This window comes from Anolis carolinensis, chromosome 6, assembly GCF_035594765.1.
Source record: "Anolis carolinensis isolate JA03-04 chromosome 6, rAnoCar3.1.pri, whole genome shotgun sequence".
In the NCBI taxonomy this organism is placed as follows: domain Eukaryota; kingdom Metazoa; phylum Chordata; class Lepidosauria; order Squamata; family Dactyloidae; genus Anolis; species Anolis carolinensis.
This window is the reverse complement of record NC_085846.1, coordinates 24,091,474-24,233,520: the sequence shown is the minus strand read 5'-3', so window position 1 is coordinate 24,233,520 and position 142,047 is coordinate 24,091,474. Positions and strand designations below refer to the sequence as shown.

At 40.8% G+C, this 142,047-nt stretch overlaps 4 protein-coding genes across 5 annotated transcripts; 2 read left to right on the top strand and 2 right to left on the bottom strand.

Moving 5' to 3' along the window:
- Positions 1–35,151: 35,151 nt before the first annotated feature.
- On the bottom strand, positions 35,152–43,493 carry sost (sclerostin). Its single transcript, XM_003222668.4, has 2 exons — positions 43,068–43,493; positions 35,152–39,462 (listed from the first exon to the last, which is right to left on the bottom strand). Exons 1-2 carry the CDS (start codon positions 43,288–43,290, stop codon positions 39,041–39,043), a joined length of 645 nt encoding a protein of 214 aa, XP_003222716.1. The 5' UTR covers positions 43,291–43,493; the 3' UTR covers positions 35,152–39,040.
- Positions 43,494–63,375: 19,882 nt separating this feature from the next.
- dusp3 (dual specificity phosphatase 3) lies at positions 63,376–88,704 on the bottom strand. Its single transcript, XM_003222669.4, has 3 exons — positions 88,573–88,704; positions 71,338–71,564; positions 63,376–68,529 (listed from the first exon to the last, which is right to left on the bottom strand). The coding sequence occupies exons 1-3, from the start codon at positions 88,692–88,694 to the stop codon at positions 68,321–68,323; spliced, it is 558 nt and encodes a 185-aa protein (XP_003222717.1). The 5' UTR covers positions 88,695–88,704; the 3' UTR covers positions 63,376–68,320.
- Positions 88,705–88,998: 294 nt separating this feature from the next.
- Positions 88,999–114,330, top strand: LOC100555542 (ras-related protein Rab-18-B). The gene is made up of 8 exons (XM_003222670.4): positions 88,999–89,199; positions 93,044–93,220; positions 93,322–93,377; positions 95,803–95,864; positions 98,790–98,862; positions 107,559–107,674; positions 113,196–113,262; positions 114,105–114,330. The coding sequence occupies exons 2-8, from the start codon at positions 93,129–93,131 to the stop codon at positions 114,275–114,277; spliced, it is 639 nt and encodes a 212-aa protein (XP_003222718.1). The 5' UTR covers positions 88,999–89,199; positions 93,044–93,128; the 3' UTR covers positions 114,278–114,330.
- A 4,852-nt stretch (positions 114,331–119,182) lies between these two features.
- On the top strand, positions 119,183–139,675 carry cfap97d1 (CFAP97 domain containing 1). 2 transcript variants are annotated; one of them, XM_062957733.1, is made up of 7 exons: positions 119,183–119,361; positions 124,795–124,865; positions 127,245–127,316; positions 130,959–131,077; positions 132,025–132,148; positions 135,278–135,330; positions 138,814–139,675. In XM_062957733.1, the coding sequence occupies exons 1-7, from the start codon at positions 119,241–119,243 to the stop codon at positions 138,863–138,865; spliced, it is 612 nt and encodes a 203-aa protein (XP_062813803.1). In that variant the 5' UTR covers positions 119,183–119,240; the 3' UTR covers positions 138,866–139,675. The 2 variants fall into 2 exon arrangements, with proteins under 2 accessions (XP_062813803.1, XP_003222719.2); XM_003222671.3 differs by lacking the exon at positions 127,245–127,316 and having other exon boundaries at positions 119,185–119,361.
- The last annotated feature ends 2,372 nt before the right edge of the window (positions 139,676–142,047 follow it).

Sequence of the window (142,047 nt, the reverse complement as noted above, 5' to 3'; positions counted from 1 at the left end):
CCCCCAGTGGGGTTACACTGCTGAGCTGCTGAACTTGCTGAAAAAAAGGTCGATGGTTCGAATCCGAGGAGCAGGGTGAGCTCCCTCTGTTAGCCCCAGCATCTGCCAACCCAGCAGTTCAAAGAGATGCAAATGTGAGATCAATAGATCTGGCAAAAAGGTAACAGCACTCCATGCAGTCATGCCGGCCACATGAATTTGGAGGTGTCTACAGACAATGCCGGCTCTTTGGCTTAGAAATGGAAATGAGCACCAACACCCAGACTCGGACACGACTAGACTTAATATCAGGGGAAAACCTTTACCTTTACTACCCAGCCAGATCAAAATGCATGGCCTCAGAGAAAATGAAATTTTTTCTCCCTGTCCCAACATAACCCAAATTCTGTTGGTTTCAGAGTCAAACAGAGGCATAATTTCCCAAAACCAGTGTGGTATAGTTGTTTGAGTGTTTGGCTATGACTTTGGAGACTAGGGTTCAAATCCCCACTTTGCTATGAAAATCCACTGAGTTGTCTTGGGAAAGTCACACACCCTCAGCCCCGATCAAGTTGTATAATATATTTTGGCATATGAAAAAAAGAATACTAAAGTTGGAATTCTCCAAGCAAATTTTAGTTCCAGTTTTCATGTATGATTGTGAAAGTTGGACAGTGAAGAAAGCTGATAGGAAGAAAATCAACTCATTTGAGATATAGTACTGGAGAAAGGTTGTACAGATATCGGGGACTAGTAAAAAAAACAAATAAATGGACCCTAGAGCAAATCAAGGATGAACTCTACCTAGAAGCCAAGATGACTAAACTGAGGCTATGTACTTTGGACATGTCTCAAGAAGACAAGTGTCACTAAAACTGGTAATGATGCTTGGTAATGGAGAAGACATTGTATTTGGTATGGAGAAGGCATTGAAGATTGCTTTCTGGATGAAGAGACTCAGAGTCACAGCCCTAAATCTGTAAGACCTGAGCAATACTGTTGATGACAGAATGACTTGGAGATCTCTCATGGAAAGGGTCACCGTAAGTCCAAGACAACTTGATGGTAGTTAACAACAAGGAACTCAAAGCAATATAATCTATTACCTCACCAGAATTGGTTCTCAAATAACACCATTATATTGTTGTTGAATTAAATCTATATCTAAATATACAGTAGAGTCTCACTTATCCAACATAAACAGGCCAGCAGAACATTGGATAAGTGGATATGTTGGATAATAAGGAGGGATTAAGGAAAAGCCTATTACACATCAAATTAGGTTATGATTTTACAAATTAAGCACCAAAACCTCATGTTTACAAATTTGACAAAAAAGTAGTTCAATACGCAGTAATGCTATGTAGTAATTACTGTATTTACGAATTTAGCACCAAAATATCACGATGTATTGAAAACATTGACTACAAAAATGCGTTGGATAATCCAGAATGTTGGATAAGCAAGTGTTGGATAAGTGAGACTCTACTGTATATAAACTGTTACTTCTGTCGACAGAAAGTGCTACAGAAACTTGCTGAATGGATAACTATGGGGCATGGGGAGGAATAAGGGAGAAATATTCAAAAAAAGAAAGTAGAGCTTGGAAAATTTCCTTGTGTGGATTGTATCACTCAGAATTCCATTGGCCGGGCTGTGAAATGTTTCATTCTGTTGGCTTCCCTACTTAAGTTTTGAGTCCTTGTATTTCTGGTCTCTAGATGGTGCTCTTCTACTGCTGTTGTGAAAGCTTGCTTTGAGTGTTTCAAGATGTGAATGCAGTTTTGTGGGTTTGATGATTTGCTCCTGTTCAGAATTATTTGGTTCTTGTTGCTCTGTCACAACATCTCAGGATGCCAATGAAGAGATCTCATCTACCATCTCAAACTCTACAGACACACACACACACACACACACACACACAAAATTTTCACATATAACTGCACTTTACAGGCTGGGTTCTTCATCAGTGGTCAATTTTCCTTTCAGAGCAGTTGTGAGGAACCTTTTGCCCTTTAAATATTATGGACAGTAAATCCCACAGGCCATGCTAGATGGAACTGATGTGAATTGCATTCCAAATTATCTGGAAGACCAAAGGTTCAACTTTGCTTTGAGAAGAAGGGCCCATGCTTCTTAATTCCTTTCCTTGCAAAATGCCTCTTACCCACCCACTTCCATTGCCTTTATCACTTTGGTCAAGAGAAAGAGAGCTTCTTCCAATGATATAATACAATGGAAGGACTGGGAAGCCTTTCACATTTTGCAGTGACCTTTCCATCCTGTGGAATCCTATGATTTGCAGTTTAGAGTGGGGTACAGGACCCAAACACCTTATATACACCATATCTCTCCTGATATTGGAAGCTAAGCAGGGTCAGCCCTAGGCCCCTTCTACACCATCATATACATCCAGATGATCTACTTTGAACTGGATTATATGGCAGTGTAGACTCATATAATCCATTTCAAAGCAAACAATGTGAATTATCTGATTTGATAATCTGAATTATATGGCAGTGTAGAAGGGGCCATAGTTAGTATGAGTACTTAAATAGAAGACCTTCATCTGAAATATAGCTGTAGGCTATTTACTAACCTGATCAGGCCATGAAATAGTCATGTTGGGGGGTACAACCACAATATCTCCTAGCAGCATGGCTACAGGCAAAAGGCTAAATCCTTGCCTCATCTTTTGTAAGCTTCTGAAAAAATATCAGATCAGAAGTGTTTAGAAATACAACTCAATGAATCCCTGGTGCAATCCATCCAATATAATATTATGGATCAAGAATGTACTGTATTAGTTATGCATGATGACTCCTGAAGCCCTTGAAATATTATTTGCAGTTGATAATATTTGAAGTGCCATACATTCCCCATCCTTGTTCTAGAAAATAGTAAAACATAGCATGTGGCTGCCCTGTGTTTAAAGACATGAAGAATTGGATTCAGTGCAAACAGACAACATCAAGCAAGATGAACCCAGCAGTTGCAATCAGTGTAAGAAACTTTGGAATATTAATGTATCAGAACCATTTTCTCTTTTTTTTTTTTGGATTACCATTCCCAGAATTCCTCAACCCTGTGATGCCCATTAGGTGTCATCAAGTTGACTAGATGCCTCTGGTCATAACAACATGGGCAGGAATGTTCCGATTTCGAGGAAAATTAGCTGGATATAAAAAATAAGGAGTCACGGTCAGATTGGTCAGCTAAATGTTTTTATGCAATAGGGCAAGGTGAAATTCTAGGAACTGTTCTGGCCTGTTGTCATCTTGGGTCATGGGGGATAGAGCCTTGGTGGCCAAGGGGAGGTGTTTAATTGTGTCCATTTGGTTGCCCCGCTTTGCGTGACTGGCCAATGAGAGACTTTTCCTGTGATTGCACATGTGCAAAGGCAGTCTGGAGAGTCGCTTCACATTGGTTGCAAATCCTGCTCGCAAACCGCAAATGGAGGGCCGGAGCAGACAAACCTATAATTATTGGCTTGACGGGCGCATGGTTAGTGAAGAGGTGTCTATTTCCAGCCCATGTCGTGGGCCTGGTGGGTGACCACAAGCAAAAAAAAAATCAGATGCTGCAGAAGAACATGAAGTTGGCTTTCAGAACCATGGGTTGTGCACATTGCCTGGGCAAAAGCAGACCAAACAAACATATGGGAGGAAGAACATTGGGAAGTAAAGTGCAGAAAATCCTGGCTGCAATTCAGACCTAGACAAGTTACTTGAGAGACTAAAAGTCATTGGTTAGTCAGCATAAATAGTGTTGGTTGCGAAATTATGGGAGTTTTAGTACAAAAAAGTAACTTTTCCAAGCTCTGCTGCATTAAAATACAAAGCCTCAGATCTTCATGAGTGCTGTGGGAGCAGAAGAGACAAAAAGCAAAAAAGAACTTCCAAAACCACTGGCAGACTGCCACGCTAGACATGTATGAACTCCTTTGTGGTTCTGTTGTTGCTGGACTGCAGCCCCCATAATCCCCCATTACCTCACCAACTGTGAACATCTGAAGGACAGGGTATTCCAAACTTGCTGATTTTTTCAGCTTTCCTACTTCTATATATGATCTATGAACACTTTTATCTATTTGTTGTTTGTTTGAAAAAGACAAGATTCATCCTTTTCTTTCTTTTTTAAAATTCTTATGTACATAATTCGAGTTGTCCACATTGCTTGAATACATCTTCTAATGACGAATTCATGTTTAAACACTGAAATATCTGAATTTTTTGTATGTACTTTTTGCAAATTTACATATAGTGGGCACAATCTTCTGCTAACATGAACGTTACAGAGCCCAAATCGGATAAGCCTCAAAGACAGCCTGAGGAGTACATACTGACAGTAGCCCATGAAAACCTTGAATTTAATATAATACAAAAAGGCCCATCTACCCTGCCCTATAATCCAGTTTATGAATCCAGATTATCTGACTTGAACTGGATTATATGAGCCTACACTACCACATAATCCAGTTCAAATAAGATCATCTGGATTCAGAAACTGGGTAGTATAGATCGGGCCTCGGCTATAGTTAGTGGTGATGGGACAATTTCATAAACCATGGTTTATGTTAACTTGTTTCCACTAGTAAACCTCACTTTAGGTTCAGATGTTCCAGCAAACTAAGGCCGCATCTACACTGTCATATAAAATCCAGATTATCTGCTTTAAACTGGATTATCTAAATGCAGTTAAATCTTGATCTGACCCAAAGCAAACAAAAAAACAAAAAAAAAACACCAACAACAAAAACCTGGTGCGTTGCCCATCACACACTATAAAAAACAAATGTGAGGCACTAACACAAGCTTCACTGAGATTGCCTCTATACCGTAGAATAAATACTATGGAATAAAAGAAGTTGTAGTTTTACCAAGTCTTTAGCCTTCTTCTGCCAAACAATGCTAGTGCCTCCCCAAACTACAACTCACATGATGCTGTTCTTATGTTATTGTCTTGTTATAATGTCATTGATTTTATTGTGATATGTTTTAAGCTATGTTTAGTTTTCATCTGTGTTGGATCTGGCTTGTTCCCATGTATGCTGCCCCAAGTCCCTTTGGGGAGATGGAGGTGGGATATAAAAATAAAGTTGTTGTTGTTGTTGTTGTTGTTGTTTGCTGTGCTCATTAGATATACCACATGAGAGTGAAACTGAGACTTACCTGTACAGTAGATATTTGGTATGTGATGGGGTTTGGTTCCAGGAGCCCTCCTGGATTCCAAAATCTGTGGATTGTCAAGGCCCATTACATACAATGGCATAAAATGATGTCCTTTGTATAAAATGGCAAAAAAATCAAACTTTCTTTGTGGATCCGGAATATTGTATTTTCGAGCTGTGGTTGGTTGCATACGTAGATGCAGAATCTGTGGATATAGAGAGCCAAATGTACCTACAGAACACACTGGACTGCATAATCAAGGCTTTTCTCTCATCTCTTTCCTTGCTCTCACTGTAGCCTGAAAGAGAACTCCTTCCTTGATGTCAAATATGTCCATCCACCTTCAATCCCACTTCCTAAACCTAAACCCCGAACCTTCCCAAGGGAAATGCTAATGCCGCAAAGGAAGTGGGGAGAAATCATGAGCCATCAAAGGACAATATTTAATCAGGCTCCCCCCGACACTGCGTGGTTCTTCTCTCAATAGACACACTCCCCTTTCCTGTTCTTGTGGAATAGGATTGGCTTTCCATTCCCAGTGGTATCCCAGCGGTATCCTGAGAACCGCAGCCTAAAGTTTTTTAGTCTGATTGAGGGTCTAGTTTGGCCCACAGAGTAACTCCATGAATGCAAAGCTTGATGATTTATGAACATATGAGATAAACTACAGCTTAGACCAGGGGGCCTCGAAAAACATTTTTCAGTTTCATTAGAATAATGCGTATTATTTTTAGTAATATGATAGGGCCTCTTAAATCAAACACAGCTTAAAACTGCAGTGTTTCTTAATGTAGCCCTAACCAAATGATAGATAAAATGTCTGATATGAAGGAAAGACTGGGGTGGTGTGCAAAATGTTTTGTCATGCATCAGTTTACCCCAATCTTGGAGTTTTCAGGTGTGTCTAACTACAATTCCCATCACCTTGTGGACCTGCTATAAGGGGATAATAGGTTTTGAAGCCCCTTGAGTGATCTGGAAAGTGCCAGACTCGGGCAAGCTGCCATGGATGTTGGTCTCGAGGAATGCCCAAATGCGCAGCATGTCTGTATTTCATTGCAACCAAAATAGTTTCTCTCAATCCCAATGTATATGTTATATTATATACTGTCAAACCAAGAAGACTATAAGCAATCATCGCGTATTTATTACAAGCAGACAGAATTCTAATTATGCCAATTTGTGTCGCCAAACACCTCCTCCAAATGGGTCTGGAAATGAAGGGATTGGTTTGTACTAGTAATTATGGTTTACCATTAAATTACTTTTCCCCCTCCCCCCCCCCCATTTCATCCAGGTTAAATTGTCAGTGGCTGAGTTTATATTTATATTTATCCAGCAAGGAGCACGCAATCCAAACAACAGGAGACTGGGTGGAGTGCCAAGTAGGACTGCAATTAAAGTTAGGACAGGTTTGTGGGTTGTTGTTCTTCTTGTTTTTTTAAAGATGGGTTAATGCTACCAGCTCTTTTTGCAGGTGAAAGCTTCAAACATGAGGAGGGAGGAATAACAAAAGAGGCACAGCCTCTGAACATGTGCAAAGTACATTCCTTTTCACTATTGGATAACCATGTCTTCCCCACATAGCTACAAGATTGGTTGTGGGATTTGAATAGACATATAGGCCCCTTCCTCACAGCTGCATAAAAGCCACATTGAACTGGATTATATAGACTCAGATAACCTAGTTCAAAGCAGATATTGTGGATTATCTGCCTTGATATTCTGGTTTATATGGCTGTGTGGAAGGACTCATAGGAAACCCATTGGAGTTGAGACCTTGGGCACATCCACACTGATCACTTAATGCAAAGAGTCCACAAATCGACTCTGTAGTGGACAAACTATGAATGGAGCTGGCAATGCCACCTTAATTTGGCCTTGACCTGTGTTAACCAATATGACAAGGAAAATAGGAGGGGACAGCAAGCATTCAGTGTTGATGGGTGGTGAAGGATTCCTCCCAAAGGTAGGTTGGCCAGATTGGTCCAGTTCAATGTAAATGAGTGTAGACACATCAGCAAAACATCAGGTTATGGAAGGCTGGACTACATTGACTTTCAGGCCCCTTCCACACAGCTGTATAAAATCCACATTGAACTGGATCATATGGCAGTGTGGACTCAGACAATTCAGTTCAAGCAAATATTGTGGATTATCTGCCTTGACATTCTGCGTTATATGGCTGTGTGGAAGGGCCGACAATTGCTTTCCAGACTCTTACCCAGCACTGCCCTGGGATGCTAGGAAGTGAACCAGTCAACTAATCAGAACTTATGGAATGTTGTAAAAGGGAAGCGTATAGGACAAAAATAAAAGCATGGGAGCCTGTCTGTAAAAGATAGATAAGGCCAGTTAGATATAAATTGGTAGGGCGAGTTACGGAGAGGGGCATAGAAGAGATCTGAATCGCATTTGCGGGGGCTGAGAATATGAATAGAGTTCAGGGAGAAGTGTTACTTTTCACGAAAATGTTAGCTTTGAGGTGAGGTGCATGTGAAACCAGCATGCGGCTAGATGTTTATTTGTTATACAATGAATCTTACTGTTTTTATTTCCAACTTCCATTCGGATGTTTTCATTTAATATGATCTTCCCTCCACATTTGCATTTTTGACTTGTGCAGATTTAATTATCCATGGGGTTGATTTAAAATGTTCTCTCTAGAAATCTCTATGTCCTTCAGTGTGAGTCTATCGTCCACTTTATTTAGTCATATTGGAGGACCTTGAAATTTTTAGAGAGAATACAGGAATCTCAGGGTCTCCCAATTCTGTGGACAGCTTCCAATGGAAGTTTTGCTGGAAGACCTCAAAATTCTTGTAGATGGGCCATTACCTTCCCGCAGAAGTGGTACCTATTGATCTACTCACATTTGCATGTTTTTGAAATGCTAGGTTGGCAGAAGCTGGGGCTAATAGCAGGAGCTCACTTCAGTCCCCAGATTCGAACCACCAACATTTCAGCCAACAGGTTCAGCAACTCAGCAGTTTAACCCACTGCACCAATGGGAGCTCCATCAAGAAGTGCTTCAGGAACATGGGGAAGTCATAGGGAGGAGGCAGCAAGTTTGTTTTCTGCTGCCCTGGACACTAGGATACAGAGCAATGGCTTCAAACTACAGGAAAGGAGATTCCACCTGAACATTAGGAAGAACTTCCTAACTGTGAGAGCTATTCAACAGTGGAACTCTCTGCAATTTGAATATATTCCTCAATATGATGTCCTTTCAAATATTTAAATGGTGATCATGTCCCCTCTCAGCCTTCTTTTCTTCAAGCTAAACATACCTCGCTCCTTAAGCCACTCTTCATAGTGTCCAATGCTGTCTGTATACCATAGAGATTACTGCCACTACAATGGTTCTCTTTTTAACATATCTTCAAACATTTCATGGATGAAAATCATGTGGCCAAGCAACATCATAACATCACTTTGAACTCAGTTTGCAGGAACTGAAATAAGCTGAGGAGGAAGGGGGAACATGGGAGGAGGAGAAAGAAACTGGGACATTTTGAAAATATCTAAACATGGGGTGATAGAGGATTAATGGGGACAGTTCTTGCAAAATCAGGACAGTTGGAATATATGTTTTCATCAACTCTGATGAAAACTATCACTATCAAGTAGGCCAGGTCCGAAGTCACCGTAACAGGACTTGGAGAAGAGAGAGCCTGCAAGACAAGCATAAGAAACCTCAAACAAAATACGTCTTAAAATTGGTAAAACTGTGCAGTGAGTAGAGAGGAGGCTTTCCAGTCCACACACCGTGGGCTGGAAGAATGATAGCAGCTCCTAAGTGGCTGCATCTGGATGTATTACATTAATTTGTTGTGGTTTCACTTATCACTTTGCAAACCCCAAGAAGGCTTTTAGTACATGTAATATGGGCATGGTTTCCTGTTACTATTTCAAGCTGGCTCCATCCAAACAAGGCAAATGACTGTAATGACAATAAGATCAACAATAACAACAAGGGGCTGGGGAGAGGTGCCTTTATCAACACAATAATTAGAGGTTGTGGCTGCTTCAAAAGTGTTTCTGACCCCATCAGGGTTATGAATAAGATCTGCATGCACCCCTCACAGACGGAGACTAAAATGTACTAGCAGTCTCAAGTACAGATGAGTTTCTTTTTGAAAAACAATCCTCAAAAACCCTCAGCCATTTTGGCCACTAGTCAGACTGGCTGGATGTATTACCGTATATACTCGAGTATAAGCCGACCTGAATATAAGCCGAGGCAGCTAATTTTACCACAAAAACGGGGAAAACTTATTGACTCGATTATAAGACAAGGGTGGGAAATGCAGCAGCTACGGGTCAATTCCAAAAATAAAAATAGATATTAATAAAATTGCATTATTTGAGGCATCAGTAGGTTAAATGTTTTTGAATATTTATACAAAACTATAATTTAAGATAATAAGACTTTAATAAGATAAGACTGTCCAACTCTGAATACCTATATACTCAAGTATAAGCTGCCCTGAATAGAAGCCGACCAGGACCCTCACTCAAGTATAAGCCGAGGGGAGCTTTTTCAGCCCTAAAAAAGGGTTGAAAAACTAGGCTTATACTTGAATATATACAGTACTAGCTGTGCCCGGCCACGCGTTGCTGTGGCGAAGTATGGTGGTATGGGAAATATTGAGGAATTGGTGGTAGTTAAGGTCAAGGGTAAAGGTTTTCCCCAGACATTAAGTCCAGTCGTGTCTGACTCTGGAGGTTGGTGCTCATCTCCATTTCTAAGCCGAAGAGCCGGCGTTGTCCGTAGACTCCTCCAAGGTCATGTGGGATGACTACATGGAGCGGCGTTACCTTCCCGCCGCAGCAGTACCTATTGATGCACTCACATTTGCATGTTTTCGAACTTCTGGGTTGGCAGAAGCTGGGGCTAACAGTGGGGGCTCTCTCCGCTCCCCCAATTCAAACCTGTGGCCTTTCGGTCCAGAAGTTCAGCAGCTCAGCGCTTTAACACGCTGCGCCATCAGGGGATATTATTTCCTAAAGGTTGTGAATATACAATATTTCTGATTGGTTTTTGTTTGTTTGTTGGAGGCAAGTATGAATGCTGCAATTAGGAAAAATTATTAGGATGTAATGGCCTTGCAGCTTTAAAGCCTGGCTGTTTCCTCCCTGAGTGAATTTTTTGTTGGGAGGTGTTAGCTGGCCCTGATTGTTTCCTGTCTGGAATTCCCTTGTTTTCAGAGTGGTGTTGTTTGCGATATTTTATGTGCTTCTACTGTCTGTGGCCCTGAGAAAACAGAGGATTTTCCAGACTTTGATGATGGGAATACTTTGTTGGGAGGTGTTAGCTGGCCCTGATTGTTTCCTGTCTGGAATTCCCTTGTTTTCAGAGTGGTGTTGTTTGCGATATTTTATGTGCTTCTACTGTCTGTGGCCCTGAGAAAACAGGATTTGCCAGACTTTGATGATGGGAATACTTTGTTGGGAGGTGTTAGCTGGCCCCGATTGTTTCCTGTGTGGAATTCCCCTGTTTATTTACTGTCCTGGTTTTAGAGATTATATTGTTCTGCATTATTCTATCCCAGTAATTATTTCATATTAAAGAAGAATCTCACTTATCCAACATTCGCTTATACAATGTTCTGGATTATCCAATGCAGTCTGCCTTTTCATAATCAATGTTTTTGTAGTCAGTGTTTTAAATTCATTGTGATATTTTAGTGGTAAATTTGTAAATACAGTATAGTAGAGTCTCACTTATCCAACCTAAATGGGCCGGCAGAACATTGGATAAGCGAATATGTTGGATAATGAGGAATTACGGATAACCCTATTAAACATCAAATTAAGTTATGATTTTACAAATTAAGCACCAAAACATCACGTTAGACAACAAATTTGTCAGAAAAGTAGTTCAGTACACAGTAATGCTATATAGTAATTACTGTATTTATGAATTTAGCACCAAAATATCACGATATATTGAAAGCATTGAATACAAAAATGCGTTGGATAATCCAGAATGTTGGATAAGCGAGTGTTGGATAAGTGAGACTCTACTGTAAATACTACATAGCATTACTGCGCATGGAACTACTTTTTCTGTCAAATTTGTTGTATAATAACAAATTTACAATTTGTTGTAGCCGCCCTGAGTCCCCTGATGGGTGAGAAGGGCGGGGTAGAAGTGATGTAATAAATAAATAATATGATGTTTTGGTGCTTAATTTGTATAACGATTACCTAATTTGATGTTTAATTGGCTTTTTCTGAATCCCTTCTTATTATCCAACATATTCACTTATCCTGCCGGCCTGTTTACATTGGATAAGTGAGACTCTACTGTATATTGATAATCTTAAATTATCTGCTTAGAACTGGATTATATGAGGCCCCTTCTTCACAGCTGTATAAAATGCACACTGAAGTGGATTATATGGCAGTGTGGAGTCAAGATAATCCAGTGCAAAGCAGATAATATAAGATTATAAATGGGTTATATAGCTGTGTTGAAGGGCCTTGAGTCTACACTGCCATATAATCCAGTGCAAATTAGATAATCTGTGGAAGAAGTCTAAGTGAGGCCTAAATCTGCCTGTCCCCTAACTGAAACCTGGCTGTCCCTTGGTTGCTAGGCAACCAAGTGGGTAGAGATTAGCCCTCTAAACTGGCAGCAATTGGATAAAAAAAATTATTGCTCTCCCTCTAATTAGGACTTTATTTTTCTTTTCTTTTTGTTGTATCAACCTTGAGGCGTGGATGATGGGTTGTGTTGTCAAATTTTGAGGTTGGGGGGCCTGTACTTTTGTTGTTTTGTGAATTGCCATGATGCCATCACTCTTTTATATATAGAGATTTTAGCTGTGTGCATGCATGTGTGCATGAGACAAAACTGTAAGCATGGCTAGGAACTAAAGATGAAAATATGTGAAACACTGTCAGAATATATTGTTTAAAATGTATTTCTATTCCGTACATCAAATACATGATTCCATTCATAACTCATAATACAGGAAATATCTAACAGCACCACAAAGCACAGCAAGACATAAATAAGAAAAAGAAAACAGAAATAGTGCTATCTCACACCAACCTAACCCTATTACAAAAAGTACCGCTACTAAGCAAATGCACCTGTATTCACTTCACCCACAAACCACCTCCACCTCTACCTCTACCTATACACACACACAAACACACACACACACACAAACACACACACACCACAATAAAAAGTTTATTTCTCATTTGTCAGGGAAGGGCCTATAATTTTGTCTTTTCATTATTCCTTTCGTACCCTACATTCTTATATTGATTTGTTTATTGCATTTCTATTCCGCTTTTCTCACCTCGAAGCGGTGAGAACCTCAGAGCGGCTCACAAAAGAAGGCACCATTTGATGCCACATATACATAAATAGCATAAAACCAACATATAAATTAAAACCAAATGTTTAAAAATATATCACTCTTAAAACAAGTTAATTAAAACCACTCAATCCAAAGGCATATTCCAGAAGCCATTCCGGTCGTAAATTGCACTATTCCATAATTACTTATTGCACTGAATATTACTGTTCAAAGGCTTGGTCCCACATCCATGACTTCACTTTCTTTCTGAAGCTCAGGAGGGAGACAGCTGATCTTATTTCACTGGGGAGGGAGTTCCATAGCCGAGGGGACACCACTGAGGAGGCCCTGTCTCTCATCCCCACCAGTCACACCTTCGAGGGAGGTAGGACCGAGAGCAATGGATGATCTTAACCTTCAAGATGGTTTAAAGAGGGAGATACGTTCATAGCGGGAGATATGCTGGAGGACATCTTTCTAGAAATCATTAGAAATTCTGTGGTTACCTTCCAAAGGTTGTTTTGTTAAATGAACAACACGATTTTCCACTGAAAATTTCATTTCTTTGCAATCTGTTCTGCACAGTATATGCAGCCCATTTCTGCACAAGAAAAGGGTTTTTTCTATGTGTGTGGGAATTGCGCAGAACATGCCTTGAATTATGAATAGACTTTGAACTATTCATAGTTCAAAGACTTTGCAGATTTTCTTCCAGTGAAAAGAAAATTGCTAAAATTACTCATTGCTTCCTCTGAGAAACAAATTAGTGAAAATTATATCCCTAAGTAGGAACTAGGGAACAATTTGCATTAACCAAATCTTTTTACAGATTTATCCAAGACTGTTAATAAACATGTGCTTGTGTTTTTTGGTTTCCTCTCACTGGGAAGAAACTGTGGGTTTCCTTTTTTTTTTTTGAAAAAAAAAATCTTTTTTCGAGTACAACCTACATAAATGTGAACAAGTGAGCATGTATATACAGTAGAGTCTCACTTATCCAACACTCGCTTATCCAACGTTCTGGATTATCCAACGCATTTTTGTAGTCAATGTTTTCAATATATCATGATATTTTGGTGCTAAATTCATAAATACAGTAATTACTACATACCATTACAGCGTATTGAACTACTTCTTTCTGCCAAATTTGTTGTCTAACATGATGTTTTGGTGCTTCATTTGTAAAATCATAACCTAATTTGATGTTTAATAGGCTTTTCCTTAATGCCTCCTTATTATCCAACATATTCGCTTATCCAACATTCTGCCACCCCGTTTATGTTGGATAAGTGAGACTCTACTGTATGTAAGAATGTGTAAAAATATTAATCAATAAGGAAAAAGACTATAGTGAGCATATGAAGAAAATCCATTCAACATGGCTAGTTTAGGAAAAATACATACAAAAACTGGTCGATTTTTTGAGGCTAGAATCCTAGTGAAGATTTTTAAATTCCTCTGTGTAGGAATGGTGCAGGGAAGAAACATGACAACAGTGTGTCATGGGTCTGCACACTTTTGTTTTCGGCCTCTCTTGGTTTGAGCTACAGCACAGCCAACTGTATTTCTCTCCTTATTTGTTGACGTTCTGTGCCTTGAAGTTGCTTCTGACTTATGATGACCCTAAAGTGAATCTTTCATTGTTGATACCTAATCCATTTAAAATGCAGACACATGCATTTCACCTTAAGAATAGACAAGCATCTCAAGCTTTGAGGATTACCTGGGAAGGAATCCCACTGGAGCATTGCAGCACACCAAAATACTTGGGAGTTACCCTGGACCATGCTCTGACCTACAAGAAGCATGCCTTAAAAATCAAGCAAAAAGTGGGTGCTAGAAATAATATCATACAAAAGTAGACTGACACAACCTGCAGTCTGAATCTTGCCACATGCACAATGGAGGACCTTCTTGCAGCGATACTCCAAGTGGCCAGATTCTGGTCAAAGGACATTTAGTATAATGCCAAGTTTTTAACTGTGTTTGTATTTCTAAATACATTACATCTGTACCCTCAGTTTCACTTCTGTTCCAATAAATAAATATTGGCAAGATTTGCCATCTTTGTCCTCCTCTGTGGTTGAGAGAGTGTGACTTGTACAAGATTTCCCAGTAGTTTCCCATCCCAAGGGAAAATTCGAACTCTGGTCTCCAGAGTTATAATCCAGCACTCAAACCACTATGCCATGCTAGTTCCCTCTCTACATGCTAACTAATGCCATCCTCAGCAATGCTTAGGCCATAACTACTCTGGGTGGCAAGTAATAAAGTCAGGAGGTGAACTAATAAATGGAAGTGGTGAATTTGTACTGGGCTTTATTTAGTCTTAAGTTTAGTTCCATGTGTGGGATTCTGCACTGCAAGGAGGTTCCATATCTTGAAGAAATACTTTAAAGTTTTCACTAAAACTCAGTTTAAAAGCAATGCTTTTGGGTTGGAAAGATTAGCTGTTTACAAGAAACGTTGCCCGGGGGACACCCAACTGGATTCACTCAGTCTTTGAGGAGGCTCTTTCTATGTCCCCCAAGGGGCAAACCAAGAATGGACAACTTGGAAGTCCCTAAACAGACTCAGAAGTGGAGTGGGCAGATCAAAAGACAACTTGGCGAGGTGGCATTACCCGAAGGAACCCTCCACCTCGTGTGACTGTGGAGCAGAACAAACAACTCCGCATATGTATGCTTGCCCACAATGTCCTGCCTCAGGAACGGAGGAGTTGTTGTTTAAAGCTACACACAATGCGGTCACTGTTGCCTGCTTTTGGTCTAAAACTATTTAGCTGTTTGTGATTTCCTTTATTTCATCACTTTTTAAATTTATTTATTATGCAATGCTTTTGACACAAAATAAATAAACTAAAACTTAGAACTCAGGCCCTTTCTACACTGCCATATACAATCCAGATTATCTGCTTTGAATTGGATTATATGGCAGTGTAGACTCATATAATCCAGTTCAAAGCAGATAATATGGACTATCTGCTTTGATAATCTAGATTATATGGCAGTGTAGAAGGGGTCAAGGAATGGATTTACCACACAGCTATTGATCACCGCTGACAAACTCAAACTTGGCTGCATTACTTTTGCTCTGGATAGATTTATTTCAGTTTTCCAAAGAGATACCTCAGGTTGAGGAAGAAAGACACCCAGGGAGTCCAGGAGACAAAGGTATCCATTTTGTTTTAGGCACAGTACAGAATACAGAAGTGGGTAGTGTTTAGTTCCTTTTTTTTCTCCTCCTACTCTCCTTTTTTAAGGAAAGCTTAGAATTACCTATAAATATTACTCTGAATATGTCATGCCTTTCCAGTGAAGTTGCCAACATTTTTACGGCCCTGTTCCTGTACTTCCAAAAGCCTTTCACTCTGCATTTGATTATGTCCAGCTCCATGACATTAAAAAGGACATAACCTGCTGATTTTTTTCCCTATGTAGCCAGAATGTAGGCAGAATGCAAAATCTGAAGTGCAGTTTAGATCCCAAGTCTTTGCCTTTTCAGTTCAACTGCTTACTTCAGCTTTTTTAACCATTTTTATTATTATTGTAAACACAAGTAGAATGATACAAATCTTAATAACAATTCCACAAGGTTAAATAGACCAAAAAAGTAGTGATATTCCACTTACATTTTCTCTCAATTTGATATGTCCTATTTTCTTAACCTTACCAATTCTACACGTTTCTCCCACTTGTGTCCAACACATTTTAATACATTTTAATACATTGTTATGTATTAAAATTCTTGGGAACCCTTAGTCCCCTGGCAGATGGATGGGGCTGGGTAGAGCTCAGAGCACATCTTTTGGGACTACATCTTGTAATAATAATAATAATAATCATCATCATCATCATCATCATCCTTACCCTTGTGCCTCGAAGTGGGTTGCAACATAGCTAAAAATGCATATGCATCTTAGGTAAAAGGTAAAGGTTTCCCCTGATGTTAAGTCCAGTCATGTCTGACTCTGGGGGGTTGGTGCTCATCTCCATTTCAAAGCCGAAGAGCTGGCGTTGTCCGTAGACACCTCCAAGGTCATGTGGCCGGCATGACTGCATGGAGCGCCCTTACCTTCCTGCTGGAGTGGTACCTATTAACCTACTCACATTGGTATGTTTTCGAACTGCTAGGTTGGCAGAAGCTGGAGCTAGCAGCGGGCACTCACTCCACTCCCGGGATTTGAACCTGGGACCCTTCGGTCTGCAAGTTCAGCAGCTCAGTGCTTTAACACACTTCGCCACCAGGGCTCCAATATATGCATCTTAACACTCTTTAAAATACAGATATTAAAATGTATTTCTATAAAATATATATTAAAATACATATAATCCCATGGTATCTGATGATGCCCACAGCAGACTGATTTAGTCCTCTCTCTACGCACCAGACTGAACTTCCAAAGAATATTAGAGCCGCTAACTCCTGCCCCAAAAAGACTAAAATGGAGAGTGGATTCACTGCTCTGCTGCTAGAATAGCCACCAGCTGACCCTGGTTACAACACCCAGTTGGGATGGAATTGCATATCCTAAGACCTGAGCATTGGATCAGCATTTGACAGGATTCAAATCCCTGTTCAGTCCCATCCCTTCTGAGAAAGTCTTGCCAAGAAAACCCCATGATAGGTTTACCATATATCAGAAATGACTTGAAGGCACACAACAGCAGAAGGCTGGGACTGTCCAGTGGTTTACAAGCCCTGGGCTTTATCAGATATTTTATGGGAGCTGTCCAATGTGCTAAATCTACTTTGAGGCTAAAGTTAAACACGTTTGATAGCTCTTTCAAAATCTGGAATAAAAGCCCATTTCAGAATCTGAAATTTCCTGGCATGGAAAAATCAAGATGTCCCTGTTTGGAAGGAAATTAACTTGTAAGACTATATAAATCAGATCCTTATAAAGAGGGATTAAAAAGGCAGAGGGAGGGATCACATTTTCTTACGTTGTAGGGCAGCACATGAAAATTATTAATTCAGGGAACAGAAGGAATAATTCAGGCAATTGAAAGACTAGCCAGTATGAAAAGAGAACATGCTCTCACTAGACTGCTATTAAAGACACAAAAACAAGATTGCATGGAAAAGCTAACCACCTTCTTTTCCACAATGCAAACCTTCCTCAATCCTTAACTTCTCTGGATTTTTTTACTGGAGTGCACAATATTCCTATGTCACAAAATATATCCCTAGGCTCTAGCTTACAGCACTGCTGTTGTTTTGTGCCTTTGTGTCATTTTTGACTTTTTATGACCCTAAGGGTTTTTTGCGGGGCAAGATATATTCATAGCAGGTTTGACTTCCTCTGTGATAGAGAGAATGTGACTTGCCCAAGGTTAACCTGCAGATCTCCATGACTAATTGGGGGTTCAAATCTTGGTCTCCAGACTCTATTTCTAACACTTAAATGGCTACACTATGCTGGGAGCCCCGGTGGTGAAGTGTGTTAAAGCGCTGAGCTGCTGAACTTGTGGACCGAAAGGTCCCAGATTCAAATCCCGAGAGCGGAATGAGCACCCGCTGTTAGCCCCAGCTCCTGCCAACCTAACAGTTCGAAAACATGCAAATGTGAGTAGATCAATAGGTACCACTCCAGCGGGAAGGTAACGGCGCTCCATGCAGTCATGCCAGCCACATGACTTGGAGATGTCTATGGACAACGCCGGCTCTTTGGCTTAGAAATTGAGATGAGTACCAACCCCCAGAGTCGGTCACGACTGGACTTAACATCAGGGGAAACCTTTACCTTTTACCTATGCTGGCTCTCAAGTCTGCTGGTTTATTTGTCTTTAATGTTTCCTCTCTTCTCTTTGCAGCTTGGAAGTAGCTAGCTACAAATGAATGGCTTCTTGCAATTCATACTTTTTCTTATAATGATAGAATGGCTGAACCTACTATGTAGAATTAATGCAGACTGACATTACTTGAATTGCCATGGCTCAGTATTATGGAATCCTGAGATTTGTAGTTTGGTGAGGCATCAGCACTCTTTGGCAGAGAGAGAGAGAGAGAGAGGAAGACTTTGTAAAACTCCCTTTATTCTATAGTAATTCAAGTGGAGACAAGCTGCATTCATTGTACTTTTAAATAGAGACCAGATGGCCATCTGTCAGGATACTTTGTGCTTTTCCTGCATGGCAGAGGGTTGGACTAGATGGCCGATGTGTTCTCTTCCAGCTATTATGATTCTATGATTCTCACTGGGGTCCTTTCAACACAGCTGTATAAAATCCAGATTATCTGCTTTGAACTGGATTATCTGACAGTGTAGACTCAGGGCCCATCCAGACAGGTCCCAAAATGTGGGCCCTGTCAGACTTTTACTGAAGGTGTCCAAACAATGCCTCAAGTAAATGAGGAAGAATTCATGACAAATCAGGAAAACCCTACTTTGTCGCAAATTATTTTGACAGGAAAACCTGCTTCTTTTGGGTGCCCATGCGGACAGCAATACCGGCAAAAACAGGTTACTTTAACCCATTTTCACCTGCAATAAATTGCTGTCTGGAAGTGCCCTCAGATAATCCAGTTCAAAGCAGATAATATAGATTATCTGTCTTGATATTCTGGATTATATGGCAGTGTAGAAGGGGCCTAAATGGCACAAGAATTGTTTTCTGGTTTTTATGCTGTGCTTTATGCTCTGTTGTGGGCATTCAATGGATGATAAAGTGGGTTCAAGGAAAGTGAGTTTTCTATTACCCTCCAGCTGCTTGTAGCATCTAGATTTCTTTAAGAAGAACCTTTACCAGTTATTTTTGAACAATGATGGAAGTAAAAACCAACTTTCAAAAGAGTGCAGTGAAAAATGATAACTACCTTTGGGTCCTTGCAACAAGAACTAATTTTTAAGTAAGTTTCCCCATTCTACTCTCTCTTTGTCACTGGAAGCCACAGGAGCAAGGATTACTGGGAATCACTTCCCGCCAAGAATAGTGCTCAGGCTATCTCCCACCATCTAATCTTGGCTGTGAATTTGTATGTGTTGTCAAGCCCCTGGCAGTGTCCCACATCCTGTCTTCTAAGGGGGTCTCCCAGGTCTGAAATTCATCCTGGCCAACACTTCCTCACAGCCTCCCTGTTACATTTGGCTGGAGAACTACTCTTTTCCATACATGCTGTCTTGTGAGGTCCCTTTCTCTCTCTTTCCTTTCACAAAGCCGCTCCAAATGTGTTTTAGTAGAATCCATGTTGTCCTCCTGGGCCACCCACTGCCTCTGCCCCACCTCAATGTTCTCTTCTATTGGCTTCCAATTCAGTTTTGTCCCTCCAGCCCAATCCCTTTTGGAAAAGGGTCTGCATTCTCAATCTGCTAACAATTTAGACACTGTATCAGCAAGTCCTTTGTCTTCCAAAGAACAAGAAATGAAGAGACACAAGGCACATCTACACTGACACTATAATACAGCTTGGAATCAGTTTTGGATGACCCTGTGTCACAGCATGGGTGATTAGATTGACAGATCTGGAACCGATTTGAGGCCAGGTGGGTGATTACACTGAACACATAAAATGGCTTAAAACTGCTATGCCATTGTTGTTGTTTTCAGCATCTGAGGGGGGCATGTATCAGTGCTTCATAGGCATATGGGGTGAAAAAAGTATCTAGGCGTGAAAGCAACCAATTACCTCCTCAAGGGGGTCAGTTAGCTCTCTGCTGCCAACCATATCCTTGGGGTATTTTTTGGCAGTACTTCCCCTGTTCTGGAGTATACAATGTGCTTCATCAGGGTGTCTAATACGTTGCACTTTTTGTGGTGCCAAATTAACCCTGGATCTGCAATACACTAGCATCTGCTGCAGTGCATTATTTGGTTGATCCTGGATTTTTCAAAATGAACTTTATACCCTTAAATGCATGCTGCAGTGTGCATTGGTGATGTGCCTTATGTGGCCACTGCAGGTTCAAGTGACAGTGTAGAGAGGGCCATAGAAGGGGCTCTTTCTTGGCTTCTTGCTCTTTATTCCACATGAGATTTGATGGCAGCAGCAGCCCATAATCCAAATACTCCCAAGATTACTTGCAGATATAGTAAGGCCCCATAAAACCCATATCTTCAGTTTCATTTACTTTCATACAGGGAAAAAAGGTCTGTGTAGGAATTTTCTAGGCTTCCCCTGGAAGTTATGATAGAGTCGGAAGACCCTGCAAATTCCTAGAAAACCTATCTCTTTAGGTCCTCTAAACTCTGTTGTATGCTGGGACAATGAATCAGATAATTTAATGGTGTCCAGTTGTATCTGCGGTTTCAGGTGACTGTGTTCCAGCTGGAAACATATCCTCCATGGTGATAGGGGTCTGTCTGTATAGTCATGTGTAAAGATCCAGTGAAGACAATGGATTATGAGCTAGTCATAACTCTCTCGAATCCTGGTGGACCAAATTTGGAGCTAGTGCAATGTGTGTAGAGAAAGGATCAGAAAACTTTGACTCTCTAGGTCAGTGGTTCTCAACCTGTGGGTCCCCAGGTGCTTTGGGCTACAACTCCCAGAAATCCCAGCCAGTTTACCAGTTGTTAGGATTTCTGGGAGTTGAAGGCCAAAACATCTGGGGACCCACAGGTTGGGAACGACTGCTCTAGTTGATTTGGACCACAATTATCATAATCCCTTATGGATTTGCTGGAAAGAACTGAAGCCAGTTATCTGGGGAGCCAAAGATTGCAATTTCATGAAAATAGATGGTTGACCTATATAAAGTGCTACATATGGGATATATGAACCAATCCATATCTAGACAGCACAAGTTTTGCATATAGCCCTCCACAAATCCATCCATCAACTTCCATCTCATTCTATGAACTTGTTTCTGTCATTCACATAGATTTTTATATGTAACTGCCATACTTCTTTTATGTATTGTTGTTATTATTACTATTCTGCTTTCTTCTTTTAGTTGAGACGCAAAGTAGGTATACCTTAGTTGTAGATATACACCTTAGTTACCAAAGTAAATGTGCTCCTGAACAGTGTTTCTTTGACAGAAAATTTGGCACTAGAGGCAGAAATGATATAGAAAAGATAGGAATTAGTTTCCAAACCACAGAAAAGAAGAGTGCAATGTTTTTCAGCAAACTTTTGTTTCAAAACTAACAACATGCCCATGAAACAATGAGGGGAGATCAACCTTGTATAAGCAGACAAAACATTTTGAAACTTCTAGAGACCACCTAGAAGACTTTCCAAAAGGCATCCAAAGTTTGCTTTTTCACATAATAATGGCAAAAATTAAGAAGTTTGCTACTCATGTATTATGTGCATTTTCCTGTTTTTTGAAATTTATACACTTCTGAGATACATGTTTAATATATTATATACAGCTTCAATTATTTGTCCTAGGAATTGACTGCGGCCTAGTGTAATAGGATAATATGGGGGGAAATGGTGCCATAATCCAATGAACATTGTTGGTATGAAGAAAACCCATCTCTGCTGGTGAATCTGAAGTAATGGATGGGGAAAAGATGGGAAGAAGAAAGGGCCAGAATCCAACATAAAGTCAACTCTTTAAACATGTGTCACTACTTATTCCCTCATATTTCTACTTTGAGATTGGAAAAGGCTAAACAAAAAAAATTTAAAAAATAAAAGAATCCAAAATTGTACAGGTCAGAAAGCGGATGGGCCAGTTGTTGGTAGCTGTGTTTTTCTATTCCCTGTATCCTCATCTAAAATAAAGCACCATGTATAGCTTGCCAAAATCCTGTATATTTGCTAGCCAACAATTTAGTATGTGTTTCCTGTGTGGTACAGATGCCTCATGGGCCACAGGAGTTGAGGTTGTATGCCTGTGTGGTCACCACAGCTTAATTTAAACAAGGTCCTGGTTGCTCCAAAATCTGACTCCAATATGAGACCAGCCCTTGAATGTAACTAGTATTTTTAAAGAGCAAATAAAGAGTATTCCTGAACATGTACAGAGTGCTCATCAACCAAAGTAACTCCAAACATGTTATAACCTGGGATGAGTGGGATGTAGCTCCAGAACCCCTTTTCAGCAACAGGATGTGGCCCTGACAATGTGACAAGACAGTAAAGGGGACAGATAAATTATTCACATTGCAAAATTATAGCAGTTCAACACCACTTTAACTGCCATGGCTCAATGCTATGAAATCATAAGAGCTGTAGATTTACAGTATCTTTAGTTTTCTCTGCCAAAGAGTTCTGGTGCATCTCCAGGTGACAAATCCTAGAACCCCACAGTTTTGAGTCATGGCAGTTACACTAATGTTACAATGAACTAATTCCACTTTGGTCAGACCTCACATGGAAATACTGCATCCTGTTATGGCCACCACAATTCAAGAAGGATATCGACAAGCTAGAACGTGTCCAGAGAAGGGCAACCAAAATGATCAAAGGTTTGGAAAGCAAGTCCAATGAGGAATGGCTTAAGAATGTATGTTTAGCTGTATGTTGAATGTATGTTGGGTATGTTTAGCTTACAGAAAAGAAAGCTGAGAAAGACATGATAGCCATTTAGTATATTTGAAATGATATCCCATTGAAGAGGGGACAAGATCGTTTTCTGCTGCTCTAGAAACTTGGACATGGAGCAATGGATTCAAAGTGCAGGGAAAGAGATTTTACCTAAACATTAGGAAGAACTTCATGGTGGTAAGAGCTGTTTAGCAGAGGAATACACTGGAGTGTGGTGGAGTTTCTTCTGTGGTGGTTTGTAAACAGAAGCTGGATGGCATCTGTAGGGAGTGTTTGATTGTGTGTTCCTGCACGGCAGTGGGTTGGACAGGATGGCACTTGTGGTCTCTTCCAACTCTATGATTCTTGTTGTAGTCCAGCAATTGATATTGTCTGATATGTCTGATGTCAATGAGGTTTCTGGGCCTGGGTCTGTTTGCAGTGAGGATGATGGCTGTATTGACAGGCCTGGCTTCGAGCCTGCTGAGAGGCCTACCTTTGACAGGTTCTATGAAGGTCAGCTCGCCTTCGAGAAATGAGGGAAGGTAAACCGTTAGCAGGTGGGAAAATGAAACGAAATGTGTTTTTCTCACTGCAGGAGAAAGAGGAAAGCCTTTTGCCTCCGTGTGGTCAACATTGATTATTCATGCCAGTCGTGCCAAGTTCATGCTCTAAGTTTCCAAGTGGATTTCTAGTTTCATGGTTCCTGTCTTGCCAAGTTCCTGTTCTTTGATTCCAAGTGGTTTTTAGTTCCATGGTTCCAGTTTTGCTATGTTCATGTTTTGACTATTGGAATTTTACGCTGCCTTGTCCTTTTGGGTTTTGCAACCTTGTACCTTGTGGTTTATCCTTGAACCTTGAAAGTTATGGACTAACTGTGATATTTTGAAGATACCTTTTGAACTATATTTTTATATCATTTTATGGCTTGGCTTTTATATATTCTTCAATAAACTGCTTGCTGCTATTACTCAACTGGTGGTGTGTTTTAAGGTCAGAGGGGTTCCAGTTCTGGGATACAACAATTCTATTGTATGATTCTATAATGTATCTGACTCTGAATCTGGACTGAGAAGTCACTCAGTAGGTTTCAATGACAGGGCAGAGAATCAAACCCTGGTCTCTATGGCAGGGGTTTGGATTAGATAGCCCGTGTGGTCTCTTTCTATGTTTCTGATTCTAGGTACAAGAGCTCCTCCAGTTTCCAATTCTATTCCCCGTACTTTTGGAATGGTAACTCCAAAAGCCACTTTAACTACCATGGTTATAGTTATAGTAGGATCATATAAGGATGCATGCCCTTGCCATGCCATTTGTCCCAAAGCACATCCATTGAGCATAGGCTCTGCAATCCCAAGAGCATCTTCCGTCTCTCCTTGGAAAGCTACAACAGAATTGAGAAGAGGTTTCTTTCCAAACCACACAGTCAGCTGAAGCACTGGAATAAAACGCTGTGTGTGTGCCTCCACACACGTGCGAGCACTGGTGCAAACCAAGCCAGCGAGTTCAAACAGATTTCTGCGAAAAAGACAACCATTCGCCTATTGTTGATACACAGCCTGAAGTGGCCACATCCTCTGTGATTCTAGCCGCAGGCACGAGGAGTCATTATAAATTTCTTCCTGTGGGCTAACAAGTAGAGAAGAGGCCTGGTTGTGGTCAACAGGTTTTTTTGCCTCTAGTACGCAAATGGGAAGCGTTGCTGAGGACAAGACGGCACAGTCTTGAGTAATAATTGCTAGGGAATAACAATACACAGCGACGGGCCAAGTTCATTGGTTTTGTTATAGCGTGCCGGCGTGTCCATGCCGGCATGTCCCAAGTTTTGTTTGGAAGACAAAACTAAAGGCCTCAGGCCGTAACCCAGATGGGATGTAATATAATCACCACCACACTTATTGAAACTAGGCTGGTCTGGCTCTTGTCGGCGTCTGGCTTCGTGACCACACAGGAATTACATAGAAATTACCTTAAGTTGCATGCTGAGGGTTATGAATTGTAAGAGGATAAAGATGACATTCAAAGTTTAGTACAGCTGCCCCTCCACATTTGTGGCTTTCACTTTTTTGGATTTGGCTATTTGTGGATTTGATTCATATGTTCTCTCCAGGAATCTATTGACCCTCCGGCAGATCTTTCATAGAATCAAAGAATCATAAAGTTGGAAGAGACCTCATGGCCCATCCAGTTCAACCCCATTCTGCCAAGAAGCAGGAAAATCACATTCAAAGCACCTCCAACAGATGGCCATCCAGCCTCTGTTTAAAAGCCTCCAAAGAAGGAGCCTTTATGGTCAACTTACATTATAGTGCCATATACTGAAGGACCTAAGGTGTATCTGCACTGTTGAATTCATGCATGTTGACATCACTTGAATTACCATGGCTCAATGCTATGGAATCCTGGGAGTTGTATTTTGGTGACGCACCAGTGTTCTTTTCCAGGAAAGGTTAAAGCACTTATAAAACTGCAACTTCCATGGTGCCATAGCATAACTGCATTGAGCTGGATGATATCAGTCAACACTGCTATATAATGCAGTTCCATGCAGTAGGTGGGCTTAGAGATGGACTTCACCTGTCTGCCTCTGTCTCCTCTCCTGGATACTTTCAAGTTCTCTCGAGTCTGCAGACTTTAGTGAAGGTACTGATTGGGCTATAAGAAAAACATTGACAATGACACTAATGACATAAACACTGGAAGCATAGGGAATGTTGATTTAATACATTTGACTGAATTAGTTGTTCAAGACCAACAAAATCTTGGTGACTCATCCAAGCAAAACCAGAAAATGCACTGGCATAATAACTTTTAATCGCTGAAGCACTTTGCAAAGGTGTATTGCGTTATTGGCTAATTTAAATATGGTTATTGGCTTTAAATTTTGGTTTACAAAACGTGCACCATAAAGGACCACAGTAACACAGAATAAGTAATAATGCTGAAACAATGAGGAGCAAAGTCAATAAGTTTCGTTTGTGCTTCTAGCATTTCCCTGCTGTCTATGAATGCCTTCCAGCCCTACCTTCTAGTTTTCTACCAGCTCTAAAATATCCTCACACAGAAACTGCTGGGTGTTTCTGAATGGCTTACATTTCATTACAGTCTTCTTTTCCGCCATTTGTGTTGCTTTTTATTCTTAGCCACTGACTTCATCATGCTGTAGCTGCCAGTTTTAGGCCCACACACACTGTGCTTTTATTCTAATTTGGAAAGTATCATTTTTTTTCTCACCTGCAGAAATGGAGGCTGGATCTACACTGCCATACAGTGTGATTTGGAACTGCACCATATGGTTCAGTGTGGACCCATGTAATACAGCTCAATGCAGTTAAACTGCACTATACTATAGGACTACACTGACCAGCCAGAGAAAGAAAGAAAACTAGGCTGTCTATAAAACTATAGCTATAGAGGGATGATCCACTTTAACTGCATGATAACATCAAATGGATTCCTGGGATTTGCAGGTTAGGGAGAGGTATTTAGAATGGCCAGAGCACTGTAGTACTCTATCAGAATAAAACATCCCAAGTTTCCATAGAATCATAGAATCAAAGTGCAATAATAATTTAGTGTGGAAGGTCCCTGCTTGATGCAGCTAAAAGCCCCTTAATCACACTAGTTTAATATATGAACATATTCATTCGGATACTGGATATTCATTCAGATATTGGATAATTTCTATTATCCAATAAATCTATTTTATCTGCTAGAGTCCAAGGACATATCTTCCAACAGTCCTGATTTGGCAGGGATGGCCCCAAATAATCCTTTTATGAAACTTTTTTAGCTGGTAGTTTCTTTTCCAACCCTTTTGTTCTCTGATGACTTTAATTGAAGCAAAGTGAGTTCAAAATGCAAATGTCATTTCACTTCACTCAGTGAAGGCAGAGGATAGATGACACTGAATTTTGCTCTTCCCAGGCAAATATACATAAATAAATAAATAAACTTTATTTATATCCTGCCACCATCTCCCTGAAAGGACTCGGGCGGCTTACAAGGCGCTCCAGGCTGCACATATAACATACAACAGGTAAAAAAGGTACAAAAGTATAAAACGAGTCACATAAAATCATAACAATGACCCCCGACAACACATATAGCATAAAAGCAACAGTAGATAAAACTAACTGCTATCAATTCACAAAGTGCCAAGTGTCAGCTTCATATGGGCCCATTCAGCCTCCTCAAGGTAAAGGCCTGTCTGAACATCTGTGTTTTCAGGTTGGAACAAAAGGATTGAAGGATGGGGGCTAATCTAATCTCTTTTGGGAGGGTATTCCAGAGCCTTGAGACCACCACAAGAAAAGCTCTCTATCTGGTCCCCACCAGTCGCGCTTGAGACGGTTGTGGGACTGAGAGAAGGGCCTGTCGATCTCGGAGCCCACGCCGGTTCATAAAAAGCGATGCGGTCACGAAGATAGGTTGGACCCAAAGCATATAGAGCAGAAGTTCTCAAGCTGGGGTCCCCAGATGTTTTTGGCCAACAACTTCCAGAAATCCCAGCCAAAAACATCTGGGGACCCCAGGTTGGGAACCACTGGTATAAGGCTTTATAGGTAATAACTTGCACCTTGAATTGAACCCGGAAACTTGTCTGGAGCTAGTGGAGCTGCTTCAGCAGGAGTTTGGTATGTTCCCTGTTGCTAGCTCATTAGTAATCTGCAGCTTCCTCCTCATTAGTAATTTTCTTCTTCATTAATAGTGTTTGCCATCTTGGCTGCTCACTGATGTTGCTTGGTCACATATGTCACAGGATGGGAGCTGGCTGGCTCCGTGGCGGAACCGGCGTATGCCTGGAAACCTCCCCATCTGATGAGATCGTTAGACAGCTATGGCAGCATCCTATGTAATCCTGAAGTTTGTTCTTTATGGTGAAAACATTTTGAATGTTGAGCCTGAGAGTGATAGTTGCTCACCAAACTACAAATTCCAAGATTCCACTGGATGTGCCATGCTGTTGCAGTGGAATATAGACCACAACAACATTATCTCTGACATTCATTTGTCGCTTCTCCCAATCCTAGGAATGTATGTATCATCAGTTGTTCATCACATGCTGAGGAATGCTCGACTCTTGCTTCTGATTATCCAAGGTTGAACTGTAAAGAAATTTCAGGACTAAAATCAACATTTTGTTGGAACAACCTGCTCTGAATCTCTATGGCTAACTTCCCTATAAATTAGGGCCTTAAGTTGCCAGCCACCACAGCCTCCATCCAACCAAAAAGAAGTACGCCTGGCTTATTTCACTACTGCCATATGTTTAGAAGGAAGCAAAGACTGCATAACTGCCAAGGTTGATTGAGAAAATGTGTTCTGCCAGCAGAAGATAATAGCTGAAATACCAGAAATTCAAACAACACACTAATATTCCACTTGATCCATGTGAGGAAGAAAACCAGAAGTCTAAATCTTGATCATGTGAAAAATGGAGATGTGCCAAGTCTCCTTCCCTTCTAGGAATGGAGCCGTATGTAAGTGTTCTAGTGTCTAAACCAGGTTAGGAAAGGTTGCATGACACATGATCAATGGGAAGGAAGAGGACACAAAAGAAGGGAAGGAAATGTGGCATATTTCCAGAAAAAGATGAGATACAAAGTCACAAACATGCAGATACAGTTGAAATAAAAAGAATGGAAAACTTGAGACTTGAAGAGACTTTTTCAACTCCTAAAAGCAACCTAAGAGATGAGTTGAGGGTCTTATCACAATAGATAGGTGTAAACGACACAAAAACTGGTCATTTACACAGTTTTTGTAACTGCATCCAACTTCTGGCCAAAAGTAAAAGAGGCTAAATTAAATCTCTCATGTCCCGCATGGAACTGGAGCTGATACAGGAAGCTCATCCACGTTTCCCCTAGGTTGGATTCAAACTGGCAACCTTCAGGTCAGCAACCCAACCTTCAAGTCAGCAGTCCTACCAGCACAAGGGTTTGACCCGCTGAGTCACCGGGTACATGAGAGGGAATAACTCATTCACCTTGATTTGTGAACAGCCCTTTAGCAATAATTTCTATCAACATCCAATAAGAAAATATAAAGAAGATGGGCATGAATGGCATCACTAGGGCCATTCTTTAGTCTCACATTATGGCTAGGAAACGTCAGAACCTGGGATCAGCCTGAACTATCATTAATGCAGTTGGACACCTCTTTAACTGCTATGACTCAATGCTATATAATCACGAGAGTTGCACTTTTACAAGATCTTTAATAATCTCTGTCAAAGAGTGCTACAATTCCCATAATTATAGCATGAAGCCAAGGCAGTTCAAGTGGTGTCAAACTGCATTAATTCTATGGTGTAAGTGCATCCCAATTTTTTGAAGTTTCTACCGCCAACAAAGGTAAAACCTTTCAGATTGGAATTGTATTTCACATATTTTACCTATTCAAGGGGGGAAATGGTAGTCTTCAGATCATAGCCCTGCATTTTGTCAAGATGTCATTTTTTCCAGATGTAACCATAGAGGTTTCTAAGAAATTCCATATCCTCTACCTAAGCAAGAGTAGGTAGCTTCACCCAAGACAGAAACATCCTGGATCTCAAAAGAAGTTATTTTTTCCATTGCCAATGGACTTCGGATTTTATTGCCTGGATTTTACAGCTCTGTCTCTCACTGTGCACATGGCCAAAGACAAGAGTGGCCTCTCCCTATGTGGATATCCCTCCAGGACATCTTAACTGACAACAAAAACTGACATCTTGACAAAACTCAGGGCTATGGTTCAAATATTGTCCCTTTCCCCCTTCTCCCGTATGATTTTGTATGGCCTTTGGCTGATGAAGAAACCAATGGAGCTTTGAAAGCTTGCACTCTGTATTTTGTGCATGTTAGTTGACCCATTATTTTGTAGATTTTGGATATGATTCTATTTTGATGTATAGCCAGCAAAGCTACTCTTGAGTGAGTTTTCTCTTTGTATATTGCTCAGAAGCATTTGGTTCTGTGGAACATGGTCTAGTGGACTAGTTGCTCCTTCTTTGGCCTAGTCCAGTAGGCTCCTTTTTTCTGTTCACTCTCCTGGCCCCCAATTCCCTTCCTCTCCCCCCTTCTCTTCCTGTGTGCTTTGCTAGAGCAGGAGAGGAAGCAACCCTTAAATCCCTACAAATAGCTTCACCCCTCAAAATGAGGGTGTAATTATGTCAAATTGGAGAGACTTATTTCAGGCTTAAGGAGGCTAGAAAAAATAAACCACCAAAGCCCGAGCTTTTTCTGCACGCCTGGATCATTACACGCGAGAGTGAAATGGGCTCTGTTTGTGTGTATATATGTGTGTATGTGTTTTATAGCAAGAGGGCAGGAAGGAAGCAAAGAAGCGGAAGGAAGGGAAGGAAGAAGAGAGAGATTAGATACAAATAGTCTGGTAGGAGCCAGGCTGTCCGAAAACCATTCCCGCAGGGGGTGTTCGGCACCGAAAGAATCCCAACGAAGGGTGACCTCATTGTGTATTTGTCTGGCCCAGCGTGAGCTGTTTTCTTAAGCCATGGAAATAACCTCACTCCACAAGCACTACAAAAATTGGCAGAAGCGATCAAGGCATGCGCTGTTTAACTTGGGGACTTTAGCACCCCGCCTTGTAGACAAAATTGATCTGACCTACATGCCAAGAGAAAGTAGAAAAGGACACCAAGTGACTGATTTAACTAGAAGAGGGAGACAATGCTGGGCTGCAAAAGAGAGACCCCAAAAGAGCTGTGTATTCCATATCTCCACCTACCTTGGGCCTGACCTAAGACATTTTGGTACCTGATGGCTCTCCGTAGCAGAGTAAAAAATCTTGGGTGCTTCCACACTATACAGTTAAAATAAATAAAAAGGAGCTGTTAATGGCACACTTTAACTGCTGTGGTTCCAACCTATAGAAACCTGGAAATGATAGATTAAAAGGGGTATTTAAAATTGTCAGCCAATGAGTTCCAGCGCTTCACTGCCAATCGACAAATCCTTGGATCCCATACAGTCGTGGCAGATAAAGTGGAATCATGGTGCAATAACTGTATAATGTGAACATTCGATAGTATTTTCTACCTGCAGCAGCATTAATAAAACGTGCCATCTTGACCACACTCTGATGTTATTTTGCCACATGTGTTCCATTTGACATTGTTGGAAGGGATACAATCTGCAGCTTCCATTCTATGTTTCCACAGAGGTTAGTATCCCAAGAGTACACAAGGAACTGCTGCTCTGCAACAGTTTGTGCTTGTGGCAGTTATCTCGCTTACTTTTGGTAGACTTGGCCCTAACTCTGAGCCCACTGGAACCTGAAAACAAATCTTCACCACTGAACCTGTTGTTCTTGCCTAAGTTCAGTCCTAGATCTCTCCAGGTTCAATAAAGAAAGAAAGAAAGGGTGACTGTGCAGCCTGCAGAATGCTCTTCCATGACCACGTTGTATACTGTGGGCCCTTCCACACAGCCATATAACCCAGAATATCAAGGCAGAAAATTCCACATCATCTGCTTTGAACTGGAATATATGGCAGTGTGTACTCAGATAACTCATTTCAAAGCAGATGTTGTGGGGTTTTCTAGCTTGATATTCGAGCTTATATGACTGTGTGGAAGGGCCCTGTAGACATCTGGAATTTGGATTACAACGTTCTCTAGTCAGCATGGTCATGTAGACTGGGGATTTTGGAAGTTTTAATCCACACAAAGTAACTAGGTACTGTCACTTTAAGTATGGGTCACAGACCTCATGTGGCCTTACAAGGGTATTTTTGTGGGTCCTGCCTTCCACAACCAGCAAAGCTCCTTTTCAGTATTTCCTCCCAGCTTTTGGGGTGATCCAAAATATGTGTTATTGCTCACTCTGAATCTTCCAGGCACAGCTTTACATGGAAATTAGGTGCAGAATTTGCCTGATGTCCTGCCACCAAAACTAGAAATGGGCTTCTAGTTATTTCCAGATTTAATTATTTAAAACATATGCACTTTTTCTAACACAGCCCATGAAGCATCTTGGAAGCTGCAAATTGCAGCACTTCCAACAATGTAAACTGGAACACATGTGGCCAAACAACATCAAAATGTGGTCAAGATGCCACATTTTATTAATGAGGAAAAACACACAAATTGGCAGATGTGGCAGTAGTTTTCTTTTGCTTGAGTCAACTGGGAAGAGCAGGACTTTGCAACCTCCTCTTTCTGCTAACTGAGTGCAAACTACTTTTGTACTTTGAATTCATTTTCTGGCAATTGAAAATAATAATAATAATAAGAAGAAGAAGAAGAAGTAGGCCACCCTACTGGGATCTGCACGCATCATCCGAAAATACATCACACAGTCCTAGACACTTGGGAAGTGTTCGACTTGTGATTTTGTGATATGAAATCCAGCATATCTATCTTGTTTGCTGTGTCATAATAAAATAATAATAATAATAATAATAATAATAATAATAATAATAATACGCTTTATTTATATTCCGCTTTATCTCCCCAGAGGGACTTGGAGCAGATTACAGTACACATATAGGCAAACATTCAATGCCTTTTTTACACAACAAACAACGGCATGTAATCCAGAGATAAGGTAAAGACCTTCTCCTTTTTATCTCTGGCATCTGGAGGCGCTACTCAACTTCTGGCCATGGGGAGGTGCTCTTGTTCCATATTCCATGCCAAAGAGCCTGTTGTCTGTAGACATCTCGAGTCTTTTGTGGACATGACTGCATGTCTGCATGGGGTGCACTTTTACCTTCTCGCCAAGGCAGTACCTATTGACCTACTCACATTGCATGCTTTCGAACTGCTAGATTGGCAGAAGCTGGACTGACAGTCAGAAGCTCATCCTGACTCATGGCTTTGAACTGCCAACCCTCCGGTCAGCAGCTTTTCCTGCAGCTAGTGATTTTAACTGCTGTACTACCATGGCCCTAACGTAATCTAAGGGGGAAAAGTGGGAGAAGGTGAGAAAAACTGAGACATCTGAAAAGCTACTGAAAAAGTGTAACATCACACGAAAAAACACAAGGGTATGAAACTGGTCTCTGGACTCCACAAAATTACCCTCTCTTAAGTGTAACCCAGAACTGTGTGTAGTACAAGACATGCAACAAAATTTCCTCTTCGTTCCGTTCCCCTTGGTCTAATAAAAACCTATTGGAAAGCTGTGTGTAGTATAAGGTTTGCAATGAAATGCTGAGTACCATTCAGTGTAGCAAATCTCAAAATAGACACTATAGCACCCTGAGGTACTGTCACAATACATCTCTGATTATTGAAAAAAATAACCCAGAGGGCTCATCAAACTGCATTATTATTATGCTATAGGACTCCACATTAACTGCCATGGCAACATGGTTTGGAATCCTGGGATTTGCAGTGCAGGGAGAGGAATTATCATTCTCAACTAGAGGACACTAAATCCATTTCAAATCCCATGATTCCATAAGATGTTGTCATGTATTAAAGTGCTGTCTTTCCCTGAGCTCCCAAAAAACCTTATTTTTCCTTCCTTCCTTCTCTTTCTTCCTTTTGTTCTCTCTCTCTCTCTCTCTGTCTGTCTGTCTGTCTGTCTGTCTGTCTGTCTCCAGATTAGTCTGTCTAATATGATAGATTTCCTCCAGCCCCAAATATTTCTTCTGAGGCAACATGCCTTCTCGTTTTATTGAATCCGTCAGAAGGAGAGGAACACTTGCTAGGAGATCCCAACACTCTAGAACATATTTTAACTTTCATGTAAATTGGGAAAAATCCAATACATTAACTAATAAGTTAACAGCCTTGCTATTTCTAAGCTCTGGATGAAAAGGTGGGCCAGGCCATACATTAGTAGCACATGAAAAATAGATGAGGATTTATATAACTGTCCATGATCCACTGATGATGCCAGCCACAGATGGAGGCAAAACACCAGGAGAAAATGCTACTAGAACACGCCCATACAGCCTGGAAACCACACAACATCCCAGTGATTCCAGCTATGAAAGCCTTTGACAATACATTTAATACAGTCAGCCCTCCACATTTGCAGGTTTGACTTTTGCAGATTTGATAATTCACAGATTTGATTAAACATTTCACTCTAGCCATCTCTAGGTCCGCCAGTATAATTCTGAGATGAGTTTCCAGCAGAACTTTTGCAGATTTTTATTATTTGCATATTTGATGAAAATGTGCTCTGCAGGAAATTCTAGATCTTCCAATGCCATTATATGGTCAACTTTTGCCAGAAGTTTACCTTAGGGTCATGGTGGAGAATCTAGAGAGTTTTAGAAAGAACACCTCTCTAGAAATCTCTAGGTCATTCAATGTGAGTTTGTGATCAACTTCTAGAAGTTGCTTTAATGTTTCCAGGGAAGAAGAGCCCACCATCTACGGAGGACGTTATCATTCTCCATCTGGGTAGTTGTTAGTTGCTCTCTCACATTTCTAGTTCAGATCTGCTCCTTGCAGCCTCAAAGTCCCATTGGTATCAATGGGAGAGTCAAACATAGGATTTATAGCACATTTGTCAAAGGAACAACACAGAAATTCTAATTCCTATTTATTCGGCTTCCTTTGCTTACTACACAGCTGATAGTATATGGATTGATGATACAATTGTCCCTCCATAGATTCTGAGTTCATGGATTTAACCATCCACAACTTGAAAATATTTTGTTTTAATCCCAAAAGCGAACCTGGATGTTGTCCTATTATTCCCACTGTATATAATGGAACTTCATCCACCGATTTTGGTATTCATGGGAGTCCTGGAACCAAATCCCAGTGGATACCAAGGGATCTCTGTATGTGGATCTGACAGCTTCTCCTTTCCCAGCTTCCCTGTCTATCTGTACTTGCTTCAATTTTATTTGCTGTTGATCATCATGGAGTGAAATCTATGGATTTGGGAGTGGGGTTGTTGTATTGGTATGCATTTTGCAAGTCATACACATTCCTTGCGTGCATTCCTATAGCTCAGATTTTATTAGCCATGTTAGCTGTAGAGTCCAGAAAACTTCTCTTTCTTAACTCTGGTTTGAAATGTGTGCATTTTTCTGTACATACTTTCCAAAGCTGTGTATTTAATGTGGCCTCCAGTAATGTGTGGTTTTCAGGATGCAAGCATGTCCCTGTCCAGTCTGTTCATTTCAGACCCATGGCAAAAGTCCACTGGAACAGATTCCTCGCAAATCCATAATTCATTCCATTAATTGAAACTTGAGATTGGGGAACTGCCTTTTCCTTCCATCCTTAAGGTGCTGTGACATTTGCATTATACTTTCAAGCAAGTAAACAAACACAAGGCCATTTTTTCACTGAACATGTCTTTATTAATTTAATACTTTGAGGAATATATCTGTACATCTCTAAAAACATGAGGTTAAATATCACAGGAGGACTGCCCAGTTCGCTACAAAGACAAGGAAACATATTGCATAAATACTTTTTACAGTGAAATAAATATGGCATTGAAATCTCAGAAAAAGTCTGTTCTTGGTTTTTATTACCAAGTCCACCAACTAGAAACAAAATCCACCAAGGATGTAGAAAATACCATGCATCTTCTGAACTGTGCCAATGCTGGAACTAGAACTATCAGACAAAAAGCTATTCAGATATTGAACTGTTGTACTACTATGATTTGAAGTTTGATAATATATGTGCAACCTAGCCCTCTTCTACACTGCCATATAAAATCCTAATTATCTGCTTTGAACTGGATTATCTGGCAATGTAGACTCAGATAATCCAGTTCAAAGTAGACAATGTGGATTATCTGTTTTGATAACCTGGATTATATGGCAGTGTAGAAGAGGCCCTAAAGACCACCGGTGGTTTTTCAGTAAGAGTACAATAGGGCCCCATATCTGTGGAACTAGGGCCCCTTCTACACTGCCATATAATCCAGATGATCAAAACAGATAATCCACATTATCTCCTTTGGGTTATATGACTCTACATCGCCATATAATCCAGTTCAAATCAGATAATCTGGATTTAGTATGGCAGTGTAGAAGGGGCCTAGTACTTGTGATCCGCTTCTGAAAACATGTGTTCTCTCTAGGCATTTTCGAGGTGTGCCAGAGACTCCAGGAAAACAAGTCACGATAGTAAATTTCTATTTCAATTACAGACAAAGTGAACTAGAAATTACTCTGGACAACTTCCATCTTGGTTATGCTGGACTGATCTGACAGTGGCTGTAAGGCAAAACATATGGAGAGGATAATGTTCAGGAAGATTGGGGAAGTATAGAACTTGGAAAAGTATACTTTTTAAGAAGACAATTCCCATAACCTCCAGCCACCATGACTATTGGGGATCAAGTCCCCAAAAAAGTAGTATTTATATATTCTTCAGTTCAAACACAGAACTGGATCCAGACATAGAAGAGTATCTGTATGATATCACTTTAATGGTCATAGTTCCATCCTCTAAAATCCTGTGAGTTTTAGTATGATGTAGTATTTTGAATTCCTTGCTAGAGAGATCTGATGTTGTACTCATTAGAGAGCATATAATTCCCTGGTAAATAATTCATAGTGTCTCATCAAACTACAAAACCCAGGATTCATTTGGATGGAACCCTGATAATTAAAATGGGATGAAACATGGATAACTATGTGGTCCACATACACTCTTTTTCATAATAACTTAGATCGGGGTCTAGGTAATGCATGGCCTTTCAGATTCCGAAGTAGGAATGATGGGAGCTGCAGTCTCACAACATCTGAAGGACCCATATACTGATTCCTTACATTGATTCCATAAGGATTGCTTTGTTTATCATGACTAAATCTGACTCCAACATACAGGGAGTAAGGTCTACTGAATGCAGTGAGATCGACTTCTAGATAATAATCTATGTGCAAATTCTCTTGTTCCTACATTTATAGGGATCAAAACAACAACACAATGGAAATAAATAATAATTTCATATTATTTGCTGTTACACAGCACTTAGAAAAATGAATGTGCTTTATAAAGGGATTTTAGACACTACAGAGAACTGAAAATCTGGATATTGTGCATGATAAGGGCAGAAAAGAATTTCAACTCTCTGAAACACATAAACATAAAAAAATAATAAAAAGAAGATAAACCAAAGCAGACAAGCCATACATTACTGAATGGTATTAGACTGATCCCAGACTAAACATTTTACAAATGCTGACATCCAAATTACGTTCAGATAACATAGGTAGGTTATGAGGCAGCTCTTGGTAAACACTGAATGCATTAAAAAAAAACTAACCCCCATACAGTCAGCTTCTGTGTAGGCAGTTCATCAGGATTGTATCCAGAAACCTATTTTTCTCAAACCAAGGAATTTTGATCCCTTTCTGGTAATTCCCTGTACCCCCACCCCCAAATATTTTGCAATTGTGTGGACTAGAAACTTGTTTTGTATTTTCAGAAAAGAATGTGAATAAGGCAATGGTTCTCAACCTGTGGGTCCCCAGATGTTTTAGCCTTCAACTCCCAGAAATGCTAACAGCTGGTAAACTGACTGGGATTTCTGGGAGTTGTAGGCCAAAACACCTGGGACATACAGGTTGAGAACCACTGGGATAGGGGAAGATGAATAAGGAGTGTGGAACTGAGAAAGAAAGAAGAGAGGTAAACAGAAGAGAAAGGATAATAGTAGAACTAGTGATTCCTGGAATTATAATAAGAAACTTTATACTGTACGGCCCCTGTATCCTGCACTTAAAATGCTGTTTGATGTGACAAAAATCCCACACATGTTTTTCATGCAGAATAAATCTGAAACTGCAATGTCAGTGTTTCCAAATACCCAGGAAACCTTTTTTTCTTTGTTAAAATGTTTTTCAAATATTAATTCCATCCCTAAAATGAACCAGTGATTTGACTTGGTCGCTTCCTATGACACGAAAGGAAAATATCAGCATTGAGCAACCTGCTAATCCATAGACTCTGGCTATTACCCTATAATGCCATTCCTTCTTATCAGCCCTGTATGTGGTTGTTGTATGTCTTTCGGGCTGTGTGGCCATGTTCCAGAAGCATTCTCTCCTGACGTTTCACCCACATCTATGGCTTCTGAGGATGCCTGCCATAGATGTGGGCGAAACGTCAGGAGAGAATGCTTCTGGAACATGGCCACACAGCCTGAAAGACATACAACAACCCTGTGATCCTGGCCATGAAAGCCTTCGAAAAGCCCTGTATGTATTCTGCACACCCACATCAATGCAAGGAAGTATGTACATATAACTATATACTTGACTCGTTGTTGTGCCATTCATTTGCCACTCACTAAACCTGCATCTCTTTTACTTTTCCTAACAAAGACTTTTGAAGATTTCTTTCCAGATATTACATGCCCCAAAACCGCTATTAGAAAATATAAATGCATTTGTACAAAACAGCTGGACAATATGGCTGTATATATTATAGCTGGATTACAAAAAAACCCTTTACTTCCATAGTTGACACATTGCATAGCCTTTCCTCAAGAAGAGGAAACCAACTTACCTATAGATCAAGCATAATACAGCAGAACAGCAAGAGTCAATGCATGAATACCAAAACTAAGTCATGGACAAAATCTGGACTATAACTCCCATAATGCCCCAGCCAGCATATTCTTTACATTATAGTCCAAAACTGGCGAAAATATTCTCTAAGTTATAGTCCATACTTTTCCATGCTCTGATTTATAGACAATTCGAGAGAGGAAAGCATAAAAGACAGCAATGGCAATGCATGCAGGTGAACACATGCCCTTTGAAATATCACATTTTTCTAAACTGATGTATGTTTGCTTCTGCAGAGAGAAGCCAATCCTTGGCCAAGTCAAGGAAAGACAAGGAAAACGTGGAGAATGGAAGGCCTTTCTTTAGCTTATGTTTCAATCAACCCTTCCTAACCTGTGAATAACTTTTCTCTTTCAGGCTGATAACAGCTTCTTTCTCTTATCCAATTCCATTCTTTCTTTTTCCTCCTGACTCTCCATCTTTCTCTCTCCCTGGATATCCCAAGGAGAGTTTGATCGCTTTTGGCTATATCAGATCTGACCCCCTGTTGGCACAAGATAGGTATTTGTGTGTCTATGGCCACCCCATCCTCCCAATCTGTCCCATTTTTTTATTTTTTAAAAATAGGAGGGTGGGTCAGACAAATGTAAATTCTCTCCACGTCTTGGCTAGGCTTCATTCAAACCAATCCTCCACTAGTAGGAGTTCTCAAGCTCCGGCTGATGGGCCTTACTGCCCCTGGTTCTGGAGAAGCGTAGCTTTTTGTTCTTTTGAGGCCGAGCAGTCTCTTTGCTGAAGTCCTTGAGCTGGGAACGGTTGTGGTAGCGGGTGTACCGTTTGCATTTGCAAGCGGTGATACTCCGGATCTTGATTGTCCGCATATCCTCATTGGGGCAGGTGAGCTGGACGCGCAGGGAGCGGCTGTGGGCAGGGATGCAGCGGTAATCCAGGGCGTTCTGCCGCCACCATTTTCCTTTACCAATTGAATTTGGGAGAAGATGAGCAGGGAGGCATTGGCCAGAACATACCAGCTCCCTGATTGGCTTGATGCTGCGGCACAGGCCTTCGGTGACATAGCGGGTGGAATACACTTCCCGGCAGCTGAATTCTAACGGTTCTGCAAGGAAAGATAGATGAGATATTTGCCACTTTGAACACATTGGAATCAGAGCAATATTGTATCTAAAGCAGGCATGGGCAAACTTCAGCCCTCCTGGTGTTTTGGATGTAAACTCCCACAATTCCTAACAGCTGGTAGGATGTTAGGAATTGTGGAAGTTGAAGTCCAAATCACCCGGAGATCTGAAGTTTGCCCATGCCTGATCTAAAGTGTTAATCAACTGTATGACTCTAGAGATCACACCATTAATACACACAGATTCTAATGAAATAAATAACATTTGCCAAATGTATACACACAAAAATCATAGCTCAATTATAGTTTTTCTTCCCCAGTTTGTTGTGATAAAAGTGGGACTTCAACAAACTTGCCAGAGTGTGGAGCTGAATCTGCAAAAATTCAGAATTTAAATAGTTAGACCTGCAATTTTTCTGGATACTCCATCCCATCTCCTTTTCCTTTCTGTCAACTGTCAGCATTTGATACCTATTGAGAATACTTAATCTTCATTGACCTACTTCAGCAATTACACGTACTTTACACACACACCTCTCTTATGGTAACACCTCCTTACTATATATGGAATAGATTGTATCATTTTGGGATACAAATCTGCATTTGGATAAGGAGTTCTCTATAGTATCAGATGACTAACTGCTGGAATAATTACATTATCTGTTTCCAACTGTGGAGACTGGAGATATAGGCAGTCAAGTGCTGGTCATGCTGCAAGTCTACCAGAAGCACTTGGAGAAGTTTAAGGGGTTGTGGGTGGCCATCTGTACACCCCAAAGTGATTTAACACTTACAATGTTGTTTTCTAAAAATACTAAAGTGCTTGTCTCTTCATATTAAAGATCATAACTAACATTCTGGTAGTGGAAAGTCTGGGTTAGAACCCAGACTAAGAAATACATTGCGGGTATTTGTTTATCTCCAAAAAGAAAACACTTTTGGCCATGGAAGGAAGCCACAATATTGTCCTGATAGGGATCATTCCAAACCATTGTGGAAATTAATTTCAGGAAGGTTAAGTGCTTTTTCAATGAGCCACCAAGCTTGTCCATGTGACAAAACACGAAGCAGATTACTAATAAGAGACAGATTGCTAAATATGATGAGTGTCCCCTCTACTGCAATTTCTACCATCAGATCATACAGATGCATATTCTCAAAGAGAGCTATACTTTATACCCTTAAACTAAAGTCTTGACACAGGGTTATGGGAGTTGCAACCGCAGCCATATGGACAGTGTGTTATTCACATTCAATACAGTATGCCCTCTGTATCTGCTGGAGATACATCCCAAGATCACCACTACTCATGAATATCTGGAAACATGGAAAATGTCTAGTCCAAACTTTTAAAAAGTCCCCAACATGTTAAACGAAACGCATTTCAGGAACAGGTTTCAGAACGTTGGATAGCTCATTTAATGGCTATAATGAACCTGAAACAGATTCACTGCCTTCTGGTATGAAGACCATTGCTCTGTTTGGACTGATCATCTAAATGGGCTTAAGGAGATCTCCTAGGTATGTTCTAAACTTCAACTAGTAAAGTCCCTTCCCTTTTCAATAATTTCTTGTGTTCAGTCTATACAATGTCGTATAGTGCTTCAGCTGGACCAGATTCAAGACCCTACTCATTGTGAAGCTCACTAGATGACTTTGAGCCAGTCTCTTTACCTCACTTTGACCAACCCCACACATCTGTTGTGATAGTAAAGGTGGGGGGTGAGCACTGCACAAGTGTTCTTGAGGCAAATGTAACTGGCTAGCAAAACCAGAACTTGGACAAGTTTGTTCTGTGAATTAAAACAATCAGAATACTTCGGCCATCATAGACACACTTTGGCTGGGAGATTCTAGGTCTGGTAGACCCAAAAAGAAACTTCTGTGTGAAACTACTTGTCTGTTTGAGGCAAGTGTGAATGTTGCAAATGGCCACCTTTGATTAGCAACGAATGGCCTTTCAGATTCACAGCCTGGCTGGTTCCTGCCTGAGGGAATCCTTTGTTGGGAGGTGTTAGCTGGCCCTGATTGTTTCTTGTCTGGAATTCCCCTATTTCCTGAGTTTTGTACTTTATTTACTGTCCTGATTTTAGAATTTTTTTAAATACAGGTAGCCAGTTTTGTTCATTTTCATGCCTTCCTCCTTTCTGTTGAAATTGTCCACATGCTTGTGGATTTCAGTGGCTACTTTGTGTAGTCCAACATGGTGGTTGTGAGAGTGGTCCAGCATTTCTGTGTTCTCAAATAATATGCTGTGTCCAGGTTGCTTCATCAAGTGCTCTGCTATGGCTGACTTCAAGAGCTCTTTCTCCAGTTTGAGAGAAAGTATTCTTGACACAACAGGCAAAAGTTCCTTCTCCCACCCTGGACCTTCCACAGATATATAAACTCCATTCGACTAGTTTCCAACAGACCTCACAACCTCTGAAGATGCCTGCCATACATGTGGGCAAAACATCAGGAGAGAATGCTTCTGGAACATGGCCATACAGCCCGGAAAACTCACAGCAACCCAGTGATTCCGGCCATGAAAGCCTTCGACAACTTCCTGACTGTGAGAGCTGTTCAATAGTGGAACTTTCTGCCTCAGAGTATGGTGGAAGCTCCTTCTTTGGAGGCTTTGAAACAGAAGCTAGATGGGTTGTTGTGTGTTTTCCGGGCTGTATGGCCATGTTCCAGAAGTATTCTCTCCTGACGTTTCACCCACATCTATGGCAGGCATCCTCAGAGGTTGTGAGCTGGATAGCCGTCTGTCAGGGGGACTGTGATTGTGCTGTTCCTGCATGGCAAGTGATTGGACTAGGTGACCCATGCGGTCTCTTCCAACTCTAAAGGTAAAGGTTTCCCCGGACATTAAGTCCAGTCGTGTCTGACTCTGGGGGTTGGTGCTCATCTCCATTTCTAAGCCGAAGAGCCAGCGTTGTCCGTAGACATCTCCAAGGTCATGACTGCATGGGATGCTGTTACCTTCCCGCTGGAGCGGTACCTATTGATCTACTCACATTTGCATGTTTTCAAACTGTAGACACCTCCAAGGTCATGTGGCCAGCATGACTGCATGGGACACTGTTACCTTCCCGCCAGAGCAGTACCTATTGATCTACTCACATTTGTATGTTTTCGAACTGCTAACAGTGGGCGCTCACTCCGCTCCTCGAATTTGAACCTGGGACCTTTCAGTCTGCAAGTTCAGCAGCTTTAACACACTGAGCCACCAGACCAACTCTATGATTCTATAAAAAGGAAACTTATCTAAGTCCTGAGCAAAACACATTAAGTCCCTACTCAGATGCCTCAGAAAAGAGGGAGTGGGGAGACAAAAGCAGCAAACTTCAGTGTGGGCATTATAGTTCCAAAAGCAAGCTCATATGAGTGATGAAGAAAATAAATCCAATCACACATGAGAAAAGAAGGCATGGGCAAACTTCGGCCCTCCAGGTGCTTTGGACTACAACTCCCACAATTCCTAACAGCCTACCGGCTGTTAGGAATTGTGGGAGTTGCAGTCCAAAGCACCTGGAGGGGCGAAGTTTGCCCATGCCTGAGCTATAGCCTTGACAAAGAAGGGAGAAAGAGACCATCCTTACCCATCCTGTTGAGGGAAACCTGGGGGACCCTCTCCCCTTGCTGCGCCCGGTTGTTCATGGTCTCGTTGTCCTGCTGCTGCGCGTAGGTCGGCTCCTCGGTATTCTCCGGGAAGTCCGGCACGATCTCCGTGGCGTCGTTTTTCAGCACTTGCCAGCCTCGCCCGGAAGGCAGGAGAGCCTGGAAGAAGAGGCAGAGCGAGCAAACAACCCGGGAGGCCTGCATGGTCCGAAGGAGGCGGAGAGAAAGGTCTTCCTCTTGGCTCTTCCCCTTTCCCTCGGGATGCCGAGCTTAGGCAAGCTCTGCTTTTTAAATTCTACCTTAGGACCCAGCTGGCCAATGAGGCGAGAGTGGGCGGAGCCAGAGAGTGGGCGGGGCCATATGAGAACTTGTGTTGTTGTTGGGTGCTTCCAACTTCCAAGTACAGTAGAGTCTCGCTTATCCAACGTAAACGGGCCGGCAGAACGTTGGATAAGCGAATATATTGGATAATAAGGAGAGATTAAGGAAAAGCCTATTACACATCAAATTAGGTTATGATTTTACAAATTAAGAACCAAAACATCATGTTATACAACAATTTTGACAGAAAAAGTAGTTCAATATGCAGTAATGCTATGTAGTAATTACTGTATTTACGAATTTAGCACCAAAATATCCTGATGTATTGAAAACATTGACTACAAAAATGTGTTGGATAATCCAGAATGTTGGATAAGTGAGACTCTACTGTAGTATTTTTTTCCTTTCCTTGTAATTTTTACCCAAAGGGTTACTTGTCTTTCGGAAAGTCTGTAAAACCTTTCTCTTCCGACAAGCTTTTGATGGGTGAAAAACTTGGGGTGATGTTCTGTTATTATTGTTATTTAAAGCCAATTGTATTGTTTAATCTATTTCTGTAAACTGCTCCGAGCCAAATTGGGAGTAGCGGTATACAAGTCCAATAAATAAATAAATAAAAATAATATCACAGTATAGCAATAACACTATGTAACACAGCACTAATTTTATTCCTGGGTGATAAGTCATTTCCTAATTGGTTCTATCATAAAAACATAGAAAAATGGTTTATTAAACTGCAAAGACTTTTTTTTTTGCAGGACATCCTGCAGCACATTTTGCAATAGTTTTGTTTTGTTTTTTGCAATAGTACTACAGTAGAGTCTCACTTATCCAACATAAACGGGGCCGGCAGAATGTTGGATAAGCGAATATATAGGATAATGAGGGATTAAGGAAAAGCCTATTAAACATCAAATTAGGTTATGATTTTACAAATTAAGCACCAAAACATCATATCTAACAACAAATTTAACAGAAAAGGTAGTTCAGTACTAATTAATGCTACGTAGTAATTACTTTATTTACAAATTTAGCACCAAAACATCACAATGTATTGAAAACATTGACTACAAAAACATTGACTACTAAATGGCTGACTGCGTTGGATAATCCAGAACGTTGTATAAGTGAATGTTGGATAAGTGAGACTCTATTGTATCTTGTTGCTGGGTGCTTCCAACTTCCAAGTAGTATTTTTTTTCCTTTTCTTGTAATTTTTACCCAAAGGGGAAAATAATATCACAGCATAGCAATAACACTATGTAACACAGCACTGATTTTATTCTTGGGTGATAAATGTCATTTCTTAATTGGTTCTATCATAAAAACATAGGAAAAAGTTTATTAAACTGCAAAAACTTTTTTTCTGCAGGACATCCTGCAGCACATTTTGCAATAGTTTTTCAATGAATTTCTCATCCAGTCTCAATCAATTCAGCGTAGGGTTGCTGCAAGTTTTTTAAGTCTTATGGCCATGTTCCATACAATAATAGAATCATAGAGTTGGAAGAGACCTCAGGGGTCATCCAGTCCAACCCCTTGCCAAGAAATAGGAAAATCGCATTCAAAGCACCCCTGATAGATGGCCATCCAGTCTCTGTTTAAAAGCCTCCAAAGACGGAGCCTCCACCACACTTCGGGGCAGAGAGTTCCACTGTTGAACAGCTCTCACAATTAGGAAGCTATTCCTATTGTTCAGGTGGAATCTGAAGCATTCTCTCCTGACATTTCGCATGGCAGGCATCCTCAGAGTTTGTGAGGTCTGTTGGAAAACTATGCAAATAGGGTTTACATATCTGTGGAATGTCCAGGGTAGGAGAAAGAACTCTGGTCTGCTTGAGACAAATGTGAATGGTGCAACGGGCCACCTAGATTAGCATTTAATGGCCTTGTAACTTCAAAGCCTCGCTGCTTCCTGCCTGGGGGAATCCTTTCTTGGGAGGATGTTTCTATGATTCTATCATTCTAGGTGTTAGCTGTCCCTGATTGTTTCATGTCTGGAATTCCCCTGTTTTCTGCGTGATGTTCTTTTTATTTACTGTCCTGCCTCAAGCAGACAAGAGTTCTTTCTCCCACCCTGGACCTTCCACAAATATATAAAGTCCACTTGCATAGTTTTCCAACAGACCTCACAACCTCTGAGGATGCCTGCCATAGATGTGGGCGAAGCGTCAGGAGAGAATGTTTCTGGAACATGGCCATACAGCCCGGAAAACTCACAGCAACCCCGTGATTCCGGCCATGAAAGCCTTCGACAACACAATTCAGCATAGTTTGTATCAGCTAAACAAAGTTTTTGGAGGATAACAACTACGTTAAAAGTAAGTACCACACAATTAAACAGGAAATAACACTTTCAATCCAGGAATTTTTAAAATTTTGTTACTTAGTGTAATAGAACAAATAAGCAAGTTTGAGGGCTGTACTGTATATATTTTACAAAACCATTCATCTACATTTTTCCTACCACACTACAAAAATTTCTGGAGTATAACACAACTTTCAAAGTACATCGGACACAATCAAACAGGAAATAACACTTTCAAAACAGGAACAGGGTTTTTTCCCCCAAATTTTGTTACATAGTTTAATAGAACAAACAAGCTTGGGGGTTTTATATATTTTACAATACTATTCATCAACCTTTTCCCTACCGCAGTACAGATTACAGAGCAGACTCTCAGTTAATTAGCACCCTGTGGGATTGGTAGATGCTGGACAAAAACTGGCCTAACTAATGTTATACCTCATACTACAACATACCAAAACTGTGTATTGACTTGATATTAATATTGAATCACAGTAAGTAAAAGCAAATAAAGACAAATTTAATCCAACACAGTATTCCTGTTTTATAAAAACTACTTTGCGAATGCCAAATAATTTATTTTATTGTGTTGTCTAAGGCTTTCATGACCGGAATCACTGGGTTGCTGTGAGATTTCCGGGCTGTGTGGCCATGTTCCAGAAGCATTCTCTCCTGACGTTTCACCCACATCTATGGCAGGCATCCTCAGAGGGTGTGAGGTTTGTTGGAAACTAGGCAAGTAGGGTTTATATATCTGTGAAAGGTCCAGGGTGGGAGAAAGAACTCCTGTCTGTTTGAGACAAGTGTGAATGTTTAAACTGATCACCTTTATTAGCATTGAAAAGTCTTGTATCATCAAAGCCTGGCTCATTCTTGCCTGGGGGAATTGTTGGGAGGTGTTAGCTGGCCGTCATTGTTTCTTGTCTGGAATTCCTCTGTTTTCTGAGTGTTGTTCTTTATTTACTGTCTTGAATTTAGAGGGTTTTTTTTTTAATATTGGTAGCCAGATTTGGTTCATTTTCATGGTTTCCTCCTTTCTGTTGAAATTGTCCACATGCTTGTGGATTTCAGTGGCTTCTCTGTGTAGTATGACATGGTGGTTGTTAGGGTGGTCTAGCATTTCTGTGTTCTCAAATAATATGCTTCTCTTTGGCAGAGAAGGTTCCTCCCACGATGCCATATCATAGCAATTGAAGTGATGCCAAACTGCATTAATTCCACAATGTAGATGCATCCTTGGTCTAGCATGTAAACCACTGCCACACACTAAGCATATCTAAATATGTGTATACTAGTGAGGGAAGTGGGTGACTCAAGAAAAGATATTCATGCTATTTTTTTCTTTTTTGGCTGCAGAGAGAGTCAAGAATTCAGTGGGCTGACAGCGAGGCGGAACATTTGCAAGTAATGTTTACCTCTTCACACTCACTGTTTTCACTTCACTTTTTCTGGCAAGGGATGCAGAGAATGGACAGAAAAGAAAGACTGAATGAGAAAGGGAGAGAGAAATATCCAAGAATACATTTATCTATAGATTTGGCAGGGTTGTATCCTTACTCATGCTAAACATAAAGTCTCTTGTCACTGTCTCGCCTTCCTGTTCACTTCAGATAATTTCCAGAATATTTAAATCCCACATTTTAAATTTTTGGGTGTCTGACTTTTCAAGGTAGAGAATCCAAGGTAATATATTTAAAATGATGTTTATAATGGCATTTCTGTTCCCCTTTTCCCAATTCCCTTGCATATTTTATCTTAAAGTCTTCACGTCATTTTATGTTTCAAAAGCTTTCACTGCAGAGAGGGAGACACTGCAAATCGTTCACACCTAGGGTGCATCTACACTGTGAGATTAATGCAGTTTGATACCACTTTGACTGCTGTGGCTCAATGCTAAGGAATCCTGAGAGTAGTAGTTTTACAAACCCTTTAGCCTTCTCTACTAAAGAGTTCTGGTGCCTCATCAAAATACAGTTCCCAGGACTCCATAGCATTGAGCCATGCTAGGTAAAGTATCAAACTGCATTAATTGTATAGTAGATAGCTCAATGCTATAGAATCCTCAGATTTGTAGTTTTTTGAGGCACTAGCGCTCCTCAATAGAGAAGGCTGAAGACCTTGTTACTTCCATGATTCCATAGCATTGAGCCATAGTAGTCAAAGTGGACTCAAACTTCATGAATTCAGTAGTATAGACGCACCCTGTGTTGTGATCCATTAGGCTTAGCAAAGCCTCCTAGTTGTAGGCTACTAGTTGCTTGACAAGTTGTCTTTTTTCCTCCAGTCCCATGCAACAGCTAGGAAAAATGTATTGAAAACCTCTAGAATTAGTAGAGTAAATAAAGAGCAATACTCAAAAAATGGGAATTCTAGAAAGGAAACAATAAGGGCCAGCTAACACCTCCCAAAAAAGGATTCCCCAGGTAGGAAGCTGCAAGGCCATTCAATGCTTATCAAGGTGGCCAATTGCAACATTCACACCTGCTTCAAACAGACAAGAGTTCTTTCCCCACCCTGGACATTCCACAGATAGATAAACCCCACTTGCCTGTTTACAACAGACCTCACAACCTCTGAGGATGCCTGCCATAGATGTGGGCAAAACGTCAGGAGAGAATGTTTCTGGAACATGGCCATACAGCCCGGAAAACTCACAGCAACCCAGTGATTCCAGCCATGAAAGCCTTCAACAACACAGCTAAGAAAGATATTATTAGATTTTGGATGAGACTTTCACACATTACTAGTGATCCAAATTCATCTGGATTCATTGCAAGTTCTACTGTCATAAAACAAAGCATTTACACTTTACCACCCAACACATGGTTTAACTTTGGAGACTACTTTGCTTAAAACCATGATTTGGAGTACATTGCCTTCCAAATGTTTTTGGAAAATGACGTTTCGTCCTTCCTCAGCTGCAATGTGTGCTAATGCTGATGTGACTTGTAGTCCAGCATCTTGAGAGTCTGGATCTTGTACTTTTATTTTGTGTTTGTATGGGCCCTAAAATCACGTGTAAACTTATGGCAAGCTCATGAATGTCTTAGGGTTTTCTTAGGCAAGGAATACTCAAAGATGGTTTTGCCCGTTCCTTCCTCTAAAACATAGCCTACAGCACCTGCTATTAGTTGCTGGCCCCCCATCCAAATACGAACCAGCGCATATGCTGCTTAGTTCCAGATCAGAAGGGAATCTGGTGCCTTTAGAATATTTAGGCATCTAGCTTAAAGATTCTTAATTCGGCTTTTCCTGTTTTCCACCCATGGTTTAGTTACTGCATCTCTCTCCATGTGGTAGAGTTAATTAAATGGTGCTCAAGCATTTTGGACAGAATTCTATGCAGTTGTGTGTGTTCTTGCTTTTTAAAAACATCAACAGTTGGACTGATGAGGGTTTTTAAACTTCCTGCAAAGGAACATTTGAATTTAAAAAAAAATTGTTCTAGGGACAGCCTCCCAAAATAACTGGGCAATATAAAATTGCCTACGTATGTCATTGGGATTGTGATAGCCCTACTATTAGGCAGAGTGAAATAGTCATCTCAGGCAGCAATTTTAGATGCATATTAGTACAAAAACAAGGTTATGGTTAAATATTAATGGTCATAGAAGTTGAAGTTGCACTCTTTCTCTGCCAAAGAGTGCTGGTGCCTCACCAAATTACAACTCCGAAGATTATGTTGCATTGAGCCATGGCAGTTAAAGTGGTATCAAACTACATTAAATCTAAGAGTAGATGCATCCAGGCTTCAAGTAAGTATTCAAGTATTACTTCAAGTAAAATGTAATGGAGCCTCCCGTGGCCTAGGGGATAAAAGCCTTGTGACTTGAAGGTTGGGTTGCTGACCTGAAGGCTGCCAGGTTCGAATCCCACCCGAGGAGAGCACGGATGAGCTCCCTCTATCAGCTCCAGCTCCATGCGGGGACATGAGAGAAGCCTCCCACAAGGATGGTAAAACATCAAAACATCCGGGCGTCCCCTGGGCAACGTCCTTGCAGACAGCCAATTCTCTCACTCCAGAACCTCAAAACATCTGGGCGTCCCCTGGGCAACGTCCTTGCAGACAGCCAATTCTCTCACTCCAGAAGCAACTCTGGTTGCTCCTGACACAAAAAAAGTAAGATGTAATGCCCATATACAATGGAGTTGTGAAATAATAACAAAAAGAAGTTTCTCCAGTTTGAGTCAAATCTATACTCATTCAGATTATCTTTCTCTTTTTCTCACTCTCTTATCTCATATCCATCCTGAAATTATATATGACAATCTTTAAGGTAAAGGGCTAGGCATTAAGTCTAGTCTTGTCTGACTCTGGGGGTTGGTGCTCATCTCCATTTCTAAGCCAAAGAGCCAGCATTGTCCATAGACACCTCCAAGGTCATGTGGCCAGCATGATTGCATGGAGTGCTGTTACCTTACCACTAGAGTGGTACCTATTGATCTACCTACATTTGCATGTTTTTGAATTGCTAGGTTGGCAGAAGTTGGGGCTAACAGCAGGAGCTCACCCCACTCCCCGGATTCGAACCACAAACCTTTTGACCAGCAAGTTCAGCAGCTCAGCACCGAGGGCTCTGTCAATCTTTACCTCCCTCTATTTTTGTACAAACAAACTTGAGCTAAACAGACTCCCATGAGATGTGTTAACTGTCATCTGCTCTATTTATGAAAGGAGAGGCAACTTCAGCTTGGAGATTAGTGTTGTTCACCTCTACATTCCCCCTGGAATTCTGCAATTAAATTCTTAATGTGAGAAAATGTGTACGGAAAGAAGTAAAAACAAACATCTAGTGAGAAAGGAAACAATGGCAATGAAAAGTTCATTTAAATGTTCCAACTAAGCTAGTCTGGAAGTGCTTCTTATCAGAGCTTTCCTGAGAAATGTTGCACAAACAAGGAGCCCCATTCCAACAGAAAACAGGAAAGAGGTGGAGAAAACAACCCAGATAAGTAAACGTAAGGGAAACTGGTCTGGTGCAAGGTGAACGGAAGGGACTAAAGTGTAAAATGGAATTAAATGAACAGTTGCTCTTGAGTTTCAGCTGGAGTATATTGGGGATGGAAGATAAAATATTACTGGATTATGGCAAAAAAAGAGGGAGGAAAGAGCCTGAATTTGGGAAAACGTAAAGGCTTTTGTGTGAGAGACAGAGATTTTGGATTTTTGAATTGATGAGTTATTGATGAATCTAACAGTATAATTAATAGTATAGCCATAGTCTAGAGAAGATCATCCCTTGCTTATTTTTTATCTATGAGAGTTTTAAAGACTGCAATTTAGATCAGGATTTTTCTTAAATTAATCTAATTTGTGAAGGGGGGTGATCTTATTTTTCTATTGGTGCATCTGTATGTGTAAATGATATTGGACATGCTCTTTGTCAAAATCACAGGATGTTATGAACCCATATAATCGGGATTGTATAGCAGTGTGGACAGGTTTTTCTGACAGGTTTTTCTGGAGCTGAGTGTCACCTAGTATGTTTCAATGGGGAATGAAATCTTGTTCAGCAGAGTCATAGTCCAACACTAAACCACCACACCACTGACTCTCAAAGTCAGAAAGCTAATATTGCAGGGGATTGACAATAAGTGTGGAACTGGTGCCTCCTTCAACCTCTGCTGGTGATTTCTTCAGGCCATAATGTTGGGCCATAGCATATGACCACAAATGATGGATTTCATGGGCCTTTTATCTGATCCAGCAGTGTTCTTATGATGACCTTGTTGGTGTGAGATAAAGATTTAGCTGTATGCGGATCTGTTTTAGTGAGCTTAATAACCTCTATTTTGGCAATAAGTGTTTGCAGAGCTCTCGGTTTTATTAGATACACTGTAAATGCAATATTATAATGCTAAGGACACCAGCCTGATGTTATGTCTACAAACAAAGCCAGAACCTGAGAAATATCTCCATCATCAAAAAAAAAAATCCTTAAAACATCCTGTGCTAGTCACATAGAGCTTACTAGTCAAATAGACCTCAGACAAGGCTTACCATGTGTGCATTAGAGATTGCTCATGGGCCCTTTGTCATCTACATAACTGACATTCTGTAAAATACCAAATCTGAGAATAAAGTTTATTTATTTTGACCAGTGCTTTGCACAGATTGGACTGAAAGTTTGGTAGTTCCTTGTCAGTTGTCTGTACATTTTTGGCTCCGTTTCAAGACTTGTCCTAGCCTCATGTTCCACCTGGCAGAATATTGAGGATAATTCAATCCTTCCCAGCAATTTCAGGTCTTTCCAGCAGAGGAGACATCATAGATAGCTTCCTGAGACTCAGAAATGGGCAACTCTCATTCAGCTTGGTCAAAGAGACTGTAGGTTGTTTGGAAAGTTGAACCTCCTGGAAAGCCATCCCCATCCTGATGCCTTGCAGATGTTTCAGACTCAAGCAGTATATATGTGGAATTACCATTTATGATATCTAGGCAGAACTAGACAAGTTGAGAAATGCTGGATTTTTAGGTGCCAGTCTCCTGCACTAGGGGAGGCATGCAGCTGCTCCATTGCAGTGAAAGCAGTGACAGGGCTTTACATTTTGAATTGCAAGTATTCATCATGACAATTCCCATTTCTATATTGCCGATCCAAACATTTCAAGCAATTGCGCTGAATTCTGTCACTAAGTATTGATCTTTATCTCTAAGTCAATGTAAGCAATGTTCATCTTGGCCATAACAAGTCTCTAGATCAGACATGGGCAAACTTTGGCCCTCCAGGTGTTTTGGACTTCAATTCCCAGCTGTTAGGAATTGTGGGAGTTGAAGTCCAGAACACCCGGAAAGCCAAAGTTTGGCCGTGCCTGCTCTAGATCATATATATTCTGTGATTTAATGGCTGCAATGACATAACCCACATGTGAGTTTTCATGGGCTAAGTGAATAAACTACAAATAGTACTTGTGTGTTTGTGAGTGTGTTAAAGTAATAAAACAAGATTAATAGCTAAACTAGCGAGAAGTCAGAAGGTGCTGCATTTCTTCACCTATTCAGTACATTCATCATATATGCAGTGTTTCCCACTGCAAAAGCCAGCATTATTGGGGTTCTATCTTACAAGGCAATTACTCCAAATACTAAGCAAACCAAAACCTGTTTAGTTTCTACAAGGCAGTTGCTTGGTATGTTGCCAGACTGCATAGATACACTGCTTTTTCCAGTGTATACCTCCCTTCCCATGGCCAGCAGTCACTGTGCCAATTAAACACATATGTGCAAATATGTTTAATTGTTTTTTTATATACGGATTGCAAAGTCTGTCTGTTCTGGGCACAGAATTCAGATTGCAGATATGCAGAATGCAGAAATTTATCTATACTCTATTTAGAGCAGTTTGGCACCAGTTTCACGGTCATGCCTCCATGCTGATTTCTAGTTTGGTGAGGGACTCAAAGACATCTCTGATAGAGAACTGTATTTCAGGCCCTGAATTACAGGACTAGAGCTCTGTGGAAGAGATGTTTAAGTCCATTGCCAATGTTCTACAAATCCTATTACTTCTTAAAACTACAAATCCCAATACTCCTTACATAGAACCATAAACTTCAAACCCCAGTATTCCCTCGAATGAAGCCGTAACAGTGCAGTAGTATCATTCTTTATAACTGTATAGAGTGGATGTACTGTAAGTCAATTCCAATTGCTACAGATGGTGTGTGTGTGTGTGTGTGTGTGTATTTTGGCAGCAGTTGAAGAACTGGACTTTCCCAATAAGTGGAAGCTGCTGCAACAGCTGTTTCATTTCTTGTTTTGTCAGTGGATTGAAAAGAAGTAATGCAGATCTCCACTATGCAGCCCTAGGGAGCTCCCAGTATTTTAGGTAGCACTTAAATTGCTATAGTGCAGGGAAGGAAGGCCTTTGGAATTCCAGATGGTTGAACTTCCATTTCCAGAAACCTCAGCCAGCACAAGCAATGGGAGGAGTCTGGGGGGAGTTGTAGTCTAAAGTATCTGAAGAGTTAAAGTTCTCCAGTTCTGATGTAGGTGTTATGGTGTGCAATAAGGTTATCAGCTGTTGGAACTTAAGACACAGTTGAAGACCCATCTCTTCCAGAAGGCCTACTGGTCAATTTTAAGTTGTGAATTTTAATCTGCATTTCATTCGTGAAATACTCTCTGTATTTTGTTGTATGTCTTTTAATAGTGTTTTATCTGTTGTTTTAGTGATGTTGTATCTCACCTCAAGCCACAAGAAGAGGCAGGTAACAAATTCATAATTTTTGTTGGTGTCCTGGTTCCTTGAGGGATCCTTTCAGAGTTGGATTTGGGGCAGAATAGAGTATTCCACTCGGTCAATAAAATGAAGCAGTACACTCAAGAAACAGAGCAGTAAGGGAACAAAATGTAGAAACGGGACATTTCTGTACAATAGCAGCAAAAATTAAATCAAATTTAATTTCATCACTTGAAATTAAATAGTTTCTTAACCAGGAGCTAAGAAGTGATGTTGGTAGCTTGTGAAGAGCCAGAAGCTTGTGAAGAGCCAGGACAACAGGGAGGACAACAGGGAGGGGACCATTCTGGCTGTTCCAAAATCAAGGGACAGCCACCCAGAAGGAAGGCCTGCTCTCTCATTCCCACCAACTGAGCTTGAGATGGAAGTGGGACCGAGAGAAGGGCCTCTCCTGAAGATCTCAGGGCCCAGGCAGTTTCGTACAAAGAGATGCAGTCAGCCAAAAAGCCTGGACCTGAACCGTCTAGGTCTTTAATGGTCATAGCCAGCACTTTGAATTGTGCCTGTTAACAGACTGGCAGCCAGTGGAGCTATTGCAACAGGGGGGTTGTCCGCTCCTCCAGGTTCAATGCTTGGCCTCCAGGTTCAATGCTGAGTCTTCAGCCTTCAGCGGGCCTGTGTCTTCAGGGGGAGTGTGACCCGTCCAGCACAGGCTGGATCCCGATTCCCTTGCCTGCCTTCTGATTGACCAGTACCTCTGTCTTTTCTGGATTAATTTTCAATTTGTTTGCCCTCATCCAGTCCATTACTGGTGACAGATACTAGTTTAGAGTCAGGACAGCTCCCTTGGCTTTAGGTGGGAAGGAATAGTAGACATGGGTGTCATCTACAGATATGGCACCACACTCCAAAACTCCAGATGAACTCTCCCAGCAGTTTCATGTATATGTTAAACAGCATGGGAGACAAAATGGAAGCCTGAGGAATCCCACAGGACAATGGCCAGGGATTTGAACAGGAGTCCCCCAGGACTACCATCTGAGCACAGTGCCTTCCAGTCCCGTCCCAGTGAGACGACCCAGAAGGACACCATGGTTGATTGTATCAAAAGCCGCCGAGAGGTCTAGGAGAACCAACAGGACACAATCCCCCTGTCTAGCTCTCTAGGTGACCAAAACTGTTTCTGTTCCATAGCTAGGCCTGAAACCAGATTGAAATGGATCTAGATAATCCATTTCATCAAGAATTTCCTCGAGTTGTGAGGTCACCACATGCTCCAAAACCTTGCTCAAAAACTGAAGGTTGGACACTGGCCATTATGGAGAGGTTATAGCTCTTTTAATATAGGTCTCGTAACAGCCTCCTTTAGGCAAGCCTGCCTTGTTCCAAGGAAGCATTGATCACCACCTTCATCCATTCTGCCAGTTCCCCTCGGGCCTGTTTGATCAGCCAGGAAGGACAAGGATTTAGAATACGTATGGTAGCTCTAACTGCTCCAAGGATCCTGTCCACATGCTCAGGCTGCACACATTGAAAGGTATACATCATCACTGGACAAGCAGGAGCCAGAGTTACATCCATTGGAACTGTATTAATAACAGCATCCAAGTTGGAACTGATCTGAGCAACTTTATCTGCAAACTCAATGCAAATTCTTAACTGGGGGCTCTTGAATGGTCAGAATTTGCTCCTTGAGGGCCAGTATGTAATAGCCCTCTGAGCACTCGAAACAGCTCAGCTGGGTGGGTCCTTGCAAATACAATGGTGCCAGAAATAAGCTATTCCTCTGCTGCCTCTATTGCCTTGGAGTAGACTTTCAAATACGCTCTAGCCCATGCTCGATCATATTTGCGTTGAGTTTTCCGCCACTGTTGCTCTAGCCTCCGTTTCACTTGCTTCATCGCCGCCAGCTCCTTGGGACTGGTTTGACTCTGCTCTGTGAGAGGGGACATTCAGGGGCCATTGTGTCCACCACACTGGCCATTTCCCCATTCCAGAGATCAGCGAGAGCTTCAACAGAATTGACAGAGATTAACCCCCAATCAGATCTAGCCAGACCTCTGTGTCTTGGATAGCAGTTATTTTTCCACTAATTGATCTGGCATTCAACAGCAGCATTTTTAACCTAGGGGGATTGTCACCCTGGTTATCCATGCTATTTGATATGGCAGACAGTTTGGGAGAATTAAGCACTCTATTTCGCTCTTCATGTTGTTGGTACTGAGACAATTTCCTCCTTCCCCATCTCCGCCAGTCCTGTAGGATTCCAATGGCTGTCCCATGAATCTGGGGGCTCCCTCCCTTCTCTAGAAAACACATCCTTCCTACATGGGGCAGGCTAAAAGATGGGAAATAAAATCCTTATATAATTAGGTAGGCAGATGTTATAAACCAGGTTTTTTTTGTGTCAGGAACAACTTGAGTCGCTTCTGGAGTGAGAGAATTGGCCGTCTGCAAGGACGTTGCCTAGGGGACGCCCAGATGTTTTGATGTTTTACCATCCTTGTGGGAGGCTTCTCTCATGTCCCTGCATGGAGCTGGAGCCGAAAAAGGGAGCTCATCCGCGCTCTCCCCAGGTGGGATTCGAACCTGGCAGCTTTCAGGTCAGCAACCCAACCTTCAAGTCACGAGGCTTTTATCCCCTAGGCCACCGGATAAAAACCAGGTAATAGACTGGAGGTCAGTCAAGCAAAGGCATAGGCCCTTGCCCTCATGCCACCCCCAAAGTGGCTCCCCCAGAGGGGCAAAACCTCTTGGTGTCACCCCTTCGATGGCAACTCTGCTCCTGTAGGCATCTTCCTTTTGTCCTCCAGCCTCAAAAAGCAAGTAGGTATTTTTGCTGGGAGTTCAAACCTTGCATTTAGTCAGGGCTTCAGTCTGCGAAGAACCAGTTATCCTCACCAGGAGCTGAAGTCACAGTCAGCCCACAACAAGCAAACACTGGTTCTTCCTTCCAAGCTTTCTGCTGATATTCCTTCTGGCTATTCTGGATGGTACTGTGTTTTAGGGTATATTTTCCTCTGAAAACCGACCCTCTTCCCATATTGGCATTGTGAACAACAGCCAACATGCCCTGCATCCACACAAGTTGCCTAGCACTGCCTGGCCAAAAGAGCCTGAGCAGTTTTTTCCTGCCCCTTCGCAACATATTTTGCGGAAAGGGAAAAAGGAAAGACAGGCATAGCGATGGAAAAACACCAGAAGGCTATAAACTGAGCGCCAATATCCCAGTAAAATTTCATGAATGATGAAGCAGGGTGGTTTAATGACACACACACATGTACACACATTAACACATGCATACACAGACACATCAGATGCACCTTCAACCTGGGAAAGTTGCCAAATATTCTGCCTTCGGAAACCTCAAGCCATCAGAGCAGTCTATGAGTGGAAATCATGCAATCTTCCAGATGTCATTGAACTGCAACTCCCAGAATTCTTTCTTTGTGACTATAATAGCTAGGTCTGATGGGGGTTTCAATCCACCAACAGCTGTAGGTCCACCTCATTTCTAACCTTGGTTTATTCCCTCCTTCTAATCTGACATCTCCCTTTCACACAAGCTTCTGGATTTCAGAATAGTTGTTAATTGGAAAAGAACAAACTTTCACACTGGAATGGGAATTCAGATTGGTGGGGGACAATGAGAGCTGCAATGTAACAGTTGTTGGCAAGCCACACATTGCTCTATTTCTTTTTTACACTACTGAACATTTCAAGTACCACAGCCCTGTATAGTTGGTCCGCTGTAACCACTCATTCTGCATCCATGAATTCAGCCATCTACAGTTTGAAAATATTCCCCTTAAAATTCCAAGTAAATTACTGATCTTGCCAATTTATATAAGGGGCATTTTTTACTATGTTATTGCGTATAATGAGACTTCAACATCCATGGATTTAGGGCCCTTCCACGCAGCCATATAACCCAGAATATCAAGGCAGATAATGTATAATATCTGCTTTGAACTGGATTATCTGAGTCCACACTGCCATATAATCCAATTTAATGTGGATTTTATACAGCTGTGTAGAAGGGACCTTAGGTCTCCACAGTGGACCAGGAGTCAAAATGCAAAGGATGAAGCTATCAGACTCTGGGAAGCCCTGACATATCCCCCCTTTTTCCTAGCATGGGATTCAAGGTGGCCTATAACCATCTAAAAGCACAGTAAAGTACAACTAAAAACTATTAATACCAAAGCTAAAACATAACTAAACTAGATTTTTATTTTTAAAAGCAAGTTAAAAATACAAGTTAAAAGCAACTTTTAAAACACATTTAAAACACAATAAAATAGGATCTTAACATACACCCCATTAAAAACTCCATCTGCCGCACATATTTAAAACCAAATGCCTCCCTAAATAATAAGGTTGGCAGAAGGACAACAGCGAGGAGGCCAGCCAGATTGCCTGAGAAATGAAGTTCCACAATTCAGGAGCAGCCAATGATTGCAATAGGGAAGAAGGGAATGGAGATTGAAATGTGTGGCTTGGATAGTCCTGTATTTCTAAATTTTGTTGGCAGTGCTGTTCTCACACATCTGCTATGATCACATGTCTATTTTTTCATGTCAGGAGTAACTTGAGAAGCTGCAGAATTGGCTGTCTGCAAGGACATTGTCCAGGGGACATCCAGATGTTTTGATGTTTTACCATCCTTGTGGAAGGCTTCTCTCATGTCCCCGTATGGGGAGCTGGAGCTGACAGAGGGAGCTCATCCACACTCCAGATTCAAACCGGCAACCTTCAGGTTAGCAACCCAACCTTCAAGTCAGCAGTCCTGCCGGCACAAGGGTATAACCCCTTGCACCACCAGGGGCATTCCATCACATGTCTATGATGGCCACACTTTCCATAAATTGCGAGGCATCATGGGATTATTGGGTTCACATACCCCTTTCATGGGCCAGCAAGATGTCTGAACCTTTGAGCAAAAGTGATGTCAAACTGCATCAATTCTACAGTGTAGATGCACCCATGGATCACTACTTTGAGTAGCAATGCTCTAAAATAGAGTATAACCTGTGGTAACATTAAGGTTTCAATTTCATGGTCTGTTTTTGAGTGGCTCTTTCAAAACCTTATGAAGTTCTGTTACAAAAATCCCTTCACTTTCCTTCTTCAGAATGGCCTTGAACACAATTATTTATTACCCAAGTCTTTAACCAATAATTTTTGGAATTGCTCTCAGACATTATATGCTGATGGTTGATTTTTGACATTTTTCCACTGTCCCATTCTGATCTGCTGTTCTCTGTATTCTCATTATGTTTGGGGAATGTGAGATTTTGCACAAGAAGAATGTGCACAACAATGACATCTAGAGGTGAAAATTTGTTTTCTGAGTTCTGAGCAAACCTGGGATGACAACAAATGTAACAGACATCTCCTGAATGCATGGAAGCAATTGGGGCTGAAACAAGACCCTGTCTTACAGTGTCCAGTGGGGCAATGCAGCACGCTGTAAGATAGGGTCTTGTTTCAGGATGGTGGGCAGACAGAGGCACCCAAAGAAGAGAAGAACAATTATTCATGCATAACAGAGGAATTGTGACACATTGGTTAGAAATAAAGGATTAGAATCACGAACATCAAGCTTTAAATCTCCACTCAACCATGAACCTCACCAGGCATTCATCTCTCCCCACTGCTTTCTAAAACACAGGATGTTGTGATTCTATGAAATGGAGATAATTTTATGCACCCCCTTTAATTCCTAGGGGAATAGGTATGATATACATGTAGCACATAAATAAATGACAGAGGCCTCTTCCACACAGCTGTATAAAATTCCACATTATCTGCTTTGAATTGGGTTATATGGCAATGTGGACTCAAATAACCCCATTCAAAGCAGATATTGTGGGTTATTCTGCCTTGATATTCTGGGTTATATGGCTGTGCGGAAGGGCCCTGCGAAGCTGCTAGAAACATACAATTGAGACTCCAAGAGGGATCTAGTTCAGCCCCTTGTCAGATCATGGCTAAAGCACTCCTGAGAAATAACAATTCAACCTCCAAAAAGAGACTCCACAACTCTCCAAGCCCATCTATTCCACTGCCAATTAGCTCTTACTATCAAGAAGTTCCTCCCAAAGTTTAAACATCCTCTTAGAGCCCTTCCACACAGCCATATAACCCAGAATATCAAGGCAGATGATCCACAGTATCTGCTTTGAACTGGGTTATCTGAGTCCACGCTGCCATATATTCCAGTTCAAAGTAGATAGTGTGAGATTTTATAGAGCTGTGTGGAAGGGGCCTTAGATGCTTAACCATTGGGAAGAAACAAACTGCAACTTTGGCTCATTGGTTTTCTTCTATGGGGACCTCTGGATGTCATGCAGATTGTCAAAAATGCAATACAATAACAAAGGAAAGAAATGGCCAAAATACAGTACTGTTTGTGAAAAAAAATGTATTTTTGTTGTTTAACAGCAAACAGAGCACGTTGGGTGCTTCTCAGCAGTGACACATTTATAAGCGGAATTGCCACTTCTAAAGACTTTAGCATCTTTTTTTCTCGTCTTTTCTGGAGAAAAAAAGACAAGGAGTCTAGTGACAGTTTGGGCACCCTTCCACATAGCTATATAACCCAGAATATCAAGGCAGAAAATCCCACAATATGTACTTTGAACTGAGTTATCTGAGTCCAAACTGCCATATAACCCAGTTCAAAGCAGACAACGTGGGATTTTTTTCCAGCTGTGTGGAAGGTTTCTGGGAGGGACAGAGGTCAAAATTCCTAAATTTGGACTCCATTTAGCATTGAGCTGCATTGCCATAATCACAACTACTGTGCCTCTCACTCTATTTTTCTTTGCACCCCAGATGGTCAAGTGGGTGGTATGTGAATAACAATGCTATTTTGGTGCCATTGCTATTATTACAATTGTTACCAAAGAAGTGGAGCCTTGAAATGGAAGGAATTCATGGCCCACCTAAATGCTTAAGGATGGAACAAGTAGAAGGATATGCCAAAGATCTGGGAGTATCAACAAGGACCTTTATGGTACTATCCGGAGATGTCAGTTAATCAGAGAATAAATCTCAGAGTGTCTTCATTCAAGCATATGCTTATAATATGTCTGGGCTAGAGACACAGTCCTTGCTTTGAGCTATGACACTGTAGGCTATGAGGATGCAGAAAAAAGAGCTGCTTCTTTAAAGACAAAGGCTCAGGGCTGTATAAAGCAGCATGCAGGTGTGTGTGTTGCCTTCTCCAAACCATAGTTTGCAAAGGGATTTCTATTAGGTGTAGTTGGTCCACAACTTTTAATTGGATGGCAGCCCGTTCTGGGAAAGCGCAGAAGGACTGAGGGCCCTTCCACACAGCCATATAACCCAGAATATCAAGGCAGAATAACCCACAATATCTTCTTTGAACTGGAATATCAGAGTTAACACTGCCATATATCCCAGTTCAAAGCAGATAATGTGAGATTTTATTCAGCTGTGTGGAAAGGACCTAATATTGCAAAATCAGGATCTATTTAGGTATTCAGCATCTTATAAATGAAGAGGCATCAACCTGTGCCTGATAACGAAGAAAAGAGCTATATCTCCATCTGGTGGGCAAAAAGTGCAGCTGCAAAAATAGCTGCTCTGTACAGAGGGAGAAGCAGCAGGAAACCATGATTTTAAGTGGAGTGAGTGACCTTGGAAGGAACCAGTCTGGTGGAGCAGTTTGGGAACTGGACTACAACTCAGTAGACCAGGGTTGACTTCCTGCTTGGCCATGAAATACACTGAATGGCTTTGGGCAAGTCACACTCTCTAAGCCTCAGAGACTTGCAAAGTGGAGTACACGACATGCAAGTGTGGAGAAGAGCAAACCACAGACACTTACTACATTGCAGTCTGAGTCCTGCCACATGCACAATGGAGGATCTTCTTACAGCAACACAAGAGGCACTCAAAGTAGCCAGCCTCTGGTCAAAGGAAATTTAGTATAATGTCAAGTTTTAAATTTTGTGGGTTTTTTTATACAGTATAACTGTATTCTCAATTCACTTCTGACATGATAAATAATAGTTTCAGAGCACTCTGAATAAATAGTGGCAAGAAAACCTTGTGATTGGTTTGCCATAAATCAGAAATGACTTGAAGGGAAACAATAATAAGTGACCATGGGCAAGTCACAGGAAAATTGTCCCCCAAGTAGACAGCTTCTAGTGTTAAAGAGAAAGTGAGAATGAATGCAATACCCTTTGATAGTCCACTGGAAGAAAAGCAGAGGTTCTGGATTCCAGTTGTTCAGATGTTTCTGCAATTGTAAGAAGTCAGGGGAATCCTCTCCTCGAGCAGGAACATACGCACATAGCCTTTTATCAGTTCAGCAGCTGAGCACTGTACTTTTCTTAGGTATTTTTAATTGGGGTTTTAATTACATAGAATCAATCATTTTCTTTCATTTTAATAATTATTACATTTTACCATCTTTTATGTGAATCTGCAGCTGAGAATGCCAGCTGTTCTTTCTTGCCACTCTAAATCTGGGTGGAAGCCGTAAGTTCTCCAGATGTTACTGAACTTAAAAGTCCCAATAGCCCTAAGTTGGGACAGCCAATAATGAAGAACACTGGGAGTTGCAGTCCAACAAAAGCTGCATGACTTCCAGTACATGAACCTCAGGTGTAAAGATACATAACTGAATACTAAAGATTTCTCAATGCCATTTCTACATGTGTTTGTAATGCTGGAAAGTGAAAAAAGTTGGTAGGAAGAAAATCCACTCATTTGAGATGTAGTGCTGGATAAGAGTTCTGTGGATACCCTGAGTGGCTTTAAAGAAAAATAAATAGATCCTAGAGCAAATCAAGCATCAAAACTCACTAGACGCCAAGATAACTAAACTGAGATTATCATGGACATATCATGAGAAGCTATGGCACACTAGAAAAGACAGCAATGCTTGGTAAGATTAAAGTCACTAGGAGAAGAGGAAAACATATTCCAAGTGGATAGACTGTCAAGGAATTCATGGCCCTGAATCTGCAAGACCTGAACTGGGCTATTGATGACAGGGTGACTTGGAAGTCTCTCATTCATAGAGTCAACTTGAAGGCAGCTGACAACAAATAATGTACCTATACGAAGAAAACAGAGAGCTTAGGGAGGTGAAGAACACTTAGCCCTTCCAATATTTTGGACCAGTGTTTCTTAAACTGGGTCCTGACCCAATGGGGTCTCCTTAGCTCAATGTTGGGGTCCCAACTTTTTTTTCTGAACATCCCTTAGTAGCTATTGTAGACATTTACACAAATCTGTTGTAGTGTTTACAATAGACTGCAGAAGATGCTTCAGCTGTGTTTCATAAAAAGAAAAATCAGTCTGCTTAGCAAACTTTGAAAATGCTTTTAAAATCATAAATATTTTTATTTTTATACCTATTTTATAGGAGGGTCAAATGTTTGAGCTTGGTGCATTACCTCCTTAGACCAAAAACCACACATCGCAACACTAGAATGCCACACAGAATAAGACTTTATTGGACAATTGTGCATCATTTTCCCTATCGCAAATGCCAAAAAACAAACACACAACCCACCTAATGTAAAAGACAACAGTACAGAATCGTCTGGTAACTCGTTGCCCACCTCCTTCATAAGGGTAGTGTCAACTCGCTGTTCACCCTTCTTTTTCCCCCTTGGAGTACCCCTACCCTAAAAATCCATCAGCTCATAAGTGTTTGGTCAGTCACCCGCTTAGGTGAATGCAAAGTCGTCTGACATCCACTAGATTGTAGCATATTTCTGACTATCAGAAGGCAAATGCAAAGCACAGAAGCAGTCGCTGCCAGTGCCCAAATATCACAGGCAGAATACTGTAAAATAGGGCTGGGGAGTCTTATTTGCAAGGAAAGCAGATCTTCTCCCACCCACCAATCCACTTATAGACCTCCAGGGGCTAGATGGCAGCTAATAATCTGGACATATGCTTTGCTATATCATTGGATCCTCACCAAAGCAGTGGGTGGAGTTATTCCATTTGGCACTTTGGTCTAGTTTTGTTGCTCCTCCCATCTCCCTTCTTGCAAATAGGGAGGCAGAACAAAGAACAGAAGGAAATATCTGCTACCTCTATCAGTGATCGGAGATAGAACTTCAAGAAAGGGCTTCATTGGTAGCTTATGCAAACTAATTGGGGAACCTTCTATGACCACCTTAGGTACAGCTCTGAAGTTCCTTTCTTCTGCTCTAAATTATTTTCTGCCAAAATACCTCAAAGGCACCAGATCTTAAAAGCTAAGTCAGTCCTGGCCAAGGCTTTGATGGGAGACTGCCAACAGATAAGAGATGGCATAGACCATACTTCAGAGGAAAGAATTGGCAAAGCACCTCCGAAGAGTCTTTGTCTAAAAATCCTTATGAAATGTATACAGTCAACAAATGTACCATAAATCAACAGGAGACTTGAAGAAATAGGTTGAGTATCCTTTACCTGAAATGCTTCGGAACACAAATGTTTTGATTTTCAGATTTTTGTAGTATTTGCATATACATAAGATAGATATCTTAGAGATGGGACCCAAGTCAAAATACAATGTTCATTAACGTTTTTTATATCACTTGAAGTTAATTTGTAATAATCTGTGCACAAAACAAAGCTAATACGTTTGAACCATTCAAAAGCAGAGTTGTTACTATCTCAGTAATCTGCATTCAAAATTTCTGAATAAGGCAGTGGTTCTTAACCTGTGGGTCCCCAGATGTTTTGGCCTTCAGCTCCCAGAAATCCTAACAGCTGGTAAACTGGGAGATGTAGGCCAAAACACCCGGGGACTCACAGGTTGAGAATCACTGGGATAAGGGATACTCAACCTCCACATACACCACTGTTTTCTCAGAGCCTTTCCTAGAATCATAGAGTGGGAAGAGACCACATGGGCCATCTAGTCCAACAACATGCAGGAAAAGTACAATCAACACTTTCTCAACACATTAAGGCCCACATTGATAAAATGACATACTCCTAAACAGAATGTGTATAAGGATAACATTTCTCTGTTGAGGAAAGAGATTTATGGGCAGAATTTTAAGAGACACCAAGACCAAATTTCCATTAGGAATGCATCAAGCTGGCTTTACATCAAGTCTGGTTAGCGTTACTGCAAGTCTGGCCACTGCTCAGAGCATTCTAGTCCAACTGGCAGTAGTTCCCCACAGTCTTGGCTAACCAAGATCTTTTTAGCTCAGAGTTGCCACATACCCTCCATATCTGCCAATCTAAACTCTCTTCTTCGGGATGTGGGGAGATATCTGGCCTTTTACTAAAAAGATAGCAAGAAACAAGGCAGTGGAAGTGGCAAGGGGTTGGCAGTGGTCATTTTCTTATTTAAAAAGTGTACCAGGAAATTGTGCACTCAAACACAAAGGCTTAGGCATATAGTCATACAGCCCAGAAATCAGGCTTGAAAGAAGTGGAATGCTACTCCACACATTCCCAGAGAATATTCACACGCAATACAGGGCAACAAATAAAGTATTATGGGTTTAACTTTTTAAAGAAAAATATTATATAGTTTGCTATTTTTAGCATTACTCCTTGTGAACTGTTATCAACCATTTAAATATTTGCTTCAGCCAATACATTCACAGACATCCCATTATTTCATATGTTAGCAGAATACATCTACCACTGAGCTAATGCAATAGCTATTAGTTTCAGTTCATCTTCTGCAGAATGGGCACAACAGAAACCCACATTACTGGAGTTGCAAAAATTAAGACTGGTGTATTAATATATACACATATATTAATATATATGATTGTGCATTAATATATATATACAAATAATATATATTCACCAAAACTGTTTGGAGAATACTCTCCAATAGTTTCCCTTTTTTTTCTGGAGTTAAGAAAAAAAATTCTCAGAAATGTACATCTCTTTTGAGGCATTGCTGCTCAACTGTACCATGGAGCAAATAAGGGGTGGAAATGAATTTACTCAAACGAAGAATGGCTTACGCATTCATCCACAACTTAACTCCTGTTCAACATCCCTGTATTTTATGTTACCAAAATAAATTATACAACGGCTTCTTTTGCCTAATTTTTAAATTATTATCATTATTAACAAAGACTAGACCAGAAGAAGCAGATAGTTAACACCTCTTATTATTAAGTGTCAACAGGTAAGCAGAAGCTGACATCTTGAATTCGGGTAAATACTGTCCAATCGCACCACATGGAGCCAGAAGCAAAGTCTAAGGACTTTGTTTTACCAAGACAGCAACACTTTCTAGTTGGCTGCACTCTGTCTCTACTACATTGGCCTTAAGAATTGCTTCTGAGACCCCAAGCATGAACACGTTCGTTATCAACAATATATACAAAAGGTTATTTGCATTAATGGCACATTTTCAAATGGCTTTATCATTGCTTGTGTGCATATATATCTATATATAAATATATACCAGATTACTATATATTTTATATATCCACAGATTTCTATGAGACACAGAGCTATACAGAAAGATTACATGGTTACAAGTGAGCGTGATTTTCGTGTACTGAAGCAACAATAATGCCCCATCTTGTGATGCTCTGAGGTGCCAAGCTTCAAGCAGGAGCAATGAGAAAGGAGCAATGTGAAAAGGCAATAGTAATGTTTTTTTAAAAATGGACAAGTGGAAGGAGTTAAATCGGAAGCTCTGGAAAGGTCATGCCCCTCCTCAGATTCAATGCTCTGCTCTCTCAACAGCAGCTTTGGTTCCCATGAAGGAAAACACATACAGAATAAATGCCTTAAGAATGAGAACATCACCAACAGGGCTACAAGATTAAAAACAAGGGCAGAGAGGTATACTTTAGTAAAATCTTATTGGATTTGTTTTGGGAACAGGATTCAACTTTGATATTTGTGTTATTGAGTTTGATGACCAAGTTCTCATTTGGCCCCTGATTGATAGCATCTGAGGAGCTATTGAGGGGAGAATGGAGTGGATGGAATTTTCTATTGCTCAGAGACAAGGTTAGAACTAATGAATGGAATCTGCAGAGAAAGGGAATCTGACAAAACATTAGTATGAATGTCCTTATTGTAAGAGCCATTTGTTTGTGGAAGATACTTTGGAGGTACTGGGCTATCCTTCAGTAAAATAATATAGTCATAGGCTACAAGTCCATCTATCAGCATATACCTCCAAGGAGCAGGGGATTGGAGTAGGCAACCTCCAAATACCTTCCAACTCAAAATCATGATTCCACAAAATAGTGACACACACACTGAAGGAGAGAAGGGGTGCATCAAATCAGCCTCAATTGGCTGGGACTATCTGCTTTGAAAATCTCTCAAGAGCCTGGATTTGTGGAGTTTTATCCATAAGTTTTTTTTTATTCGTGTCAGAAGTGACTTGAGAACTTACTGGAAGTCGCTTCTGGTGTGAGAGAATTGGCCGTCTGCTGAGACGTCCAGGGGATGCCCGGATGTGTTATCATCCTGCTGGGAGGCTTCTCTCATGTCCCTGCAAGCTAGAGCTGACAGACGGGAGCTCACCCATCTCGCGGATTCGAACTGGCAACCTTCAGCTCAGCAACCCAACCTTTAGGCCAACAGTCCAGTCAGCATAAGATTTTAACCCATTGCGCCACCGCGGCTCCTAATCCTATCCACAAGTGACCTGCCACTAGAATAGGAGTCAGAAGCCCAAATCCAATTGACTTGCTTGTCTGATATCTACACTTCAGAAGCGCAACACTTCTACTGCCTCTTGACAACTAGGAGCAGCCAAGAACTCATGATTGAAATTAGGCATGGATCATATGGGACTATGTGATGGGACTATCTGAAAACCTCTCCTAAGCCATCATATTTGGCACATATTGGTAGCCAGATAGCGGGGCAGCCCTTGGCTCTGAACATGTAAACAAACAAAGTCCTCATTTCAAACCTCAAAGGGAGAAGAAGGAGCCAGCCTGAAGGGTTCTCAGGACATAGCAAATGACAGGGTGAAAATGAGGACGAGCTGTGCTAGAGGAGACCAGGCAAAGTGAAACTAAGTGGAAGGGTTTTAAAGAAAAGAGAAACATTCAGAATTGTGTTGCAAAGTGCATCCAAACAAACAAAACACACACACACACACACACACACACACACACACACACACACACACACATACACACACAATATATTGGGCAGGCTCTAAAATAAGACAGGAGACAAGCCAAAGCCTGGCAGGAGGAGGTGGGAGTCCACCATTAAGGGTGTCTCAATATTGCAAGAACTCTCTGGGTGTCTATTTAAAATTTTAAAAAAATTGCCAGCCCCTTCCTAGCGCAAAGTGGATGAAACAGGATGGTTTCTCCTGCCTCCTCGGCAGCCTGGCAGTTGGAGCTGTCAACTGAAAAAATACTAACAGAAGAGTTCTACGGAGGGTGTGCAGAGTAGGAACAGAGCCGGGACCCTGCTACGGTTTCTTCAGCTTCCCTTCCTTCACTAATCTCTCATTGAGCTGACAGAGCTGTCTCAGGAAGCCATCATTGGGACCAATCTCCCGCTTCTGCCGGACGGCACTGACGGCGGACTTGACATCCATGTTCTGCCGGAGCATGAGGTAAGCGATGACCAGTGTTGGGGAGCGGCTGTAGCCTTCACGACAGTGGACAAAGACCCGGCCTGATTGGCAAAGAAACAAAGAACAAAACAATTGTTATAAGTGAGAATTTTGGGAGGATGTTGAGAGGGATCCCCTCTTCAAGTTGGCCCTACAGTTCCAACACCTTGGACCTTCAAGATCCCCTTTTCACCTTCAAGATCCCTCCCTGGATTGAGTACTTGGGTCTCTACATGGACCAGTAGATGTGTTATTTAGTGGGTTCACTGTGACAAGCGTGACTAAACTCTTTCAAGGCTTTACAGAAAGAGCCAAACGTACCTTATATACTCATGTACAAGTATAAAAAGTTTTAGTGAAAAAGCCCACCCCAAAAATCTGGTTCACCTTATTCACAGGTCAATTTGATTTCTGTAGGTTAAAGGTTTTCCCCTGACAATAAGTCTAGTCGTGTCCAACTTTGGGCGTTGGTGCTCATCTCCATTTTTAAGCTGAAGAGCTGGCGCTGCCTATAGATGCCTCCAAGGTCATGTGCCTGGCATGACTGCATAGAGCGCCATTACCTTCCCGCCACCAGAACGGTACCTATGGATCTTCTCACATTTGCATGTTTTCGAACTACTGGGTTGGAAGAAGCTGGGGTTAACAGCAAGAGCTCACTGCACTCCCCAGATTCAAACCACCGACCTTACAATCAGCACATTCAGAAGCTTAGTGGATTAATCCACTGTGCCACTGGGGTCTACTACCCATACCTTACTAAAAAGAACCATCACCTTCATTGAGTCAAGTATCATGTTGTATCTCACCTCACACCATGAGGAGAGGTGGGTAATAAATAAATTAATAGTAGGAGTAGTAGCAAAAGGCAAAGGCTGAGTTCATCCTAAGAGTACCTAAAAGTAGCACACACTCTACTCTCTCTGCCATGGTGCCACTTCTGGCCTTTTTAAATACCTGGATGGGAAATGGTGGCAGACGGGGACAGATGACCCTCTGAGCAGACATTGGTGATTTCCCTCTCTTTAGAATGTCCCTCAACTTATCCACAGATGATGATGATGATTATTATTATATGTTACCCATGGGGCACAATATTGTTACAACACTTCATTAAGCATTATGGAAAATCGATATATTTAAATGTATGCATTCTATGAAATACATACATAATAATACACAGAAAAAAGATTAAAATACAGTAAACACAGGACATGAGTTTAAAATTCATGTACAAAAATAGACTGGGTAGATGGGCTTTCAACTGTTTCTTAAATACCAACAGCTGATTTAGCCGTCAGATTTCTTCAAACAATTTAAAGCACTAAATTACAAGACTTAAAACAAAAATAAGAAATAGTAAGAAGTTTCTAAAAATTAAAATCTGTCGGCCATGATAACTTGAAATCCTATTGCTTGCCCAAATAAAAAGTTGGCCAGCTGGCAGAAATAAAATAGATGGACTAACTGAACCTCCAGTTCTACCATTTGGTGAAAGGCTTTCTCCCTCCTGAGATATTAAAAACCAGGAAGGATTGACAAGTTATTTCCTTACAGATACACTTGAAACTTTTGTGAAAGGTGAGAAGGCAAAATGGACAACCTGGCTGGTATAGAAGGAGAGTTAAACATTATATGTCCTTAGAAAGCTTGGCCCAATCTGCTCTGTCACAAATTCTTTTTTCTAATTTATTAACACTTACATATGGGTTCACACAGTCCACAGAATTCCATTTGCCTCTTATTGAATTGAAGAAAAACATCTTATTAAATTGAAGAATAGAAATGACAGTGACAAAGAACTATTTAAAATTTCCTCAAAAAGTAAGATTAAGACAACACATTAAGATTAAGATGCTATTTGTGTGCAACCAACACATCCACGGGATATCAGGTTGGGATAGAGGCTGGATGAGGCCAGAAACCATAGTCTATTGCCATTTCTTTGTCTGCCTAATTAATTCAAATAAAGGCAAGGCAAACTTCCAAATGAGCCAAGGAAAGAACTCATTTCCATTTCACACACGCATTCACTTCTAGCAACCAAAGTCCGTTTTTTTACATCAGAGACTTCATCATGGCAAGGCAGTTTCACTCTGGGTTCTGGGAAGGAATCCCTTCCTATTGATAATAGAAGAAAGAACGGGAGAGAAGAAGAAGATAAGAATAACATTCTCCCCTTTTCAGATTCTCCAGTGGAAAATAAAAAGGAGGAAATCCCACTTTAAAGACAGAATCAATCAGCCATGGCATGTGTAATCCTCTGCCTCAGTTCTCACTGCTCAGTTGCCAGAACTGGAAAAATTGCAGAAAATATAAAACTATAGAATCCACCATCTGACTGAAAATTATCTTCAGCAAGCAGAGAAAAGCTATACTTCATTGCAAAGGCTAAACTAGGCATAATTTCCATGTTTTTCCTGTTAAATCTCCCGCGCTGCCTTTGATTCCCACATACACTTCTTGAATCCTTCAAACCTATCCTTTGCACAGCCCAGAATTCAAGGTTTGTTTTTTTTAAAAAAAAAGCCAAGATGCAGAAGATAATCAATGAAAAGAATTATATAATCCACAGTGGGAAAGATCTACTCACATTTGTATGTTTTTGAACAGCTAGGTTGGAAGAAGCTGGGGCTAACAGCAGGAGCTCATCCTGCTCCCTGGATTCGAACTGCTGTCCTTTCGGTCAGCAAGTACAGCAGCTCAGCAGTTTAACCCGCTGCGCCACCGGTGGCTCCATATGCCAATATAGGTATTACAAAATCTGAAATTTCCAAAATCCAAACTGGTTCTGGTCCCAAACATTTTGAATAACGGTTACCTAACCTACAGCGGAGAAACATGCGTGCAAACTGGCCTAGGTATCTTACCATCTTTATGTGCTAGTGCCTTTTCAATGAAGTCTGCAGCTTCCTCAAAGTAGCGGCTAAGGTTGAACTCCTGAGTGTCATTGGCCTTGATGCCATGGTACGTGATGCCAGTTCCTTCGTAGAATTCAGCATTTGTGTTCACATGCATAAAGGACTTGCCCTCTGCTGCGTTCAGGATGTGGGTGATACCCAGGCGCTGCAGCCGCATGACATTTTTGGCTATAAACCTATAAAAAGAGTAATACAAGTGAAAGAAAGAAGACTGAGATGCTCATCAAGGTCCCACAAAGTTTTTTATTAATCCCTTGCATCTATGAGCTTGAAATGTAGGATAGAAGCAGGAGCTGCAGCTATATATCATAAGGAGGAGATCTACTGTTGGATAGGTTGCATGGAAGAATAATATTGCCATTTCTGAGCTTCCAAATGAGAAACTACAGGCTGCCCAGAAATGGAGTTTGCAGAATAATGTTCTGTTCCCAAATAAACATCCCACAAAATGCTAAAAGCTCAGAAAGTTTTGAACTTCAGTCAGCTCACTAAAGGGCAACTCCCTCCCTGTCCCTTCAGTGATTTTGTCCTCTAATTATGGCTATGACTTATTTTTAGCTTTCCTTCAGGCTCAGTAACCATATTTAAAAATGCAACCTGTATTAGCATTTTACACTGTCACCAGGACTGGACATAAAAAGATGTCATGCAGTAATTTTAATCAGTATTTATGAGCTACTACCTCTCTCCTCTTGAAGACTTGCAGTCTTTACCCCTACTAGGAGCAGTGTGTGGGTTTTTTGGCAATGTGGAGAATAGGAGTTCGTATTTTAACTACCTGTAACACCTGATATGTAAATAAAATCCTTCAGACAAGAAGAGCTGGCATTCATCAAAATCTCCCACCTATCAGACAACACAGTAAATAAAATGTGGCCAAAATCTAGAAACACTCTGTATGGGAAGTGTGTCTTTAACATACTGTTGTTTTGCTGGTTCCACCATGTGCTCCCAAGTCTCAGTGGAACATGTAGTCCTGATCAGTTCAAAGGTATCAAACCTGACCTGAAGACCAAGTGAAGTTGCCCATTCTTGATCTACATAGCTATTGATTGACAAGAGAATTCATGTCCACAAGGTCACCTACCTGTAGAAATGCACAATGTACAAGGAAAAGGGGATACAAGAAAGCAAGCAATGGACAGTAGCTACCTCTTTCTTTGGACAACAAAAGGAGCCAGTTTGGTCCGAGTCCCCTTCTACACTGCCATATAATCCAAATTATGAAAGTAAATAACACACATTATCTGCTCTGAACTGGATTATATGAATCTACACTGCCATATAATCCAGTTCAGAGCAGATAATATGAATTATATATGGCATGTAGAAGGGTCCCCAGATCCTTCAAGCAGGGAAGGATAAGCACACTTCCTATAGCTGCCTCTTTTCTGACTAATGAATTGCACAATGTCCTTCAGACAAGAAAGTCGAGCCCAATCTACATGAAGCAAATGGATCACTGGATGGCAGATAACCACAGTTGAGGGCTGCCATCTGAAGTGTGGACAGCCTGAGGAACCTGGCTTCCTTGGCCATCTGGAGATCCACAAAGTCTCCTCAAGTCCTCTCCCCCCATTTAAAAATCCAGGATGATTTTTCCAGGCAACTCTAACAGCCAAGCAAACCACAAGCATAGTGGCACATTTCACATCATCACCCACAAGCCTCAGAAATCTTTCACATAGTGGCAAAAAAAATGCAGCCAGAAGTGAGGTCACATCACTTTCAGTAAATCAAGGAGGCATGAATATGGACTACAGAGAGATTATTAAAGTGAAAATTACTCCCATAAAAGAAGTTAGGGCACCCAAATCGCACTCCAACTCCCATGCAACCTGCCCAAATGTGGTCTAGAATGCACTGCCCTTGAGCTCCCCAGACTCAGAGTAATTTCTGTCTCTACAGTATGGCCCCCATATCTGCAGGAGATGCATTCCTGAACTTACTGTGGAAACAGCAAAGCCTACTGAAATGAATGTTTTTCACCATAGTCAACCTGGAGGTCCCAGCAAATTCCTAGAGACCTCTAGTAGAAGCATGCCACAAAATTGCCTGGAGGCCCTAGAAAATTACTAGAATATGTATTTTGTAGGATGTGGGTCAATGAAATAACGAGTACCAATTCCACGAGTTGCGGGTTTGTACTGTACAAGACTTTTTGCTAAAGAATGACATAGCAAACCTTCTCATTCCATGTACACAGGCTGCCCTACATAGCAGCTGAATCTTTTTTGTACAGGATGACCTTCTCCCTCACACGTAAAAGAGCAGGGAAGCTTAGAGGATGCAAAGAAAACCATATGGCAGGGATTTCTCCTCCAAGACCTTGTTGTTGCTTCCGAGGATTGACTATCTCACTATGCCCAATGGCAAGGCCAGCCCTAAATGAAGTCTATGGTCTGCTTTCATTTTCACGTCCAACATATTGACCCATCTTTTTCACAAACGTTCTCCTGAAAGACAGTATTCTGTCCAATTGTAGCAATCTTAGTAGTGAGAGAGATAAAGAGAAGAAGAAGAAGAAAGAAATCTTGCCAGATTCCAAGGTGGGACCAGATGGCTTTTACATCCCTTGCTACTCAAGGATTCAACCTCTCTGCAGAAAGGTTATAATAAATCCACTTGGCTTTGCTCATAACCTTCCTCCGAGAACCAAGTCCCAGTGCCAAAGAAGAAAGCAAAACTTGGAACACACACCACCAATCACTTTTTTTCCCAAAAAGGAAAAGCTGTAACTATCGCAAAGCACATCAAATGTCACGTCTTTTCCTACTTTAAACTGCTTTATTGACAAGAGCTGTTTGCACTGAAAGTGATGAAGAAGCATTTTGCTCAGAAGCAACTCATATATCTGAGATGGAGGAGGAAGTGGGGCGAGAGAGCTGGAAAAGGTGAAAATCAGCAGTATTTTGCAGGCACACACTGCTATGTTTTTTATTTATTAATTTATTCATGGTGCATCTATACTGACTCTTGGCCAAGATTCTTTGAGCAGAAGTGTTTTAAAAATATAGTTACGTACAAGTAATAAAATATGTTTACGATTTAAGTATTCAAAAATTACTGCAGAAATGAAAAAAATAGAGCTTGGGGGGGGGGGGGGGGGGACAGCACGGCCATGCTGGTTGGGCGGAAAGGGAAGGTGTCTGGAGATTGCAGAAAAGGGTTATTTTTCAAAATTCAGAACAACCAAAAGCAAGCAATCACCTATAGTATAGGCACATCTTAAAATTTCAAATTAAAACTGAAAAAATGTCTTCAAAATATAATATCTCTATGAAGAGTGAGAGAGTCCACCCATCCCCTCTCCAGAAATTATATGAATATAAGGAAGAATATAAGGAAGATGCACAAAAAGCCTCTCTGGGGAGGGCTTTTTGGAAATGGGGTGCTACCACAGAGAAGTCACCTGCCAGATCTCATCAGGAAGAGACATGAGGACAAGGATATCCATTGACCTCAAAGTCTGGATAGATATACTTTAAGGAGAAGGTTGGGTTTTTTTGTGTCAGGAACCACTTGAGAAACTGTAAGTTGCTCCTGGTGTGAGAGAATTGGCCATCTGCAAGGATGTTGCCCAGGGGATGCCCAGATGTTTTTGATGTTTTACCATCCTTGCGGGAGGCTTCTGTCATGTCCCTGCATGGAGGTGGAGCTGACTGAGGGAGCTCATCTGCGCTTTCCCTGGGTTGGAGTCGAACCAGTAACCTTCAAGTCAGCAACCCAACCTTCAAGTCAACAGTCCTGCCGGCAGAAAGCTTTAACCCATTGCGCCACCGGAGGCTCCAAGAAGAACATGGTCCTTCAGGTAACCTTAGAACATGTGCATTCTCACACACTCTCCATAAAGTATAGTTGATATCCAGAAATAACAGCACTTTTAAAAAATGGCTATATGTAAGAGTGGTGGGGATTATAAATACAATGGGCCCTTGGTATCCTGTGGGCTTTTATTCCACGACTCCTGTGGAAACCAAAATCTGTGGATACTGACGTCCCATTATATACAATTGGCATAGTCAAATGGCATCCCTTATATCAGTGGTTCTCAACCTGTGGATCCCCAGGTGTTTTGGCCTACAACTCCCAGAATTCCCAGCCAGTTTACCAACTATTAGGATTTCTGGGAGTTGAAGGCCAAAACATCTGAGGCTCCACAGGCTGAGAATGGAATTTTGGGAAAGATATTTTTAAGCCATGGTTGATTCAACCCATGGCTGCAAAATGCATGGATGCAAAAGACCAATTGTACAACATAATAGAAAGGAATGTTCAGAATAGAGAGATTCCCCATGCTTTCCACGTGTTCATCCTCTCCAAGGCCATCCCTGAAGAGTATCCCCACTACCTCCAATCCACAATCATAGGCTGTGGTCCATTCACAGAATTATAGTATTATTTTTCCACTTTAACTGCCATGGTTCTATGCTATGAAAGTCCTTTCTCGGTTTTGCTTCTCCTTCCTCATGTAGGATGAGGAAAAGAGGAGAAAAATAAATTTAATCCAGTCCATGGAAAACTGCAGAAAGATCCATACCTCACCTATCCGACTGAGTTTTCTATCAAATACATAGCAAAATCCTCATCTGATTTCGTATGCCATTTGAACTGACCTACTACCATAGCCTGAAAGCTTTGACTGACATGTCTATAAAAGCAACAGGCGTCAAGAACTCCAGGGAAGAGGGAATGAGAGGCAGGTCTTCCTTCCCAAGGGAAGCCGTAAACTCCCGTCTGTTCTAAATACGGAGCTCACATCAATCCTTGTAAAGTTACTCCCAATTGCAGGATCAGTGTTACCCTCTCAGAACATTATATTAGCCAAGAAACAGGCTGTGGTCAGTTGACCAGAGAAATCTCTTCAAAACACTATAGCGTGACTGGTTAGACACAGAAGATCTGCTATGAAACAGAAATTATCTTGTTGAGCTAATGAGAGGAATGGAAATTAATTACTAACCGGAAGAGAAGTTGGGGGGGGGGGGGGGAGCACGGGAAAACACATACAGATCAGTAAAGACCATAACAGAATGTAAAGCAAGTAAACAAGAACGGGCAACCCCATCAGTTGGAACAGTTTGGATCATCTGACTATGGGTCAAGGTGTCTAGGATTGATGCAATCCAACAGCATCTGAAGAGCCACAGGTTTCCCACTCCTCTCTGAAGCAAGCTGGCATATTAAACATAGCTCTGGTTCTCTCCCAATCTGTTCTTCTCAAGCAGAACGAACTAAGAACTTGGTGCCAAAATCCCTCAAAAGAGCTGGCATTCTGCTCATCACATTTTTATCTTGCTTCTCTTCAAAAGAAGCTCAAGCGAACATTCATGATTCTCTTCTGTTTCCACCCCATTGATTTCACAGCCCTGATATGTGGGGTCGAGTGGGGAATTAAACCTGGGTCTTCATAATCATCATTCATCATTCTCACCATATTGCTTGTGAACCTCTGTGCTTGGAAAGGTCATATCATCATGTGCACAAGCATTTAATGAGTAAGCAATATATTGACACGGTCTGAATTAAGGTCTATGTACAAGGTTCTTGGAAGAATGGAATTAAGTAATTTATATGTTTTTAATGTTATTTAATGCTTGTATAATGTATTCTTATTGATTATTGTTAATGGTTTTTAATGTGTTGTTAATTTTTACTGATTTGTTTGGCACTGAATCTTGCTGGGTGTTGTAAGCCGCCTTGAGTCCCCTCGGGTGAGAAAGACGGGATAAAAATGTTGCAAATAAATAAATAATAAATCATCAGAAATATAAATACTTGTACACTTCCTAAGGACATTCCCAGTGTAACATACATTGAATTAAACTATGAAGAATCAAATGTGGACATAAATCTTAAGAAAAAAAATTCTAGCAGTTCCTGGCTGGGTAGATCAACATGTCTACAGAAGGCTTTGCTAGAATATTGACTGGGACATGAGAAAAATAGTTTCCTTCTCCCCCCAGCTTCAGGAGCTGGGGGAGAATTTACAGTGTACATGAAAGTATGTACACTGCAGAATTGATGAACTTTGACACCCCATTAATGGTTATGGCTTTCTGTTATGGAATCATGAGAGTTGTAGTTTGGTGAGGCACCATAACTATTTAGCAGAGAACGCTAAAGATCTTGTAAAACTACAAGGGCCATGATTCCACAGCATCGAGTCAAGACAGTTAAAGTGGTGTCAAACTCCATTAATTTTACAGCAGTGGTTCCCAACCTTTTTTTGACTAGGGAACACTTGACCAGGGACCATTTTGACCAGGAACCACCATTTTACAGTGTAGCTGTACCCATTGATCACTACTTTGAGTAGTAATGCTCTAGATACCTTGGGCTAACATTTAAGTTTTAATTTTGTTTCAGCACCTCTTGTTCCTGTCCTCCCTGAAGTGTTTACCTCATTTTTCTTTTTTTGTGCAAATGCAGCAATTCTTTACTCTCTATTTCTAGTTCACACATTTGACCTTTCTGAGTACATTAAAATGCAAGTTCTCTGATGCCCTGCTTAGCTAGCAATCCTGTATCAATGACCTTGTCAGCATTTCTAGCAATCAATGTCTTCTACTATCATCTTCCGAAACTTTTTTCTATAAAAATATGTTTATTTCTTTAATCAGCATGAGATAGGAGAGAGGGTACTTCAGATGATGCACTGTTGACATTTATCAATATTTAATCCAATTTCTATTTGTCTAATCAAGAGCTTTCAGAAAAGAAAAACAACAACAAAAATGATTTGCATAATCTTTAAAAACGGACAGCAATGACAGCCAAAACACTTGGTTAAGTCATAAATCAAAATGAAGACTAGTCAAGAAACAAGAAGACTACGAATAGACTAGCTGCAATCTTCAAGTGTAAAGGTATAAAACTGAATATCAAAGTCAGGACTGCCCATGCTATGATGCTTTCAATTTCTAGATAAAGAAAGCTACCAGGAAAAAAATCAACTCATTTGAAATGTGGTGCTGGAGGAGACTTCTGTAGATAGACTACTAAAAAAGCAAATAAGAGCAAGGCCAGCCCATGACCAAACTGGGACTATCATGCTTTTACATATCATGAGACAACATGACTTTGTAGAAAATACAATGTTTGGGAAGCAATAGGAAAAGAAGAAGACCTCACTGCATGTGAGAAGAACTGTTGATGACAGGATGATTTGGAAGTTTTAATGTTATTTTTATATGCTGGGTTTCTCTGGGATTTTATGTCAGTATTTGTTTGTTTACGGAGGCATTGAAAGTTTGCCACTGTATGTTGGAATCCACCCTGAGTTCCCTTGCAGAGATAGGGCGAAATACAATAAAGTGTGTATGTATGTGTGTGTGTGTGTGTGTGTGTGTATATATATATATATATATATCATACACACACACACACACACACACACATATATAAAATCTCTCTTCACAGTGTAGCCACAAATTGAAGTCAAGTTGACCATAAATAACAACTAGAGAAGCAGGAGATTGAATGGTCTGTTATTTGATGAAAGATCTAAGTTCAATCTGCATTATATGGCAGTGTAGATCCAGCCTCAGCCCTTGGTGTTCCCAGAATCATTACTCTGCAAAATCCTTTACAACGTTTTGGTCATCACTAGAGCACCTGAAAAGAGCCTCGCTGCTCTAGTGATGATAAAAATGCTGTAAAGGACTTTGCAGAATAATTATTCTGGGAACACCAAGGACTAAGGCTGAATCTACACTGTCATATAATGTAGATTTGAATTGCATCATATGGTCAGTGTATACTCATATAGTGCAGTTTAATCAATGCATAACAATGTGTATTATAGTCTCCTGTAACAATGAGTCAAACTACTTCCTCTCCTATCCAGAAAAGTTGCTTTCTTCAAGGAATGAATACATGTATTTACTTTTCATCCACATGACAATGAACTATAACTTTTCTTCGTACTAGCTCTGATTGGATATACAGAAATATAGTGAGTATAATTATCCCCACACTTCATTGCAGCCTTCCCTAATTTGATGCCCAAAATCCATCAACCTCCGATAATCTGGTCAAAGGTGAGAGAATATGGGAGTTGAGATCCAAAGCATTTGGAAGACAGCAGGTTGATGATCACTGCCTGATTTGTTCAGTATCCAGGAAACATATCCAGGAAATATAACTGTATGTACCATTTTGCTGTTAAGGCAAACAGCAGAGCTAGTTAACAATAACAACTCTATATAAAGTATCTACAGATATATTTTTTTTACATTTCAGATAAACTAAAACCGCACTATACACTCCGACCTAGCAGCAAGCCCTGCTGAACACACAACAGAGCTTATGTCTGAGTAAGCACAGAGGCCCGTGCTATAAATCCAGACTTGAGTCCTCACAAGAAACGCCCACACTAACTTCACTGACCAAATAGGCTGTTAGTATTTTTAGACAGTATGCTTGCACTTTGAAGAGAAGCACTGCAGATATTATATGGTTTAAAGTGAAACTCGGTAAAGGTGTACATAATAAAACATTGTGTTGACGTAAGCCCAACCTTTCTGGTCAGCATATCTAGAACTAGGGTAGAAAGTAGCAATGAGGTTTGCAGATAAGCCTATGGTTTGCAGATAAGCCTATGAGTTTCAAAGGCTAAAGATAAAAGTTCTGTAATCCTAGATACTCAAAGCAAACTCATTTTTCAAATGCTTACATAGACCAAACACCACTGTCCACACTTCTGTGGGATGAGGTGGATCCCTGTAAAAGTTGGCCATAAAGTCATACTGGGGAACCCAGATATTTCTAGAAAATACGTTCTCGCCATATTTTTTAATTTGTGTTTTTTCCACTTTCATGGGGGTCTTTGAACCCTAACCCAAATGAATGTGGAGAGCTAACTGAATTTAAAATTTAAACAATCATATATACACATAACCCCTCCATACGTTCAAAAATAAAGTCAAGTTAAACTGGAATTGGGAGGAAAAGAGCACTTTAGGGATGAAATTATTTATTTATGCCATGCTGAGTTTTCAGGGAAAGCATGAACCAGATACAGAAGAAGGTGGTAGGCATTTTGTCTATGTCAGCAAAGAATAATATATGCTCAAAAGAAGAGGGGTAAAGAGGCCAATAGTGGTTGCTGGAATCTGGACACACTTCAAATATTACACAAGGAAAGGAGAAATTATTTCATTTGGTATTTGGGAAATACTTTTTAAAAATAGCCTAGAGACACAGAAACATTTTGGCTAATGCACTGCAATTCTTCAGTAGTCCTTTACAAAATTTCTATCCTGTACTCTGCATAATGTGAAAGTGAAATAGTTATTTGTAAAATACAGTTAAAGTATATCAACAGTCTAAAGCAGGGGTCCCCAAACTTTTTAAGCAGAGGGCCGGTCCACAATCCTTCAGACTGTTGAGGGGCCGAATTATCATTTGAAAAAAAATACAAACAAATCCCTATGCATACTGCACATGTCTTATTTGTAGTGCAACAACAACAACAACGAAAGAATACAATATTTAAAAATAAAAACAATTTTAACCAACATAAACTTATTAGGATTTCAATGGAAAGTGTGGGCCTGCTACTGGCCAATGAGATAGTCAAGTTAATTAGGATTGTTGTTGTTGTGTGCCTTCAAATAATGTCAGACTTTGGCCGAGCCTAAATTTAATTATTTATTTACTGCATTTATTTACTACATTTATATCCCACCCTTCTCACCCTGAAGGGGACTCAGAGCAGCTGTATGTACATACAATATATTATATTATTAGTATAACACAATATTAGCATTATATATTACTATATTGAACTATACTACTATACTGTTATATAATATGTAATATATAATTAATATTATTATATGGTATTACTATTAGTATTATATTGTATAACATAAGATTATTATCAATATTATATGTATATACAATATATTATATTATTAAAACTGATATAAAATATTATATTATAAAACTGAGGGCGGGGGCCAGGTAAATGACCTTGGAGGGCCGCATCCGGCCCCCGGGCCTTATTTTGGGGACCCCTGGTCTAAAGTCAAGTCCCTTGCATATCCAGGTAAATATATCAGATTACCAGAGATGGCGCCGCGATGACACAATAGGTTAAACCTTTGGGTCAGCTGAACTGCTGACCTGAAGACTGGCAGTTCAAATCTGCGAGATGGAGCGAGCTTCTGTCTGTCAGCTCTAGCTTCCATGCGGGGACATGACAGAAGCCCCCCACAGGATGGTAACACATCCAGGCATCCCCTGTGCAACATCTTTGAAAACAGCCAATTCTCTCACACCAAAAGCAACTTGCCTCAATTCCCTTCTGACACATTTTTTTTTTTAAAAAAACAATGACGGAAATTGCCTTCACTTGAAACCACTGTCCATCTGAATAGTAGATAATACTAGGCTAAATTAACAAGCAATCTGCCCTGACACAATGTAGTTTCGGAGATCTTAATTATAGAAACTCAAAGAACAAAGAAGTGGCTTCCAAAGAGATCAAAAACCTTTTTTTTTTTGCTAGTGCCAAAATACTTCTTTCTTTAATGTTCAATTTGTGCTCATTCATCCTCCCAAGGTCTATTGCATTCCAGTGGAGACCTTAGAAAGATAAATGCACAGCTGACTTTTTTAGAATAAGAAAACACCTAAAATCTACGCCAAAAGAGTTCTAAATGATGTATGGGTATGCACATCTCCCAGTGATACATCCTCTGCCCCTTTCCCTGGTTCACTCTTCAGCAATGAGGCTAAATGTGTATTTCACAAGGCCAATATACATTTGGTTCTCAGCAGCCATGATGATTCAATTTGGTTTTCTGTATCTGCTGTTTCTATGGTGCCAGGAATGATGGGGCTGGAGGGAGTGGGAGATGAAAGCTAGACAATTGGTGCAGATGAACCAAAAGTGACAGGAGGAGACAACTGCATCCAGATAAATGATATGTAGACTTCCAAGAGAATCCGAGTCCAAAATTCCTCAGACTCACTGGCAGCACAAAGACCTATTGGGACTTTCCAAGGAGGCTCCAGGACTGGTAAGTCTGAACGTGACACGACTATGTCGAAAATGCTTGCTTGAAAGGCATACTAAACTTTATGCAATTCCCAGAACAAAAACTTGGGTCTTTGGCAGTTATTTGTCCCCTTCAACCTTGATTACGTATTTATTATTTGTCCAATAATGTCAATGTTCATCTAGGAAATGTTTATATTACAGTACATTGGAGGACGTGGACTCAATTTACTATCCAATTTCTGCCATTGAGAGTCAAGCCACTCTTTATCTACAGTCCTCAAACCTGGAAATCCTCACAAGGAGGAGAAAGGAAGCAAAGCCAGTTGCAAAAATGAAGTGAGGAATTGGGAGTTATCTTTGGTTGAAGTGTTATAACCCATTCTAAGTCCCTGGAATAAGGACATAACACTGTAATAATTATTACATCCTGTAATAATCAGTGGCACAACTCGGCCTACACATGCAGCAGAAGGACAGTGGGATGTATCATTTCAATGCATACCCATATTAGCAAAATGTTATCAGCTGAAGGGGGTAGAAGGGGAAGGAAACAGCAAAGCCAAACAAAGAGCACTACTTATTTATCGTTTACTTCCAGGGGGTTTTCATAATCCTTGGAGTGTTCAAAATGGCGTTAGCTTTTCTGTGGTCTCAGAACTCCATTCTGCCATCTTAAGATAGTCATTTTGCTTCTTACTTCTGAGGTGGGAAGACATCAGGTGCTTTCAGGAGATATTCTGGGCTCTGGCCAAAAGTAAATAAAACCTCCCTGCTCCAGTAAGCCAGCTGGCCTGCGAAATGCCACAGTACCGTCTGGCTTGTCACTATAAGAAACTTTATAAGGAGGCTGCAGGATTCAGAGGCAGAGCATATTTTTCATACGCAGATAGCTCCAGTTTCAATGCCCGGTAGTATCCTCTGTTTTGTTTCCAATTCCAGATAACACCTCTTTCTGCCTAAGGCTCAAGAGACACACTACCAGTTAGGGAAGACATTATTGGTCTAGACAGATTAATAGTATTAAGCCGTATGGGGCGGCTTCCTAGAAATGCATGCTTTTCAATTTAAAAAAGATATAATAGGTTAACACTTGTAAATCCATACTGCCATCAGAAAAAGCATGCCACAAGGAAGAAAGATCAGGATAGGGACAGATTAAGTAGGTCTACTGTTAGGGCACATGGTTCAAACTCAAAGCCCGCGGGTCAAATCCGGTTCACCATGTCATTTTATGTGGCCCTCATGATGTTGGACTACAACTCCTTATTCCTCATAATTAAACATCATATCTAGAGCAGATGGAAATTGTGATACAGTAACATCTGGAAGGTTGCAGAGTGTTCTGTTTAAGTCATGATGGTGGGGTTTGAATTTAGATACAAGGGTTGTGGATATTATGCCTGACAAGAAAAAATGTCCTTTTTCGAAACCACAGAGCCACAAGTGCTGTTGGGTTGCAATTCCCATTATCCCCAGTCCTCGTAATAGACATTTGAAAGTAATCAGAGTTCTCAATAACATCTGGGGACCCAAACTGGGTAAAAGCTAAACAGCAGTGACCGCTATATAAAAAAGTTATCGTTGGCCCTCTGTATTCACAGATTCTCCACCCATGCATTCAATAGCCCTTTGAATGCAACGATAAGACTGACGTGGCCCTCAATGAAAATGAGTTTGACACCAGACATCCCAAAGTGTGTAGCTTGGGGACAAGGACAGGCCATATTTACTACTTAGTAAACCAAGCCTTAAATCCAGGGATGTGAGTCAGAATGCTCCTGGATTACAACTCTCGGCATTCTTCAACACTGGATAAATTTGCGAGGGCTGCTGGGGCTTGCAATAACAATTGAAGGCCCACATAGTTCCATAGCCTTGAATATTTTGCAGATTAAAACTGGGACACATCTAACCAAGCAACATCAGAGTATGAAAAAGATGGTAGAAGGGATTAATGAGAAATAATAATTGATCTGTAAGATGCCAGAGCAGTTTGCTTTTACCTGTATTTACAGGGAAGGGCATGATCTCACCTCATCATGTCCTTTACTGAATTAATTAAGTGCAAATTACCTTTGAACATTGAACTTGGTTTGCACCAATAGAAACAAGGTGAGGACTAAGGATGAGAAACAAGGACATTTTAAGCTTTGTTGAAAAGATTGGACAACAGAGGACTAATCAGGAGTGTTCCTGTCAAATCAGGACAGTTGAAGAATAACTGATTTCGATTCTACTTTAACCGATTACAGATTTTTCACTCCAAAACTATCTCCAAAAGGATCCCATCCTACTTTTTTCAACATAATCTCACAATTGACATTTAGAATTCCTTTACTTCTCCAATAAACATGGGGAAAAATATTCCAAGATAGAGAGCTCAAACCAAAGCCAATATTATACTCCAGCCAACAATGCTTTCTCATACAATTTGCAGATGCCAGAATCTAAAACAAAAACTAAAAAAGAGTTTAAAATGGCCTTGTTAAGGCAGCACAATGTTCAGTTCTAAAACTCATACAAAAATAACTGCCAATTTAATGGAAAGGATGTCATTTCCTAGATAGATTTGGATAAAGATGTCAACGTACTTCCCCTTCCTATGGCGCTTTTGGAAGACAAATAATGTTGTCTCTTCACTTTTGTGGTTTTAACTTTTGCGGATTTGATTATTCACAGATTTGATTAAAATTGTTCCCTCTAGGAATCTTTAGGTCCTCCAATGGGATTTTACAGTGAGCTTCCAGCGAAAGTTGACCACAGATTTGTGCTGAAGGCCATATAATCCAGTTCAATGTGGATTTTATACAGCTGTGTGGAAGGGGCCCTAGAAATTCTCTCAGGTAAAAAAAAATAGCAATTGCGTTTTTTGCAGTTTATTTGCAGTTTTTCATTTTTGTGGATGTCCTTGTCCTCCCAACCTCAACAAATGGAGAGGGCTGATGTGCAAAGTCACAAAAACTTTCTGATTATCTAAATCCAAATATTATCTCACATTTGCTCCATCACATACAGTTTTTTTTCACAACTAGCTTTGACGGTTTTATTTTGCAATATGCAACTGAGTAAGACTTCTTTGCAAAGGAAAGAGCAAACCATAAGAAAAGGATCAAAGTCTTCCACTAGCCTTTCAAAATGCATTGCTGATCTGAAACCTAAAAGTCCATGCAAAATGTTCAGGTCTGAATAACAACTAAACCGATAAAATATCAAGTTTGTCATGTGTTTGGTATGATGTTTGTACTGTTTTTTCCCAAATTCAGCACCCCAAAATTACAATAGTAATAGCTTCAATATGGGGAGAGGGAGGAATGTTTTCATTACAGGCCTATGGTTTGGGCAGCTGGTTTCCAAGCGTTTTGGACTTCTACTCCCAGAATCCCAAATCATTGGCCATGGCAACTTAAGACTTCTGGTAGTTGAAGTCCAGAACACCTAGAGGATGAAAGTTTGGAAATCACTAATTCTATACTGTAGAATTAATGTAGTTTGACACTGCTTTAACTACTATGTCTCAATATTATGGAGTCAGGAGAGTTATAGTTTGGTGAAGCACCAGCACTCTTTGGCAGAAAAGGCCAAATACTATGTTCCACACAGCTGTATAAAATCCACATTGAACTGGATTATATAGCAGTATGGACTCAGATGACCTAGTTCAAAGCAGATATTGTGGGTTATTTGCCTTGATATTGTGTTATATGGCTGTATGGATGGGCTCTAAGACTGCAATGCCCATGATATTACAGCATTGAGCCATGGCTGTTAAAGTGGGGAAATCTCCAGAGGTTGCTAAGCAGAGGCTGGATAGCCATCTGTCAGGAGTGCCTTGATTGGGGCCCCTTCAACACAGCTGAATAAAATCACACATTATCTGCTTTGAACTGGGATATATGGCAGTGTGGACTCAAAAAACCCAGTTCAAAGCAGACATCGTGGGGTTTTTTGCCTTGATATTCTGAGTTATATAGCTATGTGGAAGGGTCCTTAGTTTCCCTGCTTGACAGAAGGGGATTGGACTGGATGGCCCTTGGGGCCTCTTCCAACTCTAAGAATATATGTGTGCATCTACACTGTAGAATTATTGCAGTTTGCTCCCATGGCTGGATGCAAACATGTCATATAGCTGGATGCTGCATAATGCTATAAACCTCATCTATACTGCCATATAAAATCCAGATTATCTGCTTTGAACTGGATTATATGGCAGTGTAAACTCATACAATCCCATTCAAATCAGATAATCTGGATGACCTCCAGATTACCTCTATCTGTTGTCTGTCCTGTATGTCTAATTGCCATGTATATGTTCTGTGATCCGCCCTGAGTCCCCTTCAGGGTGAGAAAGGCAGAGTATAAATGCTGTAAATAAATAAACAAAAATGATAATCTGGATTATATGGCAGTGTATTTTTTATTTTAAAATTGTAAAACGCCCACAATACACATTACAAATGTATACAAAGACAACCCGCCCCATACAATACAATTACCCCGCAGCCCACTCCTAGTGCAACCCACCACCTTGGCTCCCGAGTTTTAAATTATATGGCAGTGTAGATCCAGCTGTAGCCTCATGGGTAGAGAAGGCTACAGACCTTGTGAAACTGCAGCTCCCATGATTCCATAGCTTGAGCCAGGGGCAGTTCAAGTGGATGTCAACCTGCATCCATTCTACAGCAGTGATTCACAAGGTTTGGTCCTCCAGGTTGTTTTGGATTTCAGCTCCTACAATTGGTTAAAAGGCTGGGATTTCTGGAAGATGAAGACCAAAACAACCTGGAGGGCCAAAGGTTGGGAACCACTGTTCAAGGCCCTATCTACTACACTGATCCAGAACCGGATTATATGGCAGTGTAGACTCAGGGCCCTTCCACGCAGTCATATAACTCAGATTAAGGCAGAAAATCCCACAATATCTGCTTTGAACTGGGTTATATGAGGCCCCTTCTACACTGCCATATAATCCAGATTATCATAGAATCATAGAGTTGGAAGAGACCTCACGGGCAATCCAGTTCAACCCCCTGCCAAGAAGCAGGAAAGTCACATTCAAAGCACCCATGACAGATGGCCTTCCAGCCTCTGCTTAAAAACTCAAAGGAGATCATCCAGATTATTGTCTTTGAACTGGATTATCTGAGTTTACACTGCCATATAATCCAGTTCTAAACTGATAATCTGGATTTTATATGCCAGTGTAGATAGGCCTTGATTAGAATGAATGCAGGTTGACATCCACTTAAACTGCCCCTGGCTCAAGCTATGGAATTATATATAGGAGCTGTAGTTTCACAAGGTCTGTAACGTTCTCTGACTAAGAGGCTATGGCTTTGAATTGGGTTATCTGAGTCTACACTGCTATATACTCCAGTTCAAAGCAGATTTTATATGGCAGTGTAGACGGGGCCTGAGTCCACATTGCCATATACAGTAGAGTCTCACTTATCCAAGCTAAACGGGCCGGCAGAAGCTTGGATAAGCGAATATCTTGGATAATAAGGAGAGATTAAGGAAAAGCCTATTAAATGTCAAATTAGGTTAAGATTTTACAAATTAAGCACCAAAACATCATGTTATACAACAAATTTGACATAAAAAGTAGTTCAGTTATGTTATAATTACTGTATTTATGAATTTAGCACCAAAATATCACAATATATTGAAAACATTGACTACAAAAATGGCTTGGATAATCCAGAGCCTTGGATAAGCGAGGCTTGGATAAGTGAGACTCTACTGTATTTCAGTTCAGATTAAAAAAAAATGTGGGATTTTATTCAGCTGTGTGGAAAGGGCCTGAGCCTATCCTGCAATATAATCCAGTTCATTGTGGATTTTAAACAGCTGTGTGAATGGATCTCATATAAATCCAGTGCAAAGCAGATCATGTGGATGATCTGTTTTGATAATCTGGATTATATAGGAGTTTAGATCCAGTTTAAAAACAAAAACATTATGGGGAAGGGAGAGGAATGTTCTCCCCACCAAAGGAAAGATTTCCAGATCAGCTCAGGAAGGGAAGGGCTTTGAAAAGGGCCAAACCTTTTTGCGCAGCGATCCCAAGCACAGCTTTGCAGGACCCCCGTCTCTTTGGAGGATCCTGAGGCCTAAAGCCGAGGAAGGGAAGGCGGGAGGGTACAAGGGGGGGGGGGGTCTCCCAAAAGACTCACGCGTTGCCCACGTGGATGCGGGGCGCCACCTCGTTGCTGTGCGCGCTGGGGAGGCTGTAGCAGCCGCTGCCGTTGGCCAGCAGGTCGTTGAGCTCTTCCACCGAAATCTGGAACTCTGACATGGCTCGCTCGCCTGCCTTTGCCTCCTCCGCCGCCGCCGATCTGGGCAGGGCTCCTGCTTCCCGGCTCCGTCGCCCGGGCCCGGCCTGATGATAGGAGGGGCCGCGATCAGCTGGTGCTCGGAAGGCAACTCCCCAAACAGGGCCCGGAGGACAGGCAGGCAGGCAGGCAGCCCAGGTCCCGGAGCGCCCAGCAGAGCCCCGTCCATCCTGCCTTCCTCTTTGCAGGCTGCCTCCACCACACAGGTTTTGGCTTGCCCTCCCGTTTCAATCCTGGAGGAAGATTACATCCACTACCCGCCAGCCACGTTTTTATTCCTCACCCTTAAAGGTCACACATCCACGACCACAAGTGTTTGGCTCCAGTTTAATCACAGCCTGAACCCTGGAAAGGGATTAGCTTCGCCTCGTTTTCTTTTTGTGGCCTTGGGGCGTTATGTTTTCAAAAACCAGGATCTGAATGCTTCCCTTTGCAAGCCACAGGTGCCAGAATTTCAGGTGCCTCAAGGTAGGCTTTGGCTGCATCTACACCAGGCAGGACAGTGACCAAAGGGGAGGGAGTGTTAGGGGTTCAAATCCCCCCACCGAAATTTTTCAGGTCTTTAAAAAAACCTGGTTAATTCATGAATTTTAACTGGCTAACCAAATCCACATGAGAGTCCACTGAAGTTTGTCTGTCTTGAGCAGGGGGCCAGGAAGACATCATTCCACTGTGTCAATATAATAATATAATAATAAATAATAGTGATATTATTTATTTATTTATTTATTTATTATTCAAACTTATATGCTGCCACTCCCCTAGGGCTCGGGGCAGCTTACAAAAACAGTCTAAAATCTAACAATTTAAAAACATGTTAAAACATCTTTAAAACACCTTTTAAAAACATCAATAACAGAAATCAAAAGCCTGCTGAAACAGGTGTGTCTTACTTGCCCTGCGGAAGGCTGATAAGTCCCGTAAGGCACGAATATATACTAATATTATGCTATACTAATATACTATACTAATATATATACTAATATGCTATACTAATTATATAATATATTGTATATACATATAATATTGATAATAATATTATAATGTAATACAATATAATAATCATAATAATACACTATTTTAATTGTATATTATATATTACATTTAATACAGTAGAGTCTCGCTTATCCAACATAAACAGGCCCGGCACAACGTTGGATAAGCGAAAATGTTGGATAATAAGGAGGGCCTAAGGAAATTACATTATGATTTTACAAATTAAGCACCAAAACAAAATGTTTTACAACAAATCGACAGAAAAAGCAGTTCAATATACGGTAACGTTATATAGTAATTACCGGTAGTGTATTTACGAAATTAGCATGTATTGAAAACATTGACTACAAAAACACTGACTACTAAAAGGCAGACTTTGTTGGATAATACAGGTTGGATAGGCAAAGGTTGGATAAGCGAGACTCTACTGTATTACTAATAATATTACAGTATAATCATATAGTACAATATAGCAATATATAATGTTTATATGGTGCTATGCTAATAATATAATATCCTGCATGTACTAACTTGTAAGCTGCCCTAAGTCCCCTTCGGGGTGAGAAGGGCAGGATGTAAATGTTGTAAATAAATAAATAATAAACAAACAAATAAACTAAGGTCCTTGGGCCAGATGCGGCCCTCCAAGGTCATTTACCTGACCCCCTGCCCTCAGTTTTAGACTTAGGCTCGCCCAAAGTCTGAAACGACTTGAAGGCACACAACAACAACAATCCTCATTAACTTGACTATCTCATTGGCCAGAAGCAAGCCAACACTTCCCATTGAAATCCTGACAGGTTTATGTTGGTTAAAATTGTTTTTATTTTTAAATATTGTATTGTTCTTTCATTGTTGTTGTTGTTCTTCTTCTTTTTTTGCACCACAAATAAGACATGTGCAGTGTGCATAGGAATTTGTATTTTTTTTCAAATGATAATTCGGCCCCTCAACAGTCTGAAGGATTTTGGACCGGCCCTCTGCGTAAAAGGTTTGAGGACCCCTGGTCTTGAGTGTCCACTGAAGTTTATTGGTGGAACTTGATTTTTAAATTATTTTGCGTTATGGAACTACTCTTCATGATTTGCTAAAAAAAAAAAAATCCACCCCCCCCCCCCCCCCGATTTTTTTTCTGGCTATGGCCCAGACACCAGGTATGGGCAAACTAAAAACTAAAACTAAAGCCAGATGTTGCCCCCCAGGGCACTTACCTCAGGCCCTTCTTATTTACTCTGTCCTCTTGGCATAAGCTTACCTATCCGAATATGTCTCCCTCTATGAACAATCTGAACAATCTCGTAGTTTAAGATAATCTGAGGTGGCCCTGCTCTCCGTCCCACCTTCTTCGCAGGCGCAACTGGTGGGGACGAGAGACGGGGCCTTCTCAGTGGTGGCCTCTCAGCTTTGGAACTCCCTCCCCAGGGATATTCGATCAGCCCCCCTCCCTTTTGATCTTCCGCTAGAAAGTAAAAACGTGGCTCTGTGACCAAGCCTTTAGAGAACCTGTGCAATAAGCAAACAGATATGGATTGATATGTTATGACTATAAGAACTGCCTGGTTTATGCTTGTGGATTATGTGATCAATTATGACTGTATGATTTTAATTGTTTTACTTGTATTTTATTATTTTAAAATGTTTTTAATGTTGTATTGTTGTCAAGGCATCGAATGGCTACCTTCTATGTGAAGCCGCCGTGAGTCCCCTTCGGGGTAGAGAAAGGATAGATAGAAATATCACAAATAATAAATAAGGACACAGCAGCCCGCAACAGCTGAGAGCCACCTGAAGTGCTCTCAGCCACCGCATGCCTTGCCCTACTCTGGCATAAGGATGGTACGCATCCCCATCCTTATACCAGGAGAACAGCTCAAGGAAGGTACGTGGTGGCTGAGAGCCCTCCGGAGCACTCTCAGTGACCCTCTGTCTCTCCTTCCTCCTGGCATAATGCCAACAGGAGAGCCCAAGGATCGGGACAGAAGCCATTTGTCCCGCCTTCCTTCCCGCATAAGGAAAGGATGAGCAGCTCCTTCTTTATGCTGTGAGGACAACCTGAGGATGACCCAGGCCCTGCCCCTCGTGGTCCTGAGTCCACCCAGCGCAGGAATGATCCCACTCCCTCCCTGCCGGGCCCGCAATGCGGCCCCTAGGCAAAAAAGTTTTCCCATGCCTGATCTACACTGTGGAATGGATGCATCTTGGCACCATTATAAGTGTTTACAAGATCTTTGGCCTCTTTCATGCCTTGGGCCCGTTCTACACTCTCCTACTCCCAAGGATCCTATCCCATATTATTTTATTTCACCTGGAAGTGTAGACTCATATCATCCAGTTCAAAGCAGATAATGTGGATTATCTTTTTTGATAATCTGAATAATATTGCCATATAGAAGAGGGCTGTGTCTACACTGCCATATAATCCAGATTATTACATCAGATGAGATCATCCATATTATCTGCTTTAAACTGGATTACATGAGGCCCTTTCTACACTCTCCTTATATCCCAGGATCTGATTCCAGGTTAACTGTTTATCCCAGATTATATGGCAGTGGAGACTCATAGAATCCAGTTCAAAGCAGATAACCAAGGATCAGATCCTGGGATATAAGAACAGTGTAGAAGGAGCCTCATATAATCCAGTTCAAAGCAGATAATATGGACTTTATATGGCTGTGTTGGAGGGGCCCTCTTCAGAAGGCAGAAATGAGCAAAGGTTCAACCTGCAAAACTCTTCTGTTTTTATAGGATTTGCACTGCTTAACAAGACCTCAATACAGTAGAGTCTCACTTATCCAACACTCACTTATCCAACGTTCTGGATTATCCAATGCATTTTTGTAGACAGTATTTTCAATACATCGTGATATTTTGTTACTAAATTCATAAATACAGTAATTACTACATAGCATTACCATGTATTGAACTATATTTTCTGTCAAATTTGTTGTATAACATGATGTTTTGGTGCTTAATTTGTAAAATCATAACCTAATTTGATGTTTAATAGACTTTTCCTTAATCCCTCCTTATTATCCAACATTCTGCCGGCCCGTTTATGTTGGATAAGTGAGACTCTACTGTATTAAGGTTTAGGAAGCAAGATTCCAACACTATTTTATATTGAGAAAGAAATCTTGGTCTGCAAAATAAATGCTATAAAGAGGCCCATTTCTTGCCCTTCCTTATTTTTCCTACAAAGTAGGCTTCCCAGTAGTGTACTTCTATCCCTTACCAGAAGATTGTTAACCCTTTCTTAATGAAAGTTGGGATAATGATCCATATTCTAACACTTTTTTTCTTTTCCTCTTTCCAGTGTTTCTAAACTCCAATGTTGTGGTGGTGCCTTTGTTTACCTTCCACCAAATCCTGCTGCGGTGCACCTAATAATACGGCTCAGCATGTCACAGCTTAGTACTCCCCAAGAAAGTGCAACATCACTGCCCACATTGAAGCTACTTTTGATTGGAGACAGCGGAGTAGGGAAATCCAGGTGCATGGGGAAAGGGAGAAGGCAGTCATGGAACAGGAAGAAAGCATATAGGAGGTGTTCCTATATAACTCACGTCTTTTCTCCTTTGTCTCGTCCTTCAGCCTCTTGCTCAGATTCACAGAAGATCAGTTTGAGCCATATCGCAAACCAACCATTGGTGAGCCTTGCTGTCATCTGCATTAGCACCTCAGCTCTCCTTGATTCACACAGATATACCCCATAACACAGCTTAATTTAGAAGGTTATTGAGGCTGATCTAGGACCTTTCTACACATGCTGTAAAACCTGGAAGTAACTGGGTTAAAAGGTGTTGGAGGGATCGAGTTAAGAGAGTTAAAAACACGTGTTTAAAAGGTGTGCTTATAACCCAATTCCAGCTGGAAAATGCACAAATTTGCATAACTGTGTATGTTTACAGTCATGCAAAACACATGCCTTCCTTCCCTTCCCCCTGTATAAACTGATCACCACACATAGGCTTTTAAAAAGCCTAAAACAGCTGATCAGGCTGTCAAATGGACACAGAGGTGGTTCAGTGGAAGCACAAATGCAACGCAATTAGAATTTTCTGAAACTCTTACACTTTATAATCTTAAACAGAGGTTAAATTAACAATTAGGAGGAGAAAGAGATCCCACAGGAGTTTTTTTTTATGCTCTGGACCTCATATGCGCACATGCAAATCTGCTTATATTTATATTAAGATATGCGTGCTTATAGGGTCCAGCGCATAACGGAGGGGATTTTTTTCACTTTCAAGTGTATCTCATGCCCCTAACTACAGCAAATATAGAGAGCTAACTGTACATGTGGTTTTCCATCACGTTCCAATCAGGTACACTCAGCTTCCATCATGTTGCAGTGTAATGTGCTCCCAGAACATTTAGACTGAGCAAAGGTGTACAATACTTGGAAACACAAACGTATGTGTGTTTTCTTCTTTGGAGTGATCTCTGGATCTTCCAAATAAATTTCTGCTCAAAGCCTGCAACTGCTTGTATTGCTTGTTCAGGCATGCCAGCTCAAAGAATGTTTTGCCTGAAAGCATTAAACTTGGTATTGTTAATGCATCCACTGCAGCTATTAAAAAGTTGACTGAGATCCTGGTATATATTCTGTAAAACTATATAAACCTAATTTTTAAATTACAAATGTTTTTTTAAAAATAATTAAGGGAAATTCAAGATATTGTCTAGAGCCGAGGTCCCCAAACTAAGGCCCACGGGCCAGATGTGGTCCTCCAAGGTTATTTAACCAGCCCCCGCCCTAAACTTTAGACTTATGTAGGTCTGCCCTAAGTCTGAAACGACATGAAGACACACAACAACAACAATCCTAATTAACTTGACTATTTCATCAGCCAAAAGCAAGGCCACACTTTCAATTGAAAAACGGGTAAGTTTATACTGGTGAAAGTAATTCTTCATTTTCAATATTGTATTGTTCTTTCATGGATTTTTCACTACAAATAACAACAACAACTTTATTCTTGTACTCCGCCACCATCTCCCTGAAGGGACTTGGGGCGGCTTACACACAACACAAAGTGCCAACAGAACATAAAACACAATTTTAAAATGCATTTGAATAAAACATATAGGCAAAACAGCAACTTAAAACTCAATTGAAACAGCACTCGTAAGATATGTGCTGTGTGCACTGGAATTTGTTCAAGTTTTTTTCAAACTATAGCCCGGCCCCCAGACAGCCTGAGGGACCGTGAACTGGCCCTCTGTTTAAAAAGTTTGAGGACCTCTGATCTAAAGGATTTTCTTCTCCCAAATGGGCCTACTTCTTAAGATCATCACCAGGGGCTTTTCTCTTGGCACATGTGCCATCAAAGCTAAAGCTGATGGCAAACAAGCTTTATAGTGGTTTATTGTTGTCATCAATCTATGTTGAATAGCAAGTGATCAGCATTGCAAAGCAGACTATGAGTTTTGAAAAAGTCAGTATAAACTACACACACATGTATGGCGCTGATCCATTTTTCACATTTGTTGAAACATGCCCTTTTTTCTCTAAAGCACTGAGCAGAGTATCCAGTAGCTGTGATTTCACTTGATGCTATTTATTGTAGTTGCATTTTCTTTATTTAGGCATTGTACGGGTAAGTCCTATCAATTTAGAAGCAAGCCCATTGAATTCTGTAGAACTGCAACCTTAATACATGAAATTGTGAATCCATTCACATTGACGTGGCATTCATGTCTGAGTTGATGTGTATGGAAATTGTACTCTTACTACGTTTTTGTATTTACATCTGAATTGCATTTGTTATCTGCTAGCTGCCTTGTAGGCTGTGCTCTGAAAAGACAAGATAGAATTATTTTTAAAACTCTTTGTCCAGTGCAATTCCGCCTGTCACCTTGCTACTGTAGCTCTTGTATGCCTTTAACCAGGTGCTGGATAAGTAGAAATTCATCTGGCACTGCACTTTATACAGCACAAACATCGAGAGTAAGCTTCATCTGTTGAGTTTGTATGCTTGCCACGCAGCTGCCATTGGCCTGTGAATCCCTGTAGACAACTGCTATGTCTGCTCTAACTCCTCTGTGTTTCTCTGCCTCTTTGCTTGCCAGGTGTTGATTTTAAAATAAAGAAGGTGATTGTTGGTGATCTTCCACTGCAAGTAGCAATATGGGTATGAAATATCTTTCTTTCTGTTTCAAATAGAGTAGGGGGGGGGTGGTTCTGGAGAGTTGCCTCTTACTAGACAGGTAAAAAAACCCAGCAACTATATAGGTAAAGAGAGCATCCTTTATTCTAGGATTGTTTAGAGCAGAGCTTTCCAAACTCTGTTGGCTGCCATATGAAGATGTGTTGCACAAAAATGTTTCTGAGTCTATGTGAAATAAGCAACAAATCATATACAGTATTTTACAAAATACAAATGAAAGATTGTCATGAGGTATGTTGTGCCCTCATTCATACATTTCACTATCACGATTTATGTATGAGTCTGCATCTCTTATTGGTTTAACCTCTGGAGTTTAACCTCTGGAGTGGCACAATCGGTCAACTCCTTATGCGGACTGGACTGCTGACCTGAAGGTTGGCTTGCTGACCTAAAGGTTGCTGGCTTGAATCCGTGAAATGGGGTGATCTCCCGTCCGTCAGCTCTAGCTTGTAGGGACATGAGAGAAGCCTCCCAGCAGGATGGTAACACATCCTAGCATCCCCTGGGCAACGTCTCTGTAGATGGCCAATTCTCTCATACCAGAAGTGACTTGCAATATGTTTTCAAGTCGCTTCTGACACATTTTTTTTTTTAAAAAAACCTCCAATTTGCCAGTAAAACTGAATTACTGTGTGGCAAAATTATGCATGTCCAAAAAGTGTATCACCAACATGAAATGTTTGGAAAGCTCTGGTTTAGAGATATATTATTCCAAAGGATTCTTTGCAGTTGGGGCTGGAAGAGGGCATAGATCTGAATCAGAGCAGTTGAAAGGTTTTTCTTCCCTAGCTGTTTTGCACTGCCTCTCTATTCATGTAAGGAGGGACAAAGCAGGCTTCCAGCTCCAGTATTGTCCTACCAGCATGCTTCAGCATACTCGACACCTTATTCTTCTATGAGCACTATTTTCTTCTTTGTGTTTTTTTCTTGTTAAAACGCTTGGCACACAACAAGCAAAAGTTTTGGGTTATGCACTTGTAAAACCTTTTAGGAGAAGGAGTTGCCTTTTATGACTGATTCAAAAACAGGCTGATCCATGCCCTGGCAAAGTGGCTTCTGAAAATCAAAGCAGCAGCTCAGAATGGGATTGCATTCCCACAGCAGGCTTGCTGCTGAAACTGTACATATCTGCACACACACTCAATAAGACTCTGAACTTGCTCTTGCATAAAGGATAGGCAAAGGAATGGCTGTCAAACTACAGAGTACCATGTGATTTTAACTGTGATGCATCTGTGAATGAACCTAAGGGCAAAAAGTCAGAGGCCTGTATCCTGGGGGTGCCCCAAAGAAATATCCAAAGAACAGCAGGTGATGCAAGATAAATTGATGCGTAGCTGTGAGAAGGGATGGAGAGAGGAAAAATGTCTGATAATCACAAGATCTGTGCTGCCGAACTTTGCTTCTCCTAAGAAGAGCAAGAAAAGAGGGAAGCCGTATGAATAGCAACCAGTCTGGGTAATCTTATTTATTTTGAACTACAGCTCCCAGAATCCCTAAACTGCTGGGGGATTCTGGGAATTGTAATCTAAGATAAGTTTTCTAAACTTTGGAATAGAGCTATGTTTGGATTGTGGGGCTAGAAACTGGTGTTTTAAAGTGAGGACATCCCGTCCTCAATGAGTCAGTATGAGCCCTTTTAAAAGGGAACATACAGTAATAATAATATACTTTATTTATATTCCGCTCTATCCCCCCAAGGGGACTCAGGGCAGATTACAGAGCACAGATACGGCAACTCAGTGCTGTTATACAATTAACAAGGACAGACAATACACAGAGGTAAAGGCATTTCCCATCTTATTTCCCACATCTTGGAGGCTGTGTTCGACTCTGGCAATGGGGGTGCTGTCGCTCCATCTTCCATGCCGAAGAGCTTTTTGTTGTCCGTAGACATCTTCCCAATGAGTGTCCTTAAGGGCGCCTTTTATTACCTCCTCGCTAAAAGCAGTACCTATTTATCTACTCGCATTTCTGCAGGATTTTCTGCAGCACAGTGGTTTAGCCCTCTGCGCTAAGCCAAGCCTCCATAGTAAACTATTGAAGTGTGAATTGTTTCTGTTCAGCTGGACAGGCATGTCCTTTTCTAAGCCATTGTATGTCATTCTGGCATTGCTATATAATCCAGATTATCAAAGTAGATAATTCACATTATCTGCTTTGAACTGTCTTATATGAGTCTACACTACCATATAATCCAGTTCAAAGTAGATAATCTGGATCTTATATGTGAGTGTAGAAGGGGCCTCTGTCTGTGTTTTCTGATTTCCTTTCCTCACCTGTGAAATGGGCATTTTCTGGCCACTGAGAATGCTCAGATTTCACCAGGCTGTTTTGTTAAACAGAATGATTTCTCTCTCAAGACAATATATTGTTTATCTCGTCATCTTGTTTTTTATTTTATTTCTGCAAAACTGCCGATTCCTCCTCCTTTTGCACAGATACTCTTTTGGCTGCAAAAAAGAACTGAGCTTTCTGTAAATTATTTCCCTTCTTTCAGGGTTGCACAAGTTCATACTTTTATAATTGTTCAGGTCAAAGGGAAGAATACTTTTGAGTTAGAAATCCATGTATAATTCTAGCATAACGGCTGAAAGGTTAAAGTTGCCTTGACTTCATCTTCATATTCCGTTTTTTTCTACTATTGGACCTAGAAATTATTTCAGTTCAGAACCAAAATGTTTTTTGTGTGCATCAATGGCAATCCATCAAAATTATGGTTTTGGGTGTAGCCTGCTCTTAGGTTAAGACTTACGTTTGAAATTTAAGACTTGCTTATGAAACTTAATTTGATTCTTGCAAACTTGAACTTATTTTTCAATATTTGTGCTCTGGAGTTTTCAATTAAGAATTTTGTTCCAAGTACCTTTTGTGTTCCCTTTTTCGCAGGACACAGCAGGGCAGGAGCGATTTCGAACACTGACTCCCAGCTATTACCGAGGTGCACAAGGCATAATTTTAGGTATGTGGCAGGTGCAATGGTGCTGTAATTAGAACAACTCTCAAGTCAAACACATTAAGGTACAGGTAAATGGAAGTACATTTGTTCCCCTAAGGGTAGTTGGCACTGGCAAGGCTTGGAGCAACAATGAATTGTGTTGCGTGCGCCCACGCCACGCAGTGGATGGTTGCTGTTCCCTTGGCAGAGAGAGCAGGTTCCCTTCATCCTTCTTCAAATTATTTCGGATGTAAAAGCCAAAGGCTCATTAGTTTGGCTTTTAAGATGTTTCCATTTGACATTGATTTAGGTGGAAAAGAAATAGCCTTTCAGATTTTGAGGTCTTTTTCCAAATCAAGCTGAGCTGCATCCTGACATTGCTCAGTATTCCCCAAAGTTCCTGTTTCAAAGTGATAGAAGTTTTATAAGTTCCATAAAGTAGTTCAGTCATCCAGTGTTAAACTTATATAGTGCAACTCTAATTATACGTTACAGGTGTGCTTGTGACATTCACAAAATCACATTCTGGGCAACAATTACAACTGGTCTGAATGTACCAGCATGTTGGTGGGAGTACATTTGCCTAAGAACAAAATGCTGTTCTTTATATTTTCAGAAATGTAATTTTAAACACTGGATCTAACAAAATAATGGAAAATGTGTTGTCGAAGGCTTTCATGGCCGGAATCACTGGGTTGCTGTGAGTTTTCCAAGCTATATAGCCATGTTCCAGAAACATTCTCTCCTAACATTTCGCCCACATCTATGGCAGGCATCCTCAGAGGTTTTGAGGTCTGTTGGAAACTAAGGAAATGGGGTTTATATATCTGTGTTATGTCCAGGGTGGGAGAAATAATTCTTGTCTGCTTGAGGCAAGTGTGAATGTTGCAGTTGTTCACCTTGATTAGCATTGAACAACCTTGCAGCTTCAAAGTCTGTATGCTTCCTGCCTGGGGTAATCCATTGTTGGGTAGTGTTAGCTGGCCTTGATTATTTCCTGTCTAGAATTCCTCTGTTTTCTGAGTGTTGTTCTTTATTTACTGACCTGATTTTAGAGGAGGGGTTTTAATACTGGTATCCAGATTTTGTTCATTTTCATGGTTTTCTCCTTTCTGTTGAAATTGGCCCCATGCTTGTGAATTTCAATGGCTTCCCCGTGTAGTCTGACATGGTGGTTGTTAGAGTGGTGCAGCATTTCTGTGTTCTCAAATAATATGCAATGTCCAGGTTGATCCATCATGTGTTCTGCTATGGCTGACATCTCTGGTTGAATTAGTCTGCATTGCCTTTCTTGTTCCTTGATTTGTGTTTGGGCAATGCTGCTGTGTTTGGTGGTCCCTATGTAGACTTGTCCACAGCTGTATGGTATACTGTAGACTAGGGGTCCTCAAACGTTTGAAGCAGAGGGCCGGTCCACAATCCTTCAGACAGTTGAGGGGCCGAATTATCATTTGAAAAAAAAAAAACGAACAAATCCCAATGCACACTGCACATGTCTTATTTGTAGTGCAAAACAGCAACAACAACAATGAAAGAACAATACAACATTTAAAAATGAAAACAATTTTAACCAACATAAACCTATCAGGATTTCAATGGAAAGTGTGGGCCTGCTACTGGCCAATGAAATAGTCAAGTTAATTAAGATTGTTGTTGTTGTGTGCCTTCAAGTCATTTCAGACTTTGACCGAACCTAAGTCTAAAATTAATTATTTATTTACTACATTTATATCCCACCCTTCTCACCCCGAAGGGGACTCAGAGCAGCTGTATGTACAGTAGAGTCTCACTTATCCAAGCTAAACGGGCCGGCAGAAGCTTGGATAAGCGAATATCTTGGATAATAAGGAGGGATTAAGGAAAAGCCTATTAAATATCAAATTAGGTTATGATTTTACAAATTAAGCACCAAAACATCATGTTATACAACAAATTTGACAGAAAAAGCAGTTCAGTACTCAGTAATGTTATGTTGTAATTACTGTATTTACGAATTTAGCACCGAAATATCACGATATATTGAAAACATTGACTACAAAAATGGCTTGGATAATCCAGAAGCTTGGATAAGCGAGGCTTGGATAAGTGAGATTCTACTGTACATACAAAATATTATATTATTAGCATAGCATAATATTAGTATTATATATTACTATATTGAACTATACCACTATACTGTAATATTATATGTAATATATAACATATGATTAATATTATTATATGGTATTATTATTAGTATTATATTGCATAACATATTATTATCAATATTATATGTATATACAATATATTATATTATTAAAACTGATATAAAAATATATTATAAAACTGAGGGTGGGGGCCAGGTAAATGACCTTGGAGGGCCGCATCCGGCCCCTGGGCCTTAGTTTGGGGACCCCCGCTGTAGACTCTTGCAGAGGTAAGCGGATTCCTCTTGTCCTTTGCTGAATGTAGCATTTGTTGGATTTTCTTAGTGGGTCTAGATAGTTCGTAGATTTTGTTTCTTCATCAGCTTCCCTATGCGGTCAGTGGTTCCCTTGATTTATGGTGAGAACGCTTTTCCTCTGAGTGGATCTTTGTCTTTACTCTCGTGACTTGTTCTTGGCCTTTTGATGTCTGTGGTGGAGTCTCCATTGGCCTGTAGAGTCCAGTTTGGGTGGTTCCGTTCACCTTAGAGGAGGTGGGGTTTGAGGTGGGGTTTGCAGATTCTTTTCTCACAGTCTTCCAGGGCTTTAATTGTGCTTTTTTTTTTTTTAAACTTGGGTGATTATTTGAGTTTTTTATGTAGAAATGCTTTGAAACATTTCAGAAGTTGCTGTTTTGGCCACATAGCAAAATACAACAGCAGCTAAACAAAATGGTAAGACCCTTATTGGACCAACCAAAAATGTTCAAAATGCATGATGCAAGCTTTCAAAGCCCCACTGGCTTCTTCATCAGGCAAAGGTATTAAAAATCTTACAGGAGAAGGGGAAAAATGACTACATTAGAGTCAAAGGCCTATGTTTTATCAAGATTTTGTTTTGTTGTTGTCAGTTAAGATGGAGTAATATCCATGGAAGAATAAGCCATTCCTCACTTTTGCCATGTGGACTCTGGGAGTGCACCTATCTATATCAGTATATATATAATAAAAGTGAAATCGGAGTATGTATCAGCGTTTTGATTGGCCTGGCGGAATATGTGCTCGCGTTTTGATTGGCCGCCACTATCCCAGGCCACTGAGACCAACAGGAATGACGGATCTGCACCAAACTTGGCACACTTCATCCCCACGATGCACTTTATGACCTGCTGCCATTTGGGGGAGGATGGACCACAGATGATGGGATTTGCAGTACTTTCAAAAACTTTAACTCCCACAGACTACTGCAATGCCCACCAATGATAGAAATGGACCAAACTTGGCACACAGAACTCCTGTCGACCCCTTTACATCCTGATGTATATTGGGGCAGGATGGACCAAGGATGATGGAATTTGCAGTACCTTCCCTCACTTCTTGAGACCACAGCAACTGCCACAAATCACACAACTGAACCAAACCAGGCACACATATCCCAAATGACACACTTCACATGCTGCAACAGTTTGACGGAGGGTGGACCAAGGATTATGGGATTTGCAGTACCTTCATCCAATTCACCTCCCACAAACCACTGTGATGCCCATGAATGACAAAACTGTATCAAACTTGACACGCAGGTGCAGGGTAGCCCACTTTACATCCTGGTGCAGTTTGGGGGAAGAGGGACCGTGGATGAGGGGACTTACAATATCTTCAGTCACTTCCTGGGACTACTGTGACCCCCACCAATGACTGATCAAGACCAAACTTGGCACATACAGCCACCATGGCCTACTCTACATCTTGGTGAGATTTGAAAGAGCTTGGACTTGGATGATGGGACTTGCAGTATATTCATTCACTTCCTGAGACCACTGTCACCCCCATCAATGTCTCATCAAGACCAAACTTCAAACAGAGAACACCCATGACTCACTCTACACCCAGGTGCAGTTTGGAGGATGATGGACCATGGACGATGGGACTTCCAATACCTTCACTCACTTCCTGAGAGCACCGCGACCCACACAAATGACTGATCAAGACCAAACATGGTACATGGAGCCCTCATGACCTATTCTACATACTGGCTCTGTTTGGAGGGGGATGGACACTGGACGATGGGACTTGCATATGGGAGTTGGAGCTCACCCGCACCCACTGAACCCACCTGACATTGGATATAGGCTACACTTGGAACACAGGCAAACAATGCCTTTCTCAAATGACCCGGGCATCGCCGGGTCTCCAAGCTAGTACTACATAATTAACACCATAGCATTATACTGCTAACACTGAGAGATGATAATTCTGATGCTGCACTTAAGACATTTGCGGGAAGGTTATAAGCCACTTCAGGGAAAGGGCTGCTTCTGGCAGGATTTTAAAACAGAGTTTGCCTGATTTAAAGAAGAAAGATCCTCATAGATCCCACAATTTCCTACAGAAAGGAAAACTAGTGCTGATTATTTAGAGAACAATGTGGCTGCATACTGGTGGATTTTAAACTTGGAGACACTGCTGTTTTTGAAGCCTATGATGTAAAAGACAAAGTAAAGGTACCGGTAAAGGTTTTCTCCTGACATTAAGTCCAGTCGTGTCCGACTCTGGGGGTTGGTGCTCATCTCCATTTCTAAGCCGAAGAGTCGGCGTTGTCCGTAGATACCTCCAAGGTCATGTGGCCAGCATGACTGCATGGAGCACCGTTAAAAGACAAAAGCTGACCCAAAATACTGCACTAGTTTCTAGCTCTTCTGTCTGTAGAGAAGAGTTAGACTACTGGTGTTATTGAGCTTTGAGCTGTACTGCAAGAGTGGGGGAATATTTGGCCTTCCAAATCAATAGCTTTGAAATGTTTTGGACTTCCAACTCCCAAAAGCCTCAATCAGCTTGGCCAACTTTCAGGAATTCTAGGAGCTGAAGACTCAAAACACCTGGTAGACCAAAGATTGATAATTATATTCTAAATCAGCGTTTCTCAACCTGGGGTCGGGTCCTTTGGGGGGGGTTGAAGGAGGGGGGTCAGAGCGGTCGCCTAAGACCATCAGAAAACGCATATTAATTCATAGTGCTCTCCGGATGTAGGTGAACTACATCTCCTTTAAATCACTGTCAGTTCCTCCCAAACCCCTCCAGTATTTTCTGTTGCTCATGAGGGTTCTGTGTGGGAAGTTTGGCCCAATTCTTTCATTGGTGGGGTTCAAGGGGCTCTTTGATTGTAGGTGAACTATAAATTCCAGCAACTACAACTCCCAAATGTCAAGGTTTTTTCCCCCAAACTCCACCAGTGTTCAAATTTGGACATATTGAGTATTTGTGCCAAGTTTGGTCCAGATCCATCATTATTTGGAATCCACAGTGCTCCCTAGATATGGGTGAACTACAGCTCACAACCTCAAGGTCAATGCCCATCAAACCCTTCCAGTTGGTCATGGGGGTTCTGTGTTCCAAGTTTGATTCAGTTCCATCGTTGGTGAAGTTCAGAATGCTCTTTGATTGTAGGTGAACTATAAATCCCAGTAACTGTAACTCCCAAATGACAAACTCAATCCTCCCCAACCCCAGCAGTATTCAAATTTTAACGTTTTGGGTATTTGTTCCAAATTTGGTCCAGTGAATGAAAATACATCCTGCATATCAGATATTTACATTACAATTCATAACAGTATCAAAACTACAGTTATAAAGTAGCAATGAAAATAATGTTATGATTGTGGGTCACCACGAGGAACTGTATTAAAGGGTTGCAGCATTAGAATAATAGAATCATAGAAAAGTAGAGTTGGAAGAGACCTCATGGGCCATCCAGTCCAACCCCCGCTAAGAAGCAGGAAATCGCATTCAAAGCACCTCCGACAGATGGCCATCCAGCCTCTGCTTAAAAGCCTCCAAAGAAGGAGCCTCCACCACAGCCCGGGGGAGAGAGTTCCACTGTCGAACAGCCCTCACAGTGAGGAAGTTCTTCCTGATGTTCAGGTGGAATCTCCTTTCCTGTAGTTTGAAGCCATTGTTCCGTGTCCTAGTCTGCAGGGAAGCAGAAAATAAGCTTGCTCCCTCCTCCCTATGACTTCCCCTCACGTATTTGTACATGACTATCATGTCTCCTCTTAGCCTTCTCTTCTGCAGGTTAAACATGCCCAGCTCTTTAAGCCGCTCCTCATAGGGCTTGTTCTCCAGACCCTTAATCATTTTAGTTGCCCTCCTCTGGACGCTTTCCAGCTTGTCAACATCTCCCTTCAACTGCGGTGCCCAAAATTGGACACAGTATTCCAGGTGTGGTCTGACCAAGGCAGAATAGAGGGGGAGCATGACTTCCCTGGATTCTGGGGTATAGACGCTATACCCCAGAATCCCGTTGGCTTTTTTAGCTGCCACATCATGTGGTTGGCTCATGTTTAACTTGTTGTCCACGAGGACTCCAAGGTCTTTTTCGCACACACTGCTGTCAAGCCAGGCGTCCCCCATTCTGTATCTTTGATTTCCATTTTTTCTGCCGAAGTGAAGTATCTTGCATTTGTCCCTGTTGAACTTCATTTTGTTAGTTTTGGCCCATCTCTCTAGTCTGTCAAGATCGTTTTGAATTCTGCTCCTGTCTTCTGGAGTGTTAGCTATCCCTCCCAATTTGGTGTCGTTTGCAAACTTGATGATCGTGCCTTCTAACCCTTCGTTAAGAACCACTGTTCTAAATGATATATTGAGTGGACCTTCTATGACTTGATGTGTAAAATACCCACAGGGTCCAAATATTCCCTACTGTTCTCTATTTGATTTTGACATTAAGTAAGGATTAAAAAGAAGAAAATCTGCTACAGATCAGATAGAGAAATGTCTGGGAATGTAGTTAGAAAGACTGAACTCACAAAGTTCCTTCGGTTTCAATCAATGAATCGATTTTGTAGAGATTACAGACAGAAACACTCAAAAGACACTGCGTGGCTGTTTTGTCTTTCCTGTTGTAACTTTTTTTTCCTTTCAGCAAGAGGGTGCTTAGTTTGGAAGAAATTGTGGGAAAACTAGAGAGGATTACAAAGAGAGAGTGGGGTTGTGGTAGAATTCTGTATTTAAAGCAGCACAAATACATGATAAAAGCCTTGTTTGGAAGTGTCCCTCTCTCCATATCAACATGCTTTTGAGGCAGGAGTTAAAGGAAGAAAAGAGAATGTATCTTAAAACAGATACCTTAATCTCAATATGTTTTATTTGCTTTAGTTACATTTTTACCATTCCTCCAGAGGATTGTGCACACCAGATCTTGCTAAACTGCGTGGCTGCATGTGTTAGTGTGTCGGCTACAGTGTGTTACACAAATGTATTGAGAAATGACAAAAATTTTGGAAATCTGTGTTGTTCTCTTACAAATAATAGGCTGAGAGAATATGACTTGCCCAAGGTCACCCTGTAGGTTTCATGGCCAAGCAGGATTTTGAACCTTAGTCTCCAGAGTTATAGTTCAATGTTCAAGTCCTGTTGGCCAAATATGGAATATTGGGATAAATCCAAGAAGCGTTGTGATCATCTTGAGACAAGCTGTGTGTATGTTGTGGAAAGTCCTGTGCAAATCACCAAAGTCACAATAAAATGCAGTTGCCAAGTCTGATCAATAGTCCTTCACCTCAGACAGCAAAATCCCTTTAACTGGCTCTGATATACACCTAGTCACCCATTTTCTTGCATAATAGCCTGTTGAGGCAGATGTGGCTGAGAGGAAATGACTCCTATGAGGTCATCCTGTGAAGTTTCATGAATGAGCAAGGACTCAGACCTGGGTTTCCTCGATCATAGGCAAATGTTTCCATCAGTATTTCATTGCATCTCTTCCTGTGCTTTTTCTCACTTGCCTGTGTCTGACTCTCCAATGTTGAACATCCCTCAGATTATCTTCCCATGCATATGCTAAACATCTCTGGGGGGTGGAGACCTCATGGTCTTAAAATATACATGTGAATAATGCATACAGATTGCAAAAGCAACTACATTGGCCCCTTTGGGCAAGTTTTAAAAACCATTACTGTACTCCTAAAAGTCCTATAAATGTATTAGGGGCAAACAAACAGAGAATTATAGAAGTTTTGGGGACTACTGCTTCCATGGCCAACAAGACTAATGTGGCATCACACACTACCACTCCCCTAGTCTCTTCTCATTGGAATCTCCAAGGGCCCAAATGCATCATGTCGCTCTGAATGTAGGCAATTTTCCCTCCCAAGCCCTCTGAAAATTGCTTCTGAATGAATAGAAGGTGATAATAGAAGGTATTCTTAGTATTATGATTAATAATTAGTTTACTGATGCCTGAGAAACGGCCTCTTTCTTCTCCCCCATCCCCCGAAATAATGGCACTGCAGCGAATATTCTTTGCCATTGTGAAAATCTTCCATTTTTCCTGGAAATCTTCATATTCTTCAACTGCAGGGTAAATACTAGACCGGTGTTTCTTAAACTGTGCTCCTCCAGGTGTTTTGGACTTCATAGCTCCTACAGATCCCAACCAGCTTACCAGATGTTAGCAATTGTGGGAGCTGAAGTCCAAAACATCTCCTTGTTCTAATTTGATAAACTGCTGTAGATGCTAACACAAAGATTTATATCTTTATTACAAGAGATTGCAATGCTTGATCAGGAAAAGTTGATTTATTTGTTATTTGCTTCTGTTCAGTTTATGATGTTACCAGGCGAGAAACCTTTCTGGGACTGGAAAGCTGGTTACAAGAGCTAGAGGTGTTTACAAAGAAAGAAGTTGTGAAGATTCTGGTAGGCAACAAAATTGATGAGGTGAGTTGGTGATTTATTGCCAGTTTGGTGGTGAGTAAATGCTAACAAATGGCAGGATCATTCATGTCCATTGTTATCAGACATGAGCATTGTGTTGGCCATGAATTGCATTTGACTGTCAAGATATTTCAGAGGGACTCTATTTATATAATTGGTGTTCCTTTCCTTCCATTCCCTTTCCCTTTTTCCCTTCCTTCACATAGTCCAAGTACCATCAAATAGTTATCCCAAGAGTCCCACCTGATCTCAGAAAGTTTGTGTTTAATTTAGAATTTGAATTTAACACAGAAGACAGATTTTAGTAAGGCTACCCTCCCCCCGAATATATTCTACCAAGAAAAACCCATAATAGGTTCACTTTAGAGTTGCCACCATAAATTGGAAATAACTTGAAGACGTTGCCAAAACAACAACATAATGGGAGCAGGGCTAACACGGAGACGATTACATTTCACAGTACATTGAAATGATCACAAAATACTTACCCCTTCAATTGGATGGAACTGCACTGTTATTGTTGTGAGCCTTCAAGTCATTTCTGACTTGTGGCAACCCTAAAACAAACCTACAAGTGAATTTTGGGGCAGGGCATTTCCCTTACTTTCTTCAGAGGCTGAGAGAGCGTGACATGGCCAAGTGTGGATTTGGATCCTGATCTCCCAGTATCCTACTCCAACAGTCAAACCACTACATCACCACTTCACCACTCCTGTAACTCACATTTTATATCTGCTAATATAAAGGTAATACAAACTGGATGCAAATTCTCATATAGCTGAAGTGCAGAACACATAACTGGCTAAAGCAAAAGGACTTCTCATTGTTTGCTGACTGCTTGGTCACAGATGTCCTGGTTTTCATCTGTGAAAAATTGAAGGGTATGTTAAGTACAGGAGCCCTCGGTGGCACAGCGGATTAAACCGCTGAGCTGCTGAACTTGCTAACCGAAAGGTCAGTGGTCCAAATCCAGGGAGTGAGGTGAGCTCCCGCTGTTAGCCCCAGCTTCTGCCAACCTAGCAGTTCAAAAACATGCAAATGTGAATAGATCGATAGGTACCACTCAGGCAGGAAGGTAATGGTGCTCCATGCCGTCCACATAACCATGGAGGTGTCTACGAACAACGCTGGCTCCTTGGCTTAGAAATGGAGATGAGAACCAACCCGCAGAGTTGGACACGACTAGACTTAATGTCAGAGGAAAACCTTTATGTTAAGTATGTGTATATGCCTCCACTTATGGATTTATGACAGCCCCATGAAATATTAAGGGTTTTGTTCGGCAAGAAATACTCAGAGACAGTTTGCCATTTTCTTCCTCTGAAAATATGGTCGATGCTACCTTGGCAGTCCTCAACCAGGCTATCCCTGTTTAGCTCCCAAGATCAGATGAAAATGCATGCCTTTAGAGAAGACTGCCTGGTTGTAATTTGCTTTGACTCCCTCCCTCCCTACATATCAGCTCCAAATTCTTGTCCCAGCCTGTAGAGGCCTGCCGGTTGTTTGTTCCTTGCCTTGCCTCCCTTCCTACGCTTCGCCAGAGGCACCAGCTGCCTGTGTACCTCAGCTTCCTGGGCTTGGTCTCTCAGCTTTCCTCCAGCTCTTTTGTAATACACAATCTGTTTAGTCTGTCACCGAGGGCAGCATCTTCCCTTTTGAATGGCTCTAGTTTTCTCTTGCTGATTTTCTTGATCGATCGGATGGGGTTGTTTGGGGCTTCAGGGCTTCCTATTCCAATATGCTGTCCACCAAGCATCAGTGCTTTTTGTATTCCCAGATTCTTCTTTCATGTTCTGAATCTCCTTGATTTTTTTTAAAGATACTAACGATTTATTCACAGAGGAAAGTCAGAAATGAAATCGATTCTCACTATACCCAGATGAAATAGCAGTCAATTTCATCTCACAGTTGTGAGACAGGCAGAGGAAAACAAACATCCCTTGGATTTTTTGAGTGTCTGACTGATAGTATAGATGGACAAGTATAGATGGACAGAAAGATGCGTCACTCCAGCTAACCTTCAATATGTACTCGTCATTTTTTGGCCTTGTGTGAACTTATGTACCCATTATCAAAGTGAAGGGAGTCTGATAGACGTGTTCCTTTGGTTTTCAGCGGAAGTTAGATTTGCATCTCACCGATGGATGCTAAAAATTATCTGGTCAGAAAGCCACCCATTTTTAGAGCTGAGCTGAGTACAGAGTTGGTTGAAGAAATCAATATACTGTTTTCACTCATCTCTAGTTTGAGGTGATAGACACAATGGTCCTCTAGGAAAGCTTTCCGAGTGTTCCATTCTTAAATATTTCATGTATGTGTGGTGCCCTAGTAACAGAGAACTTGACACATTGTCTAATCTTTTTGCCTGAGGAAGTTTTACATGACTCCTCACATATAAAATAAGTATAAAAATCAAACAAATCTATTACAAACTCCTTGTAATGAATCAGTGTTTACAAAGCTTGCTAAACATACTGATTTTCCTTTTTATGAAGTACAGCTGAAGCGTCTTCTGCAGAATTTACTTTTTTATCATGTCAGAAGCAACTTCAGAACATATCGCAAGTCGCTTCTGGTGTGAGAGAATTGGCCATCTATAGAGACGTTGCCCAGGGGACGCTGGGATGTGTTAGCTGGGAGGCTTCTCTCATGTCCCCGCAAGCTAGAGCTGATAGATGGGAGCTCACCCTGGCCTGCAGATTCAAATCAGCAACCTTCAGGTCAGCAACCCAACTTTCAGGTCAGCAGTTCAGCCAGTGCAAGGATTTAACCCATTGCGCTACTGCAGCTGCAGAGTTCACTGTAAACCCTGTTTTTGATGTTTTACCGTCCTTGTGAGTGGCTTCTCTCATATCCCTGTATGGGGAACTGGAACTGACAGAAGGAGCTCATCCGCGCTCTCCTCGCATTTGAACCAGCAACCTTCAGGTCAGCAGCCCTGCCGGCACAAGTATTTAACCCATTGAGCCACTGGAGGCTCCTATACATTGAGCTAAGAGGACTCATTTCAGGGTTGGGTCCTAAAGTTTACAAAGTAGGGTCCTGCGGATCATTCTCTTTACATCCTTGGTGACCAATTTAAAGGGAAAAAAGAAATAAATTGAAGGAATAGAGCTTCTCAGATTGCATACTTTTACAAGTAGTCTTCCACATTTGCAGGACTGCCATTTGTGAATTTGATTATTCATAGATTTGATTAAATGCTCTTTTTAGGAAACTCCTGGTTCTCCAGTGCAATTCTGTGGTTAGCTTCCAGCAGAAGTTGGCCATAAAATCAAGGTGGGGGACCCAGAAACTTTTGTTTAAACCAGATCTTGGAAAAAACACACACACACACACAATTGCTGAATTGCTGTGCCAGCTGGCCATTAGCTAGACTGGCTGGGAGAATTGGGGAAATGGCAGTCTGCAAATGTTCTTTTCCGAGTTCAGTTTCAAACCCAAAAAATGTGTTCAGCCTTCAGCTTCCAGTACTTCTGGAAGCCGGTGTTTACTCCAGGTTTTGAGTGGTGTTTGGGCAGGATGCCCTCCTTCAGTTACTATTGCAGCTATCCAATTTCTTGCCCTCTCTCTCTAAGCTTATGGAGCACCACTTTCCAGGGAAGTACAACAATTTCTTCTATGTTTTATTTTTAAATTGGATTTTTTGTAATGTGTTGTTTTTATCTTAACTGTTGTTATCATTGTTTAATATGTGATGTAATTTTACCTCTATTTTTATGTGTTATGGTACCGGAAGTGCTTCTGTAAGCCACCTCTAGTCCTTCTGGGAAGTGGTGGTGGGATATAAATAAAGTTGCTGTTATCATCATCATCATCATCATCAAGTTTTCTTCCTTCATTATCTCATTGTCTGATTGTCTGGAGGGAAGCAGATAGTAACTGTGAAGAAAGGAGAAACAATCTGAGATCTTGGATGCCAAAGTCATACCAACTTGTGGTGACCCTAGGGCATCCATATCATGTGGTTTTGTTCAGAAAGGATTTGCTCTTGCTTTCTGCTGAGGCTGAAAGAGTTTGACTTGCTCAAGATCACTCAGTATGTCTTCACCACCAACTTGTGGCCTTAGCAATATGGGCATCTCATCCTGGTGCTGTTGAATGAGCTTCCCTTCACTTGGACCACAGGCCACCAACCATACCGAGGTGACTTATAATAGAACTGTCAGGCCTCAAGCAAGTTTCAGCAAAAGCAATAAATCCTAATGTTCTTTGTTTCTTTTAAAAATCGTTGTCATTTCATTTTTGCCAGAAAGTAGAAATAAACAGAAAACAAAGTATACCTGTTCTCCAACACATTGTTTTAATTCTGTAGCATTACAAGGGAGTTTTTGTAAAGACAGAACAGATGCGACTGTAGCGTATGATAAGAACAGAGTAATAAGAGAAGAGGAGGTCTGTAAGGGGGAAAGGAAACATCCTGCATCCTCCCAAGAAGTATTATCACTAGGTGGGTGCGAATTGCTCTGGGTGACATCATCAAAAGAGTGGAACCAAAATGACAGTTTTATACATTTTTTGTGTAGTATTTCTGCAAAAATGTATTATTCTTCAACAAAAATATTCCTGTAGTTAGATATAACAATACAAACATTTTTCGTCAACCCAGTTTACTTATATTGTATCGATATACTTACAAGGATAACACTACGCTAATTTATTTTTCAACCTTCCGATGTGTTTGCCCTCCAGTCAGAGCTGCCATCACTATCCAATTACAAGGATGCTTCAAATCATGTGATTTTGGTCTACATGAGTAAAAACACACTATTTTTGTTACTACTGTGTGTGTTTTTAATAGTTACCAATTTTGTCAAACTTTCTGTTATTTCAACTACCATATTGTCTTCTGGTCTGATTTGGGGTGAGGTCTGTGCAGTATGAGATCTATCTTACTCCACTAGGACAACTCTAGTAACACCACTGCCCCTAAGCATGAGGAGTTAATATTTATATTACAATTAGGTCATCTTAATTTATTGACTTTTCCAACAAACCAATTAACATTATTTAAGCTGAAGGAATACCTATCTAGTTATTAAGTACCTTCTCCTTCGTTAAGCTGTCAAATGTGTGCTGTGGAGGTGACATCTTAATCATGATAAAGTAAGAAATGTTTTCCATTGCAAAAGGAATCAAATATCCTGGTCTGTGTGATCTGCCACTTATGTAATATGGAAAAGAGAGATTATTTGATCATTGAAATAATTCCAAAATATTTGGACATGTTTTAGGGCTTTCTTCAGGGGTTTGCCACTTTAAAATTAACTTGCAGGAATTCCAAAAAGATTCCCAGAATTCCCACAAGTTGACTTTAAAGTTGCAGTCCTCAGAAGAAAGCTATAAAGATATTTCTGGGTTGAAACATTTTGATCTAATATCAATAATAAAATCTTATATTTTCAACATCCAGAGACTTTGTTTCTTTGCCACATCATATATATGTGATGTTTCCAGGTCTCTTTGCTCTGCTTTATTGCTGCTTGTACCAAGATCTCCAATATTGCCCTCTCTTTAACTGTAGACACGTCATGAGGTAGAAAGAAGAGAAGGCTTGCGGTTTGCTCGGAGGCACTCCCTACTGTTTGCAGGTATGTGAGACTTACATGGAGGAAAAGCCACTGCTGTTTGCCAGAGGTAACATAATGGAGAATAATATCAGTATTTTTTGTTTTATTTTATTGACTATCCTTAACCACAGGCCACAAACCAGTTTAGAGGAACCGAACAGATGAAGTTTTATTCCTCTCTAGACTACGGCGAGTTGTACTTGTTCAGCCTTTGCATTTCAATCTGAGCTTCAAGATCACAGAGAGAGAGTAATTTTATAAAATATGATATACCACAGACCAAAGCAAGGACAATTGCAGGAAAAACTGATTTCCCAACATTTCCCAAATAGGTTTTTCATAAATAAAACCTTCCATAAAACTTCAACAACATAGCATCCTCCAATCCGGAGCATTCAACATGTATTGGACTATAACACTCATCATCCCCAGCCAGATGGGATTATGTAAATTGTAGTCCAACACATACACTATGCACCAAGTTGGTGAAGGCTGCTCTAAGAAATGGATGTTGCTGCACTTCACAACATTTTGCTTAAATATAAATAAGCCAAAGCATTTTGATATTGTTTCTCAGAGATACTTAATCTTAAGGCCCATCACACCAAACAGCAATAGCACTATGATTCAATTTGAACTGCCCTGGCTGCATAACTAAAGAATCCTGGAATTTGTGTTTTGATAAGGATTTGTAATTTTCAGCTCTCTGGATTCCGTTGGAAGGAATTATGTCAATTAAAATTGAATCACAACACTATAACTGTATAGTGTGAAAGGGACCCTGATTTGTGCACAGCCTCAGATCTGGAGCCTCCCCTCAGAGTGAAAGGAAGAACATGTCTTGCTGTTTTGTTTTCTCCTAGAGGCCAGTGCTAAAATGAAATATGGAGTGCAAAATATCTTTGATGAGGTCGTCATACGGATCCTACAGACTCCCGGACTTTGGAACATAAAAAGGCAAGGATTGAGGTTGACTGAAAGCCAGACCCTGAAAGAATCCAATTCTTGCAGCGGCTTATATTGTGTTGTTGCTTAAACCCACCAACATCAAATAAAAAGAGCTCAGGTCAAAAATTCCTAAGCAGCAGATTCCTCTGTCCTTGTCCCATATTCTGTCAAGACAGTGGTCATTTGCTATATCATTGTACATTCAACAGCACTTTTACAGGTAGTACAAAGTTCCAGAGTTGGTAACTGTCATCCCCCAACACACACATTTCTTTTTGGCTTACAGCTCCCATCATCCCTAATCAGCACAGGTTTTGATGCAGGGATATCATATTGAAGAAGGAGTAGACTTATTCTCTGCTACTCTAGAGACTAGGATATGAAGCAGTGGATTCAAATTACAGGAAAAGAAATTCTAATACTGAGAGCTGTTCTGCAGAGGACTACTGTGTCTCAGTGTGGTGGAGTTTCCTTCTCTAGAGGCTTTTAAACAGAGGCTGGATAGCCTTTTCTCAGCAATACTTTGATTATACAGTCCAACCAAATAAAAGTCTGTTTCTTGATTTCTAGGCCTGTTCCTGGGGTTACTTGGGGTGCTGATTCAGATAATTGCTTTAGATAGACAACATGAGCTAGGTAAAACTAGTGCCATTTTTGGAATCAGCAGGTCAGATATACCCAGAAACAGTTCTAACATTTGAGGTACCAAAATGTTTGTTGGCCAGTATTATGTGTTCATGCATGGAGTATTATGGACAATGAAATCCAAATACTGGCAGGACCATAGTTGTTTGCTTCTGCTTTAGGAGATGAAATGCTGGAGACTTACGGGGCCTCTATGTTTTACAAATACACAAAGAGTTGTGCTAAACCAAAATGCACAACTACTGTTATCAAAGCATCCAAAAAAAACCACAGCACCCTCCTTTACTTCTGTTTCCACATCTACCATTAATCCATCTTACTCACTGTTATCTACATCAGTGGTTATCCACTTTTGGGCTTCTCCAATGATATGAGGTTCAACGTCCTGACTTTGACCACTGGTTATCTGGGTGTAGCTTCTGGGATTCATCATTCAGAACAAACATGGAGAACCAATGATCTATGCTAGGTTTCCAGGTTGTACACTGTTGAATTACAACTTCCAGCATGACTAGCCAGCACATGGCTGAGGATAATGGAGCTTGTAGTTTTCCATATTTGCAAGGCAGAGGGTTGAAGAGAGGCTGTCCAGATTTCAAGTAAGAGGTTCTTCTAACTCTTGTCTGAGATGCTAAGGGATTGTATAGTGTCTTCTATGTCCAAAGAGATGTTCTGTTAAAGATCCGTGGTCTTCCCTGATCCGTCAAGAAAACAATGGTTCCCCAGCAATATAAATATTATCATGCACTGGAAAGACAAAGAGGGCAATCACACAGAGGGAATTAAGAAATAATCCCTTGAGATAATAACTTGGTGAAATAACTTTGTGGGCTATTCACCTTCCAAAAAGCTTTTGCAATAGAGTGTAAGCTTAATTGTTCAGTAATGCTGTTATTGGGCTGCTGTGAGTTTTCCAGGCTGTATGGTCGTATTCCAGAAGCATTTTCTCCTGATGTTTCACTCACATCTATGGCAGGATCCTCAGAGGTTGTGAGGTTTGTTGGACCTAGTTGCCTAGTTTCATTTGCCTAGTTTCCAACAGACCTCACAACCTCTGGGGAGTCTGCCATAGATGTGGGCGAAACGTCAGGAGAGACTGCTTCTGGAACATGGCCTTACAGCCCAAAAAACTAACAGCAGCCCAGTGATTCTGGCCTTGAAAGCCTTCAACAACACAATGCTGTTATTATTCTAATAATTAATTTGTCTTTGTTGCTCTATTATATTATCATGATTTATTTCTGTATTTGATTTCTTTTCACACAGTCCATTGTTTTTAATATTTTAAGCCTCAAAAGGGAGCATAAGAATGATAAAAAAGAATGTACTTATTTCCAAGATTTTCCTCCAGTTCCATTTGGCACGTCCATAGTGGGTAACAAAAGTTTATAAGTGTAATATTAATTCAGTGCAATAAATAATAAAACAACAGCCTGGCATGAAATTCCAACCGGAGAGCAAAACTTGTATAACAATGCTTTTCTGCCAAGCCATTTCTGTGCTATGGAATTGTATTTTTACAGACTGGAAACTTTAAAAATGCATAATGACCTTGTTGAGATTCATCTTGGGGAGTGTTCCTTCAGATTACATTTCTTGCCAAAGAAGCAAATAATCACAGGAGAGAATGTGTCTTGGTTTTTTACATTTTGCAAATTACTGCTTTGAACATTAGAAGGAACTTTTTGACAATGAGAAAGGTTCAGCAATGGAACCGATTGCCTACAGAGGTGATGGGGTCTCCTCTTGATGTCTTCAAAAAGAAAAGATAGCTTTTATCTTATATGTTGCAACTGCATTTGCTTACATTTGTTCCATTAATTCTGATTTGCCTGCCTCTTCGCATCAGACTTCCATTTATCCTACTCTCATGAAAACTGGGACTGCAAGTTGTTTTGACAGAGACTAGAGATATATTTTCACTTTTATTACTCCCGAAACAAATATGTATTCTATTATTACTAGAAAGACTAAAATAATATTATTCAAAGTAGTGGTTTGCAGATCATTGCAGCTCTGTGAACTCTTTGCTAGTAGACTACTGCAAGTTTTCAAGATACTGTGAAAATGGTAATAATGTGGAGTAAATATGATACTGGTCCAAAAGGGAATGGAATGAAAAGTTTGTCATATGAAATAGTATGAAAAACATGTTTTGGGAAGTTTGTGAAGTTTAATGTATATGCTGAGATGCTGAAGACAAAAAAGGGTGGAAACTAAGTTATCTAATCAATCAAGTAGAGTGCATTGTACAAGAAGATGAAATATAGCTCTGAAATAGAAAACAATGAAATGGAGAGAAACAGATTTAGTGGTCTGGGTAGCTACTTAAACAGTATGGCTCTGGGAACTCAAACAGGACAGTGGTAAGTTCATCTTGGAATGGGCTCCCAAATATATTTAGATGCCCCCTGTTGTTGGGGAATCCAAATGTGCCAGATAGTATACAGGTGTTTCTACACTGAAGTCTGGAACTCACGTGATGTTTACAGTCATCCGAAGTCATTGATTATCTCTCTTGCAGTCTAACCCAATCACAGAAACCTAGAGTTGGATGGGACCACAGGGGCTATTTAGCCCAAAACCATCATGCAAGAATAAACAATTAAAGCTTTCCTGGAAAATGCTGATCAAACTTCTGTTTAAAGATCTCCAAGGCAATGTGATCTGCTGTCAAACAGCTTGGACAATAAAAAAGTTCTTTTTTAAAGTTTAGATGCAACGTCTTGTCATTTGAAACAGCTAGTTTGCATTCTAGATCAGGTGATAATATGATTCCTCTATATTCAATGTGAGATAACTTCAGATACTTGAAATGCCTATCATATCACGTCTCAGTCTTCTCCCAGCTAAAGATACCCAACTCCATAAGTCATTCCTCCTAAATCGTGGTTTCCAGATTTTCAATTAGGTTGGTCGCATTTCTCTGGACATATTCAAGCTTGTCAATATCCTCCTTGAATTATGGTGTCTAGAACTGGAGTGAACACAGTGAACAGTACCTTTTACTTTGTGTGATAAAAGGGATAGATTAAAATTAACTTCTTGGGTGGAGAGAAGCTGCCATATTCACATCATTAATTAAGCCCTTCCTCTCAAGAGCTCTTCCACACAGCCATATTACTTACTTAGGCGATCCCTCGTAGATCGAGGATGATGGTCCTCCATGTCTTGGAAGACGCCTGTGCGTGATTTTTTTTTTTTAATGTGTGAAGGTCGGTACATGGCCGGTCAACACACAGTCTTCACAGATTGAAGTCCCAGCAGTGGTGTGGTTGACACAATGAGAGTGGCTTCTCAGTCTGTTGCAGCCTTCCGCCTTCACAGCCATTGTAACATGTACCATGTTATCCTCCTCTTGCTCCGCCATTGAGGTCTTTGGGTCTTCGGATTGTTCTTGGTCTGGATCCTCCCGTGTCCACTCCTGGGAGTGCATGACTACAGTGGTCGTGCCCTCAGGTTCATTGGAACACGCAAGCCCCCTCACCATGTCAAGGTGACAATCCATTGAGGGGGACAGAATATCAAGGCAGAAAATCCTGCAATATTTGCTTTGAATTGGGTTATCTGAGTCCACACTGCCATATATTCCAATTCAAAGCAGAAAATGTGGGATTTTATTCAGCTGTGTGAAAGGGGGTTCATTTCTCCAGACAATTCTCATATTAACCCTATTTTCAAGGTTTTTATGAGAATTAAGCAGGAAGGAGAGCCGTCTACTCCACTACTTCTTAGGGCCCTTCTAGACCTGGAGTCAGATCCTGGGATATAGGACCTGTCTGGAAGGATCCTATGGGTCCTGACCCCAAATAAGGTTCCCTTAGTTTAATGTTGGGGTTCCAAAAAAATGGCAACAGTAAAAGTGTTCTGATTGCCACCTAGTGATTGTTTTAGACATTTGCACAAATCCGTTGCATTGTGCTTACACTGGAAACTGCAGAAAATGCTTCAACTGTACTTCATAAAAAGGCCACATAGCCTGTTTAGTAAGCTTTGCAAATACTGGTTATCAATCAATATTTGATTGTTTTACCTATTTTATATACTTGTATACTTCTGGTCACCTGAAAATTTATCAGGCCAAAAGGATTCCTAAAGTGGAAAAGTTTAAGAATCCCTGGTCTACTTCACCTGGAACTCATTGGAAAACAGGTGAGACAGAAATCTAACAAGAAATACATAAAGAATACTGTGCTGAAAAGGAAGCTGTATTGAAGTTCATCTCATGGTATCCAACCACTGGGAGGTTTTGTATAATAAGTCCTTTCTTTATGGCACATCATAGTGATGTCACAGTCAAAGCGTTTATGACAACCCAGAAGCGAGGAGGGGTAATTCAGAAGCTGATTTCATGAGGATTTGCCTTTTTTTCTTGGGACCTGGTAGTGGAAGGCTGTACCAAGAAGATGAGCAAAATTGAAATTATTACATTCCCTGTGGTTGTTGCCAATTCAAGGCATCGGCTCATAGCTGAAAAGAAGCAGGCCCAAAAATGGGATTTCTCTCGCCGTCTTAAACCAGAACCAGGTAGGTTGCTCTCAATCCTAAATTGCTTAGGTACTCAAGCCAGACAAGGAGATCCTTTGTATTTTTGTTTTTACATTGAAGTACATTCCACTGAATTTCATATGGGATAACTCCCAGGTAAGCACATACATGGGAACACTGAGATTTGGAGTTGGAATATAGGATCCATCAACACTACATTTAATGTAGTTTGACACCGTGTTAACTGCAATGGCTCAATGCTATGGAATCACAGAAACTGGCCTCCTATGCCAAAGTGTGCTAGTGCATCACCAAACTACAAATCCCAAAATCCCATAGCATGAGTCATGGTAGTTTAAATGGTGTCAAATTGCATTAATTCTATAAGGCAGATACAACCCTATTCGAGAAAGGCCAGTAATTAATCTTTACCCTGCTGAATGTCCAAAACATTGGCATCTTGTCAACTGTCAGTAGCTCAGTCCATAAAACCTGAAATCAATTCTCAGTGTGTCAGAAACAGAAATACCTTGCAAGTGACTTGAGTAAGTGAGCCAAGGCACATCTTTCTTAATGTGTTTTAAAACATTGTTCCTGCTTCCAAAAAAGAATGTCAATTGTTCAGTGAAAACGCAACTTTATCCCACAGATAATAGAGCACAACAGAGCAATAAAATTGTGTGTGTTTGTGTGTGAGAGAGTGCATGTATGCATGTATACACACACACAATTCAAATCTACCCAAACAATGAGCGTACATTACATGATGTAGGACCCTGGCAAATAAGAAGCATGTTTTTCCTGATTCTGAGGAGGGTATTTGAAAATCCAAATAATAGTACTGAGCAAGCAGTTATTTTATTCACCACCCATATAACTTTATACATCAATATACTTCCAACTGTCCAGATTTGGTAAAGAAAGCCCCAATTAATTCTCTGTTGTCCTACTTTTTCCATTGCTTTTAAAATGGCCAAGTTTCTCTCACTCACCCTTTGTCCTCAGCTTTAGTTGCTACAAACTAAATTCAAAATGCAGGTGTAGTTTGGACTTAATTAGGTGGAAGCAAGAATGGGACAATCCTGTCTTTCCAATACGTTCAAGCAAAAGCAAATTGCTGCGGCATTTTCTAACTTATATGGTCTTCCTCACTTATAATTCTTGCTACCTTGACCACACTCGTGTTGCTTGGCACAGGCATCCCAGTTTTCATCTTTTAAATGTATGAGGTTAGGATTACAAATTGACTGGAGAGGATGAACTGGAGTACAGTAGTCCTTGTTTTTGTCTTTATTTCATATCTTGTTTCAAAATAACAGGAGAGCTTAGTGCTCCTCTGGGTACATTTTGTGTTGTTTCATATCCTTTATAGCTTCCTCAGCATTGATTGCTTCTTTAGCATGGGTCAATATAATTCTTGTTGATTCTGAGTAAGGTGCGGTGCTTGCAGATTGATGGAAGCATGAATGACACATCATCTATAATGCTGGATTGGCCCTTTGTACGTTTTCATTACTACCTGCCAACAAGTGTAGTTTTCATTACTACCGAGGCAAATAGGAAGCAGCCGCCTCAGGCATGGAGGCCGTGGCGTGAGGAATGATATCAGTTGTCACAACTTTTTCCACTTTTTATTGTGTAAAAGTCCAACTATATGGAAATAGATTTTCAGCAACTCCAGAGATTTCTGCTGTTGTTAGATTGAATGTGTAACCTCTAAAGAAAGGCAATAGCATAAGGGCCAAAAGGCACTGGGATTTCTATAAAACAGGATAACAAAAAAAACTGTTCAAAGAATAAAACACAAGTCAAAGATCCCTTATCTGAAACACTGGTTTGGATTTTGGAATACCAGTATTTGCATATATGTACACTACACAATGAGATATCTTGGAGTTAAGACTCGGGTCTAAACATTAAATTCATTCATGTTTCATACCTTCTATGCTATTTTATATTATATTTTAATGGTTTTATGCATGAAGCAAAGCTTGTTTACACTGAGCCATCAGAAAGCAGAGGTATAACAAAGTCATCTACGTAGACAATTTTGGAGTATTTTGGAATTCTAGATTATTATTATGTTTATTGAAGTTCCCTGGTGGCACAGTGTGTTAAAGCGCTGAGCTGCTGAACTTGCTGACCAAAAGGTTGACCCTGGAGGTGTCTACGGACAATGCCGGCTCTTCGGCTTAGGAATGGAAATGAATACTAACTCCCAGAGTCAGACATGACTAGACTTAATGTCAGGGGAAAACAACAAAATATGTACATTCCAAGCTTCTGGAAGCAAACAAACAGGTTTCTCCAGACAAACAAAGGAGAGTCTTCAGGAAGTCCACTGAGGTGGCTGCAGTTGAGCTGTTGGGAGCTATTGTCTGGGGCTGAGAATGCATTCCTGAGTAATGGCCCTTTGGCTTGAGTCAGGCCGGATCTTATATCTAGTACATTTAAGAATAAGGTAGAATAACAGTACAGTCTATACATTTCAGACTTGGGGAAATAGATACGTTATATAAAAAGATAAAAGTTATACAGAAAGGAATAGATATAACTATGGTAGCTGTTTGATCTTAGTTTTATAGTTTTGTTTTTGGATGTCTAAGCATAAAAATGATGAGTTTATGTAAATGTCTTTCCCCCAGGCCAGCCAAATAGAGAATGTTGAAATGGCTAAAGTCCCCTTTGCTTCTGAGTCACACCCAGGGCTGTTACCCAGCGTGGCACAATAGCTGGATAATTTGCCTCTTCACCTGTCAGTGTTTCCTGTCTCAGAAACTAAATAGAACATATAGATTTATAGGAATAAAGCAGAATAAAATATAGTTTATGGTTAGGCGGATAGAGGAGAGAAGCAAGGGTCTAAAGGTGGAGGAGCTTGGGAGACTTTATGCAAAAGGGAGGATGCTGCTTATCTCATTCTAGCTTGTTGCCCTTGGAAAACTATAAATCCTTTTTTATTAGGAGTGGAGGTAGCAGTGTTCAATAACGCTTGCACCGAGGACATTGTCATGCCCAGGGCCCTGTGTCCCTAACCCCAGTGAATGTGGAGGGATGACTGTCTGAGGCTACAATAATTGTTGGGTGTTTGATGAGTTGAATCCGCATAAAGCAGCTGCAAACCTCTTAAATTTCTGGGCCTGCAGGCCTTCTTGAGGCTTATTAAACCTTGTTAAGGTTTGCAAGGCTAATAAGAAAGGAAAATTCCTATGGACAACTTAAGAAGCAAAGGGATTGTGGTAGACAGGAAAGTAGAAGGCTAAAGGTTGTTACTGTCCAGAAATATTTCAGGTAATGTTGAATAAAGCTGGATCTATATTGCCATATAATGCAGTTTGGATTGTATTATATGGTCAGTACTTTAGAGCCATATAATGCTGTCCAATGCAGTTCCAACTGCATTATATGACACTGTAGTTCAAGACAAAAATGACTCTAGAACCGCTAAAAGCAAACAAAATTTCCAGATTTTCCTCCACCCCTTAAAAAAACTAGTTGCTCTAAAAAATTCCCTACTGTCAAAGCAAAGGCAGGCTTGAAAAATTTACTTTGGTGGAGCATTACTCTCCTAGACAGTGTGTCCCGAACCCAATGCTAAAATCTATGTGACACGCTGCAGAGAGAAGAGGCAACAGAGCCAATATATGGCTCTTGGTTCTTTGCCAGTCCCCAGAGCCACCTGGTCCCATTCAAGAATGATGGATGGCACAGTGGGCAAGAGTTCACTCTATATTAGATTTAAAGGGGAATCAGCACTAATGTTTCAAAATTCCACGTCAGCTTTTGATGCTACTTTGCGATATTACTACTTCCTATAATCTGGGGATCTAATTTAAACATTATGAAAATTATTATAATAATGCTCATCACTCTAATATGCCTTCCCAGTTGTGCAAAATCAGCACTTAGTTTCAACCTTCATACCAATTTTTGCAGTTACAAATTATCTAAGGCCCCTTCTACACTGCCATATAAAATCCAGATTATGGATGTGGATTGTCTGTTTGATAATCTGGATTATATGGCAGTGTAGAAGAGCAGAGACATCACACTGGCAATGAAGGTTCGCATAGTCAAAGCAATGGTATTCCCCATAGTAACCTATGGTTGCGAGAACTGGACCATAAGGAAGGCTGAGCGAAGGAAGATAGATGCTTTTGAACTTTGGTGCTGGAGGAAAATCCTGAGAGTGCCTTGGACCACAAGAAGATCCAACCAGTCCATCATCCAGGAAATAATGCCCAACTGCTCACTGGAGGGAAGGATATTAGAGGCAAAGTTGAAGTGTTTTGGCCACATCATGAGAAGACAGGAAATCTTGGAAAAGATCATGATGCTGGGGAAAATGGAAGGAAAAAGGAAGAGAGGCCGACCAAGGGTGAGATGGATGGATGGTATCCTTGAAGTGACTGGCTTGGCCTTGAAGGAACTGGGGGCAGTGATGGCCAACAGGGAGCTCTGGCGTGGACTGGTCCATGAGGTCACGAAGAGTCGGAAACGATTATGCGACTGCGAGAGAGAGAGAGATGCTTTTTTTGCTATGTCGATTCACCTGGGAGACCTAGCCCTGCCCTAAACTGCAGCCACAGTCAATTTTTCAATCTAGAGGACCTAGGGATTCCTAGGCAGTTGAAAAAAAAACTTTTGGGCAATGGTATGGTCAACTTCTAGAGGAGTCATAATGGAGATTCTAGAGATTCCTAGGCAGATGTTATCTCAAGTTAAAAAAAAAGGTTTTTAATTCACTTTTTTTCACTTTTATTGGGATCTTGAGACCCTAACCCAGCAAAAGTGGATCTTATGTAATATGTAATTTGTTCTTTAAACTGGTCAGTGGCATTGAGGAGATCCTCTGTACTTTAAGTGCATTTAATCTGCTCATTTTTTCTATACTTGGAGAAATGCAATATGTGTTTCAAGTGGGTTTTGATTAGGAGAAGGGAGAATTTGGTATTGTTAACTTCTGGACATACTGAGAAAAGTGCTGTGGAAAGGTACATACGATCTGAGGGTGGCTATGGGAAGTGTTTAGATCAGTCAATGTTACCATTACAGTAGCATCTCGCTTATCCAACATAAACGGGCCGGCAGAATGTTGGATAAGCAAAAATGTTGGATAATAAGGAGGGATTAAGGAAAAGCCTATTAAACATCAAATTCCGTTATGATACAAATTAAGTACCAAAACATGATGCTTTACAACAAATTGACAGAAAACTTTATGTAGTATTTATGTAGTATTTACTGTATTTTCCAATTTAGTACCAAAACATTGCAATGTATCGAAAACATTGGCTACTAAAAAATTGACTACAATCAAAGATAGAATTGCTGCCTAGAGAAACAGCTGTGGATCTGGGCGGGAGGCAGACTGCATTGGATAATACAGAATGTTGGATAAGCAAAGGCTGGATAAGCTAGACTCTACTGTACCTTGAAATGCTTTTACACAATTATGCTCTCTTCTTCCAGCAAGGCGTCGTTTGGATAACAAACCTCTAGATGCCCAGCCTCACCACTACTTCCAGGTCACAAAGATTCAGGTACTTGAGCTTTCTCTCTTGCAATGGGTGCTAGCCTAGAGCCACTCCATTGACTGCATACTCCTCCATGGCAAGGGGTTGGATTGGATGGCCATTGTGGTCTCTCTTAGCTCTTCTATGAAGTTGTAGAGTCTGTGAGTTTGGCATTTGCAGATTTGATTATTTGCGGATTTGTTTTAAAATATTCTCTCTGGAAATCTCTAGGTCTTGCCAGCTTTTGTTGGAAGTTGATCATGGAGGGCGCTTCCAGACAGCATGAAAATGCGGGTTTTAAATGGAGGGCAAAAAACCCCCAGTACCTGAGAACATGTCCCCACACAGACCTGTGGGCCCCAGGATTTCTTCCCTCACAGGCTTCCTCTGTATCGTAACATGATGGAGGGTAGACGGGGGTGGGGGGGTGGGGGGGGAGGGGCACATCTGGTGTAAGGATTTTTTTGGGGGAGGGGAATCCCTCCGTTATGCACTGAACAGCATATGTGCACATGCAAATATCTTAATATAAATACAAGCATATTTGCATGTGTGCATATAAAGTTCAGCACATTATCTCAGGCTTTTAAAAGCTGGACATGTATTGGAACACTCTCCACAGGAGGACTGAAGGAAATCATGTGGTTTTCACGAGTGCAGAGATATACAGTAATGTGAATATATGCATTTTCTGGCCGGAATTGGGATAAAAGGGGACCTTTTACCCTGTGCTTTTCATCCGTTGCAGTGACTCAGCACGGATTTACCACTAGTGTCATGTAGCTACCACCACCCCTTTAAACCCAGGAAATCCCACGTTTTAGGTGCTGTGTAGATGGGCCCAGAGCTATTCTGGAGGAACTAGAGATTCATAAGGAACACATCTCTCAGGAAATCTCTTGGTTTTTCAGTCAATTATATGGTGAACTTTCACCATAGAGGCATGCTAGGGGACCTACTACTTCATCACCCTGGGGCTTTTCGACCCTTTGAAGCACTTTGGGGATGGGGCCTTCTGAGTGCCATCAAATGACGTTTAGGCCCTTTCCCCCTTGCGATGGGGAAAAGGACAACACAGCATCGTGTGTTGCAGCCCTTTCTCCCATCTGATGGGGGACAAGAACAGGGTGCCAACGTACCTTGTCCTGTTGTCGCCGTCTGATGGGGGAAGGAGGGAGGGTGTGTGCGGCACAACAAGGCGCATTGTGTGACTGCCAGCAAAATACCACGACCCCATCTGATGTGTGAAGAGGTCTCTAGAGATGTCGAAAGAAGTATTTTCTGGGATTTTTTTTTGAAAATAGTAATTTTTTAGGTTGCAGATTTTCACTTTTACCAGGGTCACATGTCTCTAATCTAAGAAAATATGGAAGGCTGATGGTACTACTATAAAATGATCTATGGAGTGCTGCCTTTGGAAAATATTTGGAATCATTTGCTGGCCCACAATGTGAAGAACTGCAATTTCTAGGATTTCCCAAACAGCACAGACACAAAAATATATTGTCTTAATCAGCCCCAGAAGGTTTTTAATAATCTATCCTGTATTTATTACGGTTTTACCTTTTATGTGTTTTTAATGTAATTTTTTATCCTGTATTGTTGTTTTAATTGATATACAGTAGAGTCTCACTTATCCAACATAAATGGGCCGGCAGAATGTTGGATAAGCGAATATGTTGGATAATAAGAAGGGATTAAGGAAAAGCCTATTAAACATCAAATTAGGTTATGATTTTACAAATTAAGCACCAAAACATCATGTTATACAACAAATCTGACAGAAAAAGTAGTTCAATACGCAGTAATGCTGTGTAGTAATTACTGTATTTACGAATTTAGCACCAAAATATCATGATATATTGAAAACATTGACTACAAAAATGCGTTGGATAATCCAGAACGTTGGATAAGCGAGTGTTGGATAAGTGAGACTCTACTGTATTGCATTACTGTTTTATCTGTTTTATATTGTGATTGTATTATGTTGCTTATATTTTGTCCTTATGTTGTTTGGGCCTCTGCCCCATGTAAGCCGCCCCGAGTCCCCACGGGGAGGTGGTGGCGGGGTATAAATAAAGTTTATTATTATTATTATTATTATTATTATTATTAGTTCTGGTTAATGCTGGCATAACCAATGGTCAGAAAACTTGAAGGTGGTACTTTAAAACATCTGGAAGAAGAAGGGTCAAAGTAACAGACTTTGTGAGATGATGTTAGTGCACCATTTAAAAAAACATTGTACAGTGGAAGAGTTTGTTTTAACATAAGGTTTTTTGTTTTAAAAACTAAAATGAAGCCTGTATTTTCAGTGGATTTAGAAAGGGCATTTAATTTTGTGTTTAAATACATTCATATTCTTCTAATAAGCCTAATCAAGTCTCCGTACTCTCTTTTCTTCAGAAGTTAAAACTTCCGAAGATTGTGGAGGAGGAGAGGACGGAGAAGCCAAATTACCCTGTGCCAATGCACCATGTAATTAAGAATGCTGAATTATCAATAAAATAAAACCTAGGATTAGATAGTTTCCCATTTCAAATTTTAAGAAACAAGTAGAACCAAAGTTATAAATGTGACATTTATAGGCAACTAGCTTTGCCCGACCACGCGTTGCTGTGGCTTATGGGAATTATTTGTTGGCCAGGTGGAATAGGAGTGAATAGCCTTGCAGCGTGAAAGTCTGGCCGTTTTGTGGAGTGGTTGGAGTCGTAGCATTAATCAAAGAGGCGCTTTGAAGTGTGGGTACTTCCTTAGTAGGGGAATTCTTGTTTGGCCAGATTGAATGGTATTGAATAGGTTTGTAGGTTAAAAGCCTGGTCGGTTTGCACATAAGGTATTGTTGCTAGGCGAGGTTGAATGGGACAGAGTAGTGTTGTGGTTTCAAATTTTGGGGGTTTTGTATGTAGGGGAAATGTTGGTTGGCCTGGTTGAAAAGTATTGAATAGCCTTGATGGTTGTAAGCCTGGTCGGTTTTTACCTTGCGGAATCCTTGGTTGGTCAGTTTGAATAGGAATTAATAGTGTCGGTGTGGGAGGTCTGAATGGTGGAATTAGCCACCTTGATTAGTTTTTAATGGCCTTGCAGGTTGAAAGGGTGTTTGTTTACTGTCTGGAGGAATGTTTTGTTGGGAAGTGTTAGCTGGCCCTGATTGTTTCGTTTGTAGAATTCCCAATTTCCCTGCTTTCTGAGTGTTGATCTTTATTTCGTCTCCTGGTTTTAGAGATCATATTGTTTTCTATTATTATACCATAGTAAGTCTTATATATTATATTTATAATGTTATATTAGGTGGTTAGAATTGGATTATATGAGGTCAGTTGTACATAGTTGTATAAAATGTAGACTGAACTGGATTAGATGGCAGTGTAGAGTGAAGGCAATGTCATAGAGCAATATTATTTAGAATGCCAAGGTAGATAATCCAGTTTAAAGGAGATATTGGCAGATGTGCCTTGGTATTCTGGGTAATATTGTTGTGTGGCAGGGGTTTGAGTGTAGACTGCCACATAATGGAGTTGAAATCAGATAATCTGTATTTTCTAGGGACAGTAGTATGGATGAGGTCTAAATGCAGTTTGTCTGTGCCCTGGGATACAGGCGTGGGCCAACTTGGGCCTTTGCTGCAGGTGGTTTGGACTTCAACTCCCAGCATTCATAACAGCCTGAGTCCCTTTTGTTTTTTCTCTCAGAAGCTTAAGGTGTTATGAATGTTGAGAGTTGAAGTTGAAAACAGCTGGAGAGAAGGCTCAAGGGTGGGTGAAGAGTACCTGGTCGCCTGTTGTGGTTGTTGCTGTTGTGATTGTGTTTTTAGTGTAATTGTGTTGTATCTTACTTGGGGCGGGGATGATTGATTGTGTTGGCAATTTTTGAGTTTGGGGGGTTTGGGGTTTTGTTGTTTTGTGAGTCGCCGTGATGCCAAAAGCCTTTTATATATATAGATGTGGAAAAGAGGTTTCTTAATTCCATGATACGTGCAAAGGCTATAGAACTATCCTATGAACTAGAAATGGAACCATGTCTTCATACCACCCAATTTCCCTTCTTGACTATACATTCCTTGTGGCAATATTGGACAAAATGTAAGATTCAAGGCTCTTCTGCATGGGACAAAGAAGTTTGGAAGTTGCAGTCGAAATGTTGAAAGCTATGTAGTTGATTTCAGGGTCACATCCTAAGAATCATAGAATAATAGAATCGGAGTTGGAATAGACCACATGGGCCATACAGTCCAACCCCCTGCCATGCAGGAAAAACACTGTCAAAGCACCCCTGACAGATGCCCATCCAGCCTCTGTTTAAAAGCCTTCAAAGAAGGAGCTTCCACCAGACTCTGAGGCTGTGGGTTTCAGAATTGAACAGCTCTTATGGTCAGGAAGTTCTTCCAGACCTCCCCAGGAGCACAGATTGTAAATATTGATATATTTTTGTAGTATGTCTGCTTTCAAGTAAATTCTTACTCACAGCAATCTAAGACAAATTTAGCACGGGCTTTTTTCAGACAGATGTATTCATGAGATTTCTCATAACTCTCCTTTAATCTGAGAATAACTTGCTCAATGTTACTAAGTGGTTTTAATGGCTGTATGAAAACTCAGACTCTTGCCTTATAGAGTGCTATTCCAGTTCTCAAGACACTGGGTCTATTTCATTTTTTTTTTATTTTTTAATATAACTCCAGGTGGAACATAACTTCTTCTCTTATCTGATATTAGACATAATGTAAGGTTTATGTGACAACAGTGCTTTTGTCGCTTACCTGGCAGCTCTGTTTTGCTATTGCTGTATTTCAAGTATTGTGTTGAACCCAAGTTTTATCTTCGGCTTTAATTTTGATATTACTGTGGTAGCCTATGGGTAAACAGAAATAAATTACACAACATAAAATTAATATCACTGCTTCAGACCTCCCTCTGTTCCAGCAGCCTCATGCAACCCTTCAGACCTGTCCACAAATTACCAGCTTCCAGTATGCCACATATGGAGACATTTTTCAATGATAAAGTATGGCGCCAACCCAAAAGCTATTTGCAGCCTAATTTTTTTTAAACATACAAGACAAGCTATTAATCTTTTAAAAAACAACAGCAGCGGGAGACCCTATCAAACATTTTGCATTGTTCCATCTAGTTCAACCCTGTCCTTCAGATATCACAGAGGAATGGGCTAGTGATGTGCAAACTCAGAGAGCAACATTCCAAAATTCCACAATTTATTTATTGTGTCAGAAGCTAATTGAGAATACAGTTGTAATGTATAGAAAAACCACAAACAAAGTTAAAAACTTCGCATTACACCAAATTTCCTTTGACCAGAAGCTGGCCACTTGGAGTGCCTCTGGTGTCACTGTGAGAAGATCCTCCATTGTGCATGTGGCAGGGCTCAGGCTGCATTGTAGTGAGTGGTCTGTGGTTTGCTCTTCTCCACACCCACATGTCGTGGACTCCACTTTGTAGCCCCATCTCTTAAGGTTAGCTTTGAATCTCTTGGTGCCAGAGCGCAGTCTGTTCAGCACCTTCCAAATCACCCAGGCTTCTGTGTGTCCAGGGGGAAGTTTCTCATCTGGTATCAGTCACTGATTGAGGTTCCAGGTTTTAACCTGCCACTTTTGGGCTCTCACTTCTTGAGGTGTTCCAGCGAGTATCTCTGTAGATCTTAGGAAGCTATGTCTTGATTTACGACGTGGATTTGCTGGCCTGAAGATGTCAATGCCTTGGCCCTTTCATGACAGGCTGCTACTTCCTGAAGGATGTCAGGTGGTGCAATACCAGCCAAATGGTATAATTTCTCCAGCGGCATAGGGCGTAGACATCCTGTGATAATGTGGCATGTTTCATTAAGAGCCACATCCACTCTTTTAACATGATGAGATGTATTCCACGCTGAGCATGCATATTCAGCAGCAGAGTAGCAAAGCCACATACACACTATATGCATAAAACATAAAACAGCAAAGTTGGAAACAGAGTGTACCATGCAAAGAAACCTAACAGTGGAAGCTGAATTGTATACACAAGGAAATTTTGAGGCATTTGCAGCTTACATTCCAAGGAGGTGATTATGGGATATATGTAATTATAAGTGTGATATTGAGTTCACACTGTTTATCTCTTTTCACAGGAAGCCCAAAAGAAAATTGGGCTGATTGAACGAGAGAACAAAAGCCTCTCAACACGGCTAGCTAACATCTATCGCGGAACAGGCATGGTTGACTGTTGGAATGAATATCAACAGAAGAGGTAAGAGCTTCAGAGGCATGGGTCTCTAAAGAATAGCCTTTTCTGTCCTTTCTTGAAATAAATAATAAGTTGCCAGGCTCAATCTAAGGCAAGCCAGAGATGCTTGGGAGTAGAAGTGATTTGGATTTTGGATTTCGGAATACTTGTATTAGCATATATGTACATAATGAGATATCTTGGGGATGGGACCCAAGTCTAAACACAAAATTAATTTATGTTTCATACATATGCTATACACAGTGCATGAAGATAATTTTATGCAATATTTTAAGTAATTTTGTACATGAAATAAAATTTGTGCATTGAACACCAGAATAAAGGTAAAGATAAAGGTTTCCCCTGACGTTAAGTCCTGTCATGTCTGACTTTGGGGGTTGGTGCTCATCTCCATTTCTAAGCCGAAGAGCCGGCGTTGTCCGTAGACACCTCCAAGGTCATGTGGCTGGCATGACTGCACGGAGCACCGTTACCTTCCCACCGGAGCGGTACCTATTGATCTACTCACATTGGCATTTTTTTCGAACTGCTAGGTTGGCAGAAGCTGGAGCTAATAGCAGGCGCTCACTCCGCTCCCGGGATTTGAACCTGCGACCTTTCGGTCTGCAAGTTCAGCAGCTCAGTGCTTTAACACACTTCGCCACCGGGGCTCCTTGAACACCAGAATATTAGAGTCAAATATGAGTTTAGGCCATGAGCTGTATGTTCGTACCCACTGTATTACATTCAGATACATTGATACTTAAAATCATTCCAAATAAATAGGACTTCATTTACATGTTGCTGCTTTAAGTCCACTTGATTAGAGCGGTCTACTCAAAGTACAGCTTCATAAGGATCAAGCCTATGATGATGATGATCATCCTGTATACTTGCTGGTTGATTTTTTTTACTATAACATAGTAAACAGCCTCCTGTTTTGTATCTACATTATAAAACGGCTTTTGCAGTAAAATCCGACTGAAGCAGAACATGGAAATTGTAAGGATTTCCATGGAGAACCAAGCAATACTCAAGAGGATCGGAGAAAGAAAGCCAACCATCAATCGGAAACAATCTGAGCTGGATTGGCAGGCAAGTAGATTCTTCACCATTTTTATGCAAAAGCAGGCAGTGACCCTGCACGAAAATCAGCTCAACACGAAAGCAAACTGGATCCTGGCTCCAAGCCTGCTTTCGTCTCCAGCCGAGCACCTCCCAGAACTTGCCTCCTTACCTTGGAAAGAGAATGCTTGTGTAGCGTGCAGACCCAGAAAGCGCATGCACCTGGCAGGCCCAGAAAGCAGGCACACATGCTTTCCGGGCCTGCACACTACACGCGCACTCTCTATCCAAGAAGAGTGTGTGAGGCGTGGCATGCAGGCCCAAAAAACGTGTTTGCCTGCTAGTGCCTGCAGCCGAGCACCTCTTACTCTAGAGTAGAAATAGCAGGTAAGAAGCCTCCTTAAAGCAGGCGCCGGGAAGGGGAGCCTGGGTGGAAAGCCCCCTGCCCCCATAATGGTTCGAAAAAACTGATCTTTCGGGGCCCAAACAGAAAACAGATATCTGCCCTTCCAATTTCGGGAAGTTCCCAAAAAATGGATCGGGGCCTCACCAAAAAACAGGACATGAAACGGGTCAAGGTTTATCCCAAATGCACAACCCTAATTAGCAGCACTGGTCATTAGTGATGTAGCTGTGATATATTAAGGCACATATGTTAAGCTCAAGGCCTGCGGACTGAACCCGTCCCACCACCTCATTTTATATGGCCCTCCAGAAGCTGGGCTAGAACTCCTGTATTCCTCATAATTATGGCTAGAGCTGATGGGAGTTGTGATACAGTAACATCTGGAAAACTGCAGTTTGTTCTGTTTAGTTAAGATAATGGGGTTTGTATTTAGATTTCCCATTATTCTGGATATGATGTCTGTCATTAAAATGTCCTTTAACCTTCCCCCAACCTCAGAGCCACAAGTGTTGTTGGGTTGCAATTCCCAAAATCCCCAGTCTACATGGCCAATAATCAAAAGCAATAATCAAAATAAATAACTATGATATATATATAAATGGCCGTCTGTATCAATGGATTCTCCGTTCGTGGATTCAACAGCCCTTTGAAGGCTAATGTGGCCCCAATGAAAATGAATATATTAAGGTATAGTTTGGAAATTCCATATAGAAATGCTAGTCCTTTGTCTTGCGCAGAGTGCCTGTTCTATGGTTTTGAGATTCCAGACACTGTTTTATTGCAGCTAAAATAAATATTTGTGATCTCTCAGTGTCATCTGGCTGAAGCACATGAAGGACCAAACCCATTTTAGGGATAACAATGATGCCACCCACCTACCCACTCTACCTTCTATGTTCCTTTTGAGTTTAGCTGGAACTCAGACAAAATGGGTGCATGGAACAAGTTTTCCTAGCAAATATATAATGATTTCCTAGCAAATATATCTTGATTGTAAGGCACCAGATTTGGAGATAGCTGGCATCCCAAGTGTAATAAAAATGTGTTTTTGGTAGAGATGAAAACTGCAGCAACTGGTTTGTTGCCATGTTGTACTTTCTTGTAGTGTGCATGGGGAATGTAATAATAAATGCTTGCGCTTCAAAACTTGTCACGATACCATTGTACCATAACTTTTGAATTACACATTGGAATATATACATTCACGAATAATGACGAGAGATCTGAGATTTTAGCAGCCTATTTTTTATATGTGTGTGTGTGTGTGTGTGTGTGTGTGTGTGTATGTATGTATATATATATATATATATATGTGTGTGTGTGTGTGTGTGTGTGTGTGTGTGTGTGTGTGTGTGTGTGTGCATACACACACACACATGGCTGGAGTTACATTTGAAATATGTACCTGCTCCATACAAATTCAATGAACCTACAGAACCTACCTTGTTCATAACTTGGGGATTGTCTGTAATGTCATAGAAACCTAGCAAATACAACAGTTCTATGTGTGGATGTTTTCTCTATCTTGTCAATGCTAAAAATATGGAGAGAGACTGGAGTACAATTTAATGGGGGATTTTATTTGGCAGTCCAAAACCCTCACTTTTGTCTCTCTCCAAATAGCTCCATCCTTCCTTGCCTATTTTCCCATCCCTGGTAGCAGCTGGGAAAGAAGGCAATACAAACTGAAAAAGGGAAATGTATATGTGATTTAAACTGCTGTAAATGGAAAGATATAAATTGCCACCTCAACTGTGGCAGAAATCTGTCCCGAAACTGTCATTTCTACCTGTTTTAAGACAGAGAGTCAATTCAAAACTTAGAAAATTTATGCTGAACTGAGAACTTTTATTCATGTTCCTGCTTAGCCAGTGTATGTCCAATTTTTATATTTCCAAACAAAATTGGGGCCAACAACATTTCAATCAATTTTGCAACCCACTGCTTAGTATTTGGAGACTGTAATCATCTTGGAAGGGGAAAGGGATTGTGTGGGGCAATTTCTGAAGCTCACATGTGGGAAGTGAATGTTCTCACCCTGCTATTAGCAACTGTGGAGGAATGGTGTTTCTATCTCCCATGTCACGCTGCAGTCTTCTCCTTCGTCTCTCTCATCCCATTATTGTCAAAAAGGCTGCCAACCCTAATTTCTCTGTCGGTGAAATTAAAATCGCTCCCCAAAGCCGAGCCACATCTTCTTGATGTCAACAATCCTCCCACAGATGGAGAAGGCAGATGGCACAGCTGCAACCTTTGTCTTCGTAACACAAAAGTTGCCACTTCTTTGTTACTTGCATGGAAATGGAAATGCTTTATTTTCACAAAATTGGAAGGAACTACAGTCCTTTTCCAACTCCCAGCACTGTGGGATATTACAGTCAGCCCTCAACATTCGTGAGTGCATAATCCGGGCAAAAGTGGAAAAACTATAATTTAAAAAAATATATACATTTTAACCTGAGAGAACATTTCTCATCTCTCCAGCATGATTTTATGATCCGCTTCTATTAGTAATTGACCACAAAGCCATGCTGGAGGACCTAGGGATTCCTAGAGAGAACATTTAATTAAATCTGCAAATCATACCTACAAGTGCGGAGGGTCAACTGTTTTGCTTCTGAGTGTCTGCACCAGCCCTTTGTAGATTACATTTAGCAAGAATATTAAGCTGATTCAATATGATTCTATCTAATATTGAAATAGCATCATTTACTATACTAAATGTTTGACTGTGGTTGTTTTCATTCCTGCAGAATTCGAGGAAATATCTGAGGAACACCACCTGCGCTCTAATCTCAAATCGCGAGTAGGTATTTCAAAAACATCCATACTAACCCCTTTGTGTGTAGAGAAATTCCCTTCAGCTACTTAGACAGGGGGAGGAGATAAGCTCTGTCCAGGGAGCCCAAAGGGAATTATCTAGTTGAATGTTATGAAATGTTTTTTTTTCTCTGAAACTGAGAATCAGATGTTTGATCTGGCTTGCATTTCGAAGAAGTCATTAGAGATTGTTTGAATTATTTTTGTAGGCATCCATGAATATAAGGTTCTGTTTTCAGACTTCTTAATATGGAAAAAAAAGCCCATGTAACTATTTTTACTGGCACATTTTTCAATTACAACATTTAGCAGGGATCCGCACAGCATTTGTGTGGCCCATGCTGACACCCTTTCTGCTCATCCAACCAAAAATGAAGCCCAAAATGCAGATGTGCTGCCACATTTTCAAAAGCTTTATCATCACTCCGATACTGCAGCCCTGCAAGTCCCATGCTGCCATAAAATCCTACTCTCCCAATCCTTTAAAACACCCTAGTCTATGTATGATACTCTTTTACTCTCCTGTACTCTGGAGCTACTTAGTGGGTATAATGGGAGGTTAGTGAGGTGTCTATGTATATCACCAAATCAAGGAAATTCCCTGTCCTATAGGGAGAGAGTGCTACAGTAAGATCCCCATATCCATGTGGGATACGGTGCTAGCCAGACTGCAGTTACCTGTAACCAAGGATGCAACTGAATCCTATTACATTAAATAACATCTGGTCCAAGCATACCAAAGGATTGCTTTGGAGCACCTAGATATGGGTTCTGCAGTTACAAAGTATTACTGTATTTACCATTCTAGAATGAACCCTTGAAGATTAACACTCAGTTCTTGCTCAGCCCTGCCACAGATGCTACAGGGAAAGGATAGTGTGAGCATTCTTATATCTCCCCCTCAATTCTACAGCAGAACAGATGATCAGTACGATCTGGGAGAAACACCGCACAGATGGCCCATAGAATCATAGAATCATAGAATAGTAGAGTTGGAAGAGACCTCATGGGCCATCCAGTCCAACCCCCTGCCAAGAAGCAGGAAATCGCATTCAAAGCACCCCCGACAGATGGCCATCCAGCCTCTGCTTAAAAGCCTCCAAGGAAGGAGCCTCCACCACAGCCCGGGGGAGAGAGTTCCACTGTCGAACAGCCCTCACAGTGAGGAAGTTCTTCCTGATGTTCAGGTGGAATCTCCTTTCCTGTAGTTTGAAGCCATTGTTCCGTGTCCTAGTCTGCAGGGCAGCAGAAAACAAGCTTGCTCCCTCCTCCCTATGACTTCCCTTCACGTATTTGTACATGGCTATCATGTCTCCTCTCAGCCTTCTCTTCTGCAGGCTAAACATGCCAAGCTCTTTAAGCCGCTCCTCATAGGGCTTGTTCTCCAGACCCTTAATCATTTTAGTCGCCCTCCTCTGGACGCTTTCCAGCTTGTCAACATCTCCCTTCAACTGTGGTGCCCAGAATTGGACGCAGTATTCCAGGTGTGGTCTGACCAAGGCAGAATAGAGGGGGAGCAGGACTTCCCTGGATCTAGACGCTATTCCCCTATTGATGCAGGCCAGAATCCCGTTGGCTTTTTTAGCTGCTGCATCACATTGTTGGCTCATGTTTAACTTGTTGTCCACGAGGACTCCAAGGTCTTTTTCGCACACACTGCTGTCAAGCCAGGCGTCCCCCATTCTGTATCTTTGATTTCCATTTTTTCTGCCGAAATGAAGTATCTTGCATTTGTCCCTGTTGAACTTCATTTTGTTAGTTTCGGCCCATCTCTCTAGTCTGTCAAGATCATTTTGAATTCTGCTCCTGTCTTCTGGAGTGTTAGCTATCCCTCCCAGTTTTGTGTCGTCTGCAAACTTGATGATCGTGCCTTCTAACCCTTCGTCTAAGTCGTTAATAAAGATGTTGAACAGAACCGGGCCCAGGACGGAGCCCTGCGGCACTCCACTTGTCACTTCTTTCCATGATGAAGATGACGCATTGGTGAGCACCCTTTGGGTTCGTTCGCTTAGCCAATTGCAGATCCACCTAACCGTAGTTTTGTCTAGCCCACATTTTACTAGTTTATTTGCCAGAAGGTCGTGGGGGACTTTGTCGAAGGCCTTACTGAAATCCAGGTAGGCTACATCCACAGCATTCCCTGTATCGACCCAACTCGTAACTCTATCGAAAAAAGAGATCAGATTAGTCTGGCATGACTTGTTTTTGGTAAATCCGTGTTGACTATTAGCAATGACCGCATTTGTTTCTAAGTGTTCGCCCACATGTAGAGCTCTGAGACATTACGCCACAGTCATAGTGGGAATGGGCATCTTTATAGTTCCCCATCAGGTCTACAGAAAGGCTGTGTATCAAGGCAGTTGTGGCCTTGGCAAACATCTGTGATTCTTTTAAAGGAGAAGATTCATAGGATGGCAAGGGCTTGACGCACATTTTTGTAGGACAATTTTGTGAGAAGCTCTAGCCCTCTGAACATTTTAGACTATATTAATCATTACTGGAAGGGGAAAGATTTCCTGCCTCATTTGTTTGTTCTAATCCTGTTGTTCAGGGCCCCCATCTACGAAATTATTTTGAAGCATAGTAGAGAGGGTGTAGTAAACTACACACAGAAAAAGAAACCTTTTTTTATATTGGGAATTGGTTCTATGAACTACAGTCCAAAATTAATTTTCCCCAAGTTTTGGTTAAAACCTGTTACTATAGCAAGAAATACACACTACATGGCTGATAAAGGAAGCTGGCTTTCAAACACAACCTTGCTAACAAGCATACTTCCTTCCAGCAGGAGCCTTGATCTAATCCCATATGCTTTTGGCTTGCATACCAATGGCTCTGCTTCCAGGATAGACTTACAGATACATCCATGAGCTCTACAGCTAATTGGCTCTGGGGCATTTTCTTAGTGCTCAAAGCTTGTCTCCTTAATTTATAAATGGTATGTCAAATTCCAGAGATTATTCTTTGTTGTGAGCACAAAGAGCACATGTGTGTGGTTTTGGAAAGATTGTGGCAATCACACTGGACTGGATAGACCAACACACTATCCCAGCAAGGAAATTGTGAATGAGTGTTGAGACCTAATACTTTCGTTTAGATTGGGCTCATGGGGATAGAAATATAATCCAATTTTCTGATGCTGCACAAGAGTAGAACCATTGTACTCATGTTTCAGTCACACCCATGAATTTCATATAGTTATCTTAGGCCAGGAATGCTCAGAGATAGTTTTGCCAGTTCCTTCTCTGAAATGTAGACCACAGTATCTGGCATTCATTGGCAATCTCCCATCCAAGTAGTAACCAGAGCTGACTCTACTTGGCTTCCAAGATCAGACAGGATAAGGTCTATATAGGGTATGTAAGTCCTTCCCATACTTGGCCCAACATAAAAGCACCACAGTGATGTATGTCCCCACGCATCTCTGATGTTGTGACTTTCTAACATTTCCCCTTCTGATTTATTGCAGGAAGCTAGGCGCTGTGAGAAGTAACAAGGCTTTTGGGACTGCTCGTCTATGACAGCTAGTTGATAGCGTTCTCAACAGCTGTCTGATAAACTTCATTAAGATTTAGAATAAAACATGAGATGTTGAACACACACATTTGGAAGGCATGCTTTGTATATGCATACATTTCTTAAGATTCTGTTCAAATTTTGAAAGAAATGCGGGAGCCACAAAAAGCTAGGTGCATGTTAAATATGGACATGTTTCAATTGTCAAAAGCCATCACAGGCCTTCTCAATATTTTGTTAGGATTGTTCTTGTTCTTTTGAATATCTTAAACCTCAAACAAAACCATTGTCCTTGTTCAAGTAATTAGGACCTTTTGAAGCAGATTATACTACAGCAGAGTCTCACTTATCCAACACTCGCTTATCCAACGTTCTGGATTATCCAACACATTTTTGTAGTCAATGTTTTCAATATATCATGATATTTTGGTGCTAAATTCATAAATACAGTAATTACTACATAGCATTACTGCGTATTGAACTACCTTTTCTGCCAAATTTGTTGTCTAACATGATGTTTTGGTGCTTCATTTGTAAAATCATAATCTAATTTGATGTTTAATAGGCTTTTCCTTAATGCCTCCTTATTATCCAACATATTCACTTATCCAACATGCTGCCGGCCCGTTTATGTTGGATAAGTGAGACTCTACTGTATATTCATTCTTAAGAAACCCTTTCTAGATATATGTAAAACATCCTGCCACTGATGTACTCATCTCAAATCCTCTATTCTGACTCATGAGGTAGTCCAGCCTCCTGTTTTATCTAATTTTCATGAATATTTGAAATAAATTACTTTTTATTGTTCTCAATCTAGTCTTTAAGCCAAACACTACATTTATTCTGATGGACAACATAACTTCCCGCATTTCACAGATGGTAAAAGGTTAGTGAAAATTTCTAATTTCAAGGCGATGAACATTTCTAATGAGGAAGAGAACACACACACAAGGAGAGGCAATTTGCTTTTGCTTGAATTTGCTGGTGTTGGGGCTTAGCAAGAGGCTGGGGATTTCCCAGAGGACAAGGGTGATGATGGGTTTCCAGCTGAGGAGTCTGTGTGTGATAAGAGGGAATTGCAGGCCTTAGATCAGAGAGAAGTGCAGGCAGTTGAAGATGAGATAGAGGATGTTTTGGATTCCAATGTTCGTTCCTTAGCAACAGGGAAAAGGGAAACCGGTGAAAGGTCCATTTCTCTTGGGAATTGGCCTTCAGCTGATGGGGAGTTTCCCCATGATATCTGATTAGTTCTCCAGAGGGAGAGAGTGAAGGATAGATTAATTAGGCCTTCAGAGAGGCTCCTTGAGAAATTCTTGAAACCCAGGCATGTGAAGCATGATCTCATGGCTTCTTGGTCAGGCTTGAGCTTAAATTAAGTGATGTTTACTTGGTGTCTCTCAAAGCAGACAACATTGGCAAAAGGCTCAGGTTCAAGTTCATGATTCAAGTTTCTTCTCAGCATTCAAGTTCATGATTCAAGTTTCCTGTGTTTGCCTATGTTCCTGAAAGGCTTTTGCCTTGGGAAAAGTTCCTGCTTTCATGCTTATGGATTCATGCCTGTAATCTTGACTTCCTTGATCCCATGTACCGTGCTATTTTTGGACTACTGCTATTTTATAGCTCCTTTTCTACTGCTCATTTGGAAAATGCCCTTTTTCCCTTTGTACATGCTTTTCTTAACAAACTGATGTAGTCAGTACTACTGGACTCTGGTGTGGTGCTGGGTGAAAAGGTGTGTCAAGACTAGAGTGCAACAGCTGAGAAGGGCAAGATTCTGCCCATCCTCTGCTTTTGTCTGCTCAATAAATGATGTGCAATCTACTTGGCACTTGGAATTCAGTTTGAAATAATTCAAGAAGGAAAGTGAAACTTGGAGATAGAAACTAGTCCAGTAGGTCATTTTGAAAGCCGATGAAAAAGTGGGATTGAAACTCTTCTTGTTAGATCAGAACAATTGGATGTCCTGAAGAACAAGGACAGGAAGCACACAAGAGTGAAGTGACTTCATTGGACCTCTCAGTGACTTTCAAGATTGCTCCAGTATGACCCTCCCCCCAAAAAATCTGGATATGCTATATTGTAAAACATATTTGAAAACAGACTAGGCAACAGGAGTGTAGAGTGGGGTGTCAATTCCATCCAGCTGACTTTTTGAGAGATGAAAAAGAATTATATCTTACAATTTGTAACCATAATAATAACTGGTTACTTTGAGGATGGGGCATGGAATTACAAAGGCTACTAATTAGTCTTTTAAAGTAACTTTTCAAATACTCCAAATGCAGCTTATTTTCAGCAATAATTAGATTCAGTTGCAACAATTTGATGCTTGTTAAAACCCTCCTTTGGGAGATGGTAGTTACCTAAATCTCTCCCTACCAGCTCTGTATCAAATCCGGGATCATGCGGGTCTTGAAAACAGCTGGGCAACCTGCTGTTCTGTTCCTCATTTAAAGCCTGAACCTCTCAAATGGAGGAAAACACAAAAAATGAACAATTTCCAGCTGTTCTTTCAGCCTTAATAACGTATCTGACATATCACACACCCCTCCTCCATCATAAATAGATGTATTAAATTAAGATCATCAGGGAACCACAACTCACTACAAAGTAATCCTGTGCCATATGTTTGCTTAAATACGGAATGCAGCTGAGCATACTAAAATATGGTATAAAGGTGGGTGGAAGAGGAGATTGTCTTTTCACTGCCAAGCATAGAGTGGAGGAAGGTGGAGAGGATGATATTAAAGATGAAACAAACCAAGATCATTAGAGGAAAATGAACTTTACTGAGAAATGTCTTCTTTGATGCATTACACAGAGTCTGTGTGTGTATGAATCACCAGCAAAAAAGTGCCTAACCTATTTCAGAGACCAAACAGGAAAGGAGGAGGGACCTTATATGTTAGGGATGTTTACATCTGTGAAGAGATCCATAACTTTAATCCTGGAAGCCAGGTTGAGAGTATCTGAGTAAAAATTAAGGGAGAGAGAAAAAACAGGAATATCATTGAGGGAGCAATACAAATCACCCAAACCAGGCAGAGGACATGGATAAGACCTTCCTCAAACAGATGCCAAAACATCTAGAAAAAAGGTATAGCAGTAATGGGATTTCAACTATCTTGACATTTATTGGAAATCAAGTTCTATGAAAAATATAAGTTCAACAACTTCACTTACC

What these genes read in the sequence shown, in the direction of transcription:
- sost (XM_003222668.4), bottom strand. Translation starts at nt 43,290, where the DNA reads ATGCAGGCCTCCCGGGTTGTTTGCTCGCTCTGCCTCTTCTTCCAGGCT. An exon ending in GGTTTCCCTCAACAGGATGG is followed by an intron (nt 39,463 to 43,067) that starts GTAAGGATGGTC and finishes CTTTCCTTGCAG; the next exon opens with AACCGTTAGAATTCAGCTGC.
- LOC100555542 (XM_003222670.4), top strand. Translation starts at nt 93,129, where the DNA reads ATGTCACAGCTTAGTACTCCCCAAGAAAGTGCAACATCACTGCCCACA. An exon ending in ATATCGCAAACCAACCATTG is followed by an intron (nt 93,378 to 95,802) that starts GTGAGCCTTGCT and finishes TTTGCTTGCCAG; the next exon opens with GTGTTGATTTTAAAATAAAG. An exon ending in TGCACAAGGCATAATTTTAG is followed by an intron (nt 98,863 to 107,558) that starts GTATGTGGCAGG and finishes GCTTCTGTTCAG; the next exon opens with TTTATGATGTTACCAGGCGA.
- dusp3 (XM_003222669.4), bottom strand. Translation starts at nt 88,694, where the DNA reads ATGTCAGAGTTCCAGATTTCGGTGGAAGAGCTCAACGACCTGCTGGCC. An exon ending in CGCATCCACGTGGGCAACGC is followed by an intron (nt 71,565 to 88,572) that starts GTGAGTCTTTTG and finishes CTCTTTTTATAG; the next exon opens with GTTTATAGCCAAAAATGTCA. An exon ending in GGCACTAGCACATAAAGATG is followed by an intron (nt 68,530 to 71,337) that starts GTAAGATACCTA and finishes TTTGCCAATCAG; the next exon opens with GCCGGGTCTTTGTCCACTGT.
- cfap97d1 (XM_062957733.1), top strand. Translation starts at nt 119,241, where the DNA reads ATGAGCAAAATTGAAATTATTACATTCCCTGTGGTTGTTGCCAATTCA. An exon ending in CCGTCTTAAACCAGAACCAG is followed by an intron (nt 119,362 to 124,794) that starts GTAGGTTGCTCT and finishes CTCTTCTTCCAG; the next exon opens with CAAGGCGTCGTTTGGATAAC. An exon ending in AATCTGAGCTGGATTGGCAG is followed by an intron (nt 132,149 to 135,277) that starts GCAAGTAGATTC and finishes TCATTCCTGCAG; the next exon opens with AATTCGAGGAAATATCTGAG.